This window comes from Onychostoma macrolepis, chromosome 05 (genome assembly GCF_012432095.1).
Source record: "Onychostoma macrolepis isolate SWU-2019 chromosome 05, ASM1243209v1, whole genome shotgun sequence".
NCBI lineage: Eukaryota > Metazoa > Chordata > Actinopteri > Cypriniformes > Cyprinidae > Onychostoma > Onychostoma macrolepis.
Window position 1 is genome coordinate 44,057,679 of NC_081159.1, and position 102,829 is coordinate 44,160,507.

Genomic DNA, 102,829 nt, shown 5'->3' on the forward strand with positions numbered 1-102,829 from the left:
ACTAGCCTTACACCAGATTTCAAGAATTCATTGGCAGAAAGGCCTGGCGCCGGATTCTCCGCCACGTCTGGCCTCCGGAGTGCTGGAGGACTCGACAGGGTTAGCCTGGTAGGGAACTCTCTGGAGAATTTAGGCGTTAAGAACTGAACTGGGCCTCTCAGTGGCACTACCCGTTTGAGGTGAGAACACAGGAGGAAACCGGTTCGACACGCAGGCTATAGAACCTAGCAAACGTGTTAGGAGTCGCCCAGCCCGCAGCTCTACAAATGTCTCCTAGTGAGGCACCACAAGCCAGTGCCCAGGACGATGCGACACCCCTAGTGGAGTGAGCATGCAGCCTGAGCGGGCAGGGCACACATTTTGCTTCATAGGCCAAGGTGATGGCATCCACTATCCAGTGGGTCATCCTCTGCTTGGAGACGGCCTTCCCCTTCTGCTGTTCCCCGTAACAGACAAAGAGCTGTTCTGAGGTCCTAAAGCTCTGAGTTCTATCCACGTACTGTCGCAGTGCAAGTACAGGACAGAGTAAAGCTAGGGCTGGGTCTGCCTCCTCCAGGGGCAGCGCTTGCAGGTTCACCACCTGGTCCCTGAAGGGAGTGGTAGGAACCTTGGGCACGTAGCCGGGCCGGGGTCTCAGTGTTGGACTGGAGTCAGCCGGCCCAAACTCAAGGCACGATTATTCGACTGAAAATGCCTGCAGGTCCCCCACCCTCTTGTTCGAGGCCAATGCAGTCAGGAGTAGGGTTTTCATAGAAAGAAACTTCAACTTGACTGACTGCAAAGGCTCGAAGGGGGCAGTTTGAAGGGCTCTTAGCACCCATGTCAAATCCCAAGAGGGTAGGGAGGGAGGCCGAGGCTCCTGGCCCCCCTAAGGAACCTAACGACCAGATTGTGCTTCCTCACCAACCTCCCCTCTATGGGGTCATGGTGGGTGGAAATAGCAGCAACATAAACCTTAAGGGTGGACAGCCTACGCTCCAACCCTTGTTGCAAGAAGGAAAGCACGGCTCTGATCGAACATCTCCGAGGGTCCTCATGGTGAGAGGACCACCATTCGACAAACAGGTTCCACTTCAGAGCATAGGCCCATTTAGTGGACGGTGCTCGTGCTGAACCTCCACACGAGGAGTTTCCACAGATCCGGACGCGGGTGCCAGAGGGTGCCCCATCTCTGAGATACTAGAAAAAGATACTAGAAAAGGTAGTATCCTCACAATTATATTCCTTCTTAGAGAAAAATGGTATCTGTGAGGAATTCCAGTCAGGATTTAGACTGTATCATAGCACTGAGACTGCTCTCATTAGAGTTACAAATGACCTGCTTCTATCATCTGATCGTGGTTGTATCTCTTCATTAGTTCTACTGGATCTTAGCGCTGCGTTCGACACAATCGACCACAACATTCTTTTGAATAGACTAGAAAACTTTGTTGGCATTAGTGGAAGGCATTAGTGGAAAACAGGCCCGATTATATATTTTTTTTCTGATTTTTATGTTGCTCTGCTCTGAATTCCTTAGAATTTCCTTAAAATTTAAAGGATTTTCTGCAACGCAATTATGTCTGATATGTGAATTATTTATTAGCCTATTTTTAATCCATGCAGCAAAACAGCTTTAAAAATTACTTTATTGCATTCCAGATGATTTTAAAGAACTTTTCACTTTTACGGGTAGCTTGAATGTAAAACACTGTCATGAATTCGTTCCTATTTGTAAAATAGGCTACAGATTAATTGTTGTAGTCTAACCCGATCTCATGAAAGTGCATGTAGCACGATTTTCTCTTTCTACTTGACGCAATGTTTATAAGCAGAAATTGACTTTGGCATGCAAAAGACTGATACATTCATTATTAATGGGATGGCTGGTTCAGTCGACAGAAATACGGGACACACGGTCCTATAATTTACTGCTGAAATGTTTGCGGGGCAAATGTCAGGTCAGTCTGAGCGCTCATGGTACGCACAGTGCGTACAGCCGTACACCTGCAGGCGCCACTGTTGCCAACTAGTAAAAACATTATAAACTGATAGGAAATGATGATCAAATGTAGTTTAGGCATAAGTTTGCGCAACGCTGGAACGCTTTTCTGAAATATTCCATTAAGCCTGCTGAGATAAGGAGCATGAACTAAAATCCACAGCTCCACACGCATGTCTGAATATTCATGTAGCCTATGATCCGCCCAATGAAACAGAAAATCTCAGAAACCCGAAAATCTCGTAACACTGACCACTGATACAGATGAGACGAACTGTAACGATTCTGAGAGCTTTTTATGCTATTGAGAGAAATATCAACATCCTTCAGATGCTTTAGAATAGATCAAATGATCTTCAAAGTCCAATAAAGAGTGCATCTTTGGGAAAATTGTAAGGTTAAGGTGCTCTCTAGGGTTTATAGACCTAATAGTCCTTCAAAAAAAATTTTTAGGATGACCATGGCACTTTTTCAGATTTAAAAAGCCATTTATTGTCAGATGGCTACATCCAAAAAAATCTCATGGCTTCCTCAGGGAGAGCAAACAACAAACTCAGCACAAGTGACAGCAGTCAGTGCAATCATTAAGTCAGCTTCAAACAAAAATGTCTCTCTTTGGTTAAATTTAAGTTCTCTATTTCCTTTCCTAATAGTAATATTCAATCAATATTTTGTATTCTAAGGATCTAAGGATTACTTTTATACATTCATTTAAAGTGTTTTGCCATATGATATTCTTCATTACCCCTCCTGATGGCATATCTGTGTTCAGCCAGTAATCCTGTTTTGATCTCCCAACATAAAACACCTTAGAACATATAGTCTATAAATAACATGAGCAGTTTGAGAATTCATCAAATGTTTAATAGAATAGATCTTATTTGTATTTTCATCTAAGGTGGCCTACATTTTCACACTGATTACAGTGATGACATTTAAAACAACCCTTAGGTTTATTCTTAGGTAAATAGCTAATTTATTTATAAGGTTTTTCTAAAACTAATCATTGGGGATCTGGATATGTGTTTCTCAACAATTTATCACTTACCCCAAAAATTTTTTAATAATGTGTTTAATTTTTTAGTAATTGTACTATATTTGGTTACAAAGTAGACCTCATTAGAATTTTCAGCTTTTATTTTTCTTTGTAAAAAATTGTCCCTTATCATCTTATTTTTTAAAATAATTTCAAACTTATAGCCTCTATTTAAAAATTGTTTTTCTAGACCCTTATTGCTTATTCTTTATCACAAATCCTATGCAATCTTTAAAAAATGCCCAGAAGGTATATTATTTATCAACTTGTGAAAACTTTTTGCATGGAGGATTGTATTTTTGTCAGTGGACTTTCTAAATATTGATGCATGTTAAAATCTTTTTTTATCTTTAATAATCTCCAGGTCTAGAAATTTAATATTTTCCTTATTACATGCTAAATATAATTTCACATTAGAATTGGTATTATTAAGATATTGATGAAATTATATCAAATCTTCCTCTGAACCCAAAAAATACAATAACATCATCAATATAATGTCCCCACCAAATTATATTTTCCAAGTAAGGATTTGTTCTAGAGCTCAGTAGATAATCTTTTCCCCATTTACTTAAAAATAAACCAGCAAAAGAAGGGCTATAACATGCCCATATAGATCAGAGGTTGAATCAGATGTTTTAATTATTGGGACATCTTACATTTTCTGGAACTCGAGTTGAGAAACACTGTAACAAATGCAGGTTTCCAAAAAATTATTGCATGCTAACCAATGTGAATTACATATTGTCTGTCTGATCCTTTAGGCGCTTTGTATTAATCCAGAGAGGAAAAAAAGTTGAAAGGGAAAGTGCCATTGAAAACAAAAGGGCAAATGGTACAGAAGAAACAGGCTGAAGTGAAACCAGATGAAAGATTTTCAGTGGAATTTCTAAAATGTAAGAAGTACACACAACCACACACACCAAGATATTATTCTCTTTTATTATTCTGTCTTTATCATCCCTCTTTCTGTCTCTGACTATCTGTCATCCTTTTATCTGTTTCTGACTGTATTATTCTATTTTGTAACATCTAATATATTGTTCTCTTTGTTCTTTTTAATATTTCCAGCCACTCTTTGCATCCTGGGATGGAGCAGCATCGGGAGCTGAACTGTTCTTCTTTTTTTGATCTGAAGTTTTGTTGGACTCACTTGGGGGCTTGTTGTTTCATGTTGGACATGAAGTGGTTTTTGGAACTGTTTAATTATGACCATGTTGGTTAACTTGTGGTTTTAAAGTTATGCATGGTAATACACGTTTCAAGTTATTTAATATTATTTAATTTAATGTCCAATTTATTTTGGAATTCAAAATAATATTAAATACATGTGACATGCAAATTTGAGAGTTGTTTATTAAATAAATTTTGATCTGTCAAATTATTTTGTTTTGTGAAATAACATGGATTGTTATGCATTACACAACACTTTATGCAGTTAAATGTTGTTTAAGCATTTAACTGCATAAAGTGTTGTATAATGCATAACTTAGTTCATCTGCAGTTATGCATAATGTATAGTATAATTTTAAATTCACCTGCTAGTCTTTAATATTAATTAATAATAAAGCATAAAGACATTAAAGTAGTTTAAAGTAGTAAAAAAAATACAGCTTTTTATTATTTTTTTTTAAATACAGTTATTCACTGTACTCAGGAAATACAGGGAAATGCTGTAAATTAAATTACAGTAACACTGCTGTAAATGTTACATTAACCGGCTGGCGACCCTGCTGCCAGTATTTTACTGTAAAACTTACAGGTAATTTTTTTACATTTACTTCCCCCAAATCACATTTGCACCTCCATTCTCGGCTTTTAAAAAAAAAGATCTATCAATAAAAGATATCTGCACAAAAACTCAACAACTTAAATGAATATAAGCCTAAATAACTTCAGCTTCAATCATGGTACAATGGTGAGATTATGGAAATAAAGACATACTATATATCTCTGACATTGCCTCTCACTAAATACACATCAAACTGCCCTAAGAAATCAACAAAAGGAAGAGGAAGTTGAAGAGAAAAATATGTTGAGCCCTTAAGCCACATTATACTCGGGTTCATTCAATAAACCCAAGTATTGACCATAGTTTACATGTCAGGGACTAGATCTTTCAGCAAATGACACTTCATGAACTTGTTCAACACTGGCCCCTTTTCTAAAGTTTATTATGTACTAACTATTTTTTAAAAGCAATTCAGCCTTGAGGCCATTAAATGCTGAGAATATGCTCTGTGTGCAATGTGTAACATTATATATAGCTATATAGCACGACCCAAGGTTTAACTGCCTCACTCGTCATTCCATTAACCCTTCTGTTGTGTTGGGTCGGGTCAATTTGACCCACACTGGATTTGCAAACTGATCGAAACACTGTATAGACTAAATACTTCCAAGGCACTCACAGGGTGAAATAAAAAGCCTTTAATATATTGGGCTTAAAGCATTACAAATAATTAAAAGTAGATCTAAACACTGGTTAAACTATTTATTTGTGAATATTTCTCATTAAGAGTCATGAATGTGCATGCAAGTTTCACCACATATATATGTTTTGGAAAGGCTGTACAATTTTTGTTAAAACTCTTGTTGGGGTCGAATTGACCCCTAATGGCTTCCATTAAATTTGCCAAAAATCAACATTTCTAAAAACACTAAAGAGTTAAGTAAAAAAACATAAAACCTTTCTTGTTAAACACTAAAATATGAAACGCATGCAAACATACGAAATTTAAGTCAAAGTAGACTTGAAATTGAGACTTGCATTCACTGCTTCACAATCAAAAAATCCGTCAAAGGTGATTTCAGTTGTTAGTTTATTTTTTAGGAACTAGATTGATGTGGCATTGAAAATAAGTGTGAGAAACTTATTTACTCTCACAATGGGTTTGAGAACCAGACATAGCAAAAATGCACAGTACAAATAGCATTAACTACTTACACTAAGTACAAAAAAAACTTGTAGTTAGTTGCACATCAGTGTGCAGTCATATCATAGAACCAGGTAACAAACACTGTAAAGCACAATTTGTCATTTATTGACTTTCGTGCAACAATACAATCACATAATCGTTTCATCAAAACAACAACAACAAAAAACATCATTGCTGTGGTTTAGTATGAAACAGAAATGTTAGCCGTATATTGAGTAACACCTGGTAGTTTGTACATGTAGAGAAATCAATCAGTCTATTTTTTGGAGTCAGAACAGCTGAATATCTTGCAGTGCAGATAGGCGAGTTTCTCGGCATAAGAGCGTCGCAGCAAGGGAAACCATTCCCAATGAGGCAACTCTACGACTCTGTATCCAGCCAGCGCTAACTGTCTCCTCTTTAGTGCATGCAATCCAAGCAGCTGCTTAGTCCTGTAGCAAAAGTGGTTCCTATGAGTCACTTGAACAGCAAGTCTCTGAATCGATGGTTTAGAATCATCCAGGTGAGACGAACGCTTTTGACATTTGGTCAGCGCCATCAGAAGATTGTCTGTCAAGTCAATACCCACATTGAAAATACTTTCCTCTCGTTGACCGGTTCGACGGTGTGAATCTCTGGCTTTTGGAAGAACTGGTTAGATGGTTGCACTGGAGTCTTTTGTGTATTAGTTAGTTGAGCTAGTAGGTCGTCAGTTATGGTAACTCCAGAGAGCCTTGCATCCGATTTTTGAGAGGCGAGATTTTGTTGGCAAGGTTCGGAGGATACAGGAACAGGCTGGTCATTTCGGTCTAAGTGCACTTCCAGATCAATCGAGCGCAAGTGCGGAAGAATCATGTGTTTGCGCACAAACATCTCTCCACCCAGAAGATTCCTCAACACATCTTCAGCCTCGAGCACCTCAGGCTTCTGGCAGATATCCAATTGAGCGAAATCCCACAGTAGTTTGGTCACTTCTTCCCGAATTGCAAGACTAAGTCTTGGGACTGTCGACTCGGGTAACTCCAAGCCAACAGTTCCATCTAAGGTGAATAAGTCTTTCTTCAGCTCAAGCTCTTTGGAATTACAAGCCTTGTTGACAAACTCTGCGCTTAAAGCCAGACTGAGCAGGTCTTCGGGGAACAGACCGGCAAAAGCAAGTCCAAGCAGAGCTGTCAACAGATGTTCGGGGTATCGCTGAAACTCAGCATGGCGTTCTCGTAAGATCGCAGTGAGACACGGATAAAGGTTGGGACATTCTTTGGAAAGAACTCCTAAATTCCCAAAGGCCCAAAGCATCTTTGCAGCATCTTTACTCCGGCATCCACCAACCACGTTGGGTAATCGTTCGGCCACAGCCAAGAGAACGCGATCATTCCGATAGTGCAGAGCGGAGCAAGCCAAGACGATATGCATAAGACCTTGAACCTCCATTTGTGGGGCACGTCGAGGAACCTCCGATCCCATGGCCTCCAACCACGGGAGATGGTCTAGATAGCTAAATCGCATAAGCTTCATTACATTAACGATGCCAAAATCGCTCATATCCTCGACTACAACAACTGCCCTGTCCATAAGACGGCGCGTCGCTCCCTCGGACAGGGAGCGTTGTGATTTGAAGAGGCCTAAGCAAACGGTGCCCAGCTCTTCAGGCTTCAACTGGCTCAAATGACGCATAAGTAATGACTCGAGGGGTTGAACGAGGGTATCCGGACATCTCCTGCCTTCTCCGATTATGTACAAGAGTTGAACCAACTCTGGAACACCCATCTGGTTGAAGTTTCGGCTCACGTTGTCAAAGAGCTTCTCGAGGTACTTAGAAACAACTCGACGGAGGCATCGCCACAAGTTGGCGGCGAGCAGCAACTGGTGAAGCTCCATCTCGCCTGCTCGCCGACAGAACTCGGTTTCGTACAATCCCAGAACGCTATGGGATTGAGGCAAGCCTAAGTTCACGAAGGCCCTCAGTGCATCCAATAACTGCGGCGTGGTGAAGTTTTGCAGGATCTCCACGCTGTACCGCAGGAGCGTGTTGAATCGCTTGTCGCCCCTTACGACCGCGGTCTGTTCTTGGGGAATCTGACCAAGTTTGGACAAGAAATTAGTTACTTCTGAAGGTTCCATGTTGTCTTTTTGCACCGCGACTTTATGAAGAACTAACAAGGCCTCATTGAGGTCTACCGTTGATGAGCGTTGGGATGGGTCATGGGTCATATTGCGGTATTCAGGCCGACATCTCTGAAAGGCTCGTAGGTCGCTGTTGATGCTTGGCTCTTTGGTGGCGTTTGGGGTTGGAATGGCTCCTCGGTTTGAAGCTGTGCTTAACAGCGTGTTCTTGGTGCTGGAGAGCCATTGTGAGGCGCTAATACTGTACGGGCTACGCTGTTGACGGAACGCAGGGTTTAAGGGGAGATTACCGGACAATTTTTCTTCAGTTTCTGAGCGGCCCGTGGTAGAGGAATGTACTGTCGGTCTCTGGTAGTAGGCCGAGGGCTTGTACACCAGCGTGTTTTCTGTTTCTTCTTCTCTATTTTGCTCTCCATTTTCCACGTTTGATGATAAACGTTGGGATCTAAAGATGGAAACGCATTGTATGTGGGCATAAAGCCAGCGCTTTGCCACAAGATGAAACAGCACCATCGCAGACATCATCAGCAGGCACTAGAAAGGATCATAAAAGAGATTATTGTTTATAATTTGAAGACCAACAGTGTTTGAAATTTGAGCAACTTGAAAAGAAATGGTCAGTTAAGGGGTGTTAAATCGTTAATGCTCACTTTTCTCACTTTTAATGTTCTTCTGAACCAAAAAAAAAAATCTGGTTGAATTATTGTTATGCAACATTTCTAGAAAAGCTGCAGAAAATATGAAATATTTCAGTTAAATCTGCAAAACAGGAACAAAATTTTTTTTGAAGTATTTTATGTCTCAAATATTGTCTATCACTACTCAATACTTCACTGATGTCAAATCTGATTATGACATCTAAAGACAACATGAAACGAAAATTGCGATCATTCCCTATTTTCTTCCCTATGTGATGAATATATAATGTTTTAAGTTAAAGAGAGCGTGTATGATTTTTTAAAATAATAATAATGTGCATGAATAAATCTTGTATAATAAATATTGTAATAAGTTAAATAATTAAAATACTTAAATTAAATAATTGCAATTTTTATTTCATGGTGGCATAAATTTGGGTCTGTGCACGCTTTTACAAGACTTTGGGTGAATCCCATTTCTCTGTCGTACCCCTAGCCCTTGTCCCTCGAAACCGAGTGGTAAGCGCTAGGGGTGAAAACATACCCCTATGAAATGAGACACCACTTGGTTACGGTTACATCGTCATACACCGTCGCTAGCTGGCTGCTACGTCACCAGAGCCGACAAGTGTTGATCACAAACTTTGGATCGTTTTACAAACTTGTTAAAACTGTAGGCATGCATGGAGTCCATTCAAGGCTAGTCTGCGGGACTGTTGTGCAACTCAGCAATGTAACGTTAGCGTAGCAAACTAGCGATTTTTTTAAACATTTCAATTAAGAACATGGTTGCAAATATATATGTACAGGACTGTCTAGAGCACAAAACAAGACTGTCGTAATTTTTAAATAAATTATTTAAGCCGAAAATACTTGAATACTTGATGATCTGGCCGCCATTGTTGCCGGTTGTGCAGTGTGTTCTGTGTACCCCTTGGTTTCAAGTAAGCTCACGAAAATGCTTGGTTTTAAGGGGTATCTACCATAGATATATATATAAACACTAGATCTCTTAAGGCGGAGTCACTTCCGGCATCATAGGGCGGCCATCTTGCCACAGGGAAGCTTTCTGGCAAGTTCTGAGATATCTGAGGTAAGATGAGTGATCAGCACGAACATAAATCTTCTTATCTCGCTGAAATCTTGACGGATTTACAAACGGTTTGCTTTCTTACAAACGTTATTAACGTGGCTATAATTCTGAATGCTGTAACATGTTGAAATTGCAGATTGTTATAATTATTCATATGTATGCAGTGTCATAACTACATCTCTGACGTTGATAAAATCAAACCGTTTGAAAATCGGTAGATAATTGAGCAAGTTATGGTTATTTAAAAAGTACATGCTTCATACAACACAATGTTACGAGTGAGCGAGCACCCTGTGGCAAGATGGCGCCGTGTGCGGACGCCGACCTCCATTGGCCAACAGCGTGCGAGGTATCTAGTGTTTATATATATATATATATATATATATATATATATATCTATGGTATCTACCACTTCCCCTTAGCCCTACCCCTCGATCAAAAGGAGAATTGGGATAGCCTAGAGCCCTGCATTTCGGCCCGGGCCCGACGGGCCCCGACTTATTTACGTCCCTAGGGCCGGGCTTCAGGCCAATTTTCACGTCATAGTTCAGACAAGGGCCGGGCCTCGGGCCTGTTTTAGTTTTCTCCTTATTTTTATATTTGAGACATCCATCAATGTCTAAGCCAAGTGCTTAGAAAAGCGCTATATAAATGTAAGGAATTTTTATTATTATCAATTAGTGATGAAAAAAAAAAATCACTGCGCTGGTGGAAACAACACGAGACCATGCCGCGACTGTGAAGAGCGGCTCGACGGTGTTTAGTGTCCAGCAGCAGCGATCGCGCCGTCAGCACAGCTGTTCTGCATTCAAATAAAGCTTGCCGTAAAGCCCCAGCAAAAGTAATTACCATGAATGTGTCCGAGGGAAATAGTAAGGAGATATTTGAATTATTTACTAATAAACTAGTGTTTTCTGTGTCAGTGTTGCATCATTCATCTCCTCATTAGACGCGCCTTTAGAGAGAAGTGCATCTTCACGGATTATGATTATAATGAATGAGTTTTTGTTTTCGATTTGATTTATTTCCTTAAGTAGTAATTTAAAGCTTTCTATAGATATATTTATCATGTCTGTGAGGCATGTATTCGCTGACTTTCGGTTCATTTTTGTGAAGCGCTCCTGTTCAAGACGAGACGGCAGAAAGCGTATCGTTTTCTTAAAAGCAGGACATTTTGTTGATATTGTGAGTGCACACAAATAGAAGTAGACCCTTTACAGTTCCGAATGATGTATTACTTTTACATTTTTACTTTACTTTTACTTTAACTTTAACTTTTAAAAAAAAAAGACGGGCTCGGGTCGGACTCGGGCCGGTAATTCTGATAAGCTGTCGGACACGGGCCGGGCTAGGGCCTGAGCATGTCGGACACGGGCCGGGCTAGGGCCTGAAATTGAGGCCCGTGCAGGGCTCTAGGATAGCCCTTACTCTCACGTGAACGCGCAAAGCTAAGGGGAAGGGGTAAGACAGAGAAATGGGATTCACCCTTTGTCTTTGACTTTTGGTCACTTGTGAGTTTGATAGCGCCTATTTATTATTAGTGAATGGAAAAGAGCAGCCAGAACATTATATATCACATAAATAAAAAATACATAATATTAATTTCGGAACAATCTATTTCATCTATTACATTTGCGATTCTGTACTTTCAACTGACTGACACAGAAGAGAGCATCTAACACTCAATATAATATGAGGAGAATCTCGTGTCATTTATAAACCTAACAACAGATTCACTATTTCGCTTCGTTAAACAAGAATTTCATCCAGTTGTGCTTGTAACAACTGAATTCCACGTTAATTTTCGCCGAAATAAAGGCTTTTTAAATGTGCGTTTAAAAAACAAGAAAATTAAAAGTGAGATATTTATTTTAAAGCGTTATTTCCGTGTGGCGAAACGTCTTTAATGAAACAAAGTATCGCAAGCCCTTCACAGCAGCGCGACTCATTCAGCAACATTCACGTGTAAAATAACAAACTGAAAGCAACATACTGAGCGCGAATAACTGAGGAAATGATGCACGTACCTTCAGCGCGTGTATTCTTCAAGCACTCTTCTTCAAATCAAGTATTTATGTCATTAAGACACACTGTAAAAGCACTCATTTCTGTGCTGAATCCACACTGACAGCATGCGCATGAAGTAAAGTGCAGATGTCACGCGCGCTACGGAAGCTCGCAGGAGACAAAAGCGCGCGCACAGTCAGTCCAGCTACTGCAACAAATTATTATTATTATTATTAACTGCTTACATTTTTGTCACGTTCGCAATGAGATTGTAGATTGTTTTATTATTGACAATTTATATTTGCAATGATAACGGACGTTTACTACAGTCAGTACTGTTATACAAACAAATAAATACACGCTTTTTACAGTGTTTAAGATATTATATAGGCTATATTATGATTAATGTCAATGCTCTATAAATTAAGTATAACTATAAAAAACTATATAAAATTAATGCATGATTTTAACAGTAATTGTACAGCACAATTACATATAAACTTTTTTTTTTTACAGTATTAACAGTAATTGTGCAATACAACACAGATAAATTATATATATGATTTTTGAAAATTGATGACTTTTTTAGTAGTAACTGTAAAACCCCATGTATAAAATGTTTGTAGGAACAGATGTAAAATCTAAACACACAAATCACAAACAAGATAAAAATGCAAGCAATTAGTTATTTAAAATAACTATTTCTGCTGTAGTTTAATTTACTTTGCAGGTTTTCATCTGACCTAATATTTAATAAACGGATGCATGCAAAAAGAAAATCATGAAGAGACCAATTTCTTATTCACATCTTTATTATTTAAATTAATATTTGCTAAGATATGCTTTTCTCAAGCAAATTCTGAAAAAAGAACGAAAGGAAAAAATGAAATGTTTACAAAAACCTCGGTGGCGTCGCGCACCCATACATCTCAAGAACTGATGGAGAAAGGGAAAAGACATCGGACTCTCGAATGTATGACTTTACCGTAATATAGCCGATCGAAGGTTTTAAGATTCATATATGTATATTATATTCCTATATTAATAGTTTTGAAAAATAAAAGCTGACATGTCAGTCTCATTACTTCACAAAAGTATTCACACGCATTAGCTCGGTATATTTGGATAGAATAGTTCTGTACACATAAGGAACAGTGATATTTACATGCAGTCGACTGCCTTTGTCTCTACCAAGAACACAGCAGGACACAACAGAAGCACATAGCAGCAAATGTGGCCAAAGACAGCAGAGGTGTGGCGTCCATCTAAAGCTTTCTCTCGTAACACCTAGTGTCATAAAGCTGCGATGATTATCTCAAATATGGCATGATAGAAAAGAAGAGGCACGAGCGTTGGGAAAAGACCAGAGTTCTCCACGTCAATCTTTCTATTGCATTTCTACAGTTGAGGGAAATGAATCGCTTGTTTGTGCTTGTTTCCGAGATTCGTTTCCTATGCAAAAGAGAGGGAATCTGGCTTGTTAGTGCTGCGATGTGACTGCGTTAAAGAAATATCAGTGAAAGTCATCGATTTTGGTTCAATGGAATAACTTCTGTAGCTTATTTCAAGACTTTGTGACAAAAGGTGTTCTGTAAAATGCTACCACTACAATTGCAAACAATAGCGTTTGTCCCTCGTCAGAGCCTGTAGTGCATTTGTTATCTGGCCGTGTTCGGAAAAAAGCATACAAGCATACGACTTGTGCTGTTTCTATACAAGAGAGCACACTGCATACTACATACTGCACGCTTGACCTTCTGTTTCCAGTGTGAAGACATGACCATCATCATACAGACCTTCTTGATTTGATTAGATGCTGTTTTTACAAACATTTGTTTGAAGAGTGCAACATAGCAGTTTTTATTCAGAAGACGCTGAATTGTGTTCTGTTTCACATGTCATTGAAAAAAAAAATTAGTATACAGTATACAGTGCACATGGCATTCTATGGACGCTTACTTCTGCAACAGAATAAAGAAATAAAAAAGGTAATTGCGATTTTTTTTTAAAACTCACAATTCTGATTTTTTTTTACATTTTATATATATATATATATATATATATAAATACAAACTTGTAATTGTGAGAAAAAAGTAAGGATTTTGAGATTTTTTATTCCGTGGCAGAAACAGGCTTGAGTTTTTAATCTCTGAATTATGAGTTTATATATTTTATGTTTACATCTCGCAATAATGACTTTCTTCATTTTCTCAGAATTGCAAGATATAAACATGCAACTGGGAACAAAAGTCAGAATTGTAAGATAAAACGTCATTGTTATTTTTTTCTCGCAAATCGTGAGCTTATATCTTACAATTTTGACTTTTTTTCTCCACTTGCGAGAAAAATGTCAGAATTGTCAGATAAAAAGTCAAAATTGCTAGAATTGCAAATCAAAATGTGTATTGCACGTTTATACTACATATCACAATTTTTAGCTTATATCTCGCAATAATGACTTTATATTTCACAATTCTCACAAATTGCGAGTTTATATCTCGCAACTCTGACATTTCGTCTCACATTAATGACTTTATAGCTCACAATTCAGTCATAACTCTCAATTCTGAAAAAAGCCAGAAGTGTAAGAGAAGTTAAAGATAAGTTTCAATTGATATCTCACAATTCTGACTAAGGGACTAAAGTCAGATTTGCAAGATTTAAACTCAAAAAGGCAGGAATTGAGATAAGAAGTGATTTTGCATTCTGACCAGATTTCCCATTCATTCATCACACTGTTAATGCAAAGTCAGTCCACACACTTTGCATTGTGGGAAACAGTATCGTGCAGAGTGTGCTCTGTTGTATGCGACACAGAATATACACACTGCAGAAACAGTACACGTCGTATAACAATCTCCGTCTTCAACTACCACACAACCCCCACATTTCAGTCTTCACAAACCCTTCCGATATTCCACGTGATTTCTGTGCACTGTGCACTTACTTCAACACATTTAAATCATCACTTCAATCTACTGCATATGACATTTTTAAAGTCAAATATTCTAAATGATACTTTCAGTATGTATACATTGACACATATTATATGCTCTTTTTGGAAGAATGTAAAGTCATATTCAAATATAATCCGCTGACTAAATCGAGATCGAGCCGTCGACCCTCTGCACAGTTTTGGCTCAGCCGCTGTCCGTCAGTCTAGCAGCTTCATCAACCAAACCTCATTCAGTAGCTGTTGTTCACAACAACCGAGTCCTCAGTTTAAAAGCAGGATGGTCTGAGACCGAAGCGTCAAGTGCACTAACATATTGACTTGTTTTTTAATCTCAATCTCTCGTTCTAGTTTACTCTACATTGCTCAAAACATAGAAAAGGGCAAAAACAACATTCAGGTGATACAGTACGTTCTGAGTTGAAATGAATACACGTCCTCCGCCGCTGCTTTGGGCAATAGAGCAGGAGGGTTGAGCGCTCCTCTATCCCGCACCAGGCCTCGGCCTCCAAACATACTCTATCCGAGCACACGGATGCAAACACAAACTCTATTTCACTGTATTCTGAGACGAGCAATTTATTATGCATCGCATCAATGCATTCTGAGTCTGATACGCTACCGTTCAAAAGCTCAGGGTCAGTAAGATTTAATACTTTTATTCGTCACGGATGCGTTAAATTGATCAAAAGTGACAGTAAAGACATTTATAATGTCAAAAAAATTCTATTTTAAATAAAAGCTGTTCTTTTGAACTTTCTATGTGTGAATCCTAAAAAATAAAATAATCATGAAAATTTAAAATGTTGACATAATAATCTGGATCATTACATCAACTTAATATCGATTGTACTTGACGTTTCTGCTTTAATTTCTATTTCTATTACATAAACTTAAAATTATGTGCTATTTCATTTTTTTCAATTTTATTTCATCATTAATATTGAGTGTAATTTAAACATAAATGATTTTAACATAATTTAACATAACTGACAACATAATTGATTTTTATCTTAATTACACCAACTTAATTGTTGAGTGCAATTTAAATAGAAATTTCTGTTAATTGATCTTTTTTATTCGGATTACATAGCTGAATACTGCATGTGTCTGCAATTTAAACGGAAATATCTGCATCAGCTGACCTTAAAAAATAAAAATAACATAAGATTTAGATATGGATAGTAGATATGCTGAAATTAATTGTAACAAAATATTTTTGAGTAATCAACTTAATATTGATTGTACTTGAAGTTTCTGCTTTAATTTCTATTTCTATTACATAAACTTAATATTCTGTGTTATTTCATTTTTTTACATTTGATTTCATCATTAATATTGAGTGTAATTTAAACAGAAATGTCTGCATTAATTGATTTTTTAATTTTTATTACATCATTAATATTGAGTGTAATTTAAATAGAAATTTCTGTTAATTGATCTGCTGAATACAGCATGTAATTTAAACTGAAATGTCTGCATCCGCTGACCAAAAATAACAGATAAGATTTAGATATGGATAGTAGATATGTTGAAATTAATTGTAACAAAATATTTTTGAGTAATCAATTAAACAATTGTGTAATTTGTTAAAACTTAATGTAATTTGTTGGTGAATGGAATTTTGCTACAAGTTGTCACACTGTGTTTACGGAGCGTAGAACGATTTCTGAAGGATCATGTGACACTGAAGACTAGAATAATGACATTGAAAATTCAGCTTTGATCAAAGCAATAAATTAGATTTTAACAGATATTCACATAGAAAACAGCTATTTTAAATTGCAATAATATTTCACATTTTTCACTGTATTTTTGATCAATTAAATGCAGCCTTGCTGAGACTTCTTTCAAAAGCATCAAATCTTTTGAATAATCTGTTTAATTTGTCCTGCACGTCTGTGTACTTGCGTAGAGTATGTTTCTGCGGCCCGACGAACATCGACATAAACACTCTCGAGACTGGCACTAAGATTTGGTCCTAAACGTGATGGCGCGTTGCGTCTGAGCACCATGCGAGATCTTCACTTTAAGAGAAACTCCCTGCAGTTTTAGCCTGGTAACTCTAGTTTTGATTGTTTGAAGGCTGCAGAGTACAGAAGATGCCGTGATCGTAAGGATATTCCTCAGCGCATCTAGGAAAGATGGTGACTTCTTAATCGCCTAAACCCTCGCGCCTGTAAAAACACAAAGCTTAAACAGTCCGTGAATCCCCTTAAACCCCTGAGTGTTTTCCGCTTGGCGACTGACCTCCTCCTGATAAGGCCACACACGCTCTCGTAACTACCCAACGAACCTGCCCTCAACCCACACACCTGCCCCAGACAAGCAGGGCATCCTTGGACAGTCCTCGGAAGCGGTTCAGTTTTTGGATTGTACTGAATGCAGTTGTAATCAGGGATGCATTAGATCTCCGTCGACTCGATCCTCTCCAGTCGGGTCGGCACGGGCCACGGCGGAGCCAGCTGGTGCATCTCTGGCAGCTTCTTCTCCTCCACCGGCGGGGTGGGAGAGGTGAGCGATATGGACACGGACACGGGGGGCTCTGGAAGTGGTGGAGGCGAGGCGGGCGACGGCGTGACGATCTGGGCTCCCAGCTTGTCCACACGCTCCTCCAGAGCCTGGTTCTTCTGCAGCATCTCCACGTAGCTGAGCTGCAGCTGCGCCTGGTACTTTAGCACTCGCTCCTTCTCGTCCTGCCAGGTCTGGCGCTCCTGAGCGAAGGTGAGCGCCTGCCGCTCTCGCTGCTGCCGCTCCAGACGCAGCTCGCCCTGCAGTCGCTCCAGCTGACGCCGCAGGTCGCCCGAATCCTGCCGCTGCGCCTTGGAGTCGTCGCTCTGCAGCGAGAGCAGCGGGTCTGGCGCCGGGAGCGCGGGGAGGGACGTGGGCGTCTCCGGAGGGGACAGAAGACGCTCTCGGCTGCGGGAAGCCACCAGCTGACCCACATCGGTCAGGCTGGGCTCACTGGCGCGACTGGCGCCGCTGCTGAGTTCACTGAGGGCCTTCTTCAGCCGCGCCACCTCCGATTCAAACGCGCTCAGCTTGTCTCGGAGCACCGTCACCTACAGACACAGAGAGGGAAGGAGCACAAAAGAAGTCATAAGCAGCACAGGTATATTTGTAGCAATAGCCAACAATACATTGAATGGGTCAAAATAATCGATTTTTCTTTTATGCCAAAAATCATTAGGATATTAAGTAAAGATGTTCCGTGAAGATATTTTGTAAATTTCCTACCAAAAATATATCAAAACCTAATTTTTGATTAGTAATATGCATTGCTAAGAACTTCATTTGGACAACTTTAAAGACGATTTTCTCAATATTTAGATTTTTTTTTTTTTGCACCCTCAGATTGCAGATTTTCAATATATTGCCAAAAATGGTCCTAACCTAACAAACCATACATCAATGGAAAGCTTATTTATTCAGCTTTCAGATGATGTATAAATCTCAAAATGTACCTTTTTTGTGGTCCAGTGTATCTAGACACATCTAGCTCACAATTTGGGGAAAATATCAAATTGCAATGTTTCTTATAAAAACAGCAAGTGTTATTTAAAATTTGATGCCAAAAAAAAAAAGTTCCAGGTTTGCTTTGCTTGTTTGTAGGGCTGTAATTACATATCATTATGACCATTATTGGGGAAAATTACTTTTATTATATATATATATATATATATATATATATATATATATATAAAAACCCTATATATAGATTCTCTATTCTTTTATACTTTTCTATTCTATATGTTTTACCTTTATTTATTATATAATGAAAAATAAAAAAACGTTAGGCTAACTGAGACTTGTTATAGCACTTGCACATTGCTCTTTTGTTGATTTTGATTGGTTCTATTGTCCTCATTTGTAAGTCACTTTGGATAAAAGCGTCTGCTAAATGACTAAATGTAAATGTAATACAGTACTGAAGGAGACTGAACTGCTTAGATTATCTGTGACCTTGGACCACAATTTTTCGAAATTGAGATTTATACATCATCTGAAATCTGAATAAATTAGCTTTCCATTGATGGTTTGTTAGGATCAGACAATATTTGTCTGAGATACAACTATTTGAAAATCTGTAATCTGAGGGAGCAAAAAAAATTAAATATTGAGAAAATCACCTTTAAAGTTGTCCAAATGAAGTTCTTAGCAATACATATTACTAATAAAAAATGAAGTGTTGGTATATTTATGATCAGAGGTGGGTAGTAACGAGTTACATTTACTTCGTTACATTTACTTGAGTAAATTTTTGGGTAACTAATACTTTCAGAGTATATTTAAAAATGGGTACTTTTACTCTTACTCAAGTACATTTTTAGTGAAAAAACGGTACTTTTACTTCGTTACTGCGGGCGACGCTCCTCTACTTTATCTTAATGCAATACAAGTTAAAAATCCTTCAATTTATTCCAAACGTGCCGTCTACTTTTTTCTGGGCAATAATCAATGCCCGTTCGCGAATGATTCATTCTTTTGAGTCAATTCTATTCGAAGGCTTGATCAAATCAGTTGGCAGACCAGTGAATCGGTTCACAAATCAGTTTGAATGATTCGTTCAGTTCCCTGCCGCACGCGCTGAGTCGCCTGAAGCGGTTCTCACTCAGAGATGTAGAAGAGCGCTGAAGACGTGGCTTTGGATCAACAGTCAGCTGAAAGCAAAGGCTATGGTTTGCTAGCTATGAAGATCTTTATTAGACGAACACCGCGTGTGCTGTCTATGGTTCCACAGGATTACAGTACACGATACCACTATGACATTACAGTTTGTTGTACATGTACCTTACATATTAAATACAATGTATAATTTATTCATTAAATAAGCTGTCACAGAGTATGAAATGAACACCCGCCAAACCCGCGTTAGTTCCAGGAGGAATGCCTTGCCTAGACACAATTAATATTGATATTTTCACAATATTTACACTTGCAGAAATAAAGGCTACATTTGTTTACATTTTGCAGAACAGACGTCAATGTGCATTTGTTTCGTTATGTGAGGAGTTTTCACTCTTCTCCGTGTCAGAGGTTATATACATTTATAATACATAATTACATTTATTTCAGTGATGCAAATCAGAATTTTTATCAGCTGTTACTCCAGTTTTCAGAGTCGTATGATCCTTCAGAAATCATTAAAATATATTGATTTATTACCAGTGTTGTTGAAAAAAACAGCATATGGTGGTTAGGTATGTTTTGAAGCTGGGATGCTGGTTTATGCTGGTCCTTTTTTGGTTTAAGATGGTCCTTAACTGGTCATGTGCTGGTCTTAAGCTGGTCGGACCAGCATAAACCAGCAAAGAACCAGCTTAAATCAGCTCAAACCAGCATCCCAGCTTCAAAACATACCTTACCAGCATATGCTGGTTTTTTCAACAGGGAACAGTTTTGCTGCTTAATATTTTTTGTGGTGTGTGTGTGTGTGTGTATATGTGACGCTGGACCACAAAACCAGTCATAAGTGACAATCAAAGTACTGAGAAAATTGCCTTTAAAGTTGTCCAAATGAAGTTCTTAGCAATGCATATTACTAATCAAAAATTAAGTTTTAATATATTTACGGTAAGAAATTTACAAAATATCTTCATGGAACATGATCTTTACTTAATATCCTAATGATTTTTGGCATAAAATAAAAATGTATAATTTTGACTCATACAGTGTATTTTTGGCTATTGCTACAAATATACCCCAGCGACTTAAGACTGCTTTTGTGGTCCAGGGTCACATTTGTTTGTTTGTTGCAGTGAGAACATCATAATGTACAGATGTAATTTTTTTTAATGATGTCCACTTCACTTTTAATTCCCACTGCAAATGCACAACTCACATCTGACATAATTTCTGTGTTGCAGTGATGCTTTTAGAGTCAGTGTTGGTACCTCGGCCAGCATGGTCTGCAGCTCGGCCTCGCAGCGCTCCAGCTCCAGGGTTTTGGTGCAGAAGGACTCTTTGAGGCTGATCTCGGCCTCCTCTCGCTCTCTCAGCTGGGCATTGAGATCCTTCAGTTGACCCCTGAGGGCCACCATCTCTCCGGCCCGCTGCGTCACCTCGCCCTGACTATCCCGCAGCTGCTGCTTCAGCAGAGAGATCTCGCCCGCCTTCTGACACACCTGCACACACACACCACACACACATACATATATGTATATATACTTTATGAAGTTATATATATATTTTTTAAGGTCTTCTTATTCTAGAGAGTATTTTACAAAATATATAATTTTAGTCCATCTCCCGAGAAAAGAAAGACTGTCATTTTTAAATGCTACAAAATTAAGTGAGATTTGCACTTTTGAAAAACAAAAATATCTATCAATGGGGTCAGAAAAATAAGCTTGTTTTCCCTTTAAATTAAGTTGATTTTTCTGACTCCACTGTCAAATATTTGTTCTCGTTTTAAGAATAAACTCACTACTTTTTAGTCTTTTTATCCTGTCATTTTGCATCTCAAGTAAATGTATCTTGATTTAAGGATGTTTAGATGTGCTGAGAACAGTGGATATGCATTAGGCTACAGATGTTATATGAGTGATACGAGTCTCTCTCACCTCCCACTTGGTCTCCTCCAGTCTGGGCAGGATATCGGCCTGCTCCTTCCTGAAGTCCAAGCACTTCTTCTCCAGCTCCTCTCTCTGAGCGAGCAGCAGCGTCATCTCGTCCTGCAGCCGCCGCTTGTCCTGCTGCAGACGGGCGATCTGCGCCTGCAGGGCCTGCTGTGTGCGCTGGGCTCGTCGGGTCACCTGCTGCAGCCGCCCGGCGTAGTTCTGCCTCAGCTCCTCCATCTCTCGCTCCCACACACGCTGCTTCTCCTCGAACACCTGCACGATGGCCGCCTCGCTCTGGTCCAGGTTACGTCTCATGTGAATCACCTGTGAGGAGGGCAGCACGGCCGAAACACACAAAACACAGTCTCAAACAATGCAAGCTTGACTTCGTGCGTTGTTGCATGCTCAAGTCATGTGTCAGACTGCAATTCATAATGCAACTTTGCATAAACTTCTTCTCTGTCTAGCGATATGAATAACAGCACATCTGAAGAAAAATCTAATAATAATAACCTAATGCATGTACACTGTAGAAAGCATATATGTACAACAGAATCGTGTGTTTGCATTCACATCTGCATTTGCATACTTTACTGACGGTTGATGCTACTTCTTAGAACGATAAAAACTGATTAAAACCTTGTTAACCGTAAAAATGGTCTTTCTATTTATAATCAAACAACATTTACACTAAACCAAAGGACCTTTCCAGGTGGAAATGTTCTATTCATGATTAATGAAATTGCACTTTTGAGCAGGTCTGTTATGAATGCAATTCAATAGGCATAACCAATGGTGTATGCAAAAATAAATAAATGAAAATAAATAAATATCCAATGGTGTATGCAAAATTGTGAATAATAATAATTATAAAAAATATTCAGTGGTGCATGCCAAATTATAAAAAAAATAGTAATAATTAAAAATATCTGATAGTGTATGCAAAATTAAAGATTTTAAAAATAAAATAAAATAAACAATTCAATGTTGTATGCCAAATTTAAAAAAAAATAAAAAAATCCAATGGTGTATGTGTAAAATTAAAGACATTTAAAAAAAATAAATAAATAAATACAAATAATAATTAAAAAAAAAATCCACTGTTTATGCAAAACTAAAGAAAAGAAATCAAATAAAAAAATATCCAATGGTGTATGCAAAATGAAAGAAATTTTTTAATTAATAAAAATAATCCAATTGAGTATGCAAAGTTAAAGAAAAATTAAATGCAAAAATTGCATTTAAAAAATATCCAATGTTGTATGGGAAATTAAATAAATTAAACAAAATAAATAAAAAGATGAATGAAGATTTCAAGTCGAAATATTGAATTTGTCTACAATGTTTCTAATACAAAACATGGTGACAAATGCACTTTGCAGGTGGCACATGGTAAAATTGTGCCTCAGTTCATGTTGGCAACAATTATTGGCACCCAATTATTGCAACGTCCTTTTCCCGGGACAGCAGCTCTGAGTTTTCTCCTGTAATACCTGAAGAGTTTGGAGAACACCTGATAAGAGATCAGAGACCATTCCTTCACACAGAATCTCTCCAGATCCTTCAGATTCACAGCTTCTTCTCTTCAGTTCACCACTCATTTTCTGTAGGGTTCAGGTCAGAGGACAGGGACAGCCATGGCAGAAGCCTCGTTTTGTGCTCAGTGACCCATTTTGTGTTGATTTTGATGTTTGTTTTGGATTATTGCCCTGATGGTGGAAATGGGGATTTAGCTCTTTTCTTAGAGCCACTTTCTATTTTGTGAAGCTCAACGATCTTTTCATGCACATCAGAGCTGTATTTTTTGGTTTTTGTGATGGATGATTGAGGGAATTTGGGCTTTGTGTTCCTCATATTTAGAATCCTGTGCTACAGGTCGTGGATAATTTCATGTTCCTAGTCACCCTGGTGTGCTAAAAAAATGTAAATATGAATAGGAATATACTTCAAATATAGTATTGTTTTACTCAAGAATTTCTTTGGGTGCCAATAATTGTGGCCAATATTCACTGGAGAAAAACATTTATTATATCATGAGATTTTCTCCCACTTTCAATTCTTTTAGGTAAAAATTTAGTGAAATTTTTTAATGAAAGAGCAAAAGGATAAACAATGCATATTTATTTTCACAGCCACAGTTGCTCATAATTCCCAAGGGTGCCAATATTAGAGGAGGGCACTGTAGTAAACAAAACCAAGTTACTTGCCATTTAGCTTCAATGGAAAAATGCACCACTGTTCATAACATCAAATGACACATGCATAACGCTAATAAATGAAAAAAGTTCTGTCACCTTACTTACTTCTTGCTCTCTCTCCCACAGACGGTCCTCCAGGTCCTGAATCACGTCGTCGGAGGACGGAGAGGGTCTCAGGGGCGCGGGAGCGTCGCTCAGGTGACTAAGGCGCTGGTACGAGGAGGAGCTCTTGCCTGAGGAGGAGCGGCCGCTGTCCGAGGCGCTGAGGCCGTTCTGGTAGCCCGGCTTGTCCAGGGCGACGGTGCCCAGCCGGTTGATGTGGCTGGTGGAGGCACTGAGGGGTCCGAGCGCGGGCGGCGGGCCATAGCTGGAGCCCGTGTACGTGGGCAGACTGGTCAGAGAGTTCCTCCCGGAGTCCGACAGACTGCCCTGTCCGGCCCGGCCCGCGCCAGCATGTGTCCCGGGACTGTCCTGGTTCGGACCGCCCTTCTCGCCGCCGCTGCCCGGACCGGCCGTCCCGGAGCTGGTCTGGAGGGGACACACCAGGTTCTGCATGGAGTGAAAGCTCTTGGGCACCACAGGTTTGAAGGCTGATGGACGCACCAGAGAGTCATTGGTCTGCAGAGACACAAACTCATCTGAATGGTGGCATCAAACACAGAATTCATTTTTCGTTACTTTACACATTTTCAAAACTTTGCCTCTTTTTTTCAAAACTTTACACACAAGTCCAAGAATTGCACACACAAAATGCAATATGCCTCACATCTCTCCTCACAAAATAAAGCACTGCATTCAAAATATCACAAACACATCTCAAAAGCAAAACACCTTTGCCATAATATTAATTCCTGTTAGATTTTTTATTGATGTATTTATTCATTGATACACTGATTTTTATGTCCTTTTTATTGTGTGTATATACACATATACATATTTCAGTTAGTTGCAATTCAACATTTCTTTCTAATTTTCATTTAAGCTTTTAAAATGAAAGAGTTAGTTCACCCAAAAATGAAAGTTCTGTCATTAATTACTAACGACATTAGCATGAGTAATTTTCAGAATTTTCATTTTTGGGTGAACTATCCCTTTAAGTTTTTCAACCAGTATTTTAATTATGACATAAAAAGTGAAAATTATAAGATAGTAAGATGAAATTCATAATTATTACCAAAAAAGTTATTACCAAAAGCTATCTCATAATTTCAACCTTTAATGGCATAATTATAACTTTTTATCCCATAATTTTGACTTAGTATGTCATAGTTTTTACTTTTTATCTAACAATTATGATTTAGTAGCTATCTCATACTCAACGTTTAATGACATAAATATGGCTTGGTGCTTCCTAATTTTGATGGATGCACCAGAGAGTCATTGGTCTGCAGAGACAGAAATTCATCTGAATGGCGGCATCAAATACAGATTTCAGTTTTTGTTATTTTAGTATAAACTATATTTTAGTATAACTACAGTCATGGCCAAAAATATCGGCACCCTTGGTAAATATGATCAAAGGCGGCTGTGAAAATTACTCTGCATTAATCTGATCCTTTTATTTAAAAATTTCACAAAAATCTAACCTTTCATTGGACAATAAGAATTTAAAATGAGGGGAAATATCATTATGAAATAAATGTTTTTCTCAAATACACGTTGGACACAATTATTGGCACCCCTAGAAATTCTTATGAGTAAAATATCTCTGAAGTATATTCCCATTCATATTCACAATTTTGAGAACTCCAGGGTGATTATGAACATTCACATAAACATTCACAGTGATTATGTTTCACAGAAATATAAATAGGAGAGAAAACAAAGCCCAAATTCCCTTAATCATCATCCCAATGAGAAAAACCAAAGAATATATTTCTGATGTGCAGCAAAAGATAATTGAGCTTCACAAATTAGTGAAGTGGCTTTAAGAAAAGAGCTGGAGCAGTGAAAATTCCCATTTCCACCATCAGAGCAATAATTAAGAATTTCCAATCAACATAAAATGTTAGGAATCTGCCTGGAAGAGGACGTGTGTCTATATCGTCCTAATGCACGCTGAGAAGGAGAGTTTGAGCGGCTAAAGACTCTCCAAGACCACAGCTGGAGAACTGCAGAAAATAGTTGAGTCTCAAACAGCAGCTACATCAGCACATGTTGTTTGGGAGGGTTTCAAGAAAAATTCTCCTCGCATTCTCCAGAAAAACAATCTCCAGCATATTCAGTTATCAGACACGACTGAACTTCAAATGGTCGGCTTCTATGGTCAGATGAAACTGAAAAATGAGCTTTTTAGCAGCAAACACTCAAGATGGGTTTGGTGAACACAGGGATAAAAAGTACCCCATGTGTACAATGAAATATACTGCTGTATTTTTGATGTTGTGGGCCTATATTTCTGCTGGAGGTCCTGGACATCTTGTTTAGACGCATGGCATCATGGATTCTATCAAATACCAACAGATAAAAAATCAATAAGTGACTGACTCTGTTAGAAATCTTATAATGGGCCATGTTTGGATCTTCCAACCGTACAATAATCCAAACACAAACCTCAAAAACAACACAAAAATGGGTCACTGAGCACAAAACCAAGCTTCTGCTGGCCATTCCAGTCCTCTGACCTGAACCCTGTAGAACATGAGTGACCTGAAGAGAAGAAGCTGTGAATCTAAAGGGTCTGGAGTGATTCTGGATGAAGGAATGGTCTCTGATCTCTTGTCAGGTGTCTCTAACCTCATCAGGCATTATAGGAGAACATTTAGAGCTGTTAAACTGACAAATGGAGGTTTCAAAAAGTATTGAATAAAAGGGTGCTGTTAATTGTGGCCAATGTGTATTAGAGAAAAACATTTATTTCATAATGATATTTCCCCCCATTTTAAATTCTTATTATCCAATGAAAGGTTAGATTTTTGTGAATTTTTTAAATGAAAGATCAAAAGGATTAACAATGCAGATTAATTTTCACAGCCTTCTTTGATCATATTTACCAAGGGTGCCGATATTTTTGGCCATGACTGTATATGTTAATATTTTTAATTAGCTTTTATTTTTATATTTTATTGATTTATTTATTCATTAATACGTTACGTTCATTAATTCATTAATTAATACATTAATGCCATTTTTGGTTTGTACAGTGGTGGCCAAAATTGTTAGAACAACTGACAGATCTAAAAATATTGACCTTTTTTTGCCTCCAAAACATGATTTCAATTCATAATGTTCATGAAACATGCAGATGCAGATGAGCACAACACTGTTAACAAAACAATTCTGGAGCTCAAATCTTAATTCTGCTTAAAACTTCTGCATCTTGTTTAAAAATCAGAAGACCTGGTTTCAATACCAAAAGTGTGAGCCACATTTATATGGAAGCTAATTTCTGCCACATAAGTCAAAATTATAAGATACTAAGATAAAATTCATAATTATGACAAAAAGACAAATTTATTAGATACTACACATAATTATGTGAAAAAAATTGCAATTATGACAAAGAGTTGAAATTATGACAAGTCAAATAAAAAAATAATAATAATTTAATAGTCAAGAATCATGTCATAATTATGACTCTTTATCTCATAGATGCGTTGTCTTATGTCATGGTTTTTGTCATAATTTTGCTTTTTTATCTCATACTTATGATTCAATAGCTATCTCATAATTTCAACTTTTAATGACATAACTATGACCTTTATATCTCATAATTATGACTTGGTACGTCCTAATTTAGAATTTTTATCTCATAATTTTGACTTAGTATATCATCATTTTGACTTTCTATCTGCAATTATGATTTAGTAGCTATCTCATAATTTCAACTTTTAATGACATAATTATGATTTTGTATCTCATAATTATGACTTGGTATGTCCTAATTTTGAAATTTTATCTCATAATTTTGACTTAGTATGTCATTTTTTTTATCTCTTAGTAGCTACTGCATCTCATAATTTTAACTTTTAATTACATAATTATTTCTTTTTATCTCATCGTTATGATGTAATGTCATCATTTTGAGTGTGTCTCAAAATTACGATTTAGTAGCTATGTCATAATTAAAATTTTTAAGGACCTAATAATAATAATAATAATAATTTGCTACATTTATGTAGCGCTTTTCTGGGTACTCAAAGCGCTTTACATGGAAAGGTGAAGCTCCTCAACCACCACCAATTTGACTTTTTATCTCATAATTACGACTTGGTATGTCCTAATATTTAATTTTTTACCTCATAATTTTGACTTAGTATGACATAATTTTGACTTCTTATCTCACAATTGTGGTTTAGAAGCTATCTCATAATTTCAACTTTTAATGAGATAATTCTGACTTTTTATCTTATAATTATGATATAGTAGCTACTGTATCTCATAATTTCAACTTTTCATGACAAAATTCTGACTTTTTATCTCACCATTACGATTAAGTCATCATTTAGATTTTTTGTCTCACAATTATGATTTAGTAGCGATCTCATAATTTCTACTTTTTATGTCACAATTATGATTCAATAAAGGAAGGCTTCCATAAATGTTTGTGCTGTGAGGCTAAAGGGTTTGTTGTGCTTAGCTGGGTATGTTCTTGTGTTCTTTATTGTGCCACTTCAAAACGATGCACTGCTTGCATCTCCTCTTGAACACAGCCGTTGTTGGCGTACCTGTGCATGCTCGAGTTTTCCCGAGACGGGCAGGATGTTGGGCGGGTTGTGATTATCGGGTTTGGCTTTGCTCTTGTCCTTGTGTGGCCGGGGCGGATGCGGTGGAGCTTGATGGCTGCCGTTCTTGTCATTGTTCAGCACGATGTTGTTCCCGCACAGGTCCAGACTCTCTCCGCGCCTGTGTCCTTCCCGCCGCGCCCCGTTGGCGAACACCACGTTGGACACCAGCCTCTCTCCGTTGAGCGTCTGCTGGCGGTTGGCGTTGTGTGCCGCGGCGCGCTCGACGTCGGCGTGGTTGCGAGCGTTAGCGTGGAAATCCCTCTCGGCGTTGTAGCTGTGCTCGTCGGCGGAGACACCCTTGGTCTTGGTGCTGGGGCCGGGGATGCGCTCGGCGCTGAAGCTGCGGTCGTCCAGGCGGCGGCGGGCCGAGGCGGGGGGCGGCGCGGCCGCCAGCGGGCCGTTGGGGGTGGTGCGGGTGCCCACGCTGCGCATTGTGATGGGCCGCTGACTGGAGGCCCCGCTCCCTACGCTGCCCATGCCAGGAGCCTCGAGCGCTTCACTCCACCGCCCACAGCTCCAGCACACACGTGCATGAAGGGGAAGTGAGCCGGGTCACACACACACACACTGCAACACAACACACTGCGTTAGTGGCCTTATTCACAATATACCACATAACAGAATTCTTAAAGGTACAGTTCACACAGATATTAAAATTCTGTCATCATTTACTCATGTTATTCCAAACCTGTAACACCATGTCCTAACTACGCGTGACACGTGGAAAAAAGGTTTCTTTTCCATGTTAATCAGAGTTTTTGTCCTAATTAGCCACGAGGGCGACACGCACAATTATAAACGGTTTCTATTTCCGTGATTTCGCAGCTGAAACAACAACATACAAACTATATGACAGTAGATAATCTCAGGTGATTATGTGCTTTATTCAAAGTTAAACATGTCTAATGTGAGTTTGAATATCATTTTGCGATACATTTATAGCCATACTGAATGCAACAACACATAGTTTACCTCAGATCTTAAGAACAAATTAAAGCAAAAATACATAAAAACTGTGAACTCACTGCGAACCAACGAGTGTATTCCATAACAAAGATGGTATCAGTCACTCAGTATGTACGTTTAATGATGTTAAAAAGGTTTGATATTTATGAATTAGATCCTAAACTTATCTATTTGGTTGCGAGTGCAGTGCGCTTCCAGAGAGAGCCCGCCCACACACGCTTCTGATTGGCTGTGATTTTTGATTGATTCTGTCGTGTTTGGTGTGAAAAAAACCCAAATTGCTTGTCGCTGGAATCTTGTCGTGTCGCGTGTAGTTAGCACACGGTGTAAGAGTTTCTTTCTTCTGCTGAACATAAAAGAAGATATTTTGAAGAACGTGTGTAACCAAACAGTTGATGGTATACTATGGAAGTCAATGGGGATCAGAAAATTATACGTGTTTGGAACAAACCTGAGAGTGCGGTGCAGTAAATGGTGACAGAAATTTAATTTTTGGATGAACTATACTTTAAAGGGCACAAAGGTTGCTGAACACACCATTTAGTTAATCAGATTGATTGGTTTCATCCTTACAGTGGCATCAAATGTTTTTGTGAGCCAAATCCCAAAACTAGTCTTCAGTGTCAATTTTTCGAAATTGAGATTTATAGATCATCTGAAAGCTGAATAAATAAGCTTTCCATTGATGTATGGTTTGTTGGACAATATTTGGCTGAGATACAACTATTTGAAAATCTGGAATCTGAGGGTGCAAAAAAATCTAAATATTGAGAAAATCACCTTTAAAGTTGTTCAAATGAAGTTCTTAGCAATGCATATTAATATTCAAAAATTAAGTTTTGATACATTTACGGTAAGAAATTTACTAAATATCTTCATGGAACATGATCTTTACTTAATATCCTAATGATTTTTGGCATAAAAGAAAAATCAATAATTTTGACCCATACAATGTATTTCTGGCTATTGCTACAAATATACCCCAGCGACTTAAGACTGCTTTTGTGCTCCAGGGTCACATATTATGATGTCGAATTGCAAAATATATATTTTAGTACATGAATTTGAGAGACGTTCTTTAATGTGATGCATATATACATACATTCATGCACAGTTTGCAGCTTTATGTCTTTTTGGTAATTTCATGACTTGACTGACGAGAGAACTACATTGTATGCTCAGTTTCTTGTGTGCTTTATTTATGATCAAGCGATATCATATTCGTGTACGGTTGAAGCCGTGAGCACAGTAAAGTGGCTGACAGGACAGGAAAGTTTGTTTTATTGACATATAGTCTAACAACATCTCATGAGACTGCAGCTCACTGTCGTTTTACTGAAGCAAGAAAAAAAGTGTCAAAAACTGTAGTTTTGAGTGGGGTGGCCAAGCTTAGGTCAGTGGTGGCCACACCCCCTGGCTCCGCCCCTGTATTTTATGACTTCATAAAATACTATGGAAGTCAACGGGGACCAGAAATACAGGGTGAGTACATGATGACAGAATTGAAATTTTTGCATGAACTTTCCCTTTAAAGGCACAAATGTTGCACATTTAGTGAATTAGTGAATCAGATTGACTAGTTTTGTTAATTTGTTTTATTAGCTGAACCCCATTGACCTTAAACATGTCCTTAAAAGTCCCCGTGAGATTTAAAATTTTCTATATTTCTATAATTTATCAACACATTGGCATGCCGGTTAAATGATCACATGTAAACAAATAAAATATTATTATGACTACAAATTATATACAATATAAAGTCTGACTTATTAGGACTAAATTACGACTCGCGAAAAACAGCAATTCCCAGACTTTTTGAAGGCCAAACCCATTAGAGCTGAAATATTATTTTCAACCAGTTAACATGATGTCAGGTATCGGTAACAAGAGAGGCAGGTAAACAAATTACATAAAATATATTATATAAATTATAGTTTGGTATGTCTTTGACTTTTTAATCTCATAATTATGACTTAGTAGCGATCTTATAAAATCAGATTGACTGTTTTGTCAGCTGAACCCATCTGAGCTGAAATATATTCTTGAAGATTTTAAGTTAATATTTTACTGATTTATTAACAAATGTGCATGTTGATGGTATCTGATGCTGCTCAATGGTCACATGACATTCAGGTAAACAAATAAAACATTTAATCTTTTTTTAGTATGTTATTTTAAAATGATTTATTTTCACTTTCATTTATTTTAAAAGAAATATTTAATCTTTTTTAGCGTTTTATTTTGAGTTTGACCTTTCTATGATTTATTTAATTACACTCTTAAAAATAAAGGTTCCAAAAGGGGTTTTTCACAGCGATGAAAGTGATCCTAAAAAAAACCTTTCAGTGAAAAGTTCTGAAAATAACCATTTTTTCTTCTTAGTGTGAATAACTTTTTTTTATAATCTAAAGAACCATTTTCCATTACAAAGAAGCTTTTGTGCAATGGAAAGATTTCATGGATGTTAAATGAACCATCGATGACAATAAAGAATAATAATGTATTTATTATTTCGGTTTTTATCAACTCGTGAAGCCCTGTTTGGGAAAATCTGCTCTAATAGTTGCTCTCTATGGGGCCAATGAATGTGTTTTTGCATTAAAAATGCAGTGGAATGGGTAAAAAATTCAAGGTTTTTGAAAAATGTAATTTGAGTGACATGTTTTTTGAATGCTGTGTCGTGCACAAGCCCAGCAGTCAAACCATGCAGTGCATGTTTACATAGAAAAACAACAAAAAAAGCAGTGAAGTGCAATGCAAAAATGCATTCGAGTGAACGGCCTCTATATGAGCACCGGATTGAGCAATCACAACACAACTAGCTGCTTTATAAAATTACATTCACAGCATTACTACAAAGCATTGCTAGAAAACGCAACCAATGTGGACGAGCATGTACCACATGTATAATATCAAAAACACAGTTAAACCATTCCAAGTGGAATAAATGGATATTACACTGACAGCTCAAGAGAAAGAAAACAACATACGTGCGTCCCTCGAGAATTGTAAAAGCTCCGCTTCGTCCTCATGCTGAACGTTTATCAGACCTCTCAAAGAAACTGACTGCAAGTTCTCATGCCAACAAATGAAAGAAGAAGAGTGAGGAGCTTCTCTAACAGTCGTATGAAGCGCATGTGTGTCTGTGAAGTGTGTAAACATCAACACGGATCTGTTTCAGCGAAACTGTACCCTGATTATGATGCTCTCTGGAGTTAAACATTAACCAAACACAGAGCAAATCTGACCTGATTCTGATGTGTGATTTGTGATCGTAAATCCTGCAAACAAAGGCAGCGCTCACATTTAACTCCAAGTGACGGATCAGTTTCTAAATGACAGTGTGAACGGCAAAAAATACAATTCTGATTGTGGCCACTTTCATTTGTGAAAATAAATTGCAAACATATCCAATTTTTTGCAGTGTGAATATGCCACGTTTATGTCAATCAAACTGAACATTCATTATAATTGCATGCTTGATTCGCTCTTCCTCTTGGTGTGAATCATGAAATCATTTATGAATTGCACTAGAATCCTAGAGGGAAGATTACAGGGTGCTCTTTGATTTCTGAGATTTAATTGAGTCAGCAGTGAATGGGTGCCGTCAGAATGAGAGTCCAAACAGCTGATAAAAACATCACAATAATCCACACCACTCCAGTCCATCAGTTAACATCTGGAGAAGACAAAAGCTGAAACACATCCAGCATTAAGACGTTTATAACTAAAATACGAGTCCATAATCCATAATAACGCTTCCTCCGGTGAAAAAGCGGTCTGGTCTGAATCAGGAGAGAAATCTGCACAGATCAAGCACTGTTTACAAGCCAAAACAGCTCTAAACAAATATATGGCTGGATTTTGATGTGAGAGACGACAGGAGATGCACTTTTTCACTGGAGTGCTGTGGATTATTGTGATGTTTTTATCAGCTGTTTGGACTCTCATTCTGACGGCACCCATTCACTGCAGAGCATCCGTTGCTGAGACACTGATGCAGAGACACATTTCTACAAACCTGATGAAGAAACAAACTCATCCTGATCTTGGATGGCCTGAGGGTGAGCACACTTTCAGCACATTTTCATTTCTGGGTGAACTATTCCTTTAAGTTTTAGATTTTCTCCAAAAACAACAACAAACAACAGACTCAAACGTGTCACTAATTATCATCCTTTAAGAGCATAAGAGCTATAAAATGAATGTGAAGCAGCTCAGACCATCTGATTAAAAATGTTTTGAGTTCATATTAAGATTTCTGACTCTTCATACCATAATTTTACCACGGTACTTCTTTGAAAAGGTAAAATAGGCTACGATGCATCGATATAACGAACAATGTAAGACTGTAGCAACATTAAAAATAAAAAACAAACATGATTGCTCAGCTCTTTTGTCTCATGCACTTGGATCTATCTCACAGCATTTTAATGCACATGGATGATTTCCATATATATTTACCCAGCCATCCGAGGCACTTTGAAGAATACCACGGTACTACCATGGTGTGTGTCAAGCATAACTGTGTTTCAGTGCACTATACATTAACATGCATGCCCTCCTATGTTCGTTTTCATGTAAACTCTCTCCCAAAGCCATGCAAGCGCATTGAGACGTCAGCTGGAGCAGTGCTGCTGATGGTGGTGTGCAGTAGCATCACTGGTCCAGCAGAGCTCTGGATCAGATCAGCACTGGCACGTGCCTCTACTACCCGCTCCAGCACAGTCAGTCACTCACAGGCATTACATCATCGCTCACATGCTTCATATATCCCAACACACATTAAAGATTGCCATCCTAATTACATCAGCCTCATCCACTCTATCAATAATGCAAGATCAGATTCACAGCATAAGCTCATCACTGCATAGCAAGCATCAATGCAAAAACACGTCTGTGCATGGATGTAAACATGCAGTGCAGCAGAATGGCACACTGTGTTGATGCATCGCACTCACACACCGCAATACAATTCCAAGAAAACACACACGCACACACACATAACTGGAGAAAATGACAGTGATGCGTGAGATGGAGGCCTGTACACAAACAGATGACATCAGAATCACAATATGCACTAAAAAGCATCTTCACCTGCTTCACCTGACAGTGAATCAGTGAACGCGGGCCTAGTGATGCTACTAACCAGAAGACGCTCGGATGCATTCACTAGGCTACGTTTATCATAACATAAAACGCTGTGCCTCCATTTAACAGAGAGACGAGGATGCAGCAGCAGCACAATGGAGGTCCTGCGTTCACCTGACTACAGGACGAGGCATCCGCTCTCATTACATAATGCGTGTTAGCGCTCATGCAAAATGATGCATCACTGCATCCGCATCCTCCATAACAGCAGCAGCAGCATCCAGCGCGCCGCGTCTCCAGCGCTCGCACGCACACATACTCACTGTCTCACCGCGGATCCGTCTGTCCGTTCGCTCGGATGCTGCTCTGCTGCTGCGGCGTAAACCAACGCGTGAAGCCGCGCGATGCGCTGCCGCTGACGCCCGCGACGGAGATGAAGCGCGCGCGCGCGAGGAAAGGGAGAGCGCGCGAGCGGCGCGCATCAGCTGAGAGACACACCCACCTGCGCCCCGCCCCTTTTGGTCGCGGCCGGACACGCCCCCTTCTGCTCGGCGAGGGCGTAATAAACCGATTATAAGAGTTTATTAGGAGGAGCTAGGAAACCAACAATTAATCAAAAATTCATAACACTTACAAAGAATAACACTGAAATCGTCTTATTTTCTAACTTAAGCATAAAAATAAAACTTTTGTGTTCACAAAAACATTATGTTATCTTTTATTTTCTCTGGATTGTTCGAAAGGCTAAATAAATAAATAATTTAAAAATTCAATAAAATCTTAAAAAAATCATTGTAATAACCTCTTCAAATTAGATTTACCTCCAACTTGTCTTAAACTATACACTCTCTTCTTAATAACATTACTTTCAAGAATTGCACATAGGAACATTCATCATAATGTTAAAATTTATCTCAAGAAATTATATTATTTTTCTTTCTTTCTTTAGTCTTGTAAATAATGAGACGGTTTTCAGTGACTTGTGTGTAAATGATGTTTTGTGCATTGTTTATGATGGACATTTGGGTGTGAATTTTTACATTTTATATTTATTATGCGAGTTGTTAATGTGAAGATTGTTATGAAATGCTTTTTTTTTTTTCTTCAAATAAAGCTTTGTCAAACCTCTTTCTTTCTCTTTTTTTAACAGTGTGTCTAAATTAAGCAGAAATTAAGCTCTAATTCTACTTAAACACACCTTAACCAGCTAGTCAAGGATTACTTGAATATTACAGACGAAACTGTAAAAAATTATATCATTAACATAAAAACTGACATGCAACTGTGTCACACTGTACGGGTTAATTTGTTAACAATAAATGTTCATTTCTACTTTCAATTTTAAATAAAAATAATTTATGTTACCTTAATGCACTGTGAACTAACACGAACAATGTATTTTTATTAACTAAAAGATTAATAAACGACTGTTCATAATTAGCACGTTAACTAACTAATGTTAACAAATTAGACCTTACTGTAAAGTGTTGCCGTTTTTACCATTAGTAGGCTAAAATAAAGGAAATAAAGTGAGATTGCTGTGTTGTTCAAAGCATTATCTTCATTTAAACATTCAAATAAGTATTTTGCAACAGTAAATTTAATCCAACAGGCATAAATGCTGAATGAATGCTGATTATATATGCATGCACAGCTTTAAAAACCAACTCACATGAAACATTTGAGATGATCAGCGCTTGTTCAGTAGCAGAAGCAGCGCACACATTTCCTCATAATACATACACACGGTCCTGTCAGTGCAAATATCAGTACTAAAGATCCACAGGTTAACGGGTTTCCTTCAGTTTCACATCATTTCTCTCTATGAACACTTATACTGTACAGCACAAGCTATGGTTTAGTGTTTATCATGCACAACTCACACTTACACTCACTAACACTAGACTGAAGACATCACATTATAATAAACCCATCTCTCATATCTCGCTCTCTCCATTCACAAATTCATCGGTGACATCAACAACTTCTCAAGGTTACTATGGCGATGGTCTCCATCCAACTGGAGCAGAAGCTGGTGTCATGTGACGGAGAGCGAGGCGCTGGAAGGAGTCTAATTAGAGAGAGAGAGCTGAGAAATTAAGGCACAGCGGAGCTCCGCCTCCCATGATTCCACTGCTGTCATTCAGAGTTCATTTAGCGAGATGCATTTTCAACAGGAAGACCTGTCAGTCATCAGTCCAGATCGCCGAGGAAGTGTGATGATAGAACAACTCTGGAACACAAATTCTCTCTTTTTTTTTTTTATATATATATATATATATATATTACATTAAATAAAAACGGCTTCACACACAAATATAAACGTGAACACAAACTGCATAAATCCTCCTTCCTATAAAATCCTACAGTAGCCTCACAGTGTTTGACATGTCTCTGTTGTTATATTCACGAGGACAAATGAAATACTACACTACTACAGATTCGTTACAGATGCACAAAAATGAAATTTACTCTCTCTCATGCTGCTCAAACCCTATTGGCTTTCAAGCCATACACAGGACCAAGAAAGTGTCCAAAAATTAATCTAAACATTCATAATCAGGAGTCCATATGATTTGTGCGTTATATAATATAGAATAGTGCTATTTTAGCATCATTATACTACTATAGTTTTTTAATTAGATTGTATTTTTTATACTTTTTAGTTTAGGTTTTAGTAATTTTGTTGTGTGCTTTTGCAATTTAAAAAAAAAATTTTAATGATTTTTTTGTTTTAGTTTATTTAATTTGAGCTATTTTAGAAAATGAGAACAAAAACAAGAAATGTTGCCTTGGCAACTCGTTGAAATAAAATATGTTTACATTTTTAATATTTTATTTCAGTTCAGTTCATGTTTATTTTATTTCAAGCATGGTTGCAAAAAAGTGAAATTTCCTAAATTTTCCAGTAATTTTGAAACGTATTGGGATTTTTTGGAAACTATCGAAAATTTTCTGCTACTTGTAATCTTAATTTCAAGCAACAAAATGTTTTTTAACGGTCTTAATTTTAGTGTTAGTTAACTGTAATAACTGTGCAGACCGACATTATTCACTGATAATCTTCCTCTCAATGAGAGAAAGAAAGTCACACAGGTTTAAACAACATGAGGTTGAGTAAATGATGTCATTTTGGGTTGAACGGCATCATAATTCCAGCAAAATACTAGAATATCAAATAAACGGATAAATATGGTGCAATATGATTCTGGTTAAAAGAGGAAATACAAATACAGTATAGACAGAAAACAAAACAGAAAGCTGCAAATTTGAACTCATGAATAAATAAAATGTAAAGTTTGTTGATGTTTGATGGAGGAGGTTGATGTTTTCGATTACGTCACTTCACAAATAAACGCTCTTCCAGGAAGCTCAAGGCACGTTGAGGATTGATGTTTGATTTGTTTACTAGTTTCTCTACAGAAATTACGCCACTGATTGCCAATAAAATAAAAACAGCCCTGAATTTGTTAATTTTCACACTTGAGTCAAAAAGTGAAGTGAAAAAGAATTCAGTTCTGTTTGCATTCACATTGCATGTGGACTAGAAAGTGGACTCTGATCACTGTTTAGTCAATCTGAATGCTGATCGGGTCTCAGTCCACTTTCTGTTCACTTTCTGTTCACACTAGTTGTTTGGAACCTTGGCAACTAGATTATATTATTCTTATTTACGTATAAATTGAATAATAAAGATGATTATGCATTATATTATGTTGACATAAAGGCTGAGATAGAGTTAATTAGGAGCGTGCCTTTATAACTGAGCATAAGCGCTTTTAAAACCCTGAAACAAACCAAGTGTGCTCTCAGTGGTTTCTGAATTTGGTCCGAAAGCAGAGCAAACCTGCACAGAAAGTATACAGCAGAACTGCTCATGTGTGAGTTTCACTGCAGGATCTCACGCTGCCTTCAAGACATGTCGGAAAAATCATATTTACAGTAAAACTACATTTCCCATAACTGTCTGTTGTGGAATTATGCTCATCCTTCACTCTTCATTCTTCTGCATTTGTGCAACAAAATGCCTCCCGTGTTCACCGTTGAATGCATTTATTTATTTCAGCATTTTTTTTATTTTATAAATATGATTTCTGAACTCATGAAAATGATCCAGCAGGACTTGAAGGCAGCATCAGTGTGTATTTGTGCTCTTTGGTTCCTACAGCAACATCAGTGAGGTGAAAATTGAATATGAACTGAATTTGAATTGAGGCAGCAAACAGGATACAGAATTGCCAATTAAGTAGAATTAAAATGGAATGAAATTCATTATGACATTTCATTTTTCACTACAAATTACCCATAAAAACACTCATCACAACATTTAGGCCATTTTAAGAAACATTAGATGATGTTACTATTATTTTTAGAATAAAGAAATGTGTATTTAATTCTTTTTTTTTTTTTTTCACGTAAGTCACACTTAATGTTATTCATTACTAACATGAATCTTACTGTAAAGTCCCACCAAATTAAATTTGAGTTTATGGATTATTATGCTATAAAACTTCTTTTCCCAGAATGCTCCAGTTTATCCCTGAGATTTAAATATAGAGTCAAACAATATAAAATTATCTGAAAACAAAGTGGTGCTTTCACAATATTATTTCAAACCAATTCTAAACAATTAGCTCTACATATCCACAAATAAATAGTCACGCTTAGTCTGAATTAATGGCATAATTACTGTTTAAAAAAAAACATGTTTTCACTGTTTTGTGATTGTTGAATTACTTTTAATTGTAATGTAATTACATTAATAATTCCTGTTAATTCTACATCCCAGCTAACAAAAATATATTTGAAGTAGATTTGGCTAATGTTCCAGTTAAGTTATGAAAACATTATTTCTGAACATTTAAAAAGTAAAAAAATTATTATTTTTTGATTATTCAAACATTAAAAGAACATTCCATTTAATAATTTCGCAAACATTATGGGAATGTTACTTTTGAATGTTCTCGGAATGTTTTGAAACAATTAGTAACATTTAAAAAACGTTAGACTATAATATTTTTGTGCTAATGTTTTGAGAACATTATTAAAGACTAGATAACTTCGAAAAAACATTCTATAATTGTTCCTGGAAGAACGTTTTTTCATAATGTTGAGAGAACCTCGACAGAACATTCTGAGAACGTTCTCTGTTGGTTGGGATCCTGTATACTGTGATCAATTCAATTCAAATTCACACTTATGAACCAGAAGGAGCCGATTCTTAAATTCTGGATTTCATTCGTTCTGTACGTGCTCCTGAGATCACCTGATCTAACAGCAGCTCTTGCTCTTCTGCCATTAGAAATGAAGTGCACCTCTGTCTGTTTACTCCTCCCTCTCAGCTCGACCAATCAAAGGCTCCGTCTCGCTGTCCGCTCCATCCACGCTCAGGTACTCGCAGGGCCTGATGGGTTCAGGATGACCCTTGAGGGCCAGAGCGCACGCTATGAAGGAGAAGAGCAGGCCCAAAATCTCGATGTAGAAGCTTTCTCCTGCAGACATGCAGAGCGCCGGGCGGCTTGCTGTCTTCCCTCGATGCAGGATGTGTTCAATCACACTCATACAGGCCGCGCACACACCCACAACCGCCACGCAGACGAACGCTGAATGTGAGAAAACACACTTTAGTAAAACATCAGGATCACATACGGTTCTTCTGTTTGCAATATCAAAAGACTCTCTGCATTTCTGTTTCTTACTTGATCAAACAGCCAAGAGTAAAGACATTTTTATACAAAACTGCTAAACATGGAACACAATGAGTTCATGTGACAATGTTTAAAACTGTTATCTTTGATTAATGCATGAGGTTTGTGAATTCATTCAAATGTACCATAAAAATGTTAAATAAATCAAACAAAATAAAACACTAATTCACAATTGTTTTGTATTACAAGTTTTTATTTTTGCATATAAATATGCAAATGATGTATTATCTAATTAATTGTGCGCTCATTTGCATACATTCACATTGGATAAAGGCAGATTCTTAAATTCTTGTTTGATTTTGTTGTCATATTTTGGATTTCTCTTTTTATCACTCCATAAATAAATTTAAAAATACTGTCAACAGCCAGAAACAAACAAACAAACAAACAAAAAACACTTTCACCATGTTTTTAGGAGTAAAATGTTGTATATATGAATATGTCAATAAAATGAATAGATAAAGTTTGCTGTTATGTAAGAGAAAAACTCTTTAAACATATGAATGGAATTGAATCTACAGATGCAAATAGATAAAGTGCAATAAAATAAACACTTAAATGTTTTAGAAGTTTTCTTTCCACTAGTCTGAAAGAAGAGATGTGTTATGGAACCAAAAAAAACACTGGTTTTGCCAGTTGTGTCTTGCTTTAATGCAATTGAAAATAAAATAGCTTGCGTAAGACTAGATTTATGGACAATTGACAACTTCTGGACCCTTTTCATGTGTTACTAACAGTTTAATGTGAGGCACCTGTCAAGACGTGCAGTGAGGTCACCAGCTTTGAGTGAGTGACCGTTGCTCCGAGGAAGTCCAGCAGGAAAGAGGAGCTGGACAACAGGACAGCGCTGTAGCAGAGAACGGCCAGAGAGTACAGCAGCCACATCCCCCATCCGTGCAGCCCACCGAGCGGCCCTGCAGCAGACAACACCTTCACTACAGCTCATCACACGCTGCTGCATGCAGAGGACTGCATCTACTGCCGTCATACTTTACAATACAGAAGCCAAGTCAAAGAGGTTTTAGCCAATGTTTTATGTATAGTTTGTCAGATTTATTTTATGTTTGTTGTTGTTTTATGCTGTTGTTTTGGCTAGGCCACTCTTGAAAAGACTAACTTGGTAAAATAAAGGTTTAAAGGAATAGTTCATTAAAAAATGAAAATGTACCGTAAATGTTCAAGCCTCCAAAGATTAGGATGAGTGTGTTTCTTCATCAGGTTTGTAGAAATGCGTCTCTGCATCAGTGTCTCAGCAACGGATGCTCTGCAGTGAATGGGTGCCGTCAGAATGAGAGTCCAAACAGCTGATAAAAACATCACAATAATCCACACCACTCCAGTCCATCAGTTAACATCTGGAGAAGACAAAAGCTGAAACAAATCCAGCATTAAGATTTTTTTTTTTGAACTAAAATATGAGTCCATGATGCATAATAACGCTTCCTGCAGTGAAAAAGTGCATCTCCTGTTGTCTCTCACATCAAAATGCAGCCACATATTAGTTTAGAGCTGTTTTGTAAACACTGCTGGATCTGTGCAGATTTCTCTCCTGATTCACACCAGAACACTTTTTCACCGGAGGAAGCGTTATTATAGATTATGGACTCGTATTTTAGTTAAAAACGTCTTAATACTGGATTTGTTTCAGCTTTTGTCTTCTCCAGATGTTAACTGATGGACTGTGGATTATTGTGATGTTTTTATTTAGTTTGGACTCTCATTCTGACGGCACCCATTCACTGCAGAGCATCCATTGAGCAAGTGATACAATGACACATTTCTCCAAATCTGATAAGAAACACACTCATCCTAATCTTGGATGAGCTGATGGTGTTCACAGTCATAAACAGCGCTATAAGCTCACACCTGTGTCTGTGAGGTTCTGATACGCGTGCAGCGTGAAGGCCACGCCGTAGATGAGTTTGCTGCTGGAATCAGAGCAGTTCTGGACCTGGATCCAGTTGGGATCTGCGATAGACGTGCACAGCGACACGAGCGTGAAGCACTGGCACACAGCCGCAGGGGTCAACGCCAGGGTCATGCTGATCTGAGGACCACAGGCAATTAAACAATGAGCACATGAGAAGAGAAAAACAGATTAGTGGATCTTCTGTAGAAACGACTCAAAGAAAAAATGCACGTCTCACCTTATTCACAGACTTCAAATGCTGTTGCACACTTTGAGTGTTTATGGTTCCTCATAAACAGAGTACCTTTGGAGAAAGAGCAATGAAACCCCAGCATTATTACTCTCCGGACCTGTGACTGTCACACATTAAAGTGCATTCATGTAAGGGGCTAGTTGTCACACTATATATTTTAGAGAATAATTCTCATATATATATATATATATATATATATATATATATATATATATATATATATATATATATATATATATATATCACACTATGTGACAACTAGCCCCGGTATATCCTGTAACTTAATAATAATAATAATAATAATAATAAAGCCCGTCTGACAGCGAGTCCGGCGTGACGACACTGAAAGAAAACGATGATTCTCACCTTGACAGTTACAGTCGAAGAATCCCTCGTAACATTATAAAAGCTATGATTTGACACACATTAATTCAGACATTAATTCTGCGCACTGAACAAAGCGTCGGTAATCTGCGGCTCTCATCCCGGAACGGAATAAAGCAGCTCAGTCTGTTTACATTTAAAACGCTGCTTGTGTTATTAAAATATCCAGTAAATAAAAGCTCATCGCAGCGGATTAAAACGCGGAACGTCCTGAGAAAAGCTGAATCAATATGAAGGAAAGTACATAAAGCGCACTGCGCATGCGCGAGGCGACTCAAACAGCGCCCTCTAGAGGCTCAGCGCGCGCACGCCACACATTACATCAACACCGACCGACTTCTGCGTCTCAGAACTTGATATCTAGACAGATCAGACTAAACAATTTCAAATTTCAGCTTAAACTATACTAAATTAAAAGCTGCTGTAATGTTACTGATTTTGGAGTGTTTTTGCAATGGCTACTGTGTTGCTGTTGACGAATAAAATTCGGAAAGTAGCTACATTATAAATATTTAATCACAAACAAAACAAAATGAATTAAGATTTAATTGTGACATTGTTATATTTTGTTGGTTTACACGCCTTCCTTTATTTCTCCCTTTGTAGTCTCATTTTTCCCCACTTATGATATGTCTTATGGCTATGGGGAAATAAGCCTTTGTTTTTAATTTTGCAGTTCAGCAATACCTAAAAACAATATTATGTTTGAAAAGTCTGTACATTTTTGTAAACAATTTAATGTCTTTATTTATATTTTTATGTTTGATTTAATTAATTTTTAGTTTTTTTTTTCTGTTTCTCCTAATGTACCCCCTAGCTATAGTAAATCTTTAAAGCCAATCAAAATAGCTATGTGCAAAAAGAAAAGCTGCACTTCAGGGAAAATCTGGAAATTAGTGTCACAAGCCGAACAAGCAGCAAACAATTATAAACCCTGGCAGGAATAACGCCGCTCCTCCCAGATACATGCTTTCTGATTCTCTCAGGAAAACACTGGGTAGAACTAAAATAAAGATGAACAAATCATTTAAGGAAAGCATGTATAATGAGAAAAGACACAATAAAAGCCCTGTTTGAGCTGTCAATACAATAAAATACACTTTTTTATTCGACAGGGCAGTCGATAGTGAGAGGAAATTACTCGGATGTTTTGAACAGTTTCTGAACAATAAATATTTATGACTTTGTCATTTGTTTGTGAAAACCAAATAATCGGGTTTACAAATAATTTAATACATATTACATCAACAAACAACATTTCTATGCAATGAAATATTGTAGACCTGAATATTACTAGAAAAATATACTAGGAAGAAAAAAAAAAGTCTTAAAATTCCCTATTTTTTCCAGGTTTTCATTTACATTTATGCATTTAGCAGACGCTTTTATCCAAAGCACGACTGAGGGGACCCTGTTTAAACTGCGTGTACAACAACAATGAAATAAAATCTCCTTCTCTGCCACTGAAAACAATTCTTCTGTATTACAAACCAGCCTCAAGCTACTTCTTAAAGCGGTTGAGACAATATTAGACATATCCATACCTACTGTACGATGCTTACAGGGTGACATAAGGGAGATTAGGTAGGAAATGAGCCCTGTGTGCTGTAAATAATATCACTTTATTTACAAGTCCTTGCAATGGAAACAGTATTTAGTGTTCATGCAGAAGGTTCACGCATCGGTCTGGATCTCAGGCGTCAGGTTTATGAGGGTGTTACTGGCTTGAACGAGTTCTGAGATCGAGACTCTTCCTCTCTGTTTGACGAACTGAGCCACAGCGTTCAGCTCCTCCGGCGTGATGAAAATAAACTTCCCTCGGTCGTCGATCACTCCTGCACAAACACACGAGGTTATATTAGAGCTGTCAGTTTAACATGTTAAATGAGTGCAACTATAATTCAATTAAAAATGCATGCATTTGCTTTATGATCTTATAATGCAGTGAGATGCACATCAAAGATGTTAATGTGACATGCATGCAAAATATACCAATAATTAGACAAATTCAGACAGAATGTGAACGGCCCCTAATTCTACCTAAAATGTGCCAGGGTTATTACAGTTAAATAAAACTGACACCAAAATCATAAAAAAATTTACATTAACTGAAAATAAAAAAAATATGTAAACTTGTTTTATTTAAGGGAGTTGCCAAGGAAATACTTCTCATTTTAGTTAATATACTAAAATAGAATAAATACAATTAAAACAAATGAATATTAAAAATAAAAAAAAAAAGACAAAAACACAACAACCTTAAAAATGAAAATGAAAATGGGGACTGACTGAAATGTGATTGTAAAATTAATATAGAAATAATGACATGTAAAAGAACATTCATTTGACTTTTGTCATCAAATACTGATGTACGTGATTATTCAAATTATTAAGCAGTAGATCAATATTTATTTTTACATTTGTAATTTGTTTAGTATTATTTTGGATTTTGTTATCGTGGGGCCGCTGCATTTGCAACCTAGTTTATTTCTGAAACATGACATATGAGCAGAGTGAAAAAAGACATTTAATAAAAATAAGAAAAGAAATGCAGTGCATCCATCAGGAATTACTGTAATGGTCTTAAGTTACATTTTACACCATATCAAAGGCTATACTGCGAATGCCAAACTCAAATAAGATTTAAAATAATCTTAATAACAATACTTCAGTGAATTGTATATAATAATTTAAAAATATTATTTTTTACAAACTAAATAAAAAACAATTATATGCAATCTTTCAAAATGATGTTTGATAAAAATTCTAATATTTTCCCAGGAGAAAGGTTTTTAACAATGTCCATTAATGTATGTTCTGAGTTTCCTAGTTTCATTTAAAGCAGGAGACTGTAAAACATGTTTTGATGTAAAGTTATTGCTTCACATCAGAATATAATTATATTGAGTACCTGTCAGGGAGCCGTCTGCTATCAGGTCCTGCAGTCTGGCAATAGCATCCTGACGTACAGAAACACATATCAACAATCGTCTAAAAGCACCAGTATGTGTTCAGAGGTCAAAGGTCAGCTATGAACACTGACCTGTGTGCGCATGCCGAAGCGGGACGCCAAATCCTCCAGCAAAACCACTTTAGAATTCTGAACAGACAGAGAAACAGAAACCCAGGCTTCATCGTACAGAAGCAGAATCTACACTGACGCACAGCTGTAACAGCTGCTGCTAATAAAGCAATACCGATTTTACAAAATTCAAATCCACACAGTTCTATACATTTTCAAGCAATTTCTGGGTAAATCTTGCACTATCTCTGTATAAATGTGTCTATTTTGCTATTTTGAAACCTATTTGAATGCAACCTAAAATCTGACTCATCCAAAGAGACCTTTTTTTTAATATAATTTTTAGTTTTACAACTATATAAAGTTTTATAATAGTAGTCTGACTGTTTTTAAGTTTTTAAGTGATTCTTTAATTTTATCACGTGCATTCAGTTCCAAATAAAAAGCAACTTTTAAAAATTTAAATAGATCTTCCATTCATAAAGAATTTAATTTAATGTATTACCAAGAAAAGTATATATATATATGAAAAGTATTTATCCAATAAACCACTAGATCTACTCTAGCTGACACCCCTGGTTAAAAAAAAAAAACACTTCTATAATGTACTTAAAGTGCTCAATTTCTGTGCACTAATTTTGTACTAAATATACTAAAAATTATTCTTTAGTGCTTCTTAAGATAAACTTATAATCATCTAAGTGTACTCAACTGTGCTATTTTGGGACACCATGAATATGAACTAAAATGCACTTTTAACATACTATCTCTATATTTAAAAAATGTATTTAGTTACCACTTGTAGAACCCATCTTTCATACACTAATACACTCAAGTGTACTACAAGCGGTGACTAATTACATTTTTTAAATACAAAGATAGTATGTTAAAAGCGCATTTTAGTTCATGGTGTACCAAAATAGCACAGCTGAGTACACTTAGATGATCTTAAGTGTATTAAGTACGAAATTAGTGCACGAAAGTAGAGCACTTTAAGTACATTATGGAAGTGTACTTTTTTTAACCTGGGACTGTCGTTTCCTCTCACAAATATGAATGCAGCAGCTTTAATCTGAATGCATGCGTTACCTTGATATACTGGATGAACTCCTGCAGCAGGCTGCGAGACTGAAAAACACACAAACATGAGATAACGTGAAACGCAGAAGAAGGAGAGCAGACGCGGAGAGCGCGCAGGAAGAGAGACGCACCTCCTGTTCACTGAGCTCCTCTGCTTCTCCCTGATCCTCGATCACAAAACACTCCTTCAGCCGCTGGTACTCCTCCTCCTCCTTACGCTCCTGCTCCTCTTTAGCACGCAGTAACTCCTCCTCCTGCGGAAGAGAGGAGCATACTGCTTTGGAGAACATTTACACTTATTTAACCATGTTTTACATGGCATGTGCAATAAAAGGAACAATGAAATGTGAATTTTGGATGATTTCTTCCCACTAAGAAGACATGGCATGAAAGCAAAACTGATCAGTGCATGAAGAAACACTGGTTTGGCTGTAGCGTCCGGCATTAATGAATGAACCAGGTATGACCCTAAAATGAACTTTGCAACAAATGTAACAACATCCTTTGCAGGTGCACACTGTTGCGAACACTCTGACTCGGACTCTATGCTGTGTTTAATACTTTATATGTATGAAAAAGTATAATAGCGGTTGCCTTTTAATTATGAGAAGAACTGTTAAGCAAAGACAGTAAATGATTGAAGATGGAGACGGAAGCTCCTGTGCATCTGCGCTCAGGTGCTGTCAAAATAAAAGTCCTGTTTTCAACACACCAAACAGAAAAACTTCAGGCCAATAATATCAGACTCGGCGATATATACTGATCAACCACTAGTTAAAATTACCCGTTTTTGCTCTTGCAGTCTCTCCTTCTCATCTTCTTTCTGTCTCTCTTGATCTCTGAGCTCCTGCATCTTCCTCCTCTCCTCTCGCTCTTCCAGCTCGACCTAAAACACACACATTAATAACCAGACTCCTGATACGGGTGCAAGCAGAGAAGTAACAGCAGTGTTGTAACCTCTCTCTGAGCTTTCCGCGCTTGCTTCTCCTCCAGCTTCTTCTGTTTCTTTGCTCCGACTTTAGCAGAAGCTTGAGGACGTTCTTCAGACGGCTGCGTGTCTTCCGGATTCTCCTCCGCTTCCACAGGACTGTCCTCTGAAGACACAGATTACAGTTTAGTGACACATCTATGCGATACTTAGACTGTATCCAAAATCGCCCCTATACTATACCCTTTAATCACAGTATATTAAGACAATTGTTTTGTATTACAAGTTTTCTGAAATGTTGTTTAAATATGCAAATGAGACATCTAATTAAATATATGCACTAATTTGCATACATTTCCAGAACAGAAATCTGAAGATTTGTTAAAGTCAGGTTCTTGTTTAATTTTACTGACATATTAAAGTTAAAGGTTTTTCCGGAGGAAACCTTGGATTTCTCTTTTTATCACTCCATAAATCAGAAAATACTGTTAATAGACAGAAAAAATAAAACATTTTCATGTTTTTAGGAATCAAATGTTGTATAAATAAGTGTGAATGATACATGAACAAACTTTCAGAATATAGAGAGGAATAAAATGTAAAGTTTGGTGTGTGTGTAAGAGAAAAACGTTAATGAAAAAAAAAAAGCAAAAAGATATGAATTGGAATTGAAATCTAGAAACAAATAGATAAAGTGCAATAAAATAAACACTTAAATGTGTATTTTTTTTAGTGCTGTCAAAAGATTAATCGCATCCAAAATAAAAATTTTTTTTTTTACATAATACTGTATATGTGTGTGTGCTGTGTATATTTATTATGTATATATAAATACACACACATGCATGTATATATTTAAGAAATATATGTTATGTTTATATATTAAATATATTTATATATAATATAACTTATATTAATATAAATGTAGACATGTAAATATTTTCAAAATATATACTGTATGTGTGCATTTATACTGTATATACATAGAACACACGTTATGCAAACAAAAAACTTTTATTTTGTATGCGATTAATCGGTTGACAGCACTAATATTCTTCTTTACACTGGTCTGAAAAAAGATATGATATGGAAGCAAAATTGGTCAAAACTGATCAGTGCATGAATAAAACACTGGTTTGCCTGTAGTGTCCAGCCTTAATGAATGAACCAGGTATGAATTAACTTTGCAACAAATGTAACAACTTCTTTTTTGTTTGCATGTGCACACTGTTGCGTGTTTACCGTTGTCTGACGGCTGCTGTGCGCGCTGGACGTTCACTCTGCTGTGCAGGTTTCTCCGGCGGCGAGGCATTCCTGCTGGACGCTCCTCTGCCGGCTGCGGACGGACCGCGGCTCGAACCGCCACATTCTGAGCATCCTCACGATCAGCTGCTGGAACACAGACGAGCACAAGAGCTGTCACTCAAACACTTAAAAGGCTGCTATATATGTATAAAACCCCACTTCAGACTAACTTAAATTGGCATTAAATATATACATTTACATTTAGTCATTTAGCAGATGCTTTTATCTGAAGCGACTGACAAATGAGGACAATAGAAGCAATCAAAATCAACAAAAGAGCAATGATACGCAAGTGCTATAACAAGTCTCAGTCAGCTTAACACAGTACACTAGCAAGGTTTTTTATTATTATTTTTTTTTAATGTATAATAAATAAAAAGAAAAGATAGAATAGAAAAAGAATAGAGTAAGCTAGTGTTAGAGACTTTTTTTGCTTTTGTTAATTGTATAATAAATAAAAAGAAAACAGATAGAATACAAAATTATACTATACACCATTAAAAAAAAAAAAACATTCTACACAATATAGTACTATACTGTTAAATGTATTAATTCTTTCTTTATTATTTATTTAATTTTTTTTTTTGGTTACTTATGTTCATCTAAGTTTTATTATTTGTTTGTATTTTTATCTAAGTTTTATTATATTTACTCTGGAATGATATTTATATTAAATTAATTAGAAAAATACTCCAAAAGTGGGTCCAAAAAGGAGATACTGAACACACACACACAAAAAATATTTTAGATAATATTTTAATAATTTGCTTTGACTTCAAGTCAGGAACAATATAGAAGCCAGTGATGTATAGTGATGTTATAGAGTATTAATGGGTCTTTATACTTAAAAATATACAGTTTGCATCCATTACATTTTATGAAAGAGAAGATTCATTCTTCAAATCCAGTGACTGCAAGAACATCAAAATCTTCACCGAGTTTTAATGACAGTCTTCAAGCAGCCAGAGAAAGTCTCATTATACAGTAATAACAGCTTTGATCGACACTAATAACAACACTAGTGTCTTGACAGCTGCTGTCTGTCGCATCTCTGGCTGGTTTTATGTCTACATTTCACTCACCTTCTTCAGTGCGTCCACGAACTTTCACAGCAAACACTATCAGAACGAGCAGAATAACCGCAGCTACAATATACAGAACCACATCCATTTCAATCGCTAACAAAATACAATAAATTCAACACTGCTAACAACTTCACCCGCTGCGTGCAGCCTCAGCGGAAGTTGACGTTGCTTTTGCTCGAGCGTCACTTCCGTGTCACAGCGCGACCCCTAGAGGTGCGGAAGAACTTAAAAAATAATAGGCTATAATCCATCAAATATAATATATACAAAACAATTATATACTTGTATTTACTATACGATATACTAACTATAAAATACTGTAATATTAATACACAATAAAACAAACCCATCACAAAAACCTAACCTTTCACTGGATAATAAGAATTTAAAATGGGGGAAATATCGTTATGAAATAAATGTTTTTCTCTAATACACATTGGCCACAATTAACGGCACCCTTTTATTTAATACTTTTTGAAACCTCCATTTGCCAGTTTAACAGCTCTAAATGTTCTCCTGTAATGCCTGATCATAGACCATAGAAGCCAGTCCCGTTTGAAGTTCCAGTCATGTCTGATACTGAATATGCTGGAGTTTGTGTTTGGATGAGCGAGGAAAATTATTCTCGAAACCCTCCCAAAACAACATGTGCTGATGTAGCTGCTGTTTGAGACTCAACTATTTTCTGCAGTTCTCCAGCTGTGGTCTTGGAGAGTCTTTAGCCGCTCAAACTCTCCTTCTCACCGTGCATTAGGACGATATAGACACACGTCCTCTTCCAGGCAGTTTCCTAACATTTTATGTTGATTGGAAATTCTTAATTATTGCTCTGATGGTGGAAATGGTAATTTTCACTGCTCCAGCTCTTTTCTTAAAGCCACTTCACTAATTTGTGAAGCTCAATTATCTTTTGCTGCACATCAGAAATATATTCTTTGGTTTTTCTCATTGTGATGGATGATGGAGGGAATTTGGGCTTTGTGTTCCTCATATTTATATTTCTGTGAAACAGGAAGCCATGGCTGGATAATTTCATGTTCATAATCATCCTGGAGTGCTCAAAATTGTGAATATGAATGGGAATATACTTCGGAGATATTTTACTCATAAGAATTTCTAGGGGTGCCAATAATTGTGTCCAACATGTATTTGAGAAAAACATTTATTTCCCCTCATTTTAAGTTCTTATTATCCAATTAAAGGTTAGTTTTTTTGTGAATTTTTTTAATAAAAGATCAAAAGGATTAACAATGCAGATTAATTTTCACAGCCTTCTTTGATCATATTTACCAAGGGTGCCGATATTTTTGGCCATAACTGTATGTGTGCTTAATAACAATGTAATATATCATTAAAATTAATGATTTATTACATTATTATATATACTTTTGCACATGAATTCTGTAATATAAAATTCCCACACTTTTTGGGCATAAATAATACTAGTGAAGACATTAGAGGAGATGACAAATAATACATTTTAAAATACTTTAAAAAAATAAATAAAATTCAAAGTTTCAAATGTTTGGAAATCCGAACAAACAAAAAAGGTGAATAATATTAATAACAAATACAATACTCCTCAATACTCTAAATTCTTAAAACAAAATTCTTCTAGAAAATTATATCACATCAAAATAGAACTACATGTTTAAGAAGCAACAATGTTTTGAAACAACATCAATGTCTATAATAACAACCTAAAGTGTGTCATTCAGTAGTTCAGAATAAAAACTACACATTTATTTCTACAATGTTGAAGCCAGATATCAGTAAAATAATAATAATAACAACATCAAGAAAACAAATCAAGTTTGACTTTTTTTATTAATACAGCAGCTGACAGTCAACTTTGACTACACTTGTACTTGTTGATTTCGACTGGTTAATTAGTAAAATAATATTAAATGATCAAGAATAACAAATGAATTCAGAAGCAGGATTCGAATGAATGACCGGACAGAACTGATGAGAGCTTTGACCAGCATTACAGCACAATGCTGAGCTGATTCTGTTATTCATGTGGAGAACTCCTTCAGCGCCCAGGATTTGGTGCTGATTTCCCGTCGCAGTCTTGAATATTCCTCAGCGAGAGCCTCAAACTCCTCGCCGTAGATCTGGAAGGAGGTCAGCTTAGACTCCAGCGTCTGTTTGTCCAGCTCTGAGGATTTCAGCTCCGCTCTCAGCTTCTCCCTGAAAACAATCACAGATCCACAACAGTGACTGATGACTCTGGTTACAAACTCTGAAACAGTGATTGTATGAAGACCTGATTCAAGACCGAACATATAACATATTTCCCTTAAAAATAGTGCACTGATGAATATTGTAAAATATCAGCAGAAATGTGCATTAAAGGGGTCATATGATGTGATTTCAAGTTTTTCTTTCTCTTTGGAGTGTTACAAGCTGTTTGTGCATCGATGAGATCCCTGAAGTTGCAAAGACTAAAGTCTCAAAACCAAAGAGATATTCTTTATAAAAGTTAAGACTCATCCACGCCCCCCTAAAACAACCCAAATGTTCGAATTTGTGCAACGCATTTTATGGACGATAGTTCTGTGAACCTAGGCCATTTCTTAAAAACAAACAAAAAAAACAAAAGGGTCAATTCTGGCTTTGCTCTGACAATCTGGCGATTATGAATTAGCGACTGTAAGTATGTTTTGTTATTAGTTCAAGTATTTGCTATTGACTGTTCAAATGCGGAGTTTTGTGTGTACCGCGTTTCGTGTGTGTGTGTGTGTGTGTGTGTGTGTGTGTGAGGGGAACAGGGTCACATCACAGCGGAGTGTACAGCCCGTCAGAAATTGTCTTAACCGCGGCTTGTGTGCAAATACATACGAGCATCATCACTGTGTCTGTCCCTTTCGGGCTTGAACTGATAAAACTAACTTGAAAGCTGAAGCTCGCGATAATGGAAAGGGGCGTTACATTTCTGACGCGTGCTTGTGGTGTTCGGCCAATCACAATGCACTGGGTCAGCTGGCCAATCAGAGCAGACTGCACTTGTTGGAAGGAGGGGCTTTGTAGAAAACAACGTGTTTGAGAGGCGGGGCATAGAGGAACTACAATAATCTACAGTATTTGAAAAATAATGTGTTTTTTGAGCATTAAAGCATGTCAACATATTCTGTTACACCAAATACACAAAATAACGATCTTTAAAATAGCATCATATGACCCCTTGTCCATATATAGGATTCCATAATTCCTTCCTAACTGACAAAAGTGTTATTTTAATATTATTAGTTTTTATTAATATTAATATTTTGAGTTGGCTTTTATTTTTATATTTTCAGGGTTTACATTTATTTTACATTAGTTTTGTTATGTGCTTGTCATTTTTATCAGTATTTTTTAATTAGAATGATTAAGCTTAATTTAATTTCAGTTGCAGTTTCTATTTATTTTCAGTTAGTAATTTAGTTAATGAGATACTATTATAGTTATGAATATTTTGAATATTTTATACTAATATTTATATTGAATTTATGTTATTTCAATGAACAGAAGTGTTTTTAATAGTTTTCATTAACAGTCCTGCACAGACGGACGCTGCTGGCGTTACTCACGTAATTGTCTTATGAGCCGCTATCTTGTCTCTTGTGTAGGTGTCCAGCTGAACTTCCAGCATCTCGGCTCTGCAGAACAAACTCATCCTCATGAACACGCAGATGATCTCAATATCACATTCAAGAGCACGAGCAGCGATCGTACCTGATCTTCTGCAAACCGATCTCGCATTTGGCCTGGAAGTACTCGATCTTCTTCCGGTCGAGATCTTTCTGAGCCTTGAGCCGGAGATCCAGGACGAGACTCTGAAGGATGTTCATGCTCTTCAGCAGCTCCTGACAAACACACACATCACTGTCACACACTTTCACTGGAAGCGGAACAAGTGCTACTTGGTTTTAAAGTTTTAGTAACTCACTTGTTTTGATTATTGTTTTATATATAGTATCCATTTTTTTGTACTAATTTATATTAATATTTTATTTAGCTTTTATTTTAGTACTTCAAGTTAAACTAAATGAATGAGAAATGTTGCCTTGCCAACTAGATGAAATAAAAATATATATTTTATTTTAGTAAAAGTTTATTTCATTTCAAATAACAAATGTTTTCTTTATGGTTTTAGTTAACTATAATAACCCTAATATCTTCTGTTAAACACAATCTAATTATTTTAAGCCAAGATCAACTTCAACTTTAATTAGTTCATTCATTTTGTTTAAGTTGAGGCACTAAAATCAAATTACTAACCGGAAATAAATAAAAACTGAAACTGAGATAAAAAAATAAATTAAAAAAATTAAACCTAATCAGTAAAAAAAATAAAAAAGACAAAAGCACATTACAAAATTACTAAAACCTAAACTAAAATTAAAATGAAAACTAATTAATTTACTTATATTGCCATACTAGCATCTATGGCTATTTTTATGGCAAGATCAACATATTTGAAAAGAAACAATGAAAAACAAGAAGTGACAACCAACATTATAACATACATAATATTTACCATTTCAATATTTGCTTAAAAATATCTAATAATAAAAAATAAGATTATTCCTGGTGAAACATTTAAAAAAAACATTCAATTCTGAGTAAAAACATTACTTAAATTTCAAAAACTAATTCATTCTTTTGCTTCTACACTACAATTATTTTAAGAGTTGTAAAATTGTGATGAATTATGATGATCTAACATCTGAAAATGCTTTGCACACTTCTGTTTCTTCAGTATGTCTACAGACAGCCTGCGTCACTAACAGGTCTTCAGTGAGTGTGTCGGGTGTCTTGCAGACATGAATGTGTTTCTCTGGACTCACAGACAGGTTCGTGTGTGTTTGTCGCTGCAGTAACGTGACGTTCTCTCGGTTTTTCTCTGTAAGGCTCTCGGCTCTCTTTTGTTCAGCGTCCAGCAGTTCAGGAAGTTTGGAAAGCTTCACGCTCCTGAGACCCTCGCTTTCATTCTCTGAGAGAACAGATCAGATCAAAACCGTCCTAATATCCCATCATTAAACACATCGTGTCTCAGCGGTGTTGATCGGTTTACCCCGCTCCGGCTGATAGTACGTCAGGATACCGACGGCCTTCTTCTTCAGATGCTGCAGGAGCTCTGATGACAACCTCTGCTTCATCTCCACCAGCTCCTGAAGACAAACACGAGATCAGCTTTAAACATCATTCACTGCATCAGAAAACCATTAAAGCACCGATCTGGCTTCAATACAAGCTGCGCTGACACGCGATGAAGTGATCATTACAATAAAAATCACCTGGACTGCAGTTAATATTATTTATATACTATTAGATTTTATTAATATTTTAAATTAGCTTTCATTTGATTTTATTATTTTTTTAATTTAATTTTAATAAGTTTAAGTACTTCTTTTATGTGCTTTTGTCATTTTTATTAGTATTTATTTTACTCAATAGGCTTAATTTTATTTTATTTCAGATTTAGTTATTATTATTATTATTTTATTTCCAATCAGTAATTTTAGTGCTTCAACAAACTTATTTCAGCGTTATTTTAGTATTATTCAGATACTACAGTTTTTATTAATATTTTGAATCGGTTGAATCAGCATTTCATTTAATCTATGCTTAATACCAGCTATCTTTAATCTCTGATTTATGACATCTAAATACTTTGCGGCTTAGACATGCTCATTTACTTAATTATGTTTAAGGGATTATGTCACATAGTTACATTCTTTCAGTCTGACACATTCCAGCACCAGGGTTATTATCATTAACTAAAACTAAAACTATTAAAACATTTTTGTTAATTGAAATGAATCGGAAATAAAATAAAACATATATATATATAAAAACTTAATTAGTTAGTTGCCAAAGTAACAATTCTAACCTTTGTTTAGTTTCCTTAAAAGCATTAAATAACTAACTGGAAATAAAGTAACTAATATTGAAATAAAATAAATATTAATATAAAAAATAATAATAATAATAAAAATGACAAAAGCACATAATACAATTACTTTAAATATAAACTGACGCTAATTAAAAACACTTATATAAATTATAGCGTTGTGTAAATAACGCTCAGAGAGGCAGTGATTTGATGAGCAGCAGTGAAGTGAAGTGAAGGACGCAGCACCTGTTCAGGAGGCATCTGTCTCTGGACTCTTTCTGCAGTCAGTCCCAGAACACCGCTGTGATCTTCACTGCTATCAGAGCTGACCTCCATCTGTTTCACACACTGAGCCACCATCAAACACTGCTCCAGCGTGCTGTAGAACTGAAAACACCGGCACACACGCTGCTTACAGTCTTCTGGAGCATTCACACCACCTCTATACTCATTCAAACACACAGCAGCGGTCTCTGAGGTTGATGTCGGTACCTTGTCCTCCGCTGTCAGAGCGCTGGAGGCTTTACTGAAGCGGGTCTCCTGGACGATTTCTCTCAGGACCCGATGAACGCTCTCCACACGCAGCCAACTCAACCTCTGAGCGTGCAGCTCGCGCTCGGCCTGCAGAACACACACCACAGCTGTTCCTCAACTAAACTACAACTATTAGCACTTATTGCGGTAAAAAAAATCTGCAGAATGTATTTAAATGTGACAAAATGTGTTAAACAGAGACTACGAAGACTTTGATGACTATGTTGGTAGCTGAAAACATATATGAAACAAAATATATAGGCCTAATACTTAATAAATACACAAAGGAGGCTGTGGATATTTAACATATATGATATAATATAATATAATATAGGCTGTTTTTATGAGAGCATAATAACTGAAGAGACTAGCGATGAAGTCTTAAAGAAATAATGACTAGTCTCTAAAATATTCACTTTCCCTGATATATTTATGTACTTTTTAACCCATTTTTACTTTTAAGCATATGCCAGATGCTTTTATCTAAAGTAAGTAACACTGTATTCAAGGTAAACACGGTATTTTATCAGCTCATGCTGTCAGTAGGAATCGAACCCATGACCTGGTGTTGCGAGCACACGCTCTAGTGTTTGTGGTTCTGAGGTGTGCAGGAGTTTGTGGGCTCGGACCTTCTCTCGGTCCCTCCTGAGCTGCTGTGTGAGTCCGGTTCGGTCCACATGCTGCGACAGAGTCGCCAGTAACTTACAGAACCGTGGATTCTGGATCAAATCCTCCTCTGAGATCCGACTCCGAGCAAACGCTGCTAAAACTGACACACAGAGAGACTCTTTATATCCATCACACAATCAGCATCATGCAGAAGCATCACTGAGGGTGAAGAACTACATCTGTGTTCATTAAAGTAAAGTTTGAAACAAAGAAGAGCAAAAGAAGTTCAAACCTTGTTGATGTAAAGTGTCTCCTTTACCGAGAGACGAGACAAACACTGAATCTGTTCTCCGAGACATCACTGACAGCTGACAAATATCATATCGGCATGAAAAAACAATAACACGGTATTAAAAGATGTAAATGTGATTGATATTTGATATCATTTTATAAGAAGAACACAGCCGAACAACTCAGTAAGTTACCCGGATGTTTTACATTTAGTGACCGCTCAATAAAGGTTGGAGAATAACAATTAAATAGAATTATTTATCATTAATGTGTAATTGTTAATTATAATATAAAAAAACCTCAAGGTCCGTCGCGCTGGTACTTTGTTGACATCCACTCTTCTTCTTTATTTTACCGCCAGAACAGCTGATGATCCACGGCGCGTGCGCGACTCTCAGCTGATTGGTTCCCTGCCTGTAATGACGTGGTTTGAACTCTCAGGTTAAACCAATGAGGTTCAGCCATTCTTCTTCTTTCAGCTTATTGGCGGTTGGCAAACTAACTTATAGTGCATTTCCGCCACCTACTGAGATGAGTGTGGAGCAACATTGAGGAGTATAACACATAAAAACAAACAACAACAACAACAAAAATAATTCAAATAATTTTCATTAAATGTGTGAACTTTACAAATTCTAATAATACCTTGAAAACTTGTGAAGAATCTCTTAATAAATTCTGAATTGGTTCAGCCATTGATCCCAAATATCAAATAAAAGTCTCTTGTTGTGCATGAAGCTCAAACTGAAATGCAGCCAATGAAGTCGTAAATAAATATTACGAATGTGTATGTTAGATAATGTGGCATCTTCAATATATAGGCTATGATATATTTAAATATAAAGTCCATTTCCAGTTTTACCAGTTGTCTCAAATAAATTTTATGTAATTTAGAGCATTTCAATGTGTTTTAGCGGCATTAAGAATTAAATTAAAATTTTTAACAGTAAATAAAACTTATAATTAAATCATACTCATTTGTGCATTTTATTTATTTATTTTAAAACATTGTTGCCTAATGTTAATTTCAGCAGGAAACTGAATTGCTGAATTGTATGTATTGGTACGTTTGTAGAGTTTTTAAAAAAATAGAGGAAAGTTTTTCTGATGTTGGTAATAAGAATAGTGATATAAGAATAGAAATTTGTAAAGATCAAGTTTTTGTGTGTAAAAGGTGCTTGTAAACAAACACACGTCTGCTTTCACACACACTTGCCCACAGCTGGATGCAAACACTTACAGTACACATATATATATAAAAAAAAAAATTTGTATCAGTTGTCACTGCTGTAATAATAATCAGGTTCAAATCAAATGTTAATTAAACTCTCAAAAAAACAAAACAAAAAATTATTATACCAACGAAATGCTTCTGTACATCCCTTGAATTTCATTTTAGTGCAGGTTATTACAGGAAATAAGTGAGTGCTATTGAATTTCATTAGTTGTCATTATCTGTGTAATATAAGCATGGATGAGCTAACCTTTTCCATGACTTACTATTACACCATGTATGTAAGCATTTTGGCTGTTCCTCACTTCATCATGCTTTAGTGTGAAGACTAGCGGGGTATAAGCCCAACCCATGATGCAAAATTGGTGGTTTTCTTCTCTCCAGAGTGACTGAGGTAAGATCTACACGAGACTCACAGACAGACACAGATTACTGACAGTTAGCACGTAATGGAGGGCCTTTGGATAAAAACAGAAAGGAATTTACAATGTACTCCCTGAATGCATTTGAGCAGCAAAATGTGGAAAGCCTGAAACCGAGAGAGATTTGATCATCCTCCTCCTATCATTATCGATTTTGTGTGTATGTGTGTGATTTTGACTAATAAGTGTATTGTAAGTAAACTGACCCTTTAGCAATATAATCTTTGCCCATAGGTGATTAATTCCTGGACCACTCCTGTACCTACCACAGCTCTGAGAAAACATATTATGACTTATTCAGATGATCAGTATATCAGTTTTGATTACTGTCTGTAACTGGCTTATGTTTCAGCTAAATTCACTTTTTAAAAAAAAAAATCTGTTTAAGTACAGCTCTAATGCATAAAGAAAAAAAAAAAAAAAACAAAGTGAAAAATGGATGCTACAATGCTTCACATACATATAGGAAGACATTATTAAAGGAATAGTTCACTCATCTCACCAACTAACACACACACTTCATCCCTCACACATATGTACTTAATTTGTAACTCTTGTGTTGTCCTCTGTCTATATATGCTTTCCAATTGAAGGTTCATGAGATGTACCTTTGAGCTACAGTATTTCAGAGAACTGGTTTGTCATTGGTTGATCTACATTCTCTTCATTAGTGAAAGTCAAGATTCACTTTCACAATTCATGGCAAATTTACAAAAAGTCTAATAGAAATGTGTAGAACATATGCTTGACAGTTTATGACAACTAGATCAACCATTTTGCATTTAATGACTTATACGATGAACTAATGACTTGAGGTTTTGAGGGTAAGACTATAGCACAGAGAACTATATAATAGATTTTGAGCAACATGACAATAGCAACTGATAATGTAGGAAACCGCAGACAAATGTACATAATCAATTGCATAAATGTACCAAAGCAATGGCAACTTGTTCAAAAGAATGAGAAACTGCTTTTATGATGTGCACAAGTGACTAGATGATGTGGAGGTTGAACAAGTAGTTTTGAGAATTTCATTTCTGATTCGAGAAATGCACCAAAGCGACTGAGAAAAACTGTAATAAACGCAATAATAGTTTACAAATACTACTAAAATAACACAGCTTCTCACCTGCTGTTTTATTCATAAGGATTCATTTTTGTCAATACGTAAGTATTTGTACATTTAGATGCTGAAAATACGTTAGTATTGTACGTTTTAGTGCCTGTAAAAACATAAGTAAATGTACGTTTTATAGAACCACATTTTATATGAATTATCAGATTAAGTTGGACTTTACTTGACTGTACACATTATTAATAAATCATTAACTACTCATAGACTAACTAACATAAACTCATGCCTTGTTAATGTATCATAATGCCATGACTTTACTTGGGGGGGCACAATATTATTAACTCATCATTAATTACTTATAACTTAACATGAATTCATGAGTTGTCTTGGAGGGGCACATCTTTAAAAAGTTATCAATTACACATGTTTTATACAGATTCAGCTCATCTAAATCAGATATTTGGTGTTTTTTGGTGGTTTGTAAAAAAGTGGAAGAGCAGAGGTCATGTGGCTGCATTTGGATGCATTATTATGATATAAAGATAGTAAACCAATCCATAACATAACCATCATCTCTATGCTAACACTGATTTTAATTTGGAAAATTGCATCTGCTTAATGAATACATTATTGTAGGAGGGCAGCAGTGGAATCACTCAAAACAGGATGAGATGAAGTTGTTTTTAATTATGAATGCATCATTGTGCGTTGGATGAGTTAGGTTAAACGTAAATATTGCAAGAAATCCACTGTCATTCACTGATGTTTGTGACAGCTGCAGGTGGAAAATTTATAAACAATTTCGCAGTGTGCCATTTTCATGAATCTTTCTTCTAGAGCATGTTTGATTTAGTTTACCCCAAAGTGTTAATTAATACATTAACTAACATGCAGGAACTAACATGTAATTAAGGTGGTGTTATTCATGCGGTAATTCATATGACTCATGTCGTAGTTAAGTTAGTTCTTCATTAGTTCTTGATTAATACATGTCTTAACTCTTCATTAGTTCATAGTCAAGTAATTATTAATTAAGGTATTAGTACATGATAATTCATGTACTGTTATTGTAAAGTGTTACCCCCATTACTACTTCAAGTGAATCATTTTGCAAATCAATTGGTTAAACTGATTCAAAGTTTTCGAAAAGTTTAATTTCTCCCATCACTACGCACATGAATGTGAAATATCACATGCAGCAAAGGATACATCTATACTGCCTTAAAAAATGTATCAGTATCCCCTCCAATATCTGAAATGTTTGCACTGGTCTGCTACACCTCATTACACTGCGATCTGTTGTTTGTTGACATTTTTAGGCTGCTCTGCCACAAATGTAATGCATTAATATAATGCACTGTTAATGCAATGTATTCTTTTCAGTTAGTGCAATTCAACATGGCTGATCACAGAATGAGGCAGAAATTACATTATTTTACAGTATTCTATACAGTGATAAAGGCTGTGTCGATTAGCACTGCATTATAAATATACATTATCCTTATGAAAAATACCTGAGATGGCTTGAAGAACACTGATAAACCATACACTGTTGCAATGGTGAGCTAATTCTCTTCATGTTTCAGTAACTAATTTTCAGTCACTCGTTTTCGTGGGCCTGTATAACAGGAAATAGTGACAGTGTGACGCTGTGTGTCTCTGTGTCTTCAGTCTGTTGATTGTGTGACTGTGACGTCTCTGTAGCAGCTCCTTATTCACCATCAGCTGATCCTGACGAAACTGGACTGACGTTCTGATATTACAGCCAGAAATATAAATGAACAACTGTCCATAGAGTTGTTGATAATTTACTGTTATAAATCTATCACTCCCAGACACTGTAAAAGATGAAAATATTCATATATTCATAAATCAGTCACATCACAGAATTAAACACAGTTTAACATACAGAGACTAATGTGAAGCTAAATTATCATCTTATATTCTCCAATTACAAAAACAGGAGATCTGTTACTGAACTTGGGTCAATATAAAAACTTTAAATAAACAAACACTCACGATAGTCTAATGTCTCCAGTTTAGAATGTGGATCATCCTCAGATCAGAGAGTAACTTCCTACCAAAATCTCCTACTTTATTCACAGTCAGATTCAGTTCTCTCAGGTGTGAGGGGTTTGATCTCAGAGCTGAAGCCAGAGCAGCACAACCTTCATCTGTGACGCCACACTTCCTCAACCTGTAGAGAACAATGACACCGTGTGAATTGTAGTTCAAGTGTCTGTATTTGTTATTGACTCTGGTCTCAGAGCAGGAGAGGAGATATTATAATATAGTGTGTTTTATTTGTATAGCGCCTTTCAAGAACCCAAGGTCACTTTACAAAATAATACAAGCAATTGGCAAACAAAATACACTAGGGATGCACGATATTATTGGACCGATATCAGAATCGCCCGATAATGGCTTTAAATGTAAATATCGGTATCGGCCCGATATGAAAAATTATGCCGATATGTCTAAGAGGAATACATTAACTCTCATGTGCTCAGGGTGTGTAGCGATTAGATCACGTCAGCAGTGTGGCTTATTCTTGAAGCAAAGTTTTGCCTGAATTATGATTAGATTCACTGTTTTGGATCTCTGCATTTAAACTGAGAATGCACGTACAGAATGAAGCATTCAATGTATGATAGAGTAAACAGTAATAGTACGTGCAGCGGCAGCCTCCCCCGGGTCCTAATGCCCGCTCAGTAACGAGTATTAATTCCGTAGGTGGCGCTGTTGGCCTACTTCTAATAAAATGAAAGTAAAATACACAAATAACATTTAGACTGTGTTTCTGATTAAGTAATTGACGTCATAAAATCATGAGTATGTTTTGATTTAAAGGTCAGAAGCTATAGCTTACATGAATAAAAAAAAGAAAAAACAAACACATGACAATTGTAAATTAAATAATTCTATATATGCTGATTTATTCATTAATGTGTAATATGTTATATTTTTTAAATAAATTATGATCTCTAAAATATTTTCTGAATTTTTACAACTCTTTTGCTTTAGACCATCTTCAAATGTTAAATCCAATACCGTGCATCCCTAAAATACACCAAACAATCAGAGGGGACATTCAGACAAACAAGTGTTGACAACAAGGAACTACAGATAATTAACAGCAAGAGGTCTTGCAATCATATGATGAACATCGATTATGTCAAGAAAATGGTCATGTGTCATATAGACAGAAGTTGAGAAAAGGGGAAGCAGAGAGGTAAAAGAGTTATTTGGAGAACAAAGTGAATAGATGAGTTTTAAGTTGAGACTTAAATATCTGCAAAGAGGAGGCAGCATGAATATTATGGGGCAGCTTATTCCATAGCTTAGGGCCTATAATACAGAAAGCTCTACCACCCACCGTAGAGAGTTGATACTTGGGCACAACAAGCAGGTTATCATTGCTAGATCTGAGAGTCCGTGCAGGAACATATGGTTGCACTAACTCGACTAGGTATTGAGGAGCGAGGCCGTGATGGGCCTTATAAACTAAAATTAAGAGTTTGAACTGAATACGTTTGGCCACCGGAAGCCAGTGAAGTTGGTGAAGGATGGGAGTGATATATGCAGATTTTTTATTAAATGTAAGGGCTCGAGCAGCAGAGTTTTGTACCATTTGGAGACGATTAATAACTTTGGCAGGTAAGCCGCTATATAAGGAGTTACAGTAATCCAATCTGGAGGTTATAAAAGCATGGATAATAGTTTCAGCATCTCCAAAATTCAGTGAGGGAGGTATACAAACAATATTTCACAGTTGGTAAAAGCATGATTTAACAATCTGAACAATATGTGAATCAAAGCATAGTTGTTGAGGGCCTAATCTGGACACCATCGATATCTATGAAAATATCATGCTGGGAGGAGCTCTGTGATTTAGGGCCAACCAGCAGGATTTCAGTATTGTCTGCATTTAGTTGTAAAAAGCATTCAGAAAGAAACAGTCACTCGTTCCTCTAATAAACACCTACAGGAGGACATTTGCTTCACAGGAGCCACGTGTTATTAACTCTAGTGATCAAACATCATTGTGTCATGTTTGGACTCCTCTGGCAACTTAAAACTGAATAGAAATGTGTTGAACTCAATAGAGATACTTAATGTACAAAGTAAGAACTATTGCGTACACATGCATTGAAATCATGTTAATGAGCTTTTCTTCTCACTCATCACTTAATTACCTCCATCTTTATTGTCTTTAGTGTTTATATTCCACTTTGATGAACATCCTTTCTTAAATAATGCTTTTCTCAGGATATAAGACAGGGATGGGATCGGTCCTGGAGGACCACTGTCCTGCAAAGACGTGTGACTATCAGAGCTAGGGTCCTTACCAGGTCAAGAAAATATGATCATATTACCCCAATTTTACAGTCTCTGCACTGGCTAAGTTCCGTATCAGTTACAAAATATTACTACTTACTTTTAAGGCCCTAAATGGTTTAGCTCCTGTGTACCTAACTAGTCTTCTATCACGCTACGATCCATCACGCTCCTTAAGGTCACAAAGCTCTGAACTTTTGGTAGTACCTCGGATAGCAAAGTCCACTAAAGGAGGTAGAGCTTTTTCACATTTGGCTCCCAAACTCTGGAACAGCCTTCCTGATAACGTTCGGGGTTCAGACACACTCTCTGTTTAAATCTAGATTAAAGACACATCTCTTTATCCAAGCATTCACATAATGCATCTTATAACCTTATACTGCAGTTATATCTGATCAAATGTACATTATTATTCTTTAGCTTGGGTTGAACAAATCATTTTTTGCTTGGTTGGAATAGCAGCTACGCTAATTATGTATCTATTTGTTTCTCTGTTTCTTGACATCCCGTGGTAACTAGGAACTACACAAGCTTCAGTCTGGATCCAGAACACCTGAGAAGAGACGATGCCAACCCCTCAGAGGACCTCAGACGATGCCAACCCTCAGACAACATACAGAGCTACCAAACTTTGCTATAAGTTTGATTGCAACATATAATCATGACTGTTAAATAGTGTTCATCGTCTGTTTGATTATGTCATTAACTGATTTTTACCGTACAATTCTGCCATATGTACATCAACTTGGCATAGTCACCACTGATAAACTATTACTAATATGTTCTAGAATGTTTAACTTTCTGTAAAGCTGCGTTGCAACGATTTGTATCGTGAAAAGTGCTATACAAATAAACTTGAACTGAATCTTACCACAGTGTCTCCAGTTTACAGTGAGGATTCTGTAGTGCATCAGAAAGCAGCTTCACTGAATCTCCTAGATTATTCCCAGACAGATCCAGGTGTCTCAGGTGTGAGGGGTTTGATCTCAGAGCTGAAGCCAGAGCAACACAACCTTCATCTGTGACGCCACACTTACTCAACCTGTAGAGAAAAATATCACACTCTTCACTCTCTCAGATCAGATCAGATAAGATCAGTTTAGCTGTGAATCCATTATTAAAGATAAAGTTCAAACTTAAAGCACAAATCAATATGTTTGATGGATCACTGGACTGAGATCTAAAATGTCACAGAACACAAAACATGATCATTAAACACAAAAGTCCTGAACAAACCAAATATGGGCACGAGAGGAGGGGAAACACGAGACAGGACTGACATAACTCCCCCCTCCCGGAAGGCACGGGGTGGGCGCTGTGGAGGCCTCCAGGGACCAGGAGACATCACAGACGGCCTCCAGGGTGGCGCCCGTTCCGGGAGCCATGGCGGATCAGGGGACTCGGGGGCCCACGGCGGAGCAGGGGGCTCGGGAGGTCATAGCGGGTCTGCCTCCGAGACCTCGGCCCCTGCCCCCACCTCGGCCTCTACGGCAGGACCCCCCCCCCCAAATTTTCTTGGGGAAATTAACGGTGTTACTGGGTAGGCGATCAGGGGTCGTGGGCTCTGGCAGCGCGGGCTCTTGGCGGCGCTCGGGCAGCGCGGGCTCTTGGCGGCGCTCGGGCAGCGCGGACTCTTGGATGCGCTCTGGCAGCGCGGAGCTTGGGGGACGCCTTCGTGGCGCAGGCACAGGGGGGGCGCTCTGGCAGCGCGGAGATAGGGAGGGCCGCGAACGGCAGTGGGCTTGCGTGGGCGGGCTCGTTCTGGATCGGGGCTGGACTCTCTCCAGACACCGGAGGATCCCTTCCCTCCAGTTCAGTCCTGTGGTGTCTGGGAGGTCCATGGGGCGATGGTAATTAGCCCCGATCCAGAACAGCAAGTTGATGGTGGCATCCTCCCACGCCGTCGCCGCGGCGAGCCTGCAGAACTCCCAGGCGAATTCCACGAAGGGGAGATCCCTGCAGGCTAGGGCGACGAACTCGCCGCGGGGGAGAAACAAAAACCAGGAACAACCAAAAACTGACAAAACGTGGAAAACAAAAACGGTGGGGAAAACGGAAGAGGTTACGGTTTTGGGTCAGCTGTTCTGTCACGATCCTCTCTGGATCCAGGGAAACGAGGAGACGAGGGATATAACCAAAACTAGATTTATTTTAAACTCAGGAACACAGGAGACATGGGACATCCAAAAAGTGGACATGATCGCTAGTCTGGACATGGTTTGTCCATTGTTATTTGAATGCTAGAAAAACATATAGTTGGTTTTCCAAGTAAAAACCACCAAATAACGTTTATGCGTAGTTATGTTATGATAAGTAATATTCAGAGGGTGGCAGGCAAGGACTGGCAGACAATTTGGCCTGTTACCCTGTGTCAGTCCTGTCTTGTGTTTCCCCTCCTCTCGTGCCCATATTTGGTTTGTTCCTGTTCCTGTCATTATTAGTTGATTAGTCCCCAGCCGTGTTTGATTGTTCCCCACCTGTTTCAGTTCTCCTTGTTTGATTTCATTCTGTTTATAAGCCCTGTGTTTCCCTATCTCCGTGTCAGCTGTTAATTGTCTTTTTGGATGTCCCATGTCTCCTTTGTTCCTGAGTTTAAAATAAATCTAGTTTTGGTTATATCCCTCGTCTCCTCGTTTCCCTGGATCCAGAGAGGATCGTGACACCCTGTTTATATATATATATATATATATATTTATTATTATTATTATATTATATAATTACCTGCCAAATGTACCAAAGCGATTATTTCCGAGTTCGCCATTCAATAATAAATCTCTAATAAATCATGAATCGGTTAGTCATGACTGGCAATGCTAAGCTTGAAAAAGCATGAAAATATACAGTTACAATGTTTGTTTTTTTTTCTCATTTGATTTAGTCGAGCCCTTCGCGAACAGCTTACCTCATGCATGAAATCAGCCGCATGCCAGCAAAACACTGAGAATGCGCTACAATCCTGACGAGTCACAGCAATAGACGGAGGCGCCAAAGATTTACAGAAAATTACCATTGTTTTTCAAATAATTTGACGTACTTATTCTGAACATTTTATTAAGTTTTAAGTTACATCTCAAATGACAAAGGATCAACTTATAATCATGTTATATTAATTAACCCGCAAACTCATTCTCTCAGACGGCCTAGGTGTGCGGAGCATTCGCAGCTTATATGGACGGAACGCCACTGGTTGAAATAATTCATTAATTTAGTTTATTATTTTGCGCAGGCCTACGCTCTTTATATGGATGTTTTCTTTGCATTGTTGTGATTTGTCTTTGCACCAATTCTGAATATGTACACAGTGTATTTGATTATTGCTGTTCAACATCTTAAAGAGTAAATTAGTACAACATAGTACAACTGCCTGCTCTTCATTTCTCTCGTAGCCATTGGACATCAACTGCGGTAATTGACCCTCTGAGATGGTTGGCACCGTAATTGTAACTGCTGCAATAAAGTTCCTTTCAAACAGTCTGGCTTGTCATTGTGTTTTTTGACATGTTTTGTGTTTAGATTTGCCATTTTGTTTATAATTTGTTGTTTTGTTTTTGGATTTGTAATTTTGTTTTCAAATTTGTAAATTTATTTTGCACTTCACGTACAGTATAGTTTACAGTGTGTCATATATGATCTTACCACAGTGTCTCCAGTTTACAGTGAGGATCCTGTAGTACATCAGAAAGCAGCTTCACTGAATCTCCTAGTTTATTCTCAGACAGATTCAGTTCTCTCAGGTGTGAGGGGTTTGATTTCAGAGCTGAAGCCAGAGCAGCACAACCTTCATCTGTGACGCCACAATTATACAACCTGTAGAGAACAATGGCACACTCTTCACTCTCTCAGATCAGATCAGTTTATTATTAAAGATATAGTACAAACTTAAAGCACAAATCAATGTTTGATGGATCATTGGACTGAGGTCTACAGTGTGTGCATACTTATTAGTCATGTTGATATTCTGATCATATTTTTTTTTCCCAAGCACATTTTACCAATTCCAAACCACAATCTTAAAGGGGTCATCGGATGCAAAATTCACTTTTACATGTTGTTTGAACTGAATGATAAAAAAACTAAATGACTATAATGATAAAAATCCACCCAGTGTTTTTTTTTAATCCCGATAAATCCAAACCCGTTTCTCATATCAAGCCGTTCTCAGATTCTTGACAGAATTACGCAGTTCTGCACAGGCCCCTCCCACAATTGTTGATTGACAGTGGTGTCAATCTTTGGTTTTATCACAGACCTGCCCAGAGTGAGCTGTCATCAGTCCGCCATTGTTTCGACGCCGGAGCAGGTGTAGACAAGATTGTCTCCTAAGTGATTGAGGTGTTTTGTTGTTTGATGTAATAATGAACATAGCAGTCATCATTTACTCCCAGCATCTGAGCCACTGAAGACACAGAGTATTACCTTTATTTTTGAAGGGAATGCACCCCCCGATCTACCTAAATGCGTCTATGTTCGCACGAATCATTCGTGATCCTGCTTCACCTACAGAAGAGTGAGCATAAGTTTTTTTTTTATAAATCTTTGCATATCGCCTTTCCTAATAATGTGCTAGTTTGCAAGTCTCACGATGAATGCGGCTAAGGTTTACCGTCTCTCAGAGAATGGCTCATCACCCCACAGAAGAGAGGGGTGGGGTGAGCAGAGCTCGTTAGCATTTAAAGGAACATGCACCGAAACGGCTTGCTATGAACAGAGCTGTTTTTGACAGGGTAAAAAGGGTGTTGTTTTACACTACCGTTGAGAAATTTTAACAAAAGTATGTTATAGACTTTACATTAAGACCCTAAAGAATCATATGAACTTGTGGAAAATGGGCATCCGATGATCCCTTTAATAACTACTATTAATTTTGTATTTGAATATTATATATATATTAGAATTAAGGAGAAGAATTAGGTGTGAACACATCAGGAACCCTTTAGTCTCCAGCTCCACCACTTTCCAGAGCTGCAACCTACCTGGAGTCTCCAGATGTGCAAGGTGAGTAAGTTAGTTTTGGGAGCTAATTTTTAGTCCGCCTCTGCAAGACAGACTTTTCAAGATAGGAGATGGACTCAAAATGAACTCCCAAAACTTACTGCCAGATTATGGAAGATAAATTCTTGAAAGAGTGGTACAAGAGGATGTGGTGCTGGTCCTTCAAGAGTCACTCTCAAAAAAATCATTCTCCATGTATTTTACTACACTTCAGCATGTTATTCTTATTAATTGAGGGTAATTTTTTAAAGATTTTTTACCTAAGCAAAGTCTCTGAAAATCTGACACCTTGTACTTCAGGAGACTCCAGGTAGGTTGCCGTTTTGGAAAATGGTGACACTGGAGACTAAACGGTCAGATCAGAATCAACGGGCCTAATAAATATGCACGCACTGTAAAATGTCACAGAACACAAAACATGATCATAAAACATCCAAAGTCTCATTCAAGCAAGATAAATTATATTTGTTATATGCACTATATCTGTATTTTAGGCAAAATGTCTGTCTTATGCAAAATCTGTTTGCATGTATAGCTAGGCATCCCACTCGACAGCCCCTGGAGCTCAGTTTTCATTCCCAGAGTAAGGGTGGCTATGTAGTGTCACTCCCCCCAGGGTGAGGGTACATGGGCTAGGCGTCCCTCTTGACGGCCCCTGGAGCTCAGTTTCCTCCATTCCCAGTAGTAGGCACAGTGTATAGTGTATAGGCATACTGTTTGCATAGTGTAATTGAGGACACAATTCACTACATAGAATGTGCGAGTCAAATATTATCTTACCACAATTTCTCCAGTTTACAGTGAGGATCCTCTACTCCAGCACAGAAAAGTGTCAGACCAGAATCTCCTAGTTTATTCTCAGACAGATCCAGCTGTCTCAGGTGTGAGGGGTTTGATCTCAGAGCTGAAGCCAGATCAGCACAACCTTCATCTGTGACACCACAATTATACAACCTGTAGAGAGATGAAGATCATACATATGAAACACTACTAAACAGGCCAGGCAGGCCTCCTTCACATTTTGTTAGCCCAAAATGAATTTAACTAGCCAGAATAAAAAAGACATAGGTTGATATTCACTGTGGGCAAATAGGCATGATCAAAAACTTCAGTGATTGTATTTTTTCTTCAAATAACAGGTCAAGAGTGTAGGGCTTCAACAGATCACAAATCTCATGGTTCTGATCACATCACAGGTTTTGAGTCACAGAGTGGTATATTTTTTGTAAGCAAAAAAATAAATAAAAAAATCATTATTTAAAGAACATTTGAGGTACTTCAATACCACAGCAAAAACAGTCATACAAGTAAGAACAAATAAACAAATTACAAGCACAGATAAATAAAATTTAACAAAGCTACAAATAAAGTAAGGTCTAACATGCAGTTTTCAGGCACAAAAATGTGTAAAATAACACTGCATAGAGTTCACTGTATAAATTAAATATAGATGAATCTTTTTTAAACTTGTGTTTTGTTGTTTGATTAACATTGACGACGAACAGAAGCAGGTATTTATATGCTGCTGTTGCTTTAAGAGCTAATGCACGGATCCGATATAATGATATACATCCGATTTCTTTCTGTTTATGTTCACTTCACTTAAGACATAACTGACTGTTTAAGAGAATACTTGCAGAGACTGATATTTTGAGATAATTTCGTGTGTGCAAAGATACACGGAAAGAAATCAATTCTGTTTGCGTGCTGTAAAGGGACATCGCTAGGAATTAAGAGTTGCGATCATAAAAATGTAAAATAACATTCAGGGGTGGGGGATGGACTGGGGTTAAAATTTGGCCCTGGACAAATCGAGCCCATCCGGCCCACAAATTCCCCCTTGAATATTTTGATGGGTCATAGGGCCTTCAATTGGAGTAAATAAATGAATAAATAAAACAGGACAGAAACTAATACTGATAGATATTACTGAATTCATGACAAATGCAATAATGCATTTTTGTCACATAGAAAAGCACTTGACAGTAAAGCATTGATTTTGAGCTAGACTGCTGGAAAGTTACTACTAATAAATTCTGTCATCATGTCCTCACCCTCATGTCCTTCCAAACGACTTTCTTCTGTTGAACACAAAAGCAGATTTTGTAGAATGTGGCCAAACCCTTTTGGTCACCCTTGATCTCTACTGTATGGACAAAAATTTCTTGAATTTCTCAAATTATGTTTGAGAATGACATGATGGTTTGGAATGACATGATGTTGAGTAAATGATGACAATTTTCATTTTTGGGTGAATCTCCCCTTTAAGAACTTTATTATTTGTAAATAATAAACAACTAATTTATATAAGACACTGATATTAAATCTTTAATCAAGCCCTTATTGAATTAACATTTTCCTTCGATTAAAATTCATTAGACTAAACATCTAAAAAGAAAGAAGTTCTTGCTTAGAATCCAGAGTTTAGCTGACTAGTATTAGTAGGATGGTGGTCACAAGAAGTAAAACCACAGTCCTCATTACCATGGTTATATGGTTTTTAAAATAAATAAGAAGTAATAATAAACTATAAAATTTGTAGTTAAAAAAAACTAAACATGAAGAAACTACAAAACTATAAAATTTGCTATAAAATTTTAATATTTTCCAATATGTAATAATAACGTAACATTTATAATAAATACATTTCTGCCAACACATAAGCTATTTATACAGTGTTAAATTACTATGGCGCTGAATTGACAAGCCTATTGGCATTTTCCATTATACCTCATTGTCGTGGCTGTTTACAGACAGCATCACTAGAACCTTTAATGTTCTCTTATCACACGACTGTATAACAATTCTGTGTCACATCTGAATGGATCAAGCAACTTGCGCTTTTTATCACTTATAAATCGAGGCAGAAGCGCGGCGCACGTTCGTCAGGGCTGTGCGGGTGACTGATCCCGCTCTGCTTTTCACGCGAGGCTGGCGGATGCATCGGTAGCGCTACTTCACACCTTCTGAGTATTTACTTTATGCAGTTTCGCATGCGCTGTAATTTAAAAACAGCGCCTAATATCGGGGAGGTCTCCCTCGTTTCGGCGATCAGCCCACTAATTGAGTCAAATGCTCCCGATGGTCAGAAGGTGATCGCAGGCCCCCCAGACCTCTGGGCCCTATGCACTCTGTCACCTTTTTCCCCCCACTAGCAACGCCCCTGGCGCTGTATTAAACTGTGTGCATTAAACTGTGTTTGGATGCTCTTGATTTCTGATTTTTATGTCTTTCTTCTAATTCCTTCTTTATGTTAATTTTAAAATTTTTAACTGGAAAATGCTCCGGTTACTGACATAACCTCAGTTCCCTGGAATGAGGGGACGAGCGTAGCGTAGAATGCAGTATGGGGAAATTTCTGTTGACTCTGTTACTGAAGCCTGATTTGATCACATTTGTGTTGCTGCACAAACCAATGGAGCTCTAGCCTGCCAGAAGGGGCGGAGCCAACCTCTATATAAGTATATCTTTCGACTGAAGTGACAGCCATTGATTCGCGTGCAGCTTATAGCACGGCAAGTGACGCAACACCAGTATTAATTTTGATGACGAATAATTTATCATCATGATTTTCGTCAACTACATTTATTTCACCAACGAAAATGAGAACTAAAACTCATTTTGAATGACAAAAACTATGATGAAAATTCTATTGACATTTTCGTCAACTAATAAAAACGAGATGAAAATGTTAGGGAGGGACGATTTAGGAAGAGATTCATTCAGAACGAATCTGCTGCATGGTTAGGAGGTTAGGTGCATACATATGAACTGTATCATATTGATCTAACTGGCGGGACATAAGCTAACATACACTTGTTTCAAATAGCACATAGCACCGTTTTGACGAGTATTCATGTAAACACAGTCAATTATGTCTTTAGTGAATGTAAACAGTATGGAGAACGTGTATCAGTACATTGCATCCATTGCATCCGTGCCTTCGGTTTTAAAGGGATAGCAGCCTAATTTAGTTGCTATTGTCTGAGTAATTGATGTTAATGAATCACTTTAGTAGCCCTAATAAAGATTAATCAAAATTTATTTATAGAAATAAATATGTCTGCTTGAAAGAATGATGAATATGGTAAACAAGTTGTTATAAAGAATGCATAATTAGCCTATATAACCATAGGTATTTCACTGAAAAGAAGACCATGTTCTTGTTCTTTATGAGAAGTGGTTTTATTTAATTTTAATATAAAGGTATATTGTGTCACCGCAGTTAAATCGTTATCTATCATGATAAAACCTAAATATCAAACCTATATAATGAGTTTGGAAATTTTAGAGAAATGCTTAATAAATGCATTACACTGCAACTAAACCCATTAGATTTTAGCAGACTAAATTTACTGTAGATTTAGTCGACTAAAATCTTATGATATTTAGTCTAAAACTAGACTAAAACTAAAACAATTCAGATGACTAAAATGTGACTAAAACTAAATAGCATTTTAGTCTAAAGACTATGACTAAATCTAAATCAAAATTTACTGTCAAAATTAATACTGTGCAATGCTCGTTCCCTTGTCTAAGGGAACCGGCATTCCCTATCGAACGGTCTCTCCCATTGTGTTGAACGCAGAATGGGGAACGTATCCATTCACGCCATGCTATGAGCAGGTACGGAACAAAGTCTGCTTCTAGGAGTTAAGGACTCCTAGAAAGCGTGAGCAAAACCAAGTCCCAAGCCGATAGGCTGAGGACTCCCAAGATATAACCATTTCCACCCTCAGGGAGAAAAAGGTAGATTAAGCAGACAAAATCCATCCAATGTTATAGAATCCGGCAAAGGTGGATGGCGACAACCAGCCGGCGGCCGCAAAAATCTCAGTAATAGAAATTCCACTAGACCACGACCAGGAGGAGGCCATCCCTCTAGTGGAGTGGGCCCTCACACCTATGGGACATGGCAAGCCTACAGAGGCATAAGCCAAGGCTATGGCATCTACGATCCAGTGAGAAAGTCTCTGCTTCATAACTGACAGCCCTTTAGAGCGGCCTCTGAAGTGAACAAAGGGCTTCTCTGATTGTCTAAGCAGACTAGAGTGCTCGATGTACAGTACACTCCAAGAGCCCTCACTGGGCAAAGTTGATTGGGACCCTGCTCACCGTCTGCAGTGGGGAGAGCTAGAAGGGTGATAATCTAGGCTCTGAACGGAGTTTAGAGCACCTTAGGTACATAACCTTGCCTCTGCTTGAGGACGACTTTATAGTCGTTAGGCCCAAACACAAGACAGTAAGCACTGACTGACAGTGCATGCAAGTCACCCACTCGCTTGACCGATGCTAAAGCCAAAAGGAGGGCGGTCTTAAACGTCATGGGCTGCAGATTGGCCGAATGGAGTGGCCCGAAGGGAGGGCCCCAAAGGGCCCTTAGGACTATTGACAAGTCCCAGGTCAGCTCAGTCTGAGGACAAGGAGGTTTCATTGGACTCAGACATGAAGGCTCCACAGCTCTGGCCAGGGGTGCCAAATCATGCCCTTCACATTCGAGAGAAGGTCCTTCCTCAATGGTATTGGCCATGCTGCTGACAGCCATGTCTGGTTCCTCCAGAGTGGGGCCAGCAGGAGGACTGAGAATTTTACATCTGTATAAGAGTTTTATTAATCAAAATATAAATTAATCAAGTATAATCAATGTGAATATAGCCATTTATGTATCAAGTTATTCTACTATTATAAACATGTATCTGGCTGTGTGTAGAGGCCAGCATGGGAAGAGGATGTGCAGACATACAGAAACTACACATCCTGTTGTGACATTAGACAAAAACTATACGATGGTGCCTCTTCTTTAATGTATATGGAGGCCTCCTGTCCGCTTCCTGAAAGCAGACTAGAGGCACATCCAAAAAAGGTAAACAATAATGATATAGGAAATGTATTGAACATGCCTTAGGAGAAAAAACTGCAGAAAATCTCCTGAATCTGGGTTTGCACCCTCTTATATACAGAGACCCTCGACTGCATTATCTCTGATAATGAAGTCTATTTTTCTGGCATCAAAATCCCAAGACTTCAAGAGTGATTCTTCTTAGAAACAGCAGAAACTACCACATTTCCCTGACCCATTTGATGACCTGAGGAAGCAGAGCAATTGGGGAAAGCAACAGGCAAACTCTGAGCCAATCATGGGCCAGGGCATCTTGCGGCATTGAGAAATACTAGAGTTCAGACTAGAGGTCTGCATTCCCGCGGCTCTCCCGCGGGACCCGACCAGATTTCTTGTGACGCTGGATTAAATTCCCGAATAAAACGCGGTAGTGGTTCGTAACTCTGGTGTAATTTGAACGGGAGCGGGCGGTTTAACAATATCCTGTTCCCGACGTCCTTTCAGAACAGCATATGCTTTATTCTCATTGGCCACTGGTACAGCCTGCACTCAGGACTGTTATGCACGCGCTGCACACATGAACCAGTGCTCTCTGCGTCACGCGTTTCATTTGCGGGGTATGTGCACGCAGCATGTGCATAACGGTCCTCAGAGCAGGTTGTAGCCTACCGGTGGTGACAGAACAGGCAGGTTGTCGATGAGTGACAGAGCAGAATAAGGATGGAGCGAAGTGAGGATGCGCTGTTCTTGAATAACGTTCAACTCTGTTTTGTTTATATTTTGATTAGCCTATAATTTTAAATGACAGGTGTCGTATTTATTTATTTATTTTTTCTCTGAGACACTTTTCCTACTGTGTTAACAGCAAAATGTTAAACTTTAGTATTTTGACAAGACGAATAAAATAACTAATAGGCTATTTTTGTACAACCTACATTTTTTTTTTCTCTGCAACACTTTTTCCTATTGTGTTGTAAATGTTAAACAAACTGTATCCTGACAAGACAAATAAAAATACATTTTTTTTCCTACTGTGTTGGCAGCAAAATGTTAAGCGAATTTTAAGTCTTAAGACACAAAATTCGTTTAACATTTTGCTGTCAATAACTTCAAGACTTTTGACAAGACAAATAAAATAACAAATACAATTTTGTGCAGACTACGCGTTTACTTGTTAGCCTATCTCTCTTTTTTTTTTAGTGGAGGAAATTTAAATGTGAGATTCTGGAAACGAGATCTAAATTTAGCGGGAACGATCGGGTCAGGAAGAAAATTATTCTAAGCGGACAGCGGGTGAACAAAGAGTGAATATATTGCGGGAGCGGGTGGGTGCGGAATAAAACCTCGCGGGAGCGGGACTGAAAAAAACAGTCCAGCGCAGACCTCTAGTTCAGACTGCCCGCCAGGCGTGGGAAGGGACACGGCTTTGAGCCAAAATTGAACAGGCCGCATATGGAGCAGGCCTAGAGGAATCACAGAGGAGGTAGCTGCCATGAGGCCGAGCATACTCTGAAAAGCCCTGAGGGGACATAAAGTCCCAAGATTGAAAGATGCTGCCAGTCGCTGAATAGTCAGGGACCATTCAGGCACGGGTTCCCTGCACGTGGCACACTCGCGGCACGACATTTGCAACAACGTTGCTAGGAAATTTGCTTTAACTGTGCCAGATGGCCGCAGAGGAAGGCTTCTGGCTTCTTCCTCTGCCGGGGCTCCTTCTACCGTGGTGAGGAGCAAGCTGAGCTTCTTCCTTCCTCTTTTCTTCAGCTTCTTGATAGCAGAGTCAGTGAAGAGATGATCTTGTCACTGAAGGAGAAAATTTTGATGAAACAGTGCTCGGAGCCGACTTATTTAGATGGCGGCTCCGCCCCTTCTGGTGGGTTAGAGCACCACTGGTTTGTGCAGCTACACAAACGTGAACAAATCAGGCTTCAGTAACATGGTAAACAGGAGTTTCTGCATACTGCGTTCTATGCAATGGGAGAGGCCATTTGATAGGGAACCTGAATTGTTTATATTAGGCCTACTCGATTATAGCAAAAATCATAACTACAGTTATTTTGGTCAATATTATAATCACAATTATTTAATACGATTATAAGTGGGCCATATGACCAAACTTTATATGAGTGATTTATTTAAAGATAGCGATATATATATATATATATATATATATATAAAATACAGTATATATTTTCTGGAAATAAGGTTGCTATGACACTTACATCAAACAGAAATTGAATAATCAAATGTAAAATAAAACAGTGTAGCGGAGGCCAGCTGGTAGGTGCTGTGCAGGTAAACCTCACTCCTCTGATCTCGAGATGCACCAGCGTCATAGCCTTCACTGTAAGAATTAAACTAGCTTTGTTTACTATTAAAACTAAAAAAAAAGTCCTTAAGTCAAGAGCAATGAGAGATTTTCTCTTTAGTCTTTTATTGTTTAATTATTATTAAAGCACACAGTTGGCAGCATGGATATTAGCCCGTTGTCACTTTAAGAGCTGCACAGATCCAATATACTGTTACACGCATATTTTCATTCTCAACTATTTACATTCACTGACTGTGAATAATCACCAAGCGCCGCATTTTGACACATTTGTGCGTGCATTTGACCATTTAGGCACGCACCTAAGCTAACAGTTAACTTTACATGTCTGTATTCTGTTCCGTGTCGGAGCGCATGCACAGAAAACCTGCAGATGAACAGCACAAGTTCCTTTTTGCGCTTTAAAAAACACAAATAAATTAACTTTAATGAACTTTAATAAATCAAGCATGTCCCATTTTGCATACATGATTACATGATTTTACTGATTTGCATGTGAAGTTTAGGCTTTTATAGAGGAGCAAAAGAGCACTGCTGGAAAGGTAATGGGGCACAATAACTGTTTTATCACAATTATTGTATTTTCATAATCGTTGGAAGCTAGTCAAAACTGTATTTCAATTAATTGCACATCTCAAGTTGATATGCAATTTCTCTGACTTGGTTTGAATGCTTGAAGAAATCTTTTACAGTGTCACTGTACTGAAAACACATCAAAATGCTGACCACTAAAATAATAGCTATAGCACTGAAGAATTGGGAGGTTTTAACTTTGTTTTTCTTGTTTTAACAGTGTTTTAACAGTGAAGTGATTGTTCTCAGTGATACTTACCGAACTGATCTGGATTCTTTAATCACAGGCAGCAGCTTCTGAAGAACTTTCTGATTTTCAGGCTTATTGTTTCCTTTAACAAACTTCTCAACACGAAACTCATTCAGTTCCTCTTCTGATGTCAACAACACAAAAGCTACAGCTGACCACTGAGATGATGAGAGTTTAGCTTCCTTTATTCTTCCAGATGTCAGATACTGTTGTATTTGCTCCACTAGTGAACGATCACCCAGTTCATTCAGACAGTGGAACAGATTGATGGATTTCTCTGGAGAGCCAATGGTCCTGATCTTCTTCTTGATGTACTCAACTGTTTTCTCATTTCTTTCATATCTACTTCTTTTCAGCGTCATTATTCGTTGTAGGAGAATCTGATGAGACTTCACGGACAAACCCAGGAGGAACCGCAGGAAAAGATCCAGATGTCCATTTTTACTCCGTAGAGCCTCTTTCACAGCTCTCTGATGCAGCTCAGATAATGAAACATGTTCTGATGAATTGCGCTGAAACCAGTCCTTTACTTTAGACCACAAACTCTGTTTGGTGATTTGGACAATCACATTTCTGTTGTGGTTTGTCCAGGAGAGGTGCACATATAGAGCTGCTAGATGTTCCTGAATGCTCAGATGAACAAAGCAGAAGACTTTCCCCTGATACAAGCCCAACTCCTCTCTGAAGATCTGAGTGCACAATCCTGAGTACACTGATGCTTCTGTCACATCAATGCCACACTCTCTCAGGTCTTCCTCATAGAAGATCAGGTTTCCTTTCACAAGCTGCTCAAAAGCCACTTTCCCCAGTTTGAGGATCACGTCTTCATCTGTTAGGTTCTTCTCATAGTCCTTCTCACGTTTGATGTTGGTCTGAAGGATCAGGAAGCGTGTGTACATTTGAGTGAGAGTCTTGGGAATCTCTCCACTCTCTGCTGGACTCAACATCTTCTCCAGAACAGCGGCTGAGATCCAGCAGAACACTGGGATGTGGCACATGATGTAGAGGCTCCTTGATGACTTCAGGTGTGAGATGATTGTATTGGCCAGACTCTGATCACTGATTCTCTTCCTGAAGTATTCCTCCTTCTGTGGCTCATTGAAGCCTCGTACCTCTGTCACTCGATGGACACACTCAGAGGGGACGAGATCAGCTGCTGCTGGTCTGGAGGTGATCCAGATGAGAGCAGAGGGAAGCAGATTCCCCACAATCAGGTTCATCAGCAGCACATCCACTGAGGCTGATTCACTTACATCACACAACCTCACAGCGCTCTGAAAATCCAGAGACAGACGACACTCATCCAGACCATCAAAGATGAACAACACTTTATATTCATCACTGGATATTTCCATTTCTTTAGTTTCAGGGAAAAACACATGAAGAAGATCTGAAAGACTGAGTGTTTTGTCCTTCATCAGGTTGATTTCTCTGAAAGGCAGTGGAAATATGAGCTGGACGTCCTGATTCTCTTTCCCTTCGGCCCAGTCCAGGATGAACTTCTGCACAGAGACTGTTTTTCCAATGCCAGCGACTCCCTTTGTCAGCACAGTTCTGATGGCTTTGTCTTGTCCAGGTAAAGGTGTAAAGATGTCATTGCATTTGATGGCTGTGTCCTCTGTTGCTGCTCTCCTGGATTGTGTCTCAATCTGTCTCACCTCATGCTCATTACTGATCTCTCCACTCTCACTCTCTGTGATGTAGAGCTCTGTGTAGATCTCATTCAGGAGTGTTGGGTTTCCCTGCGTCGCTGTTCCCTCATACACACGCTCAAACTTCTTCAGCAGATTTGATCTGAACGTGTTGAGGACTTCATGGCTGGAAAATTCAAACACCACATTATTGCATGAGTTACAGAGGTACAAATACAGAGCAAAATTTCTTTTTCATTTTCTGTGTTATGAGACACTGAACATATCATAGAGCAGGGTTCCTCAATAGGCAGCCCGCGGGTCGGAGAAAATTTTTTGCCCCGCGCTAATTTCAAATAACGTGGCATGAAAATTCAAATGCAGCATCAGAAAGCGACATTAACTTACATCGTGTCAACACCAAATGCGCGCGGCGCAACAAAATACAATAAATATTATAATCAGTGATGCTGTCTACTACGGGTGTGTCGATATACCGGTATTGGCGATAACCGCAATATTTTAAATGAACAGGACTGATAACACCACATGTAAATACTCCAGCGCCAGTACCTGGTTGACCTCCAGGTGGCAGTATTGCGCCTTAACCCTGACACCTGTCAACACCTGTCAAACAAGACGACGACGCAGTGCACGCAGCTACTCCGAGAAGAGCCGTGATCATCAGAGTAAGTTGCCATTATTTTACTAGTCATTAGAATGGGAAATGTTACATTAACCAGTTAACAGAGGTTTTCTGTGTTCACATATTTAAGTAAAGGGTGATTATTTTAAGTACTCGTCTTATTTTTGTATTTGCAATCAATACGGCCTGTGCGTAGTAACCCTTCATTTCTTTGTTCAAATCTGTTAACAGTTACACGATTAAAACTGATCTTGAAAAACTGAGCGACCACATTGTTATTTTAAACTCTGTAAAATGTTCAGCTGGTCGCAGTGCCACGCACTTAATGCCTCATCTGCAGTCGTTCAAGATGCATATTAAAACTGAATTAGCAGCGCTCTTACTGCATGACTTCAGTGGCGCCGGCGCAGCTATAGGTTAAAGAGCTTAAAATACGGGTATACAAGCTAACAGGTTAAAGTATCAGTTTATATGTTAATATGGCAACACTTTACAATGAGGTTCATTAGTTAATTACATTAGTTAACATGAAATGAGAATGAACAATACTTCCACAGCATTTATTAATCTTAGTTAATGTTAATTTCAGCATTTACTAATGCAGTATTAAAATCACAAGTTGTGTTTGTAAACTTTAATGCACTGTGAACTAACATGAACAATGAGCGACTATTTTTATTAACATTAACAAAGAATAATAAATTGTGTAATAAACATATTGTTAGTTAATACATTAATGTTATCAAATGACATCTTATTGTAACGTGTTACCATTAATATTTATTCATCATACTGTTAAACTTGACAGTGTTTTCTCTCTTGTTATTTCATAGGAGCTCCAAAGAAGACAAAGAAAGCTTGAGTCTTGTGCCCTGCGTTTATCAGTATCCTTATGTTCGTTGGGTGAAAAAGAAAAACTCAATAAACAAAGTAAAAAATAATTTGACTGACCCAAGGTTTCTATAGATATCGCGATATATCGATATTGTGAATTCTTATGGCCACAATAACCGTGATATGAAAAATCTAATATCGTGACAGCCCTACTGTCTACACTGGATGCGGCGCAGCTCGGTACGGCACTGCTGACTCGTTCTATTTATGACGTACTGACATAAAGTTCAAATGATTTGCAATGCTTTGTCACATCCAGTGTAGATACTATGTGACAGCAAAAACATGGCGAGTGTGAAGTAAAGAAAAGTGGACGCAGAAAATAGATGATTCAAATGTGAATGGACTGAGTGAGTGAGTGATACCATCTTTGTTATAGATGTTGGTTCGCAGTGAGTTCACAGTTTTAACGTAGCCTAAGTTTGCTTTAATTTATTTTCAAGATCTAAGGAAAAATGTCTATTGTTGCTTTCACTATGGCTATAAACCTCACGCAAAATAATATTCAATCTCACATTAGACACTTTTAACATTGAATAAAGTACATAATCATTACCTGAGATTATCACTGTCATATTATGTATGTTGTTCCTGCCGCGACGTCGCAGAAAATAAAAAACATTTCTACAATAGAATTCTGTGTCGCTGTCGAGGGTGGTTAGGACAAAAATTTCATGGATACTTTTTATCGCGTCACGTCTGGTTACAGTTTGATCCCCCAAAAAAATCTAAGTAAAAAATGTTAATGCTGACAGATCTAATAATCGATTCTGCAATTAGGGAAAGTGGAGAGAAGAGATCCAGTCTGGAGATGAGCAGGAACAGCTGATTTGCACGGCAGACATGGAGACACAGATTTTTTAATATTCAACTGGCAAAGTTCTTCTGTATCTAAATGCAAAAATGTTCATAATTGTTTGAATAAAACAGACTACTGGGGGAAAATATCTGAATATTTATCTTGTGACCATCTTGTGACTATTTTAATAAAAGCAACAATAATATAATAATTGTAATAATAAGAATTATATATATATATGTCAGTGGCCCTTGGCTTGGTATTGATGGCAGAATTCGGCCCTCGGTGAAAACTAATTGAGGAACCCTGTCATAGAGTTTATAAAATGTGTCAGTTATTAATGATGTATTTGAGTAATGTGTGATGCATTGTATTAAAAAAATCCCACAGTTTACCTTACACCAGGACACGTGCTGTCTTGTGGTTGATTCACAGGCTGGTCATATTTCTTACAGTCGGGTTTTGTTACTGTTCTGTGTTGCTGGTCTGACCTTTAACCAAGAATAAAACACTCTGACATTAGTGACATTTTACTCATTACCTTAATAACAGCTGTGACTTTATTACAAAATGCACCTGCTCAAGGTCACAACAAATAAAAATAGTAAAAGTAAAAAAATAAATACCATTTAAATAAAGGTAAATAAATAAATAATTCTACTCTGTGCTCTATATCTGCTCGTTGTCATTAGATTTACTGCATTTCTTAGCCAGACTTCTGCTCATATTTATTTGTTGTAGTGCTGCATAATTATGACAGTTTAATTTAAAATATCTTACTATAATCATATCTTTTACAAATAAAAGTAATATTTGAGGTTAAACCTTGTGTCATCACTCTTAAAATGAACTGGACGAGCCATAGAAGCATCACTCCTCATAGACACACGGCTGGAGTCTGCTTCTGATGTCTTCTGGTGAACTGAACTATAACAGAGAGATTAAAGATACACTGAGTACTTTCATATACGTATCTATCTGTGTGAGCAAATGTTAAAATATCAGATGAAATAATTAAATAATCACATGATAAAACACCATAACAAATATTTCAATTATGTCTATTAATGAAATATTGTACCTGAAATGTTGTGGATGACCTATAGACTCGTCACTCTTCATAAACACACAGCTGGACTCTGCTTCTGATCTCTTCTGATCAACTGAACTATAAGAAACAATCCTTTCAATTACTGTATTAATATTAACTTTGGATTAAAAAAAATTATGATCTTTTCATTTTTACTATATCGATATAGAGAAACTATAAACAAAAATTATTTCATACACTTTCTGCCATAATAACTAATATGAATACCATAATAACATGAATACCTATAAAACAAAAACACTATAAATATGACACACAGCTCTGGCTCTGATCTCTTCTGCTGAACAGATTTAATCATGACATTCATTTAAATAAAGGACCTTCACTTTATAAGGAGGCTCTATGCAGGGGCGAATCTGGGATTTTTTTATGGGGTGGCACAGGGGGGACCAAGAACCAGCCGGGAGAGGGGGCATAGAAAAGTCATGTGCCCCAACACAAGTGGGATGACATAAAAATGGCACTACAGAAGTGCCTGGACAACTCATCTCTCTTTTTAATAAATAAAAACCACTGATCAGACAATACTTGATTTCAATTTTTATTGTCCAAACAGACGGTGTGTGTGTGCTTGTGTCTAGTGAACTTTTTGTAAAAACAAATGTGCATGTTCTGACTTTCACCCGTTGCTGCAGATAGATGGCTGCTGGTAACCTGCTAATTTGCTGGCCAGCTTGGCCCTGCCGGGTGGATTGGCTCTCACCTGCACTGTATCTACCTGTCTTTGACATGATTTCTTCTTGAAGAAACCTTGAATGTATTGCTGCTTTTGTCCCCTCTTAATTTTTTACACAAAATTCTTTCTATAAAAAAAAAAAACTCTAACTTAATCATCAATATTACACAAATAGTATGTTTAATAGCCATATTCTCATCTGATTAAAGACAAAATCATTTAAATGTGAAGTTGTTCTTGGACATTGCAAACGAAAATAAAAAATACAAGACTACCACGCAAAAACGTTTGTTTATTCAATACAAACAGGAGTTTACTATCCTACATCTTAAAATCCCGATTGTGTCAGAACGCTAACATCATTAAAACCCCACATTTTAGCGTTTACCACGTTACTGCAGACTATTTGGGAAAGTGATTTTGTCTTTAATCTTTGAAACAACAGGAAGAAACGAAACATAACGATTTCTATTTTAAGTGGTGCAGGTGCATCGCGGCAACACAAATAAGTACAAACTCTAAGCAGCTTATATATAGAGAGAGAGAGAGAGAGAGAGAGAGAGAGGGGGGGGGGGGTCTCTATGGTCTTATTGTTTTAAATAAAATCCGCATTTTTAACTTACCACACACACACATACACAAAATGACGGCATTCTTTCAAATAAGTAGGTGATTTAATGTAGTATGTATTCAAAGTACCTGCATCCTGGAGAAAACTCTTCATCTCGAGGTGTTTGTGTTTGATCCATGATGAAGCTGAACAGACCCTCGAACACTTCTGAGTGAGATCTCCACACTTTCTGTTCACTCAAATACACAATGTTAGTCAAATACTAGAACCGCAGACGACACGAAACAGCAACGAAACTTCATTTGCTTAAAAAATTAGGTATTAAACACATATCAAAAACACGTGTCCTTCAGGAGAAATATGAATGCGGAAGACATTTGAACCGAATATCGGAGCTTCTTGCGAAAAAAAAGAGGTGTCTGATGATGCCTCCCCAGTCAACACATGAGATCACGTGATGATCACAGTGACATCACACCATTCTCATACGGTGATACTCACAGTGTGAGTAATATATGAGCTCATTGTTAACTCAAAAAGATGTGCGGGGTTCTTATTTCTGTCAGACATCTACAAAAGCACTTATTGAGAATTAACAGATTTAGATGATGATGTTTTATTGTTTTGTTTGACGTTACCATCGTGGCGAGTAGTGTTTGCTTTAGTTGGGCTCTTGACCCTTGATTTTATAACAATATATTTTTTTGGGGCTGCTGTAACTGTGTTTGTAAAGCACATTTGTTATGGCAAGGAAAACCAAAAAGAGACTGCAACCAGGTGATATTGGTTTGTAACTGATGATAACAGTGCGACCATCACCTAGATTCAGTATACAGTCTCTGTGAGGAGTTAATAATGTAAAGTTTTTAATAATAGCTACAGAATAGGACACAGCAGTGTCATAATAGCTTATGAAGAATTTTAAAAGCATGATAAAACACGAACATTTTGAACTACTGTGTCATTTAAAAACAAAGAGAGACATCAATTATCAGTGTATGAATCTCAACAATGGTGACAATCAAAAGCTTCATGCTGCAATGCATGCTGGGTACCTAGTCTCTGTACAGTGAGTGCACTTTGACCTCACATTAGTATGAGCACACAGTGAGGGCGCTGTGAGGTTACACTTTTAGCTCACTGTTACCTCACATTGTGACCTCATCACGAGTATCCTGTGAGCTCATGGTGACATCACTGTGAGATCAAATTGTTGACTGGGTCAGTTCAAGACTTGTGTTGTTATGACAAACGAAGTGTCACTTTCAGTCACGTGGGTGATTCACTTTGTGTCTGAATGTTCAAACCCCCAGATCTTACTTTACGAGTAAGTTTTCATTCAGACTTTTCAATTAGCATACATTTTTATATACACAGTCATACAATTAATATGAAGAATACAAATAATTTCAGGAAAATATGCATATATGCAATTCATATATGTGTACGTTATTCTTCTATCTATGAAATGTGTGATGTCTTCATCCGACGAAGCGTCTTTCTCAGGCTTTTGGCTGCTTTATTTTTTACTGACCACCAGATGATGCTGTCTTCAGCCCTCTCTGGCCCTCAGTCTTTTAATCTTTTTCCGGAACAATCAGGCTTCATCATCAGACTTCTTTTTTATTGTACAAATCCAAAAGTTAAAACACAAATAAGTAACTCACAACAGACATTATAACTATAAAAAAATTCTGAAGAACCAGGAAAATGGTGACTGATAATAAACTCAGGAGGAGACAGTAAGAGGCCACTAAAAATCTGTTATTTATCATCATATACAGGGGTGCACATAAGAGGCATGCGCGACCAAAATTAAAAATGCGCTGTGTAAATAACAGGGGTGGCACGGTACATGTATTCGTACCGAACCGTCACGGTACGGACATCTCGGTTCGGTGCATGAGGTCTTACGACGAATACAGGCAATTCACACCCAATCCAGAAGGGGGCGCCCGCAGTAATGCAACATTAAGGTTTCGAGGCTGACGTTTGGAAACTCGAACCTTCAGCTCCCTCCACAGATTTTCTATGGGATGAAGGTCTGGACACTGGCCAGGCCACTCCAGGACTTTAATGTGCTTCTTCTTGAGCCACTCCTTTGTTGCCTTGGCCGTGTGTTTTGAGTCATTGTCATGCTGGAATACCCATCCACGACCCATTTTCAATGCCCTGGCCCTGATGGTACATGGCCCCGTCCATCGTCCCTTTGATGCGATGCAGTTGTCCTGAACCCTTAGCAGAAAAACACCCCCAAAGCATAATGTTTGCACCTCCATGTTTGACGGTGGGGATGGTGTTCTTGGGGTCATAGGCAGCATTCCTCCTCCTCCAAACACGGCGAGTTGAGTTGCTGCCAAAGAGCTGGATTTTGGTCTCATCTGACCACAACACTTTCACCCAGTTCTCCTCTGAATCATTGGCAGACTTCAGACGGGCTTTACATGTGCTTTCTTGAGCAGGGGGAGCTTCACGGTGTAGTGTGTTACCAATTGTTTTCTTGGTGACTATGGTCTCAGCTGCCTTGCGATCATTGACAAGATCCTCCGTGTAGTTCTGGACTGATTAAAGACGATTACTAAATGTCTATTTAATATGAGACAGGAAAATATTCTAAAAGAATTACAGATGAGCACATCACAGCATGAATAGACATCTGAGTGAGTGATGTATGTGTTATTATGCAGTATTCACTGTTGTCAGCACTGCTTTAGATGAATGTAAGTAACGTAAATAAACAAATCTACATGGAGTAACTAAACATAAGTTATCTATTTCATTTGTCCATTAGTATTGTTGATAAACTGAGGAACATTTTTGTTGGATAAAAAGTGAGTTAGCACATCAGCAACTACCTCAGCATGTAAATGTAGTGTATGGAGCAGATAAATCACGGAGATGACTGAATCTTGTCTGATGTTACAGAGACACACGAGTGTTTATCCGGCGCAGAGTGACTGATGGAGGAATGCTGCTATCAAAGCCTCTCAGTGAGTACACTACAGAAATGAATAAAACATCTTTTAAATCTTATGTTGTAGTTTATTTTAATTATTGTAATTTCAAACTGAGCTATTACAGCGCTTTTCTGATTCTTGATTTCTGTGCATTAGCTGCAGAGCTTTTGTGGAGGAGCAGGTGATGACAGCATTTGTGGAAAAAAAAGGAAAACCTGAAACAAAAATATAAAGTAAGATCATTTTGTTACTTCTAATACAGAAAGCAAATGGCATTGTGCTGTTAAAATGCATTTTTGTAGGATCTGAAATGTCTGCAGACTGTTGTGAGCACTGAAGATGGAGAAATCCACAGCAGCATCCTAGAAATGGTCCAGTGCCATGAATGAGACGCTTCATCACTCCACCTGCCTTTACTGCCTCATCTGGACCGGTTTCTGGACTGGTTTCTGTTCATACAACATCAGCCAATGAAAGCCGAGTTTCAGAAGCTTCAAAAGCATCATCAAATAATGTCATGAAGTTTCTGAAAGTCAGGCTCTATTGACTGATATTGTATGAACAGAAACCAGCAGGACACACTTGACCAAAATCACCTTTTGTGATTTTTGTAAATGCTTTTTGTGTAAAAGTATAAACGTGTAAATGTGTTACAAGTAGTTGTTCTCATGGAGAGCAGGCACATTAATGTTTGGATTGTCCCGCACATGTTCTCCTGCTCTTATTGAAGATTGTGTGGTTCAGGGGACCTTCACCATGGTCTTCCTCATCCTCTCCCTGCACTCAGGCAAGGACCGCCTCAATGTCCCTTTTCTCATCCATGATCAGATTCAGTGTGACTGCAGCAGTGAGGGATGGACAGCAGAGACAGGTGAAGGTGGACACGGTGGTCAGCTGCTTCATCAGAATAAAGCTGCAGAACTGGCTCAGCTGTGTTGAGACGGCAGTAGGATGTGGGCTCTTCGCCTGTAAATACATGATTGTCAGAACAATATGTTTGAATAAAGCTTTGTTTCATGTGTTGTTGACTTGTATTTATTTATTGTCATGGTTACTTTTATTTATGATTTTACTCATTTATTCATGTTTCCTGTTGTCGTCAGTAAATAAAATATAATTGTTTCATTAACTTATGTATTAATTCATTACTTGACTGAAAATTGAGGTGTATTCACCTTGGCTGCATTTGTCTAGCTATGGCATATGAAAAAACAAATTACATTGTTTGTTTTATTAAAAAATAGAATTAATTATTGGTCAGCATTTATCAGTATTATTGTTTATAAGTGTTGGGGTGGGCTAGCAACGCTTTCTGAGGTAATCTTAATGGTATCGTTGCATGCCTAATCTGAATTTAATAATAATATTTATTTTGTGGTAACACTGCCGTGTGGGAAGCTCTGACACAGAAAAGCACTATAGATGCGTAAGATAAAGCTGTAAAATGTAAGGGCATCATCTTTTGTTCTTGAATGAAGGCCTAATCTGTCTGCTGCACTTGAGCAGGTTCAGTTTTTAGAGTGAATGAAAACTTTTGAAGCATTTATATGGCGTATGATGTGATTAAAATCATACTTATTTTACTGTGGTGCACTCTCAGAAATAAAGGTACAAAAGCTGTCACTGGGGCGGTACCTTTTCAAAAGGTACATGTTTGTACCTAAAGGGTCCATTTTGGTACCTTAAAGGTACATATTAGTACTTAAAGTGTACATATTTGAATCTAATAGGTACAAAAGTGTACCTTTTGGAAAGGTACTGCCCCAGTGACAGCTTTTGTACCTTTATTTCTGAGAGTGTGGGGATTATTATGAGCAAACAAATTTAAAAGTTTAATCTGAACACTATATGTATATGTGTGTAATCTGACAATTTTTTTTTTTTACAGAAATTCTGAGCTGCTGCATGAACTTATGCATGAACATTAATCAAACATATAAGGTGGGAATTCTGGGTCTGGTCCTAATGATTGTAAAAAACGGTAATGCTTAAGATTTAATAATTACCTTACAATATGTATTTATACTTACATTTCAAGGCTGCAATTTGGAAAACCTTTCAAGCTAATGCTGCTGAAATGGAGGTCAAGAGGACTGAAGAGGTGGCTCCAGCTGGCAGATCAAAAGTGAGGACTTCAGGAGGCAGACACACTCTGTGAGTTTAAAAGTCCCATCTCTTTAACCTTCCATACACTGACACACTATCACATTTCTATAATTCAAATCCCTTAAAGGATTGTTATGCTGCACCAATTAGTGTAAGCAGCAACACTTCCCATAATATCTAATGTACTTGTTAATTTGTAAGAAGAATGACATCAATGCTTATATTAGTTGCTTATACAGTGTGTGCAGAACTATTAGGCAAGTTGATATTCTGGTCATATTTTTTTTCCAAGAACATTTTACCAATTCCAAACCACATCAATCTTAATAACTATTATTGATTTTGTATTTAATAATTTATAAGTGATATATAATTGTCCATGAAGGCTGATAGTCAGAAACTTCTTATTTCAGGTGTGCAGAATTATTAGGCAGGTTTTCCTTTACAGATAAAATGAGCCAAAAAAGAGATTGAACTCAAGAATAAAAGTTAAAAAAATTATTAAATGCCCACGAGAAGGATGCAATACTAATACAATAATAGAATTAGCAAAGTTAAGGCATGACTATTGGGCAGCGAAATGCTCATTGGGTCAGCAAGGTCAGAAACAACAAGTGGAGAGGAAAAGATACCTTAACTGCAAAAGAATTAAGAATTAAGGTGAAGAATTAGGTGAGAAACCATCAGGAACCATTTAGTCTCCAGCACCATCATTTTCCAGAACTGCAACCTTCCTGGAGTCTCCAGAAGTGCAATGTGTCAGGGTCTCAGAGACTTTGCTTGGGTAAAAAATTCTTTAAAATGGCCCTCACTTAATAAGAATAACATGCTGAAGTGTTGTGAAATATATGAAGACTGATTTTGTATAGGATTTATGGACAGATAAGTTGTGAGTGACTCTTGAAGGACCAGCATCACATCCTTTTGTACAGCGTGGAGGCGAGTAAATAATTACTGCATTTATACATCCTTTTGTACCACTGTTTGAAGAATTTATCTTCCAGAATCTGGCAGTAAGTTTTAGGAGCTCATTTTTAATCAATCCTGCAAGACAGACTTTTCAGGATAGGAGATAAACTAAAATGAGCTCCCAAAACTTACTTAGAAGCCGAATATTCACCAGAAGAGACGGACAGCAGCGCGTAAGTGTTGCAATACTTGGTCATAGATCTGTTGTTTTAATTATTTACTTGCTGTTAGGAAGGAATACTTCGTTTCCCATCTATTTCTATTCTGCATTTTCGTTGATGTTTTTATGTTTGATTGCACTTACTGTTAATTATAATAATTTGCACCTCGGCTAAGGAGGAACCTGGATAATTTTCATTGCTCCTTGCAAGCGAAGTGTTAGTTTCGTCTTGAGCTATTTGCACTTGGTTATTGGCTGGGCCAATCAGAAGCCGGCCACAGCTGTTTTCACTGTAGTGTGTCAGGCTGTATTTATCAGAGGTCCGAGCGCTGACGCGGAAGCATCAGCGGAAGCGTTCAGCCTCCTCGTGTGAAGACCAACGAGGGTAAAGACCAACGACTTTTCCTGCGCGACTTTAACCGAGCAACGACACCGAGCCACACACTTAAGTATCTTTTTTCCCCCTTCCCTTACACACTCTCCTTTTCTATCCTCTTTCCTGCCACCTCTATCATGTGTTTCCAAACCATTCCGGTTCTCTCTCAACCACGCTCTAACGTCGCACGCAGACGGCAACGTAACCCTGCTAACCTGCGCCTTATCTCTACCTCCTCCACTACACCTCTTTCCTTCTCTGTGGGTCTCTGGAATTGTCAGTCAGCTGTCAACAAAGCTGACTTCATTTCTGCCTTTTCTTTAAAATCCACGCTCAGCATCTTGGGCTTGACTGAGACCTGGATTCGTCCAGAAGACTCAGCAACCCCAGCTGCTCTCTCTACTAATTTCTCTTTCTCTCATACCCCGCGTCAAGTTGGCCGGGGTGGAGGCACTGGTCTGCTCATTTCTAACAATTGGAAATACTCAACCCGCTATCCCCTATGCAACTACAACTCATTTGAATCCCATGTCATTACTGTATCAGCTCCCATAAAACTCCAGATTGTGGTCATTTACCGTCCCCCTAGCCAAATTCTAGCCACCTTCCTAGAGGAGCTGGACGGGCTGCTGTCCTCTTTCGTGGAGGATGGCACTCCACTCCTAGTCTTTGGTGATTTCAACATTCACCTAGACAAGCCTTATGCTACAGACTTCCATTCACTCCTAGCTTCATTTGATCTCAATCGCCTTACCACTACTAGCACGCACAAATCAGGCAACCAACTTGACTTAATTTACACACGCAATTGTACTGCAGATAACATTCTGGTACAACCGCTACATACTTCGGACCATTTCTTCATTACATTTACATTACACTTTGCTTCTCCTGTGCCACCAACCCCCCTACCAGTTACTTTTAGACGAAACCTGTGCTCCCTTTCTCCTTCCCATCTCTCCTCTGTAGTATCCTCCTCTCTTCCTTCACCCATCCATTTCTCATCTCTGGATGTAAACGCAGCTACTGAGACTTTATGCTCTACCTTAACCTCTTGTCTAGACGACATTTGTCCTCTCTCCTCTAGGCCAGCACGGGCCACTCCTTCCAACCCCTGGTTATCCGAGGTTCTTCGTGAACATCGGACTACACTCAGAGCGGCAGAGAGAAAATGACGCAAATCAAACGATCTGTCGGACCTCAGTAGATACCAGTCTTTGCTCACATCCTTCTCTGCTAAAGTCCACACTGCCAAATCCTCACATTTCCGCAACAAGATCGACAGCGCTCCAGACATGCGTAATCTCTTCAGAACATTTAATTCCCTCCTCTGTCCCCCTCCACCTCCTCCCACCACCTCTATTACAGCTGATGACTTTGCCACTTTTTTTACAGACAAAACTAGATCGATCAGTGGTCAGTTTTCACCTCCACACACACAGGACCCTCAACCTACCACATCCACTGCTAAAACTCCCATCTTCTCTTTCTGTCCCTCACTGAAGCTGAAGTATCCAAGCTTCTCCTCTCCAACCATCCTACAACATGTCCTCTTGACCCAATCCCTCACACCTTCTCCAAGCAATCTCACCCACACTCTTACCTGCACTCACACACATCATCAACACATCCCTCCTCACAGGCATCTTCCCCACTGCGTTCAAGCAGGCTCGGGTAACCCCACTGCTCAAAAAACCTACATTAAACACTTCTCTTATAGAAAACTATAGACCTGTCTCTCTCCTTCCATTCATAGTGAAAACACTTGAACGAGTTGTCTTCAACCAAGTCTCACTGTTTCTTTCACAGAATGACAAACTGGATGCTAAACAGTCAGGTTTCAGGAGGGGCCATTCAACTGAGACTGCGCTTCTCTCGGTCACTGAAGCCCTGCGAATTGCAAAAGCCCATTCCAAATCATCAGTCCTCATTCTGCTGGATCTATCTGCCGCTTTTGACACTGTCAATCATCAGATACTCCTGTCCACCCTCTCATCACTGGGCATCGCTGGAATTCCACTTCGCTGGTTTGAATCCTATCTCACTGGTAGGTCTTTCAGGGTGGCCTGGGGAGGGGAGGTATCCAAAGCACATCGACTGGTCACTGGGGTTTCTCAGGGATCAGTTCTTGGACCCCTCCTCTTCTCCACATACACTACATCACTGGGTCCCATCATACAGGCACATGGATTCTCACACCATTGCTACGCTGATGACACACAGCTCTATCTCTCTTTTCAACCAGATGATCCAACGGTAGCTGCACGGATCTCAGGTTGCCTGGCGGACATCTCGGCATGGATGAAAGAACATCACCTGCAGCTCAACCTGGCAAAGACTGAGATTCTTGTCCTCCCTGCCACTCCGACTCTACAGCATGACTTCACGATCCAGTTAGGTTCATCAACAATAACCCCATCAACTTCGGTCAGAAATCTTGGTGTAATCTTTGATGATCAGCTGACCTTCAAAGACCACATTGCAAAGACTGCTCGATCTTGCAGGTTTGCACTATACAACATCAGAAAGATCAGGCCCTTTCTGACAGAGCATGCTGCACAACTTCTTGTCCAGGCCCTTGTCATTTCTAGGCTGGACTATTGCAATGCTCTTCTGGCTGGACTTCCGTCAAACACAGTCAAACCTCTACAATTGATTCAGAATGCAGCGGCACGACTGGTCTTCAACGAGCCCAAAAGAGCCCATATTACACCTCTCTTTATCTCCCTGCACTGGCTACCAGTCGCGGCTCGCATCAAATTCAAGACACTGATGCTTGCATATAGAACAACCACTGGCTCAGCACCCGCTTACTTGCACTCTCTATTAAGAATTTACATCCCCTCCAGAAATCTGAGATCTGGTAGTGAGCGACGCCTCGTGGTACCATCACAGAGAGGCTCAAAATCACTCTCCAGAACATTCTCGTTCACCATTCCTGGCTGGTGGAATGATCTTCCCACCCCTATCCGGAATGCTGGATCCCTGTCAATCTTCAAGCAACAACTGAAAACTCATCTCTTTCGACAGCACTTGACTTCATCCTAAACTTAAAAAAAAAAAAAAAATATATATATATATATATTTATATATTTTTATATATTTTTATATATATATATATATATATCTCTTTACTTATTCCTTCCGTTGGTAGTTTGTACTTATTTGAACAATGCCTGAGACTTGGTGTTGCAAGCACTTCGTCTGTCTGATTGCCTCTTCAAGATGAATCGCTTTATGTATTCCCCAATTGTAAGTCGCTTTGGATAAAAGCGCCTGCAAAATGACTAAATGTAAATGTAAATGTAAATGTAAATGCACTAAAATGAAAATCGAGGAATTCAAGAGATGTAAAGAAGCATTTCATTGGTATAATAATGATTATCAAAGATTTATAATCATTAAACATGGCAAGAGCTACAATAAGAGCATCTTCTGATACTTCATACTTGAAAGATGAATTGCGTGCCCTGTCTGAAATAGTGCCATGTCAAAAACAATCCCCAAACACTGCTCAGACTGATATTTGGCCTCGAGATTTCATATATTTGGGTTGAATAAAATATATATGTATCTTTATATTTGGTTGATTTTCAAGCCATTGTATAACACTTCTCAAGCAAATTCATTTGCTAAATGTAGTTTTGTTGGTTGTGCAACATGTACTGATGTTTCACTGACTGGGTGTTTGTGACATGTTGACCAGTCTGTGGTGAACTGAATATGCAGAAGCAGAACAAGTGTGTTGTCGTTTGGTGACTTAAGTCTATGTGCTTTAAGTGACACTTAATTTCATGAAATCTCAAGTCAAGTATATGCTTAGTCAGTTTGATTTAGATTGAAAACATAAAATATTTCAGCAAACATTTTTACATTGTATTTTTCAGACAGAGAATTGTTCACAGTTGGTGTTTACATGTAAATTTTTTATTTTATTTTATTTTACTGCTTTCTTAAAGGGGTGGTTGAATGTTTTTTTTCTAGGTTTGATTGTGTTTTAGGGGTTGCAGTCTAACATGTGTTATGCTTCATTTTTAAAAAACGCATTATTTTTCACATAATTTACCTTTATTCCACACCGCTCTGTCCCTTCTCCTCTAAACGCGCTGATCATTTCCTGGTTTTATGAAGCCCCTCCCTCAGAAATACGCAATGGACTCAGATTGGTTAGCTGGTCCAGTGTGTTGTGATAAGCTAAACCGCCTCCAGTGCACATCTAAACGTCCTGCCCCTCAGCTCAGCGACATGTGCTCCGGTTGTATTGTAAACAATGGTGTCGTCAATGTTGCTTATCAGTTTGAACCCGATTGAGATGTAGAGGATATTAGTGAAGAGGATCGCGCAGAACCTGCGCAAGCACGGCTTTTAATGGTATGTTTTTTGATTGTTGTTGTCTCATACTTTTAGATATGCTGTTATTTGTAAGTGCTACTGCTTCTGTTAGCTTTTAATATATGGTTTTATCCTGATTAAAGCTTTAATACAGCACAGCAACCACACGCATGTCCATGTTTAACGCTTGTCATAGCTGTGTGAAAATAAGTGTATAAATGGAACATTTCATTGTTGGAGAGAGAGAGAGAGAGAGAGAGAGAGAGAGATGCAGAGCGTGTGCAGAGCAGGGTGATGCGAGGAACAGGATTGAGAACCGCTGCTTTAGAACATGATTTTGAAACTTGTGAACCCATTAGAATCGTTAGAAGACAGAATCGCAATTCATATATGAATAGATTTTTACATGCACCCCTAGTTTTCTCTTCCTCTTCTCTAAAGCAGCGCAGCATGGCCTCGCCCCCTTTGTTGTGTGTTACCGGGGCGGGGTTTATCTGGGTTCGTGACGTAACGGACCCAGGAAGTAACTCGTTGTAGTCCCTTACCAGTCGTTTTTGTAGGCATTAAAATGCCAGAATGTTAAAAGACGATATGCATTGAACTTTCAGCGCCGCAACTTTGCAGATATTGTTTATGCTCAAACAGCAACATTACACAATAACTAATGTTAAAAAAATGAAATCGCAATCAACCACCCTTTAAGTAATTCTTGAGTGCTTTCTTAAGTCGGCTAATCTGGGTACACGTGTCTTGTATCATGCTCTCTCTTGTTTCATAAAAACAACAAAAAATGCAGTAAGAATGACATCAGAGGACTTCAGTATTAATATTACTGTAAGGTTGTTGTTGGTCTTGTTGCTAGGCCGATTGTTTAGTACACTTTAAAGGACTATTTTTTTCTTAGTGTAAGCTTTTAGATAGTATACAAGTAAATTAACAATTTCAACTCAAATCTAGCCATATTTATTTATTTGAGTAGCCGTGTAACAGGAATAATACTGTGAATTGTTTACTTTCATTGTAGATGTAAGACTCCAACAATTTAAGTTACAGTTTTTCTCAGTCGCTTTGGTGCATTTCTCGAATCGTCCTTAATATTTGCAAAGAAGTATGTGCATTTCTCAAAACGATTTGTACAAATAGCACCGCACAATGGATTTCCTGCAAAAGCCTGTAACTTACTCAAAATCTTTAGTTCATCTCTCAAAAGTATGAACATATCAGTGCCATCAGAATAAGAAGTCCTTGTGTCATTGTTCACAAACAAGATAGTCAAAATGCTTAGTCATGTTGTCAATATAACAGTGCACTCTGTTAGTATTAACTGATATGACAACAGTTTGGATGACAGTCACTGTACTGATATGCAGAAGGCTGCACTTATGTATGCCATACATCCATTTCAAAAGTACAAATTTACACTTTACTGTATGTGGGATTGTCACGAATCCGGTCTGTGAACTTCCATTCACCCTCCACCAGAGGTCACTCTCTTGTTAGTAATCCTAGTCTTGCATTGCCTGTTTTCCTGTGTTCGTTTTCTAGCCCGTGTTTCCTGGATTAACCCTTTCCGTGCCATTCCGTGTTTCTGTTCAGTTCCTGTATTGTCCTGCATTTTTCACTCCCCTAGTGTCAGCTGCTTTACTGAACGTTTGTTGTTTTCTAGTCTGTGTTCTCAGTATTTACCCGTCTCACTGTTCGGACTCTGTTTATTCCCTTGCCTGGATTATAGCCCGTGTACCTGGATTATCTCTCTGCCTTGCCCTTTTGGATACTGTTCGCCTGTCGTTGACCTTCGCTTGCCCTAGGATTACTCTTTGTCTTGTCCCTGCCATACCTGTTTGCCATTGTTTCGACCCTGCCTGTAAATATGACCATGTCTTGCACTTGGATCCGCACGTCTCACGTCTCGTCAGCCACGTTACAGGGGTATTGATTAAAAGAGACTGTTTCGAAATGTTTGAATTATTAAGGATATGATCTATCTCCCAATATTTAGCTGCACCCTTCAGCCATTGTAAACCATGATTGACAACGTGGTCCAGAATAGTGTCCATTATTTCATCTGATATGCACCTCTGTCCTTGGCCTCTTCTGCCTCTTCCTCTGTATTGCATCCTTACTCCTCTTCTTCCTCTCGTCAGTTGACCCTGATCGTTTTCTGGATGTTCATCCATCATCAGAATTTGTAACTCTTGTGTTGTCCTCTGTCTATATATGCTTTCCAATTGAAGGTTCATGAGATGGACCTTTGAGCTACAGTATTTCAGAGAACTGGTTTATAATTGGTTGATCTATATTCTCTTCATTAGTGAAAGTCAAGAATCACTTGCACAATTCCTGGCAAATTTACAAAAAGTCTAATAGAAATGTTTTGCAATTTTGCATTTAATGACTTATGCGATGAACTAATGACTAGATGTTTTGAGGGTAAGACTATAGCACAGAGAACTATATAATAGATTTTGAGCAACATGATATTAGCAACTGATAATGTAGGAAACCGCAGACAAATGTACATAATCAGTTGCATGAATGAACCAAAGCAATCGCAACTTGTTCAAAAGAATGAGAAACTGGTTTCATGATGTGCACAAGTGACTAGATGATGTGGAGGTTGCAGGCGCGCAGATGGCACTAGGGATGGGGGGGACATGACCCCCCCAAAATCATAGTGACCCGATCCGTCCCCCGCCCTCACTATCGCTACGAAAGGCGACAAAAATCGGTAAAACAGAGGATTATACCAGTGTTTGCACTCTCTCTGAGTGACGCCGGGGCGCGAATCTTTTTTTCCCAGGATGGTAGGGGAAGGTCCCGCCTTTTTTCGCCTCTGATTGGCTAGAAGGGTCTCCTCCTATTGGGTAGGTTTAGGGGTCGCGTTAGTGTAGCCAATCGGAGAGAGCCCTTCTAGCCAATCAGAGGCGACAAAGGCGGGACCTCGTGCCTGTATGAGCGGTAACCATAGTGATCATATACAATTTATGACTGAGCTGAGTTGGTGATTTTCTGAACTGAAAAAAATCGACTGCAAATGCCACATAAAGGCAATGAAGAGACAAAAAACAATCACCTCGTTTTTTCAAAAAACAAACAAACAATGTAAGTATCCTATAATGATAGACTTTGTATGCTGAGATAAGCAAATGTTTAAATAAAACATACTTTGCTGAAGACATGAAGTTTTGGTGGGTGATTGGCATACTAGTCAAATAACAGTCTGATCATGAATTGCTAGTGGTGATCAGGTAGGCCTTTGTTTACCTTTGTTCATTGTTGTTTATCCATGATTTCAAATAAGAATCCCCCAATGGCTTTTTAGTGCAAATCATTAGCCCAAATTACGCAAAGCAACTACTTGAGCACTAGTTAAAGCCCAAATTACGCAAAATAACGAATTGAGTTTAAATAATTTGCTGACAGCTTGGTCCCCCCCCAGTTAAAAAATCCTATCTGCGCCCCTGGAGCCAGGTGAAAAAAAAATGTCTCCAATATTTTGAATTTGAAACTTCAAAATATTGGAATTTTGTCAATCCTACATACAGCACCTTTAACATACCTGTATAAAGAAAAAAGAAGACACAATAATACATGTAGACTTTCTTTTGTGTGTGTGTGTGTGTGTGTGTGTGTGTAATTGTGGCATCCGTAATTGCAATCATGATTATAAATTTGATTAATTGCACACTTCTGTTTGCTCAGTATTTCTACAGACAGCCTGCATCACTAACAGATCTTAACTGAGTTTGTCGTGTCTTGCATGAAATGTGAATTGGGTGTCTTGCAGACATGAATGTGTTTCTCTGGACTCACAGACAGGTTCGTGTGTGTTTGTCGCTGCAGTAACGTGACGTTCTCTCGGTTTTTCTCTGTAAGGCTCTCGGCTCTCTTTTGTTCAGCGTCCAGCAGTTCAGGAAGTTTGGAAAGCTTCACGCTCCTGAGACCCTCGCTTTCATTCTCTGAGAGAACAGATCAGATCAAAACCGTCCTAATATCCCATCATTAAACACATCGTGTCTCAGCGGTGTTGATCGGTTTACCCCGCTCCGGCTGATAGTACGTCAGGATACCGACGGCCTTCTTCTTCAGATGCTGCAGGAGCTCTGATGACAACCTCTGCTTCATCTCCACCAGCTCCTGAAGACAAACACGAGATCAGCTTTAAACATCATTCACTGCATCAGAAAACCATTAAAGCACCGATCTGGCTTCAATACAAGCTGCGCTGACACGCGATGAAGTGATCATTACAATAAAAATCACCTGGACTGCAGTTAATATTATTGATATACTATTAGATTTTATTAATATTTTTAATTGGCTTTCATTTTTATATTTTCGGTTTTTATTTTCATTTTGTTTTAATAAGTTTGAGTACTTTTGTGCTTTTGTCATATTTTACTCGATAGGTTTAATTTCATTTTATTTGTGTCAGGAGTCCGGGTCCTGCGTTTCTCCCTCTCACCACCAGAGGTCACTATCTCCCGGATTCTATTCCCTAAACTCCACTCACCTCATTATTGATTAATTTGCCCCAGCTGTTTTCCTGATTGCCTTCCCTATTTAGGCTCCCTGTGTGTTCTGTTTGGGGCTCATTCGTCTCACGTATGTACCAGTTAATGCCTGTGATCGGCGTCTACCCTGTGCCCTGTTTTTAGTAGTTATGTTACTCTGGCTTTTTCCCCTTCGGGGTGGTTTCATTTGTGTTTTTGTTTATTTTGTGATTTATTTGATGAGCAGCAGTGAAGTGAAGGACGCAGCACCTGTTCAGGAGGCATCTGTCTCTGGACTCTTTCTGCAGTCAGTCCCAGAACACCGCTGTGATCTTCACTGCTATCAGAGCTGACCTCCATCTGTTTCACACACTGAGCCACCATCAAACACTGCTCCAGCGTGCTGTAGAACTGAAAACACCGGCACACACGCTGCTTACAGTCTTCTGGAGCATTCACACCACCTCTATACTCATTCAAACACACAGCAGCGGTCTCTGAGGTTGATGTCGGTACCTTGTCCTCCGCTGTCAGAGCGCTGGAGGCTTTACTGAAGCGGGTCTCCTGGACGATTTCTCTCAGAACCCGATGAACGCTCTCCACACGCAGCCAACTCAACCTCTGAGCGTGCAGCTCGTGCTCGGCCTGCAGAACACACACCACAGCTGTTCCTCAACTAAACTACAACTATTACACCCATTCTGCTCATTGACATCAAGCTGCAGCACAATAAAATATAAATATTAGACCAGAAATTAAATTAAATTACAATTAGAAATGATGTCTTCACAACTAACTGAATAAGTTTAAGTTGAAGCACTATAATTACTAGCTGGAAATAAATAAAAACTAAAACTGAACTAGCTGAACTGTATGGAGGACCAAACCTGCAAAATAAATAAATACGCGAATAAATCCACAAAATAATACATAAATAAATATATATATATAAATAAATGTGCAAATAAATACATAAATAAACATATTCCTGTATAAATAAATATATAAATAATTAAATGTGCGAGAAAATAAATAATTAAATAAATTAAACGAATGTTGGGGAAATAATAATAAAAAAAAAAGCTAAAGTGAAAGTTTATTCATTTTTGAATGTAGTTCCGTATTTATTTTTCCTCAACTCAACATGCTATAAAGCATCAGAGAAGGCGGTCTTTATGCCACCATTGGTTGATCGTTATAAAAGTTCAGCGTTCGATTCATAGATATCATATAGAGACTAGATACCCTATAGAGCTTGGCAACCGACGTCACTGCGCAGTGCATTCTGGGACGTAAACAAGAGGGCGCCGCCATATTGTGAGGCCACATCGGGCGAGACTTAAAACGAAAAACAATGTTGGAAAGTCGATTAAAAGAACGAAATGTACTATACAGAGACAAACTTCTACGGACGCAAGAAAAGCGGTACCTGGAAAAGATGGCCAACCACCGCACCTATATTTTTGCCTGATTTAGATATAACGGCACCCGATCGTCACATTCAGGGTTCATATACGGTCATGAAAAACCTAGAAAAGTCATGGAATTTTAAAACCGCAATTTCCAGGCCTGGAAAGTTTTGGAAAAATAAATAAACCCAGAAAGTTTTGGAAAAGTCATGTTTCACAATTCTATGTACAGTAGAATTATGTTTAATCAGGTCCTGAATTTCGGTCTGGGATTGCGCATATATTCCCGCAGCTTTCGACTTTAAAGTGAGGGAAATTCCTGCAAAACATTTATTCAATATAGCGTGTAGGTTAGATGAGTAAATAAATTCACACAACCAGTCATTTGAACACAGCGTGAGTGATTCAGCTGCACCGCGTCCGCTCTCTTTGACCTTCTCTTCACATCTGCTGCACGCTGCGATACAAGACTTTAGCTCGCGTTTCGGTACAGCTGACAGAATTGTCAATTGCCTAATCGGTCATTGTTGCATCGTCACAGAAATGTATTATTTACACGTCTTTTAAGTCTTCGGTACTCGTGCGCTCCAGAGGCGCTTTTCTGTGCGCTGCAGTCACATCAAAGCGGCGCTGCGAACAAACAAACACAGCTTGTTGCGCTTAAGTGGACAAATACACACCAAATAACGTCAAAATGGTCGTCCTGACGAGTATCCTCATAAGCATTGTCGGGTTTGTCTTAAGTTGCGAACGCATATGTATAAGTATTGGATCCGTGAAACAGGTCTTGTGACAGCAGCCTAATAAAGCTGTGCCGTCTGTCATTAATGTTAATCAAACAACAAAAGACAGAAGAAATCCCTCACTGCTCTTGACTAAATAATGTTTTGTGGAATAACTTTAATATGTTGATTTACAGTTTATTCAATTTCTGTATCCTATTTAAAACATTCATATTACAACTTCCTCGGCGCGTCGCGCAACAAGTGGCCTCACAAAATGGCGATTTTTCCCATCAGCCACCGCGGCGCTAGAGCAGTGACGTCACGCCCCCATCCCCTATTGGCCGCTGGGCGCCGAGAAATACGGCCGCCATCTTGAACCGGTCGTACTCCTAGTTTCGTTGCGTAGCAGCAGTTAAGATGCCAGAGCACTGTGGAGCATTTTCTTGTTCTAATCGGCGAACCATCGCAAATAGGGTCAAGGGGATTACTTTTCACAAGTAAGTTTCAACATTTACCGCACTATTGGTTGTATTTTGTGAATAGAATACCCAGATAGCACACGTACGTCTGCAAGATGTCTGTTAAAGATCTGTTGATCTGGAAAGCATCTGTTGTCTATAAACGTCTGACAGACG

The 102,829-nt window shown here is 38.0% G+C and overlaps 7 protein-coding genes across 15 annotated transcripts; all 7 read right to left on the reverse strand.

Moving 5' to 3' along the window:
• Positions 1–5,432: 5,432 nt before the first annotated feature.
• Positions 5,433–11,980, reverse strand: LOC131540360 (FAST kinase domain-containing protein 5, mitochondrial). The gene is given in 3 exon segments (XM_058775071.1): positions 5,433–6,542; positions 6,545–8,593; positions 11,818–11,980. Coding segments are annotated over 2 exon segments (2,370 nt in total). The 5' UTR covers positions 8,585–8,593; positions 11,818–11,980; the 3' UTR covers positions 5,433–6,212.
• Positions 11,981–12,632: 652 nt separating this feature from the next.
• Positions 12,633–38,534, reverse strand: LOC131540361 (leucine zipper putative tumor suppressor 3). 6 transcript variants are annotated; one of them, XM_058775074.1, is made up of 6 exons: positions 34,624–38,534; positions 28,176–28,802; positions 23,605–24,126; positions 21,314–21,634; positions 20,645–20,875; positions 12,633–17,812 (listed from the first exon to the last, which is right to left on the reverse strand). In XM_058775074.1, exons 2-6 carry the CDS (start codon positions 28,710–28,712, stop codon positions 17,156–17,158), a joined length of 2,268 nt encoding a protein of 755 aa, XP_058631057.1. In that variant the 5' UTR covers positions 28,713–28,802; positions 34,624–38,534; the 3' UTR covers positions 12,633–17,155. The 6 variants fall into 6 exon arrangements, with proteins under 6 accessions (XP_058631057.1, XP_058631061.1, XP_058631055.1 ...); XM_058775078.1 differs by having other exon boundaries at positions 23,614–24,126; positions 34,616–38,534; XM_058775072.1 differs by having other exon boundaries at positions 34,616–38,534.
• A 147-nt stretch (positions 38,535–38,681) lies between these two features.
• On the reverse strand, positions 38,682–42,793 carry LOC131540362 (transmembrane protein 127). Its single transcript, XM_058775079.1, has 5 exons — positions 42,529–42,793; positions 42,148–42,213; positions 41,867–42,047; positions 40,753–40,914; positions 38,682–39,895 (listed from the first exon to the last, which is right to left on the reverse strand). Exons 3-5 carry the CDS (start codon positions 42,039–42,041, stop codon positions 39,618–39,620), a joined length of 615 nt encoding a protein of 204 aa, XP_058631062.1. The 5' UTR covers positions 42,042–42,047; positions 42,148–42,213; positions 42,529–42,793; the 3' UTR covers positions 38,682–39,617.
• An 838-nt stretch (positions 42,794–43,631) lies between these two features.
• Positions 43,632–50,159, reverse strand: LOC131540950 (DDRGK domain-containing protein 1). Of its 2 annotated transcripts, none has more exons than XM_058776373.1 (9): positions 49,964–50,159; positions 48,819–48,965; positions 47,606–47,742; positions 47,433–47,534; positions 46,780–46,902; positions 46,658–46,696; positions 45,590–45,646; positions 45,458–45,506; positions 43,632–44,381 (listed from the first exon to the last, which is right to left on the reverse strand). In XM_058776373.1, the coding sequence occupies exons 1-9, from the start codon at positions 50,049–50,051 to the stop codon at positions 44,221–44,223; spliced, it is 903 nt and encodes a 300-aa protein (XP_058632356.1). In that variant the 5' UTR covers positions 50,052–50,159; the 3' UTR covers positions 43,632–44,220. The 2 variants fall into 2 exon arrangements, with proteins under 2 accessions (XP_058632356.1, XP_058632355.1); XM_058776372.1 differs by having other exon boundaries at positions 48,819–48,968.
• Positions 50,160–51,740: 1,581 nt separating this feature from the next.
• On the reverse strand, positions 51,741–57,731 carry LOC131540981 (HAUS augmin-like complex subunit 4). Of its 2 annotated transcripts, none has more exons than XM_058776429.1 (10): positions 57,479–57,624; positions 57,286–57,361; positions 57,014–57,153; positions 56,343–56,471; positions 56,097–56,237; positions 55,029–55,125; positions 54,802–54,947; positions 53,687–53,817; positions 53,542–53,610; positions 51,741–52,159 (listed from the first exon to the last, which is right to left on the reverse strand). In XM_058776429.1, the coding sequence occupies exons 2-10, from the start codon at positions 57,350–57,352 to the stop codon at positions 51,985–51,987; spliced, it is 1,095 nt and encodes a 364-aa protein (XP_058632412.1). In that variant the 5' UTR covers positions 57,353–57,361; positions 57,479–57,624; the 3' UTR covers positions 51,741–51,984. The 2 variants fall into 2 exon arrangements, with proteins under 2 accessions (XP_058632412.1, XP_058632411.1); XM_058776428.1 differs by having other exon boundaries at positions 51,744–52,159; positions 57,584–57,731.
• Positions 57,732–59,967: 2,236 nt separating this feature from the next.
• LOC131541002 (NACHT, LRR and PYD domains-containing protein 3-like) lies at positions 59,968–85,056 on the reverse strand. 2 transcript variants are annotated; one of them, XM_058776466.1, is made up of 10 exons: positions 84,796–85,056; positions 83,391–83,472; positions 83,135–83,236; positions 82,705–82,800; positions 78,349–80,157; positions 70,129–70,302; positions 67,993–68,163; positions 65,228–65,398; positions 62,038–62,215; positions 59,968–61,856 (listed from the first exon to the last, which is right to left on the reverse strand). In XM_058776466.1, the coding sequence occupies exons 1-9, from the start codon at positions 84,818–84,820 to the stop codon at positions 62,044–62,046; spliced, it is 2,802 nt and encodes a 933-aa protein (XP_058632449.1). In that variant the 5' UTR covers positions 84,821–85,056; the 3' UTR covers positions 59,968–61,856; positions 62,038–62,043. The 2 variants fall into 2 exon arrangements, with proteins under 2 accessions (XP_058632449.1, XP_058632448.1); XM_058776465.1 differs by having other exon boundaries at positions 83,391–83,477.
• A 14,222-nt stretch (positions 85,057–99,278) lies between these two features.
• Positions 99,279–101,374, reverse strand: LOC131540823 (HAUS augmin-like complex subunit 4). The gene is made up of 5 exons (XM_058776081.1): positions 101,306–101,374; positions 100,577–100,705; positions 100,331–100,471; positions 99,608–99,704; positions 99,279–99,526 (listed from the first exon to the last, which is right to left on the reverse strand). The coding sequence occupies exons 1-5, from the start codon at positions 101,372–101,374 to the stop codon at positions 99,294–99,296; spliced, it is 669 nt and encodes a 222-aa protein (XP_058632064.1). The 3' UTR covers positions 99,279–99,293.
• Between the last annotated feature and the right edge of the window lie 1,455 nt (positions 101,375–102,829).

What these genes read in the sequence shown, in the direction of transcription:
- LOC131540361 (XM_058775074.1), bottom strand. Translation starts at nt 28,712, where the DNA reads ATGGGCAGCGTAGGGAGCGGGGCCTCCAGTCAGCGGCCCATCACAATG. An exon ending in GAGAGCAAGAAGTAAGTAAG is followed by an intron (nt 21,635 to 23,604) that starts GTGACAGAACTT and finishes CCCTCCTCACAG; the next exon opens with GTGATTCACATGAGACGTAA. An exon ending in TGCAGACCATGCTGGCCGAG is followed by an intron (nt 17,813 to 20,644) that starts GTACCAACACTG and finishes CTGTGTCTGTAG; the next exon opens with GTGACGGTGCTCCGAGACAA.
- LOC131540362 (XM_058775079.1), bottom strand. Translation starts at nt 42,041, where the DNA reads ATGACCCTGGCGTTGACCCCTGCGGCTGTGTGCCAGTGCTTCACGCTC. An exon ending in TCAGAACCTCACAGACACAG is followed by an intron (nt 40,915 to 41,866) that starts GTGTGAGCTTAT and finishes TGTCTGCTGCAG; the next exon opens with GGCCGCTCGGTGGGCTGCAC. An exon ending in CTCACTGCACGTCTTGACAG is followed by an intron (nt 39,896 to 40,752) that starts GTGCCTCACATT and finishes TCTCACATTCAG; the next exon opens with CGTTCGTCTGCGTGGCGGTT.
- LOC131540950 (XM_058776372.1), bottom strand. Translation starts at nt 50,051, where the DNA reads ATGGATGTGGTTCTGTATATTGTAGCTGCGGTTATTCTGCTCGTTCTG. An exon ending in TCGTGGACGCACTGAAGAAG is followed by an intron (nt 48,969 to 49,963) that starts GTGAGTGAAATG and finishes TCTGTGTTCCAG; the next exon opens with CAGCTGATCGTGAGGATGCT. An exon ending in ACAGCAGCCGTCAGACAACG is followed by an intron (nt 47,743 to 48,818) that starts GTAAACACGCAA and finishes CTGTGTCTTCAG; the next exon opens with AGGACAGTCCTGTGGAAGCG.
- LOC131540981 (XM_058776429.1), bottom strand. Translation starts at nt 57,352, where the DNA reads ATGTCTCGGAGAACAGATTCAGTGTTTGTCTCGTCTCTCGGTAAAGGA. An exon ending in TCAGGAGGGACCGAGAGAAG is followed by an intron (nt 56,472 to 57,013) that starts GTCCGAGCCCAC and finishes TGTGTTCTGCAG; the next exon opens with GCCGAGCGCGAGCTGCACGC. An exon ending in CTCTGACAGCGGAGGACAAG is followed by an intron (nt 56,238 to 56,342) that starts GTACCGACATCA and finishes CGGTGTTTTCAG; the next exon opens with TTCTACAGCACGCTGGAGCA.
- LOC131541002 (XM_058776465.1), bottom strand. Translation starts at nt 84,845, where the DNA reads ATGGATCAAACACAAACACCTCGAGATGAAGAGTTTTCTCCAGGATGC. An exon ending in AGCACGTGTCCTGGTGTAAG is followed by an intron (nt 80,158 to 82,704) that starts GTAAACTGTGGG and finishes TGAATTTTCCAG; the next exon opens with CCATGAAGTCCTCAACACGT. An exon ending in TGTAAACTGGAGACACTGTG is followed by an intron (nt 62,216 to 65,227) that starts GTAAGATTCAGT and finishes TGTTCTCTACAG; the next exon opens with GTTGAGGAAGTGTGGCGTCA.
- LOC131540823 (XM_058776081.1), bottom strand. Translation starts at nt 101,374, where the DNA reads ATGGCGGCGCCCTCTTGTTTACGTCCCAGAATGCACTGCGCAGTGACG. An exon ending in CGGTTGCCAAGCTCTATAGG is followed by an intron (nt 100,706 to 101,305) that starts GTATCTAGTCTC and finishes TGTGTTCTGCAG; the next exon opens with GCCGAGCACGAGCTGCACGC. An exon ending in CTCTGACAGCGGAGGACAAG is followed by an intron (nt 100,472 to 100,576) that starts GTACCGACATCA and finishes CGGTGTTTTCAG; the next exon opens with TTCTACAGCACGCTGGAGCA.